The sequence below is a fragment of the Dryas octopetala genome, chromosome 2, assembly GCF_963921425.1.
Source record: "Dryas octopetala chromosome 2, drDryOcto1.1, whole genome shotgun sequence".
NCBI classification, from domain to species: Eukaryota; Viridiplantae; Streptophyta; class Magnoliopsida; order Rosales; family Rosaceae; genus Dryas; species Dryas octopetala.
The window spans coordinates 5,277,606-5,421,784 of record NC_141367.1 but is presented as its reverse complement, the minus strand read 5'-3'; the positions used below and the strand labels follow the sequence as shown (position 1 = coordinate 5,421,784).

The window sequence follows — 144,179 nt, the reverse complement described above, 5'->3', positions numbered from 1 at the left end:
TTCTCTTCTTTTCTCATATCATTATTCTTTTAACTATACTATTTTTGGGTGATGGATAATTAAATTTGTTAGTTTCTAGAATTCTATATTGGCTTTTCCTTGTCAAAATCATTGTATTTATTTTTTAATTATTCACTCACAAGCTCTAGGCTAGAATTATGGTTAAGATCACTTGTGTTGAAGAAATCAAGAATGAAGTTGCAGTGCAAAAAAATCTAAGGTATACTGCACTTCATGCATTTCATGGAAAACAGTTTTGTGTCTATTTGACTAGTCACACTGATCATAAGAACAATTTTATTCACACGTGTACTGCACTTGCAGTTTTATCACTTGAATAATTGTTGACAGTTCAGCAACCCATTTCGTGACTTGGCTCTTAAAGCTCATTCAAATTAAAGCTCATTTCTTTTTTTTAAAACAAGCATGCGCACTGCACATGATCTGGTTGTTCACTGATTAAGTCTGTATAGGTCATGGGTTTCTTTATTTTTAGCTAAATCTTCACGCCTCTCACACACACTCACACCACTATTCATCTTCTTCCTCTTTTATGAATTTTGCAAAATGAGAATATTATTGAATTTACAGCTCTACATCCTTATCTTCCAGCTGTACTAGGATTCCTTTATAGGACAAAAAGAGTATGCCTTCATTTGTCTCTTGTGGACATCCATTATTCAGCTTCCACGTGGCACGGGCAGACAATAGGTGTGTGCGTTGTGAGTATTTTGGCGTCCTTAGTCTGGGTCTTCTTGGTGTGACGTGAATTTTCATCTGGGTATTCTTGCTGCGTGAGGGCTTGGTGTTTTGGGTATGTGCTCATCTTTTCAAGTAAAAAATGTTTTTGATTTTCACAAACTAAAACATTTTTCTTAACTTGTTTTTCACCCTCTAAAATTTGAATGTGTTTGAGTGTGTTCTAAGCTTTTCACAAATTCATAAACATTATCATTTAGATTTTAGATCTAGAATTCTCCATTAGCCTTTTCATGTCTTTTGCTTGAGAATGCTGATTTTTAAAGAATCCAAATTTGCATTTCATGATCATATATTGAAGAATCTGATGTGCTTGGTATGAATCGGTACAATGGGAAGATGAGCTTGGAGTTTGAGCTGCCTTCTTCATGATTGACTGATTGACTGATTGACTGATTGCCTTGCTTTTGGAAGTTGCACAAAGGGGTAAGAAGCTGCCACTTAGTTTAGGACTTAGTGATTGAACTTGTGTGTTGTATGTTCCCTTTGTATTGAACCTCCTATATAGTGGATTGCCCGGCCAGCTGAAAAAGACCCCCCAGTTTTTACCATTTGTGGTTTTTCTGGGTGAACATCTTGTGTGCCTTCGTCTCCATTTTGTGTTGTTATGTTTACTGACTCACTCAACTTTTAAACACAAATCTGCATTGAATTTATATGCTTGATATTGCTATATGTCATATGGAACTGTTTAGTTAGTCACACACCACTGTAGTTGTGGATAACACTGAGATGCCTAATGTGAAGGGTTCCATGAGTGTATAGGTTGTCACTTGATCCTTTGGTGTGTTTGATTTGTGTTGTTTACAAAAGTTGCATTTTGATTTACAAGTGTCAATCTGTCTCTTCAGATTTTTTTCTGTTTGATTTGTCCATAAGTCATCACATAAACAAGAATTGGGGTCTAATTACTGATTGTGGTTTTAATCAAGTTGATTAGGTAGATAATTCACCTAATACAAACTTTCAAAATTGATGTCAAAGAAAATTCACCTAGTAAAAAGGTAAGCAAAACCAAAGACCGGTGGCTTGGGCAGCCACCCAAATCATCTATATCCTCTTCACTCTAGGACTTGCCATTGTTCATTGACCCAAATTAAGTTCCTGGATTAATTAGCCCCATTAATCAAATTGGATGTGGTTTGCTACAACTCAAACCTCTCATCATTAAACACATCTAATCCCTACCATCAGTGGGTGCCCCATCGATTTATCCTATGGTCATGACTATGCCTACCACCCAATAGTTTCCAATAGTTTCCAATCAACTTGGCGGCTAGCTAATTCAAGTTCTCCGGCTGCCATAGAGTTTGCATTTAGGCAAATTGGGCTTTAGCTCAATTTGGTGGATGAAAAAGTAATAAGTAATTAGCTCTAATTTTTTTGTGTATATTTTGACCAAAAATAAATAAATTTCGTGTATATACTATCAAACATAATGACAATTGTGCATATTAATTACTTGATGCTAATATTGAACTAGGCATGTCAGCATCTTGGGATGTAAGTTTTCCTAATTGGACTAATCCTATATGGAATAGGAAACAACAAGTCAGTATACTTGTAGTCTAAGTTAAGGACTACATTTTATCAATCTCGTTTGTCCTAGTTGGGTTTTGATTCAACTTATACAAGGACTAAGAGTCTGCAAGGTAAGGTGATTGAATCCTATATGGACATAAATAAGGATTTCTATTTTATAGCTGTGTATATGTTGTCATTGAGTAGTTCCTTTATGGGAGGACTTTAATTACAGTAGTACATATAAATAGGACCAAGTCCCTGCTTTCATTGATACGTTTTAGCATAGAGAACTCAGTCTCATATTGAGTAAGTTGTGAGGAAATCAATAGAAAGGAGAAGACTTGACATCCATGGCTGCGTGTATGTTTTTTTGTTCTTGCTGTGTGTTAGTCTATTGTGTTTATTGAGATTGTATTTCATTATCTTTGTGAACTGAGGTTAACATGTGGTATCAGAGCACTTCACACACGTTTTGAAATCATCTTTTTCATGTGATTACTGATTAACTGACAATCATAACTGTGAGGCATTAATTCTCTGCTATGTATCATATTGTTCTTGTTTTGGTTATTCATATCAATATATATTGATAAGACTGTTACGTACAACATACTGCAAACTAATATATGCAAGTTTTAATTAGTTTTGATTTTGGGATTCTGTTGCTGTAGTTCTAACTAATTACATGTTTGTATAGTTAGTTTTCGATGCATGTGAAACTTGCCTCATATTACATATCAACTTTTGATATATATTTTATATGCTAATTTTTATTAGTTGCTTCAATCTTAGCATATTATCACACCAGACCTATAATTAGAAAAAACTAAATATTGCAACACAATACTCGATCAAAGAATAAGTCTAGAAAATTTAGTAACTTGTTTTACCAAAATAATAATTTTATTCAAACTTTCTAGACAAAAAGGAATATATCAAATTGTAATTCTTTCTTGATCAAGTAAATGGTTCTCCCAAAGGAGGTTTAAACTTTACTTGAATTTTGGATAGAATTAGCATATTATAGTTTAAGCAAACATATGATTTTCTTTATAACTCTTTGCTACTGCCTAAAGGTGTTGAAAGGATTATAATGCTAGATATGTATGTTGAAACTGGTTATATGGTTTATTTTTCTTTGTGGTCTTTGCCCAAAGGTGAGATACAATGACAGAATTAAAGTTTAATATGGGATTTTTCAGCTTGTTTTTATTTCTTCAAAAACATTGAAATTCATGTTCACTCTTCTGCAACATCTTTTAGCCTTGCTAGCATAGAACCACTCAATTGAACAAATTTTAAGAAGTGGAAACAAGAGACATCTATCTAGGATTAGCTGAGATGGATTTAGCTCTAAGAGAGGATTGCCCTATGATAGCTGATGACAATGCACCAGAACTGAAATCCAAGTATGAGAAATGACAGAAGTGCAATAGGCTTTCTTTGTTGATAATGTTCGAAATCACTGATAGTAGGATTGAGGGGGAATACCAGAGTCTGAGATTGCTAAAGATTTCATGCAATCCATTACTAAAAAATTTATGGAATCTAAAAGGCAGAGACTGGGAGCCTTTTGCATATGTTCACTAACATGAAGTTTGATGGCGCTAGAAGTGTTAGGGAATTCATCATAAAGATGGTTGATGTGGCTGCTAGACTAACAAGTTTGGAGATGCCGATTTCTGATGGCTATTTGGTGTGGACTGCACTGAATGCCTTACCTCCTAAGTATGGTTAGATGCAACATACTTATAATACTGAAAGGGATAAGTGGACTGTGAATGAGTTGATTGGCTACTGTGTTCTGGAGGAAGAAAGACTGAAAAAGGAGAATGATAACACTGTAAATCTTGTGGTGAAAGCAAACCCGAAAAGGAATTTTGACAAGAATGCTAAGCAAGGATTTAAGAAGGATCAAAACTCTCATCATACTGCCAAAGCCTCCACCTCTAACAATCCTACACCACCGAACCTTAAGGTCAATCAAACTAGTGTTTTCAAATGTTATTTTTGCAATAAGGAGGGTCATATGAAGAAGGATTGCCATAGGTACAAGAAATGGAAAACTAAGAGAGGTAGAACTGTCTTTACAATGCTAGAATCAAATTTAGTTAACTTACCTGTGTTTTCTTGGTGGTTAGACACTGCCTCACATGTGCACATTGCCAATTTTATGCAGGGGCTGGAAAGAATGAGGAGTCCAAGTAAGGAAGAATCAAAGCTTTGCGTTGGCAATGGAGCACCAGTAGAAGTTCAAGTCATAGGAATAATTAGGCTTAGGTTGGATTTAGGCTTGATTTTGGAATTAGACAATGTTTTAGTTGTGCCTTCTATAAGAAGGAATTTGATTTCCCTTTCGAAGTTGATTAAGTGTGGATGACATCTAGTATTGACATTAATAAATTCTCTTTGTTTGACAATTCTGTTTATGTTGGATGTGCTATACTTGTGGATGATTATTGGCAATTGCAGTGTTCCTACTTAACTAAAACCTTTTTGGTTGAAAATAATGTGGGAACTGAAAGAACCAAATTTAATGTTAATTCATCAATGTTGTGGCATAAAAGACTAAGTCACATTTCACAAGAGAGATTGCTTAAACTAGCTAAAGACAACTTGCTTTCAAACCTTGATTTTACTGATTTTCAAACTTGTGTAGCTTGTATCAAGGGAAAAATGACTAACTCCAAAAAGAAAGGTTCAACCCGAAGTGAACAATTCTTAGAAATTATACATACTGATATTTGTGGTCCCTTCCCTATTAAAACTATATGTGGAAACAACTATTTTATCACCTTTATAGATGATCACTCTAGATACTGCTACATATACCTCATTTTAGAAAAATCAAAGGCTCTAGAAACCTTCAAAATCTTTAAAACTGAGGTGGAAAACCAATTAGGAAAGACCATTAAGGTTGTGAGGTCAGATCGTACGTGGAGGGGAGTGCTATGGCAAGTATGAGGAGAAGGGTCAACACAAGGGTCTATTTGCACTGTTTCTTGAATCTTGTGGCATTATTGCTCAATACACCACTCCAGGAACACCAAAATAGAATGGTGTTGCTGAGAGAAAGAATAGAACACTGCTAAATATGGTGAGAAGTATGATGAGTACTTGCACTTTGCCTAATTTTTTATGGGGGGAAGCATTGAAGACTGCTAACTATATTTCCAATAGGGTGCCTAGCAAGTCTGTTCCTAAGACACCTTTTGAACTTTGGACTAACAGGAAGCATAGCTTGTCACATTTACTCATTTGGGGCTGCAATGCATAGGCCAAGGTATATAATCCTCAAATAGGCAAACTAGATCCTAAGATTGTTAGTGGCTATTTCATTGGTTTTCCAAAACATTCAAAAGGCTACAAATTCTACTACCCTCATTATCATACTAGAATCTTAGAAACCAATAAAGCCAAGTTTATTGAGGATGGTGAGCCACGGCAAAGTGAGGATAATAATGGTTCTTTTCTTGAAGAATTGGTAGAAGAAGTCATGGAAGAGCATATAAATGTCACTCGCTTAGTGGCAAATCCCTTATTCATTTCGGATCAGCCATTACCTTTCTAGGTTCAAGATGAAAATCTTGATTTTGATGTGATATAGAACCAGGATCATCAAGATCTCCATCTTGACAATGCTCAAGTTGATCTAGCAGTCGATGAGATACCAAGAAGATAGTCACAAAGACAAAGAAGTAGGGGTGGGCATTAGGACCGAAAATACCGAAACCATCCCATTCCGTATCATTTGGTCTCATCCCGTTTTTTTTTTTCAATCCCGTACCGATCCCGTCCCGTACCGATCTTAAACGGGATGGGATCGGTCCTGAAGGTTCAATACCGGGATGATCCCGTCCCGTACCGAACAATTAAAAATTTAATTATTTAATAATTTAATGGGCCCAAATAGGCAAATATCACTAAACCCATTTTATTTTTTAACTTTCAGTCTTTCACCCAAAAACCCAACCCACATCCGCTCACGGCCCAATGGCCCAAGACTCCCAAATGGCCTAACAGGCTAACAATCCTAATTCAGTAACCTATTTCCTAAATGCCTGAAATGAAATCTGAATCACCTCACCTAATCCCTAAAATTCGAAAACACTCAAACAGACTACACTCTACAGTAATCCACTAATCCCCAATTCTGAAATCTGAATCACTCTCACAGTTTCACTCTCTCAAACTTCAGAGACTCCTCCCAGCGGCCATTCGCCCTCGCAGCCCAACCCTCTCCCACCGGCCACTCGCCCTCGCAGCCCGACCCTCTCCCAGCAGCCACTCTCCCTCAGTCCCTCGCATCCCACTTCAGATTCAGACGAAGTGCCTCTCGACGAAGTGTCTCTCGCATCGCAACCCTCTCGTCGTCGCCGTCTCTCGTTGGGTTTGGGATCACTTTAATCGTTGCCGTCGACACAACCTCTCTCCCCTCGCCGTCGCCACAGCCTCTGGTCATCGAGTCGCATCGCACCACTGCGCGTCGCACCACTGGCAGCCTTTCTCCCCTCGCCGTCGCCATAGCCTCTGGTCATCGAGGCACCAGCTTCTGTCGCCGTCGCCATAGCCTCTGGCCATCGCACCAGGCATCGCACTTAATTTCTACCATATCTTGTATGTATATTAATTGGTTTTTACTTTTTAGTGAAACTTAATTTGTTAACAATATTAATTGAGTGACATTAATGTTTATATTCCAGATGCTGTTGTGGGGATTTCTATAGCAATCTTGATCCTTATCTTCTCTGCTCAACGATTTGGAACTGATAAAAACAGTTTATTACTTGAATTCTTGTTTTGTTTGTATAGTTGAATAAAAATATGTTATGTTTATTGTTTACAGGTTATTATTTGAAGATGAATCTTGAATAAAAATTGAATAATTAATTTTTTATTATTTTTTTGTTTGGGATCGGGATGGTACCGAACCCGTACCGAATCACTTTGGTACGGGACGAGATGGTACCATAATCCCAAACCTCCATCCCATCCCGTACCGATCCCGAACTCAAATCATGAGATGGGAACGGGATGAGGTAAGTCCCATCCCCCTCCATCCCGTGCCCACCCCTACAAAGAAGGCCTGCAATATATGAGGATTATGTGGTTTATTTGCAAGAAATAAACTACAATATTGGAGAAAATGAGAATGATCCTTTAACTTATAAGGAGGCTGTCAATAATGCAAATGCAGTCAGTTGGCTGGCTGCTATGGAGTCTGAAATTTAGTTAATGAGTAACAATTCTGTTTGGGAACTTACTGATCTACCTCAATGTTCGAAACCTATAAGCTGCAAATGGGTATTTAAGACTAAGAGGGGACCAGATGGGAAAGTGGAAAGGCATAAGGCTCAACTAATGGCAAAGGGGTTTACACAAAGGTTTGGGACTAACTATAATGAGACATTCTCACCAATCTCTACTAAGGACTCGTTTAATGTCATCATGGCTTTAGTAGCCCATTTTGATTTGGAGTTACATCAAATGGATGTAAAAACTGCCTTCTTAAATGGCAGTCTACATGAAGATATCTACATGACACAACATGAGGGTTTTATATCTCAAGGTTATGAAAATCAAGTCTGCAAACTTCAAAAATCCATTTATGGATTGAAGCAAGCCTCTAGACAATGGTATCTCAAGTTTGATACTGTCATCACATCTTTTGGATTTGCAGAAAATAAGCTTGATGAATGTATTTATCTTAAGGTGTGTGGGAGAAGATTTATTTTTCTAGTTTTGTATGTGGATGATATCTTGTTGGCAAGCAGTGATATGAACCTGCTTCTAGAAACAAAGGTTTTCTTGTCTAAGGAATTCGAGATGAAGGACTTAGGCAAAGCTGGTTTTGTGCTTGGTATTGAGATTCAAAGAGATAGAGGAAAAGGCCTTTTAGGTTTGTCACAAAGAAATTATATTGACAGAGTACTTAAAAGGTTTTCTATGGAAAATTGCAAACCTGGAGAAGCACCAATGCAGAAAGAAGACTTGTTTCATAAGGGACATTGTCCTAGAACTAGTTTGGAAAAGGAACAGATGCATGACAAGCCTTATGCTTCATTGGTGGGCAGCTTGATGTATCCAATGGTGTGTACCAGACCAGACTTGGGTTATGCTGTGGGGATATTAGGCAGGTACCAAACCAATCCTAGTTTCGCACACTAGATTGCAGGAAAGAAGGTGTTAAGATACCTGCAGAAAACTAAGGACTATATGCTGATTTACAAGAAAACAAATGAACTTGAAGTGATTGGCTACTCATATTCTGACTTTGCTAGAAGTAAAGAGGAAAGGAAATCGACTTCAGGTTACTTGTTCATGTTGGCTGGTGCAGCAGTGGCATGGAGAAGTGGAAAGCAGACACTAACAACCACTTCAACCTTGTAGGCTGAATTTGTGGCACTCTATGAAGTTGGAACTCAGGTTGTTTGGTTGAGAAACTTTATCCTAGCAACTCAAGTAGTGGATACTACAGCAAAACCCATGACACTTTACTGTGACAATGAGGCTGCAGTTTTCTTTGCTGAGAATAATAGAAAGTCAACTAAATCAAGACACATTGACCCCAAGTACTTTTGGCTGAGAGACAAGGTTAGAGAAGAAGAGATTCATGTGGCCAATATTGATACACATAACATGTTGGCTGATTCCTTTACTAAAGCTATGCCTATAAGTACTTTCGAAGAACATGTTGTAAGGATGGGGGTCTTACAGTCATTTGATGTTGTAGACTAGTGGGAACTGATTCTGTTTATTTCAAGTTTTTTTTTTTTTTTGGTTGATTCGATTTGTGAACTCATTAGTTTGTTGACAATTGCAGAAATGATGTTTAGTGCACTTCCAATTATTGCATCATTTGTCAACATATTGTTTTCTATTATTTTTGAATTCTGTCATTTCGAGAAGTTTTATTATATTGAATTTTCAATTTTAATTTGTGTTGATCAATTTAATTAAATGACAGATAAGGAATGTGTTTTCTTTTGAATACATAAGCTTTATTAAAGCAGTTAGGTAGATTATGTTTTGAATCAATAAAGAGGACTGATGTACTTCTAGTTTTGAATCATCTAAAGGTTTGCACATTGTGTTATGTTCTTACAGATGACTAGTGGAATTATTCAATTTGCATTGGTAGTCATGGGATGCTTGCCTTTTCTGTACTGCAAGAATTTGTCTATGGTTCCATGTAAATTGGTAATTACTCAAGTCATGTTGCAGATTTGATCAAGTGTAGCTTATGTGATCACTAAGGCAGACTTGGACTACTTGTGTAATGTTCTTGTTGTTCTTCAATGGTTAGTCCAAGTGGGAGAATGTAAATTTTCCTAATTGGACTAATCCTATATGGAATAGGAAACAACAAGTCAGTATACTTGTAGTCTAAGTTAAGGGCTACATTGGATCAATCTCGGTTGTCCTAGTTGGGTTTTGATTCAACTTATACAAGGACTAAGAATCTGCAAGGTAGGGTGATTGAATCCTATATGGACATAAATAAGGATTTCTATTCTACAGCTGTGTATATGTTGTCATTGAGTAAATCCTTTATGGGAGGACTTCAATTACAACAGTTCATATAAATAGGACCAAGTCCTTGCTTTCATTGATACGTTTTGGCATAGAGAACTGAGGAAATCAATAGAAAGGGGAAGAGTTGACATCCATGGCTGCGTGTATGTTTTTATGTTCTTGTTGTGCGTTAGTCTGCTGTGTTTATTGAAATTGTATTTCATTATGTTTGTGAACTGAGGTTAACATAGGCTACACCTTGTAGAACACGAGATATTTGATTAATGATTTCATATATAACTGGAACGATTTTGGAAGAAAGAAATTAAGAAAAAAAATTGGTGGGTGGAATAATAGTTAAGGGGGTGAGAAGAGTGTTTATTGAGTGGGTATTTCAGTTGGTAAATTAAAGGGTATTATAAGAATAATAAGGGGTGTAAAGAGTGTTTTAATATTTTTTTGAAATTTAATAGGGGTATTAAAATAAGGTATGTGAGAAAATAGGACAAGAGGGTGGAAATATAAGCACTCATATTTTATTTCTCCAATAGCAGGTTACAAATGGACACCTAATATAAAGCACATAAACAGACATAGAGGTGGCATGATCTGTGACTTTGATAGATTTGATGACCTTGCCCTCAGCTAAAATTAATAGGAGAAGATGATAGCACAAGTTTCTACGTACAGTAGAGAGAAGATTCTCACCAGTCTCTTTGGATCTGTACTCCACATAAGTGAAGAAACTAGAGATACATTTGAAAAAATAAAAGAAAGATTAGAAAACAAAGAGCAAGTAGAAGAAGGTGACGCTCAATTCTGGGAGAATCTCACAGATGAAGAGCTTCACAACATCAACAATATGATGAAAGCCTAGTCATGATCTACTCTCAGCAAGAATCTTATCATCTTAGCAAGGATCTTATCATCTCAAAATTCAGCAATTTGATCATCTCAATTTCAACAAGAATCAGCCCACTGTCCAAAGCAACTGAATACATCCAAACTTTCCAATTTCAAAAAAAGATAAGGGCATTTAATTAGTTTGACTACTATATAAGACTTGGCCCATAATGGTCTTTTCACAAGAAGAATGCTCTAATTGTTAACAAAAAATGGTTCAAAGCCCTTATAGAAAAACTGCCCATAAGAATTTCCCTACTTTACAAATTCTGGCTATACAAGCTTATAATAATCAGTCTTCTAATTTGTTTCATTTTATTCTTTTACTAGTCCTCCAATCTTTCAGCCATCAAGCAAAGAAAAGCATAATAAAACTAAGATACAGTTGCCAAGCTGTGGTTCCAAATCTTCTAGGCTACTCTACATATTGTTTAGTATATATACTTTCATCTCAAACTCTAACAACTATAGAGCACTAGTTGATGAGTGATGACAAAACCAATTGGGACCCAACTCCAATCACATGACAAGGAGCCCTTGGTCATTAAATAAGAAGACATGTCGAATACAGACATTTTGCACAATACATGTCGCTTTGGCCAAGATACTAGTATAAATATCCTTTCAATCCAATTTTCCCAATCCTAAATTAGAATTAGAGGTGTCAAACGGGTCGGGCCGGCCCGAGCATGACACGGCACGACACGATTAAAATAGGTAGTGCACGATTAAATGGGTCGGGCCGAGCCGAAGTTTTTAGCCTATTGGGCACAACACGGAACGAGCACGACACGGGCCAAGCACGGCACGAGCACGGGCACCAAATGGGCCCGAATTAGGCATGACTATTTTAACATTATTTTTTGCATTTTTAGAGAACTTTACAACAAAAATATTCAATTTTCATGAAAAATAATATTAATATTTAATTATAAATAAGAAAAAATATCATAAGATTAGTTTTAGGGTTTTTTTTTTTTTTAAGTCCATTTTTAAAAATTTACTATTCATTCGGCCCAAATGCTACAGTGAAATACTGTAGCGGCCCACTTCTAAAAACACGGCATTACAGTGACGTCGTTACTGTAGCGCTACAGTGTTTTTTAAAATGCCATTTTTTCCTTTATTTATTTATTTTTTTTCATTTTAATGCCAATTGGTACATAAACTACCCAAAAAAATCATAATTTAGATATTTTTCATTTCATAAACATGTTAAATAATAACTAATATAAAATATAAAAAATCAAGATGAGGCATCCATAATCTTTTACGTTTTAATAGTAAATATAATTGTTACTATCGAATAGTAACAATCACCTATTGCTACTGCCGGGCAGTGACAATCAAGTATTATCATTATTTGATAGTAACAATCACTTATTGCTACTGTCTGATAGTAACAATCAACTATTGCTACTGCTTGACAGTAACAATCACCTATTGAAGATAACTAATATATCTTGTTACTGTCATACAATAACAATCACCAAAATTCAAACCATAGAAAATCACAAAATTCAGAGAGTAACAATCACCTGATTGCTACTATCACACAGTAACAAATTAGGTGATTGCTAATTTGCTACTATCATACAGTAACAATCACCTAATTGCTACTGTCACAGTGGCAATTATTATTTATTGCCACTATCGAACAATGACTATTCTCACTGTGCTAAAAAAAAACCCAGAAACAACATACATATACAAATCTTATGTATTCTTCTAACATAAACACATAAAAAACAAAAATCTTTGTCTTCTTCTTTTTTTCTTTTTACTGAAGCAGGCATGTACTTCCTTTTTTTTTTTTTTTTTAATGAAGTTCTCATGTGTCTTCTTCTTTTTTTCTTTTTTGTTGAAGCTGCCGTGTGTCTTTTGTTTTTTTTTTTTTGCTTTTTAACAATAGCTACTGTCAAAAAAATAGCCACTGTCAAAAAAATACTATTTAACAATTGTCACTTTCAGGCAGGCAGTGGCAATCACATAAAAATTAGTTCAAAAATGCAAGAAACACATCAAAACCAAATCCAAAAATCACTTATTGTTACTGTTCGGCAGTAACAATCATCTATTGTTACTGCCCGGCAGTGGCAATTAAGTATTGTTATTATTTGATAGTAACAATAAATTAGAAAATATAATTTAAACCTAGTACAATCCTTGTGAAAGCATAAACAACCAAAGAACAAACTAAAACAGAAATTATGGGTTTATCTAAGTCAACAAGAGGAAAATATAATTTCTCCTTATCTAAGCCAACAAGAGGAAAAAACAAAAAAAACCAGAAAAACCATGAGTTGTGCCTTAAACAATTAAACGAACTCATGGGTTTATTTTGAACTCCCACTACAGTTAAATTTTTTATTTAACTAAGGTCCAAGGGAGTTTCACTTGTTAATCCATTTTGAACTCCCACTAAGGCTTCAGCTGGAAGTACCCTGGAAATAGTTAATTGGAAACTTACATGACCCTGAAAAACAATAAAGTAATATATGCACTCCACATGAATCCAGATTAGTCCACAGTCCACTATTGATTTATACAACACCAAATGAAAAATGATGCTTGCTTCCTATCTCTATCCAGGAGCTTACTGTGAAGCCAGACCTTACTCAATTACAAATTCCTTCTAATCTTCCTTTCCCAAACTTTATATATAGTCATTCTCACACTCTTCTTTTCCACTTAAAACTACCTGTACTATTATTCTTCACTTTGAATTGAATTTGAATATCCACTCATATTTGGAAAATGGCCACAGCTTCTAAAGAAGCTTCAACTTTAAATCTGATTAGGCAACACCTCCTCACCAATGAATTCACCGCCACGGAAACCTTCATCACCACTCTCAACCTTTGCACCTCTCACATCCCCCAACAACAACAAACCCAACCCAATTCATACCCCAAAAACACTGACAATTTCAAAATCTCTAATTACTTGCTCCCATATGATGAATTCCAAGCAAATCAATTCGAAAACAAACCCCATATTGCCTACTACTCATCACAATTACTACCAATTTCAAAACAACAACATTCCAATAGTACTCTAAGCCACCCAAACATAAAATATGACCCTGCAAGAATAAACAACCAAAATAAGTTCATGAGAATTCTCACTGTACCCATCAGAGCTCTGAGCAAAGCCAAGGACTTCTACAGTCGTCGTCTTGGTCCAAAAGCTTGCCAATTCTCGTCGATCAGAGCCGCCTCTGCCAGAAGCTACGGCACAAGGTGGCCAATTCTCGTCGAGCTTGCCCAAAAGCTTTAGTGTCAGGTCATCGTCTCGTCTAGCGACGGTACTGACGATTTCTTGAAGCTGATCAGAGTCGCCTCTGCCAGAAGCTACGGCACCAGAATCAACGTCGACGCGATTCTACAGGAGCAGATGATGAGGCGGTCGGCCACCACGACGTCGTTGGGTTCCAAGGTGGTGGCGCTGCCCAAGTGCGGCAGTGTGGCCATGGGCTGGATTGATGAAGATGGAGAGGTAGAGGGAGAGAGACGAAAATGGAGACAAAGGAGAGAGAGGTGCGATCCCTCAGACCTGTGAGACGGAGAAAGAGAGAGAGAGACGGAAAGAGACAGAGTGAGAGACGGAAAATGAGGGAGACCGAAGAGAGGACCGGTTTAGTATAAACTGGGCCTCCTTCAAAAATCAAAAAAAGACCTGGGTCTTAAAAAGTAGTGAAAGCCTGAAATTGGATTTTATAATTATTTATTTTTAATTTTATTATTTAAAAAAAAAATTTGTAGGTCAGCTCGTTTAAGGCACAACACATGCACAAATGACCCGTGGGCCATGAGTCATGTTGGGCTTAGATCTTAACTATATGGCTTGGTCCGATTAACACCTCTGATTGGAATTCCAAAAATGCTTCAATTTGGTCAAAGTTAATCAATGTAACAGCTCTAATTGGAATTCCAAATAAGCTTCAATTTGGTCAAAGTTAATCAATGTCACTGTAACGTATGCCCTTACGCCAGCTAGCCGTTCGATATTTGTAGATTCTTTCTAGTGCCTTTTGACTCCCTTCACCTACCAATCCCACCAATCCCATCATCTCATGATTGACCAAACTGCCATTGATGAGTGGCACTGGTCAGATAAAGCTATATATATCTATATAAAGAGTGGAGCTTTATCAGTAGTGTCTCACTTTGCTAGTCTTGTTTCTGCTGCTGCTGCTCCTACTCCTACTCCTACTCCTACTAAGCTCACATGGCAACAGTACGAAGGATCAAGCTGGGTTCACAAGGCCTTGAGGTCTCGGCTCAAGGGCTGGGCTGCATGGGCATGTCCTCCTCCTACGGCCCACCGAAGCCCGACTCCGACATGATCAGTCTCATCCACCACGCCATAGACTCCGGCGTCACCTTCCTCGATACCTCTGACATCTACGGTCCCTTCACCAACGAAATACTTCTCGGCAAGGTACTACTATATTTTTTATTGTATGAGTTTTGGGTTTGTAAATGTGCGATTGTTGAATTGGATGAATGGGTGAATTGGGTTTGATGTGAATTGAAATGGGTTGATGTTGAATTTGAATTTGATCGATGGAGCAGGCTCTGGGGGGAGGGGTGCGAGAGAAGGTTGAATTGGCCACCAAATTTGGGGTCAGCTTTGCAGACAACAAGAGGGAGGTGAGAGGAGACCCTGCATATGTGAGAACTGCTTGTGAGAGTAGCTTGAAGCGTCTTGGTGTTAATTCTGTTGATCTCTACTATCAGCATCGGGTTGACACCCGTGTGCCCATTGAAGTCACGGTAATATTAATTAATCAATTAATTTGTTCCCTCTTTTGAATTTTCCCTTTAATTACAATCACAAGTTTTCATTACAATTTGGTTTATATAATTCAGTTGTTTTCATTGAATTGAGAAAACAAGACATGTTTGAATTGTGCATCTGAAGGCCTATTCGAGTCAAGGCTATTAATTTAATTCACATTTCTTTTTTCAATTCCTCAGTTTCCTTTTCCTCTCATATGAGTCCTACCTTGTGGAAGTCATGGCTTGATCACAAATCGAAGTTAGGACCAGAGATCCTTTGTTTTGCCCCATTTTTTCTTTCCATTGAATTGTTCAAGTGTGAAAAGGTTAAAGTTGTCACTGATGAGTAGATATAAATGTTCAAGTTCCTCAGCCAGTTGTTGAGAGCATTTACCCACACCCAAACCAGAGTTCCAACCTTTGTTGACATAAAAGAAAAGTTTGGATTCTTCTTCAATTTTTCATAACCTTTTTTGATGTTGATTTGTGTAAAATATTCTTAATGAATTAAAAAAAAAAAAAGCATTTTTATTTCTTCCTTATTTCATCCACATTGATTACAAACTCCTCTACCCCCTCCCTCCCCCTAGAAAAAAGGTCTTAATTGTTCAGGTTGCGTCCTAGGTGTACCTAATTATTGTTCAATCTCCAGATAATGCATTTGATGTTTTTGCATATGGTTAGTCCATAGAGAGAGAGAGAGAGAGAGAGAGAGAGAGAGAGAGAGAGAGACACACACACACACACACACACGATGTTTTTGTATTATCTTCAAGATCATATGTCTATGAATTTTGCATTACATAAAAGAAGAAATTTGTAATTGTGACATATGATGGCTATCAATAGGAGTATGGTGATTAATGCGATTGCATCCTTGAGTTCAGATAATCACTACAGTCCAGGTCTTTTTAAATTCCAAATCTTGAATCGAGTGTATGCATTGATTTGTAAACCACCATTTGTTAAACATGACTTACCACTAGATTCTAACTTCTATCATCCTTCTTCATTCAAGTGCATAATATGTCCAAATTAGTGAAATTATATAATGTGCAGTATAATGATCTTGCAGGCTTGTACCCATATCTCTTTTCTTACCATTGTTTTTCTTTTTGTTATTGACATGCATCATGATTCACTTATTTTGAGCATTTTTATCATTCCTTAAACTCCTTTATTATGTCTCTTACAAGGTGGGGGAACTCAAGAAACTAGTTCAAGAGGGTAAGATAAAGAACATTGGTCTATCTGAGGCCTCGGCTTCCACAATAAGAAGAGCACATGCTGTTCATCCTATAACAGCTGTGCAGTTGGAGTGGTCCTTGTGGTCAAGAGATGTGGAGGAAGAAATTATTCCTACTTGTCGGTGAGACTCAATGGAACTAACTAATTTGTTTATAGTTAGTAGAAATTCATTCTAATCATCTTTTCCTAAATATTTCAGGGAACTTGGCATTGGTATTGTTGCATACAGTCCTCTAGGAAGAGGATTCTTTTCGTCAGGCGCTAAGTGTGTCGAAAATCTGGCCAAGGATGATTTCCGAAAGGTTTGTTGATATGTCACAGAAATATTGACCATTTTAAAGTACAAAAGTCATGCACATTAGACTAAGAAAGAAAAAAAAAAAAAAGTTGTAGCATCATCTTGCTAGTATTCTGTTTGTCCTGAACTTCCATCTCCTAGCAAGTCCTCAAGTTAGTATTTGACCTCGCAAAGCTTAGTAATCTCTTGTAGTACCCTCGTATTGAGTTTGCTAGGTAGTCTGCATTCCGTCGTAAACATGGCTAGTACACAAACTTTAATTTTGTAATTGTAATATCCAAGTAGGCCATATAGATTTCTTTTGGTTTTCTAATGTTTGTTTTGAAATTCACCTCCCACACTTCATTATAATTTGAAGAAACAAATTGCAAGCAAGTTTACCCATCAGCTTCGCCGTTTAACTATAGTTCTGTGGTCACCCCAGGTTGATTAATTATTTGGTAATTGATAGTATACTGTAATGCTTACTTGAGGAAAAAAAAAAAAAAAAAGATCATGGTATTCTATGATCATAATCATTATGAAACTAGTTTTACTAATTCACTACAATCTTGTATTGCTATGAAAAGAAGGGATTGTTGCTGCAGAACATGCGAGCAATCTTTATTCTAGTGTTCTAAAATTATGTTAGATATGCTTGTCACTGCCTTTGGATTGTGCTGCCTCTTTATCATGTCATTGTGATTAAGCAATTTTAGTCTTGATGCTTAAATGTTTAGTTCATTGCTGCAGTATCTACCCAGGTTCCAAGCTGAAAACCTAGAGCATAATAAAACACTATTCGAGCGGGTTAGTGAGTTTGCAACAAGGAAGGGGTGCACCCCGTCTCAGCTAGCACTGGCCTGGGTTCATCACCAAGGAAACGACGTGTGTCCCATACCTGGAACCACTAAGATTGAGAATTTTAATCAGAATATTGGAGCTCTTTCTCTGAAATTGACACCAGAAGACTTGGCTGAGCTTGAATCTATTGCTTCAGTGGATGCTGTTAAGGGTGACAGATATCAGAGTGACTCCAATACTTGGAAGGACTCTGAAACTCCGCCACTGTCTTCATGGAAAGCCACATAAGTATGTGCCTTTTGTCATGTTTTAGTATTGCCTGCATGTTCATGAACTCTGTGAATTTCCTCTGTGTTCCAAGAATAAGTAGTTCATGGCAAGTGGTATATGTAATGTCTGAGTTTCTGACACTAAACACTATGTATGCAAATTTCATCACGTTGTATGATCGAGTATCCAAAAGTAAGAAACCCTCTGGGGCAAAGCTAAAGAAATTTAATTTCTTGTACTTAGTTTAGGACATGATTTGGCCTTAGCTTCAAATGTTTTGACTTGTAAATTGTTACGAGATTACAATAAAATATGACATTACCTGCCAAGAAATCAATATAAGTTTAACTAGGCGTGGTGGTGTCTATTGTCAATAGTGACAAATGATGAAGACGAATACAGGTTATAGAGGGACTTAGATATGGGAATCAAAATATTGTTTTGGGGACTTGGATAAATAGTACTTAATCATACAAGTCCCTAAGATTTTCAAGTTTCGAAGTTGGGATGTATTTTTGATGAATTATTTAAGTTTGGGGGATTTTTAGAATATAGGATTGACAAAGGCCATGTGGTGAGACGCGATTGGCTGGAGTCACTAACGAAGCGCCCGCGCAAACGTTGATGTGGACGTACCCAAGCCAAAACGACGTTGTTTTGGTGTCATGTGACCCGCGGACTGGACCCAGGATCTGCGTGTCCTCGAAACGGGTCATCCGCTCGGCCCGTTTTCTCTCGTCTTGACTTGCCTCTCTACCCAGTTCTCTTTACTCATTTATCCACGGATCAATCCGTTTACAATCACAAAAGATTTGCGTGCAGACCCAATGGGTAGCACACGACCTAGTTCAAATTTAGCCTTTGGAGGATTACATTTTTTTGGAGAAATCTCAACCCTTGATTGCCCAAAAAAAAATCCTAACCATCCATTTTCAAGAGAATACTCCACCATCCATTCTCCACCCCTTCTCCTATTTAGGCCACCCCTCCCATTTTTCTCACAATTTCACAGCTGAGGTTTGGAGAGTTGAGAACATCCATCTCTCTCTAGAATTGTGAATATATACCATATTTTGGTGATTTTTCAATTCTACCCTTGAGAAAAACCAATTGTTGGGAGTCTCTAAGTTCAAAAATTTTCTTGGAACAAGCTTCCTTTTAGTTCTCAGTTTAGTATTTGATTGGGTTGTTTCATTGGGTGCCAAATAAGGATTTTGCACCCAGAACATAACAATCGAGAATTTGTAGGGAGACTCTACTGATATTTTTGACCCTTCCTGAAGTTAAGACACATCGGTGAGATACCTTAAGACCCTTGAACTTGGTTAAGTTAATTACATTAAGCTAGTTTGTTACTAACTAGATTAAGTTTTTTAATTAGATACGTTTAAGAACCTTGAACTTGGATTGACGACTTAATTGATGGATATGATAATCCTTAAATTGCAATGGTTTGTAAAATACATGATTAAAATCAGAACAATTGAAAATACATAGATAAAAGTGAAAGTTTGTCCAAACTATAGGGACTAAAGGGGAAATTTGGCCATTTCATAAGGTCTAGTTTTTATTGCTTTTAAAAGACACTTGGCTAGAAGAAAAAAAAAAAAAAAAAAAAAAAAGGTTAATTATAGATATCATCCTCAAATTATACTCTATTGAACACTTTACAGCATGGACTAAAATTTTTGACACTTTACCCTCTCAAACTCAATTATGTGAAACACTTTACCCCAAAACTATTAATTAAAAATCAATTTCTCTATTAGTTTTGCACATGTGGCCTTCTGTCGTGCATATTTTCGTATTGATCATCAATTGAAGCTGAAAGAGATAAGATGAAAGTAGCCTCAAGCAGAAGGCCACGTAGTTCAAACGGGGCGCCACGTGTGCATAACTAATAGAGAAATGAAATTTTTAACGGTTTTGGGATACATAAAGTGTTTAATGGCATTTAGATTTGAGGATAAAGTGTTATAAATTTTAGCCTGAGAAGTAAAGTGTCAAACATATGCAGGCCCCTAAGATTTGGGGGTACTGTGTGAAAATTATAAAGAGGCTCCTTTTAGTTATATGCTTATACTATGATTTAAGAATAAAATACGGCCACTTATTTCTAACTATACTACTTTTTTTATAAATAAAATATTAAAATTATTATCAAGAAAAAGTCTATCTATATTATTTCTATTAGAGGTCTATTAAATTTTTAGAATTGTGTAATATGCAGACCCAAACAAACAGCAACCCAGACTTCAATTGACCCCACCTGTAAATATAGGCCTTGGGTTAACAAAAAGAAGAAGAAAATAAAAAAATAAGAGAATAAATGAGAGATGAGAAGACAAAAAAAAAAAACAGAGACGAGAAAAATAATATGGTTTATGTTAAGAGAAACATTTTACATCGAAAATTTGAGATCTTGCATAATGACTTATAAAGTTTGGACTACTTTTTTCATTCCTAATTGATTTTGTGATAGATGCCTAGATTCCTTCATAGTATCAGAGTAGGTTATCCATGAATTATATCAAAACGGTCACACGTGTTCCCACGTCACCCAATTTGAATTGTGCATGTATTAAGCTTGGATGATATCACACATGCAGGACATGTTGAGAGAAAGATCTCATATCAAAAAATGTGAGGAATGCCTAGATTCAGTCGATTTATAGGCGGTATCTATAATTGAGTTGATTTTTGCTCACTACAAAAAAGTGGTGGTGAGCGTTACTTCTACGATGATGTGTGATACGAAATGAATCCATCTGTAATTAGCCAAACAAAAAACAAAAAAAGTGGGTAAAAGCGCGCAAAAGAGCCATTTTACCTACCACTCCCAATTAACTTCTCACGAGTCACGATTAATAGAATTAAAAATTTAACAAACTCAAACCAACAAAGAATTAATACCAAGAATTTGCATGGTTCGAGTTCCACAATGTGCCTGCATTATATCTTCATATCAAAATAATAGGTAGTTATAATGGAAAGATCTATACCAAAGTCCAAGAACAAGACTAAATAAACAACAGCAAATAATAGAGTAAAAGCAACGTACTTTGACCACTTCTTTAAAGTACTTCCAATTAATATCTACTGTTTGGAGCTGGCTTGTGATGAACTTGATTGAAGGAACCACCAAAGATAACTGTATTTTAATTTCATAATAATGAAGATGACAAATAAAACTAGAAAGAAGCAAAGGAAAAAAGGGCATAGCCAGACAAATCACAAAGGGACTGGGTTGCTGTGAGCAAGGAATTAAATTTCGAAATTTTCGGTGAAATTTCGCCGAAAATTTCGTTTTTTTGGGGTGTCGAAATCGAAACACATGTTTGATAATTTTTCGGGAAAATTTCGCCGAAATTTATCGAAATTTACCGAAATTTATCGAAATTTATCGAAATTTTCGAAATTTTCATATTTTCTATTTTCTCCAACTTCGGAAATTCACCAAAAATAGCTCGAGACTCCAAATAATTCACCGAAAAATTTTACGAACTCGTATTGATGAGTACTAATTTCCTATAACCTTAAAATAGTCAAATTGCTTTCAAAAAAATTATGAAAAATCCTACTCTTATAATTTAATTCTGAAAAAAATAATAATAGTCAAATTCTTGAATTTTCATTTTCTAAAATTCATTTCCACACAACTAAGCTCTAGAACCACAACCAAATATCTAAGTTAGTTAAAATAAATTTAAAGAAATTTCTAATTCCTTTAAACAAACCTTAAAACAAATTTGAAAAATTTAAGTAACAAAATTATCATAAGCCAAAATTTGGGTTATTACACTTAGTGAAGACAAAGCTTGGCTAAGTAAAAGACATGGGAAAAAAGGAAGGAAAGATAAAAAAATAAAAAAAAAGACTGAAGAGAGAGACACGGGGAAAAAAAGTAAAGGAAGAAAAAAAAAATGAGGGAGGGTTTGGGTCCTTTGGGCAATTGGAAAGAAGAAAAAAAATTTGAGATTTCTTTTAGTTATTTTAAATCTTAAACTTTAATACATTTCTATATAAAAAAATAATTAAAAGTATCCTAAAGGGCTTAAAACCTAATATCCTAAAAAATATAGAGTATATAGGGTTTAATGTATAGATTATAGAGTATAAAGAGTATTAGGGTATAATGAATATATAAAGTATTAGAGTTTAGATTTTAGTGTATAATTAAATTATAGAGTATAAATAATATACTAATTTTGTTTATTCATTATACTAACTTTATTTAACAGTATTTATTTCAACGCGCATTATATTCACCTTATATCACATGAAACCTATTATATAATTTGATTTCTTCAATATTTTTTATCAATTTAGTAGATAATATGTTAAATAAACATATAGAAAAGTTTCATTCAAAATTTTCGTATTTTGATAACAATTTCCGTCATTTCCATCTAATTTCTGTCGAAATTTAAAAATCTTCGAAATTTCCGTCGAAATTTCCATCGAAATTTCCTCGAAACTCAAAATTTTATTCCTTGGCTGTGGGTGAATGTGAGGATATTACCATATTGGGGTCACAAAGTGTAAAACCTATTAAAAAAACGTCACCTATGTGTGGAACTGTTACACCACCATGCATGCATATTCCAAGTAGAAATTTTTAGGTAACTGTAACATTATGTGGCAGTGTGAACAATCCATTTGAATTATCATATGTGTATATATAATTATTATTCTTTCATGAAAAATATTATTTTCTAAACTTACATAACATTCATATATTGGAATCTAAAAAGAAAAAAATAAGAAAGAAAAAGATAAACCTTATAAAATAAATTGATGTCATGTAAGTTGAGAAAAAAACGTTGAGAAAAAATAGTTGGGGCAATAAGTATTTTTCTTCTCTAAACCAAAAACAATAGGTACCCTTAAAATTATATATGTATTATAATTTGGTGGATTTGTCACATCGCTAAGTGATTTTACAATCATACACAAATTTATTTTCCTTCGGGAGGTATTGCAACAACGCACACAAATTTTTTTGAATTAATGGGCACCAATATCTAACACTTTTATTTATTTTGAGATTTGAGAGAGAGAGAGAGAAGACTCGAACTTTTGACATTTCCAACATTGTAGAGAAAATATAATTATTAGACCAATGACTAGTTGGTTACCACCAACACTTTTTGGTTTGTACGTTTTGATTTTTAAATTGAATAAAGTAAAATGGGGACCAAATTTGGCATCAGCTTTGCGGAGAATAAGAGGGAGGTGCGAGGGGACCCTGCATATGTGAGAGCTGCTTGCGACGGTAGCTTAAAACGCCTTGCTCTTCATTCTCTTCATCTCTACTATCAGCATCGGATTGACACCCGCGTGCCCATTGAACTCACGGTACATATTAAATAATTAATTAAATTCATTTGTTCTCCTTTTTCTTTCCCTTTAATTACAATCCCAAGTTTTCATTGCAATTTTGTTTATATAATTCAATGGATTTTTTAAATTTGAGGGAGAGGGATATAAACTTATAGGAGTTAATTACACTTACACCCTCTGAGGTTTCAAAACTATTACATATAACCTCTTACAAGAGAAAAAAATAAATAAACAAAAAAGAAAATATTTATTTTGAAGTTAGACTTTACATCTTGAGTAATCTTATTAGGCCATTTCACTCCTTAGCATGTCTTTTTGCATAATTTCTCATCATTTTTCGTCTCACTATAGGGGGTTATATGCAACAGTTTTAAAACTTCAGAGGGTGTATGTGTAATTGTTGAAATCTCAGGGGGTGGATGTGAAAAGACGATAAACCTCAGAGAGTGTAAATGTAATTAACTCAAACGTATAGTTTCTTTAGTATTATGGATAGAAATATCACTAAATCAATAGTTCGTTATCAGTTTATATAATTCAACTGCTTCGAATGAATTCAGAAAACAAAACATGTGCGTGTGTCTAAGAATGACATTTGATTGGGGACCAATATTGAAATGAATAAGTATATATATATATATATATATATACAAAAATAATCACTCGCTCACCATAGAGTGGGAAATTCCCCTCTCACCTAACCACCCAGTAACGAATTTCAATGATCGGAACCGTCCATATTTTAGAGCATCATTCAAAGATCACCCTTACAAAAAATCAGCCAAATCGGAAACTGTTTAGCCAATGTATTACTGTCAACATCAGTTCAACCTTATCTGACGAACTGTATTTGTCTGCAAAGTTTGGAGGACTAAACAATTATCAATTTGGCTGATTTTTTACAGGGACAACCCTTAAGGATGGACCTAAAAAATGGACGATCCCGATCATTGAATTCTCCGCTCTGTGGTAAACTAATGGTTAGGTGAACGGGAAATTCCCCGCTCTATGGTGAGCGAGTAATCATTACTCATATATATATATATATATATATATATATCTTCTCTAGGGCGGACATGTTTTTTTTTTTGTTTATTTATTTGAGCACAATTAGCTTATTAATTAACAGTTGATTAAACGGATTCTGATTTAGTTGATCTTTTGCAATAATGATCTTTAAGTGAAATTTAAAAATAACGGTTCAGATTATGGGATCACATTATGTAGTGGGTCTAAAAGGATGGTTAGCACCGTATTATGTTGCATTATGTATGTATGTATATATATAAATCCGTTCAAGTGCGAACGTGTGCACATTAGCACTTGTTACCGAGCTCTCGGTAGCACCACCAAGAGCTCGGTGCAATTTCTTTAAAATAGGCGATCGTTTCTTGCAACACTCGGCATTACTTCTTCCGCCCGTTTTAAAGGGTATATGGTACAGGTTCACTCCATACGCTCCTAGGGTGTAGAATGGTCTTTGTGGGGGTTTTTATATTAGGATTGATCTTTGGAATTTTGGGTAATATAAAGCCGACAAACTAGATTTGAGCGCTCGATGTAGAAATATTTTACACTGGTAAGTGCTAGACAATGGTCACCGAACGCTTGACATTATGTGCGAACGTGCGACCTGAATGGGCCTCTAGGTGGGATAACCACTACAGTTCAGGTCTTTAAATTCTGAATCTTGTGTAAAGCACCATATGTTAAACATGATTAATTAACCACTAGGTTCTATCAACCTACTCTATTTGAGTGCATTTTGTAGGCTTGAAGCAATCTCTTTTCTAACCACTGTTAATTTTTTTATTTTTTTTGGTTACAGGCATGCATCATGATTCGCTTATTTTTAGCATGCTTACCATCCTAGCTTAAACTCCTTTATTATATTTTTTACAAGGTGGGAGAACTCAAGAAACTAGTTGAAGAGGGTAAGATAAAGTACATTGGTCTATCTGAGGCCTCAGCTTCCACAATAAGAAGAGCACATGCTGTTCATCCTATAACAGCTGTGCAGTTGGAGTGGTCTTTGTGGTCAAGGGATGTGGAGGAAGAAATAATTCCTACTTGTCGGTGAGGAGAAACAAATAATTCTATGTTCCGCAACACCACCTGACAATTCCTCACTCTGAGGAGAAAAATTATAGTTCATTCTAATTTTGTTTAGTTGTTTGCTTGAATTTCTCAGGGAACTTGGCATTGGTGTTGTTGCATACAGTCCTCTAGGAAGAGGATTCTTTTCTTTAGGTCCTAATTTCGTCAAAAACCTAGAGCATAATAAAACACTATTCGAGCAGGTTAGTGAACTTGCAGCAAGGAAGGGGTGCACCCCGTCTCTGCTAGCACTGGCCTGGGTTCATCACCAAGGAAACGACGTGTGTCCCATACCTGGAACCACCAAGATTGAGAATTTTAACCAGAATATTGGAGCTCTGTCTGTGAAATTGACACCAGAAGAATGGCGGAGCTTGAATCTATTGCTTCGGCGGATGCTGTTAAGGGTGGCAGATATCAGAGTGACTCCAATACTTGGAAGGACTCTGAAACTCCGCCATTGTCTTCATGGAAAGCCACATAAGTATGTGCCTTTTGTCATGTTTTTTGTAATGCCTCCTTGTTCATGAACTCAGTGAATTTCCTCACTGTTCCAACTTCCAAGAATAAGTAGTTCATGTCACGTGGTGTATGTAATGTCTGAGTTTGTGATGCTAAACACTTTGTATGCAAATTTCATCATGTTGTATGATCCAGTATCCAAAAGTAAGAAATCCTCTGGGGCAAAGTGAAAGAAAATTTTAATTTCTTTTACTTAGTTTAGGACATGATTTGGCCTTTGCTTCAAACTTTTGACTTGTAAATTGTTGAGAGATATACAATAAAATGACATTACCTGCCAAGAAATCAAAATTAGGTGCTGTTTTTCTAATTTAAAACAGTGTATATAACTTTAAGTAGCCATGGTGTCTAATGTCTAATAGTGATAAATGGGGAATATAAATAGAGGGAAATGTTATTTGCACCCCAAAATCTAAAGTACAGTCCGATCAGATTGTCTATTGCCCAAAACTGCACACTGAACTGGTCTATCGTCTTTGAAACCGGGCTCCAACCAGCCAGAGAGCATCATCAGACCAAACCAAACCAAACCAACATTGCTGCAAACCAAATTGCTCTTTCAGTGAGATTTGGAGACCCACTACATGGTACAAGAATGGCACGGAGTGTGGTTAGCATGGCAATTGTAGTCAACATAATGCTCTGACCAGTGACCACAATTACACACGACCCAGCCACCATCACTGCACCATGACCTCCACCCTTTGGGATGCCCTTGATATTATTCTGTGGAAGTTAAGTAATATGATAATACAATCAAAAGATAATAAATGATAGGATCCAAAAAACCCTCTATTTTAATATCAGCCCAAAAAATTGAGAGAAAAGAAAAAAGAAAAGAACACTCGATCCACAATGAGCAAGACCTGAAAATCACTAGCCGTTTAGAAGAACATATACACAATATTGTTGGGCAATGCCTTTACGCTTTTCTTAACCCTGCAAGCTAGAAACCAAAACCAAGTCTACAAGTTGGGCAATTCCAAGCACGAAGAATGCCCGAGACTTGATTCCCACTAAAGAATGTATGCATATGCTATCCATGTATGTTCACAACAATTTTCATTAATTATGGAAATTTCATCCATTTAAATTTTAAACATAATTGTCACCATGGAAATCCCATTCTAAAACCCCTAGCAAAACACCCCAAATTTAACAATTAGGAACATCTAATAAAAAACTAAAGTATGCTAAGCCTTGACAAGCTCCCTCGTCCTAGCTTAACCAAATTTATATATTCACCTGAAAAACATTTTAGTAAAAAAGCTGTGCTCACACCTCAATATGAAAATTTAGTATGCATTAAAATCACAATGAACAATAGAGAATCAACATGCATCAGCTGTGTTTTAAGAATCAATGTACAGTGTATGATGTAATGTGACAAGAAACGGTTACAAATTTATCTGATATATGGGCTAAAGAAATTGACCTGTACTCCACAAGTCAAGATTGCATCAAGATATATGCTTGTTGGAAACAAAATTGGTAAGGAATGTCTCTAGGACATTGTGTTGTTATTTCTTTCATTTACCAAGGGTCTTAGGGGTATTTGGTACTGATCCAGTGTATAAACATCAAACATTGATCTGCTTATTCAGTTACTTTAGGATGGAGGAAAATTACAAATTAGGATTAACTTCACTATTTGAATATTTAATCAGTAAGCCCAAAGTTCCAAACCTATTACAATGAGACCTATTTAATTTATATAGGCAATATGACAATTACAACCTTAAGTTATTATAAGTTTAGCTATATAAATAATGAATTCCCAAGTTGTAATTTTGACAAATGAAAACAAAACAAAATAAACCTAATTTTTAAGCTGGTCATTATGCCTAAACTAAATACAAGCTTTCTTCTTGCATATGTCATCAAACATCATCCATGTTTTAAGTTATCTTGTTTTCTAGGAAAGTAAAAGGGTTGTCAGTAAGACAAAGAGGATGGACTTTGCAAGGGAATATGGATGCCTTTTCCTTGAATGTAGTGCAACACTCAAGGGAATGTAAAGCAATGCTTTGAGGAGCTTGTCTAAAAGGTATACAATATTAATGTTAGGTTCTATGTTTCTTCTCTTGGATTATCAAATGTCTTTTGTATGCGTTCACTAACTGTTGATGGGTACTGGTTCAGCTAATGGTTTGTTTTCTAGCTGTGTGCTTAGCCCTTACTTAATGGGTACTTTCGAGATGGCTGTTTCTACCACAATAATTTTATAATGCTTCATTTTCTTTTAACACCTTTGACACTACCGATGCTAGTTTATGATTTCCAGGCTTTCAGCCATTGTTTATACCAAAATTTCATTTATGGGATCAACATCAACTTGGATATGTGTTCATAGCAATATGATATCTGGCAAACACACTAAAATTTTGAAGATATCCTCAAGCTAGAATTAAAATCCAGTCTACAAGACTACAAAATAAAAATTTTGGTATAATTGGAGAAAGCAAAATATCATTAGATTATGCAGGGGTCCACCCATTGACAGATAAAACTGAATAAACGAGCTTAAAAAAACTAGGTTGAATGTTCAATGGTAACAGAGAGAACCTAACAGCAGCATTTCCATTTGCAGGTGTGGTTCCGCCACAATGATATACTAGGCCATAGATTTCATCTTCTTTTCCTCCATCTGCTGTAGCTCAACAAGGCTTTGAGCCCATGCTCTTTCCCTTGCCACAGCAGCCATCTTATTCCCAATTCTCTTAATATTCTTCTTCCTTTTAGCCTCCTGCAACTGAGCTTTCCTTTTCTTTTTTTCTGCCTGCACAAACTCATAACAGAGTCCATATAAAACGAAAAAATAAAAATAAAAAACGTCATCTACAAAGGGGCTCAATAAACATTGAAGATCAATACATTATCTTCTGGCCCTACAAGTTAAGTTGACTAACATATAGAAAGATGATATTTATGTTTTCTTTTTATATATCTTGTATTTTATGCAAGTGGGAGGAATTAGAATTGCATCCCAACCTAAGGATCGTCCCAAGGCCAAGGCCAAAGTGTCTCCACTCCAGTTGCAAAGGTTTCTCTAGCTCCCAACAGAAAGGGCAAAGGATGTAAGATTTTTTAAGGCAGATGGGAAGCATAATCCTTTATCTTTGGCACAGCATCCTATAATCAGTAACTAACTTCCTTATCAATGCAATTGTCACTGAAAGAAATTTTATGCTACTCCATTTAGAGAACTGTATCATCCAAAATGCAGGGAGCAAAAAACTTAAAATAATTTTATGCTTTCAAGCTAAATCATTTTTGTATTAGGAATACTTGCAAGCATTTCTTTTTCAAGCTACATCGTCGAAAATATAACTATGCTTAGTTAATGATTTCTATAGCATTATATTGCACAGTTCATTCTACTGTATCAAAGCTTCCTCATCCATCTACCCTATCAAAAACCATTTAACTGTGAGTAAATCAGTACTCCATATTCAAGCAAGAAAAAAAAAAAACATGAGGGAGTGTTTGAATCATTATTTTGAACCTAAATGAGGTCCTCTCCTTGTTAAGCTATAACAGCTAAATGAAGGAGTAAGACAAATACTAGTTCAGCAAACCATAAAGCAAGAACAAGTTCCAAGTTATCTTCATGAACGATGTGCTTCCATTTATAATTTGATAAAACATTCATATTTCCAAAACCATAATAGACAACAAAAGCCTAAAACATATTAAAGATATGCGTGAAGAAGTCCATGAAATACGAACCAATATACATGCACGCCTCTTTCCAAGTTATCTTCATGAACGATGTGCTTCCATTTATAATTTGATAAAACATTCATATTTCCAAAACCATAATAGACAACAAAAGCCAAAAACATATTAAAGATATGCGCGAAGAAGTCCATGAAATACGAACCAATATAAATGCACGCCTCTGCCTCATGCGTTTCTTCTCATTCCTTCTCTTCACACTTCCTTCATTGGGTCTATTGAGTACTATTGGTTCACCAGGAACATACTGAACACAAGCATATGGTCCTGCACACAAATAATAATAAAATCATTGTATATTCAAGCCAAATCTCTAACGAAATAATTTCCCCAAAACCCTAATCTCACAAATGGACATCAACAAACCAAGCATTGGCAGCACTCGATAAATTGATTAATATCCAAGAGGTTAAGTAGTAGTATTAAATTTCCAATAGTATTAAATTGATTAATATCCAAGAGGTTAAGTAATAGTATTAAATTTCCAATAGTATTAAATGGATTAATATCCAAGAGGTTAAGCAATAGTATTAAATTTCCAATCATATCCAAGAGGTTAATTAATTAATAAGTGTACACCTAAAATTAGGAGGGTTTGGTGTAATATAATGAACCAACCTGGAGGTTTTACACTGGCCCTTTTTCGACGAGGCTTGTCTTCTGGTCATCGTTTTGGAAAACGAGTGTCCGTCAAGCTGTGAATATGGTTTGAAATCGGTAAAAACCATGGAGCTTGGCCACCAGAAATGAAGCGGAGCTCAGGTTGAAAACTGGGAGCAAACGACTTCACGGAGCAAGTAGAGGCGTGGGACATTAGGGTACAGGATAGGGGTCGCACAATTGACCTTAGGGCTCCAAATCCCATCTCTTTTAATCGCAGAAAAATTGATTTCGACTTTAAGTGTTAATTAAGCTATGCTGTGTATGTTTTAACAGTCTCAATCTGAAATCAAATTATCATGATGGTAAGGTCAAGAAAAAACGAACAGAAAACAACAAAAAGTTGATCACAAAATCAAATTAGAGAGCCATTGTCATCAGACAAATACCCATAAGTAAAAAACCAAGTATGATTTTAGTCATACAACTCAAATTTGTTAGATTCCATTCCAGCGGTGCAAATCAAGAATTCCTAGTTAAAGCACATATACCATTTGAACCAAACGGAAATCCCGCACTATAACACAAAACCTATATTAAAAACAATATTAAATTAACCTCCAATCTATTTTCAGACATATTTTGAAATAATTTATTTCTCGAGTTCTTTAGAAATATTTTGTTATTTAAGACATTTAGATAATTTTTCCAAAGCGTAAGTTTTTCTTTAAAATTTTTCTAGGGTGTCCTCGGTAGAATTTAGGGTGTTCATACAATCTCACTATTGAAAAATGCATGGTTTTTCAGTCCAAAAAATGAAAAATGTCAAATGTTGGGGGCATTTGTAACTCTACTATGCGTTTTGACACCCGGATTGAGTATCCACTGTCCATGGTCATGGAAATTCTTGTTAGCACATAATTTTGACACATCATCGACCAACTCATTATCTGTTCTCTCCTTATGTCGCCAATAAGGGCCAAGGCCAACGCATGTAACATCTCCTTATAGTTCTCCAAGTACATGACATAAATAATTGAAACAATATCTAATATGCATCCGCAGAACGTTAAAAGACGCTACCACATCGCATGAGCCACTAACTACCACACAAAACTATGGAATCCCAAACTATTTGAACTGTACAATTCAAGACTCAATGTTAGACCCACAGTGCATCAGCACGCGCATCCAGTAGACTCTCAAACGGATGTTGAATTTAATTAAAATTAACTTCAACAGAGTAAAAATATGATAATTAAACTACACATAGTATAGCACACACCTTGAAGTGGATTCAAGGATGATTATTAGGAATACTTTACTAGTATTCATAAAAAAAATTTGTAGCTAAAATTTGACATAAAAAATTCATATATTTACTATCAGATAAAAAAAAAATAAAAAGCAAGTAACTTCATTAAAAAAGGGAAAATTAAACAGTTAATCAGAATAAGTACAATTGATTTTTCTGTACTTAATATAAAACATAACTTATTTTTAGTAAATTATTATTATGTTTTATTTAGACAAATATTTTATCAATTTTTTTGTATAAAAATAAACTTTTTATGTACTCTAAGTTTATTTTATTAAGTATAAATTAGCGTATATATTAATATATTTATTCAATCAAGTACATTTAATTATTTTCTGAATGATACTGTAGTAATTTATTAACTCTAAGTTTTTTTTTGTTAAGGATAAAATCAATATACTACTTACTAATTATATATTAGAAGGAATGTTTGAATTTACGTTTACATTCCTATTTTTAGTATAATATAATTCATAACTATTTAGTCATACTATAGCATTAAGATGTAATCTACTCTAATTTTATTTTTTTATTTTTTATTGCAAATTTATTTTGTTAATATTATTATAGTAATATGTTATGTCACTCTCTGTATTTTTTTTTAATATCAATATAGTAATATACTGAGTTTTAAAAATATTGCACAACTAATCAAATATATTTAATATTCTTCTATCATTTGCATACACATGGTTAAAGAGATAGACAATACAAATATAACAAAGGATAATCAAAATGGTTTACATATAAGCATATAGGAACAAAGTTTACTCCTAAGCCACTTAAATATCCAATTTACATTCAAGAATTAAAGAAGATCAAACCTCTCAAGAAAAAAAGTTTCAAATTATGACAACCTGCAAACAAGAACAACATAAAAAAGATTAACTCTTAGACCCCGAAACAAGTGCAGTAACCAAGAGAAATGGACAAAAGCTTTTCAAATCTTGCACAATGTGGCGATGTGGTAAAGATTAATTGCAATGAAATATATATGTATGTCATAGAGCAAAGCTTTTATAATCTGCTGCCATATGCAGTATTCAAATTAAAATTCTATTTGTTATTGTAATGAGCTAGCTATATTTCAACTATAAGCCACTTTACATGGGCCTTTGGGATTCCTGAAGATCAGTGTTACAGGGTGTTTTCTCACAAGAGTCAACATCCATAATGAAGGCCACAATGCCACCACATGATATTCTGTTTCAAAATTGAATCTGTGAGTCGAATACTGCAAGTTACACACACAGTGAGTGACACAGATTCATTCTGAGTATCAATGATAGAAATTCCACTTTTCTGGATTCATATATGTATGCCATTGCTAGTTGAACAACTGGAATACACACAACAGATAGAGGGAGGAATATGAATATCAAATCTAGTTTCCTTTCATTAGTTAATATCTGCTGATTTGGACTAAAGCTTATCAGAACATGCTGATATCGCAAGTTGGCAACCAGAAATTTACACATCCATCTCTGGTTTGGTTCCATTAATGGAGTTTTATCCTGCTACTTTCATTGCAAGTTGCACATACAGAGAATTTCCTTTGTTTACTTTTTCACTTTTCAGCCTGGAACCTAATATCACTAAATTTTAATAGGAAAGAAAGACATAACAAGATCTATACTTTATATGGAACAAACTATATCAACAAGAAAAATTAAAACAGCAAAAAAAATGCAGCAAAGAAACAAGAAAACAGCCACCAGCATCATCATCAAGACAGAGAACCAAATTAAACAGAAAACAATAAAACAGAAAATAAAATCAAACCAAACAACAAAAATGTAGACAAGGAATCACCAGAAATTGAAAAAAACAATATTGAAAGAAAAAAAATTTTATGAAAATCACCAGAGATTGAGAGAGAGGGATCCCAGAGGCGAGCGAGAGAGAGGCCGAGGTAATGAAAACCCTAAACCCTAAATGCAACTTGAAAACAAACTAAAAGCCACTGGGAATTAGAGAGAGGGACTGAGAACCCAAGCATGCGAGAAGGAATGGAAGAAGAAGGCAGCCGGAGAGAGAGGCTTTTGAAGTTCTGAGTTTCGGAACTCCAGCCCAGCCCATTATGCATGTTTCACCTCCAGCCCACTATGCATATGCCTTCCCTTAGCCCATTAGAGTATCCCCAATGCTATTGGGCTAAAACTAAAGCAACAAGATTTTAAGCTCTAGCATTAGCCCAATATGGGTTGTACTCCAATGCTATAGCCAGGGGCGGATCTACAATGGGGTCAATGGGGTCAATTGACCCCATGAACCCAGAATTGCTGGGCTTGAGAGAAATTTTTGACCCCATGAACTTACTGGCAGCAGTGGCAGGCAGAGGGGCAAGAGCAGCAAGCCAGCAAGTGTTTGTGAAAATGGCTAAGAGAGAAATGAAGAACAGACTGGTGAGTGGTGACTGGTGAGGAAGATGAAGGTCACGTGAGATGCGTATGTTGTTTTTTAAATTCTAAACTTGCCAAAACGACGTCGTTTTGGCAAGTTAAATAAACCAAAGTCTGAGTAGTGAGTACCAGCTAGCCACACAACGATAGAAAATTCAGAAACTGAAAGTCTGAATTCTGAAACCTCGCACTGTCGCCCACTCGCCCCTGCTCCTCTACCCGCGCCGCGCCGACGCCTGTTGGCCTTGCTCTGCTCAGCTGCTCGGCTACTTCTCCCTCGCGACGCGACGCCCCTGCTCCTCTACCCGCGTCGACGCCTGCTGGCCAGCCTGGCCCTGCTCTGCGCCTCTGCTCAGCTGCTCGGCTACTTCTCCCTCGTGACACGACGCGACGCCCCTGCAGCTCACTTGCTCAACCTGCTCCCTCGCCGAGTCGCGACGCCCCTGGGTTCAGTAGATTTGCCCCTGCCTGGGTTAGATTGGTTAGTTATTTTACTTAGATTTATGTTAATTGTTAATCGGGTATTTTAGTATTTGGGTTAGTTTTGTTATTGGGTATTTGGGTTAATTTGTTTAATTGTTTAGTTTGTTAATTGTTAATTGGGTATTTGGATTAATTGGGTTAATTGAGTTAATTGGTTAATTTCTAATTATTAATTGTTAATTGGGTATTTGGGTTAATTGGGTTAATTGGGTTAATTGGTTAATTTTTAATTGGGTATTTGGGTTAATTAGGTTAATTGGTTAATTGTTAATTGTTAATTGAGTATTTGGATTAATTGGGTTAATTATTAATTGTTAATTGGGTATTTGGGTTAATTGGGTTAATTGATTAATTGTTAATTTAAATTTCAAACAGAAACAGTCATGGAGAGGTATTTTAAAAGAAAATTTGGTGAGAGTTCGTCATCTTCTTCGACACCAAATGATAGTATTGATGTTGAAAGTTCAAAACAAAGTGAGCTAGATGCAATTTTGGCGAACCTTCCTGCAGACCCTGGACTTCGACCTCCAATGTCGAATTATGATCCTAATATTCAAGATCAAGTTCGAAGAGCTTATCTACAAAAGGGTCCGTGTCAACCTAGAAATCATACATTTCCACAATCAATGTTTGGAGGGTACGCAAGACGTTTTAGCCCTCTTTGGTTTAATGAGTTTCCTACTTGGTTGGAGTATAGTATAACTAAAGATGCTGCATTTTGTCTTTGTTGATATCTCTTTAAATCAAATTTTGAACAAGTGGGTGCGGATGCCTTTACTGGTGAAGGTTTCTCTAATTGGAAGAAAAAAGATAGACTGCAAGTTCATGTTGGAGGCCCGGGTAGCGATCATAATATTGCTTTTCTGGATTGTCAAGCTCTAATGAATCAGAGACAACATATTGAATCAGTTATCATCAAGCACTCATCTAAATCTCGTACTGACTATCGCAAGCAAATGACTGCAACACTTGATTGCATTCGATTTTTATTGCGACAAGGTCTTTCTTTCCGTGGCCATGATGAAACAAGAACTTCAAAAAATAGGGGAAATTTTCTTGAGCTCTTGCAATTTCTTGCTGATCATAATGAGAGTATTAAGGCGGTTGTGTTGGAGAATGCTCCTAGGAATCTACAATTAACCGCACATGATATTCAGAAAGATATTGTAAATGCAGCTGCAACTGAAGTCATTAATGCTATTATTAGTGATATTGGAGATGCATTATTTTCTCTTATGGTTGATGAATCGCGTGATGTGTCAATAAAGGAGCAAATGGCAGTTGTGTTTCGATATGTGGACAAAAAAGGCCAAGTAATTGAAAGGTTTATGGGCATTCAACATGTTACTAGTACAACTGCACTTTCATTAAAAGAGGCTGTTGATCTATTATTCTCTAGACATGGATTGAGTATATCCAAGCTGCGAGGACAAGGATATGACGGAGCTAGTAATATGCAAGGTGAGTTTAATGGTCTTAAAACTCTTATCTTGAATGAAAATCCATGTGCCTTTTATGTTCATTGTTTTGCACATCAACTTCAACTAGCTCTTGTAGCCGTGGCAAAGAATCATATTCAAATTGCCACTTTCTTTGTCTTGGTGAGTAGAGTGGCTAATGTTGTTGGGGCTTCATGCAAGCGTCGTGATTCACTTAGAGAGAAACAACGACTTGAAGTTATGGAAGGTATTCAAAATGATGAGATTCTAACGGGGCAAGGTCTAAATCAAGAAACTAGTGTCAAACGTCCCGGTGATACACGTTGGGGTTCACATTATGGTACTTTGCTAAGTATGATTTCTATGTTCTCATCTATAACTAGTGTGCTTGAAGATATTGTTGAGGATGGATTAAGTGTTGATCAAAAAGGTGAGGCAAATCTTTTGATGGAGTCTATGCACTCTTTCAATTTTGTTTTTTGTCTATTTGTGATGAAAACTATATTGGGAATCACAAATGATTTGTCACAAGCATTACAAAAGAAAGATCAAGATATTGTGCATGCTATGATCTTAGTCAATGTATGCAAGCAACAATTGCAAGTAATGAGGGATCATGAATGGGATACTTTGCTTGATAAAGTTTCTTCTTTTTGTGTGAAGAATGATATTTATGTTCCCAATATGGATGATGCATTTGTTCCTCAAGGAAGATCACGACGTGGAATGCAAGAAATTACCAACCTTCACCATTATCGTTTCGAGCTCCTTTACACTATCATTGATATGCAACTTCAAGAATTAAATAATCGTTTCAATGAGGTAAGCACAGAGTTGCTTATTTGTTTGGCATGTTTGAGTCCGGATGATTATTTCTCTGCTTTTGACAAGCAAAAGCTACTTCGTCTTGCTCAATTGTATCCGAATGATTTTTCTGACAAAGAGCTCTTGGCACTTGAAGATCAACTTGAGACTTATATTACTGACATGCGAATGAGTGGTGACTTTTCTCAAGTGAAAGGAATTGGTAATCTAGCAAAAAAAATGGTGGAGACAGGGAGAGATAAATCATACTCATTAGTGTACTTGCTTTTGACATTGGCTTTGATTTTACCAGTTGCGACTGCTTCAGTGGAGAGAGCATTCTCAGCTATGAAGATTGTGAAGAATCCACTTCGTAACAGAATGGGAGATCATTGGATGAATGATAGTTTGATTGTGTACATTGAAAAAGATGTATTTGATAGTATTGATAATGAGGCTATAATGTTGCGTTTTCAAAGTATGAAAACACGTCGTGGACAATTATGATTTGTAATATTGTGCTATTTTCTATGAATGAAGTTTTTGTTCATTAATATTGAAGAGTTTTTTCCTACCGAAGATAAATATTCTTGAGCTTCTTAATCTTGCCCCCATAGCAGAATGTTTCTGGATCCGCCACTGGCTATAGCTATACCTTAACAATTTTACATTCTTAATATATTCATGTATATTTTAATTATATAAAATGTATAACTTTGTGAAATAAAAATATGTACCCATAACTAATAATATTACCCAACATAACTTCATTTTTTTTCGATACAATAGGGGCCAAAGCCCAAAAGAAAAAAAAACTAACTAAGCAACTACTAATCTAGGCCTAGCCAACCCAGCATGATCAGCTCTAAGGATAGAAACCAAACACAAAGGAGGCCTAGAAAGCTCCACAAGACCCAACTCTTGCTGATAGCCCAACTGAGCAAGACAGTCAGTAGCCATATTCTTTTCCCTATGAATATGAGATAAACCACAACTCCAATTGGCATTAAGCAACTTCTTGCAGTCCCGGACCAGAAGACAAAAAGGATGATTAGAACTCACAGAGCCATTCAACATAAGTACAACGGCTTCTGAGTCAACTTCAACATGTAGACTACGAAGACCAAGACTCCAAGCAAAATTAAGACCTTGATGCAACACCCAAAGTTCAACATGCAAAATGTACCAATGTTGGACATGAAGCCAGCAACTCAATCCTCGTTCCAATCTCTAATCAAACCTCCAGAACTTAAAAGGTTCTCACTCCCAACTTTAGAACCATCCACATTAAGTTTATAGAATCCAGTAGGAGGAGGCTGCTAAGCCAAAAAAACGTGAACACAGGAAGGTTTACTACTAGCAACAATGTTGGTTTTATACTAGTCAAAGGCATAGTTCACAATGCAAGCCACAAGGTTAAGAGGAAATCTAAAGCTTTGATCGAAAATAAAGTTACAACGCCATTTTCAAAGGAACCAAGCAGCCATAAAGAATAAAAGATACCAAGAAAAATTCAAATGACTAGGAGAAGATAAACGCATATTAGCTTCCAGCCATATATTAAAGCTACTAAACTTAGAAAGCTCTAAATGAACAGGCTGATGAAGAGACTCTCAGACCTTCTTAGCTGCAGTTCAATCAACCAACACATGAAATTGAGATTCAAGACCATTCCCACAAAGAGAACAACGAGAATCCTGCGTCATTTTCCTTTTAGCACGCTGCTCATTAATGAGTAATTTACCCTGCAACACAATCCAAAGGAAAATTCTAATCTTAGGAGGTAGCTTAAGCTTCCAAAGATGAGACCAACAAGAATTGCCACCCTTTACACCTTGAAAAAATTGCAGGAAATCAGACTTCACAGTAAAATCCCCAGTGGACAAATCATTCCAAATAATAGAATCCATATCCTCAGGGTCTAATCTAGCAGGCAAAGAGAGAATCTGACGGACCACAGCCTGAGGAACCATACCTTCCAACTTTCCAATATCCTAACCAGAATTAGTAAGAAAATTAGAGACTTTACAAGAACCCTCCTCCATAGAATCGGGAGAAAGAGCCAACTCAGAGAGAGGAACCCCACCAACCCATAAATTCTTCCAAAACTCAATAGAATGGCCATTACCAACTCTCCATTTAATACCCTTCCTAAGAACAACAAACTCTTTAGATATACTTTCTCCAAGTTGGAGAAGCATCATTCCACTTACCATCATTGAGAATAGCCTGCTCACCAGATTTCAGGTACTTCTTTTCAAACAAGTCTGCCCAAAAGCCTTTCATCTCTCTTCAACAACCTCCAACCGACTTTGGCAAGGAGAGCTTTATTCATTAAACTAAATCTCTTAACAACTAAACCACCAAGCACCTTAGGACAACTCACTTTATACCAATTCACCAAGTGAGTCCTAGATTGCCCTTGAACATTACCCCACAAAAACTTTTTGTTAATCTTATCCAGGTCATAACAAGTAACAGTAGGAAAAGCCAGAGTTTGCATGGTATAAATGGGCAAGGTTGAAATCACAGCACTGATAAGGGTAAGACGACCTGCCATAGAGAGCATCTTACTTTTCAAAGCAGTTAGCTTCTTTTGAACATTATCCACAACATACTAATAGGTATCTTTGGACACCCTCTTATGGATGAGAGGGACACCAAGATACTTACGAAGAGATTGGGATACATTCGAGCCACAAATCTGACTAATAGTATTAACCACTTTGTGATCAGTATTGGGAGAAATATGTAACTTGGACTTAGCATAAAATTGATCCACACGTTTTTAAATGATTCTGGCTTGCCTTGTAGTCGCTTTAGCAAAAATGAGCAAGTCATCAGCAAAAAAAATGTGAGAGATACAAGGACTACCTCAAGAGACTTGAATAGGCTTCCACCTCTTAGATGTAACTTCAGCATTAATAATATGACTAAGCTTCTCCATTTCCAAAACAAAGAGATAAGGAGATAAAGGATCTCCTTGCCTCAGGCCACACCCAGGGGTAAAGCAATTTGTAAGTTCACCATTCACAACAACTCTATATCTCACAGAAGTAACACAACTCATGATAAGCTAAAGAAAAGTCTCATGAATACCAACTTCTTGTAAAACACCTTCAATAAAAGACCAGCTCATTCGATCATAGGCTTTGGACAAATCAATTTTCCAAGCCATAAAGCCGCCCTTACCTTTTACCTTTCCTGAACTTATGAAGTACCTCATGAGCAATGATGATGTTATCGGTAATATGCCTAGCTCCCAGGAACAAAACTAACTTGATTAGGACTGACAACCTTCTCCATAATAGGCCTTAGCTTATTAACCAAAATTTTAGCAACTACTTTATAAATAGTGGTACAGAGGCTAATGGGTCTAATTTGAGTCATAAGACTAGGATTAGGCACCTTGGGGAGAAGGGTAATCAAGGTATCATTCAACCCATCAAGAATGGATCCAGACCTAAAGCACTGAAAGACAATAGCCAAAACATTAGGCTTACAATCATTCCAAAACTTTTGAAAAAACAAAGCAGGATAACCATTAATCCCAAGAGCTTTGAGAGGCCCAATAGAAAAAACATTATTTCTCACATCCTCTTCCACAATATTACTATTCAAGAGTCTAATATCCTCCTCACAAATTGCTGGGAAAAGATTGGGAAACTCAAACATAGAATAATTCCCACCTCTATTAGAAAAAAAAAAAAAGCGACAAAATAATCAACAACCAACTTTTGTAAATCAGACTTACTCTCTTTCCACTCACCAACATCATCCTTAAGTCTTTCAATACGATTTTTCCTTCTTCGAATAAAAGGAGACAAGTGAAAAAACTTGGTGTTCCTATCACCATCTTTAAGCCAGGAAATTCTAGACTTTTGCTTCCATAACATAGTCTCTTGGTCAAGAATCTGCAAATACTCATGAGATAGGTCCCGTTCCAAATTAATGAGAAAGGGGGAATCACATAAATCTTAAGCCCACTAGATACCCTCTAATCTAGCTATAATTTTTTGTTTTTTCTGAAAAATATTACTAAAACAATCTTTATTACAGAGAGATAACTTACCCTTCAGCCTGTTAAGCTTATCCAAAATAAAACTAGCATCATTGCTCCAACCTTCTGAATCACAATAGGAAAATCTTTATGCTCAAGCCACATAGCCTTAAATCTAAATGGCTTATGAAGGCTAGAAGAAATCTTATCTGATTGCAAACTAATCAAGAGGGGACAATGATCAGAGCACAACTTTGCTAGATGACGCACATGAGCTTCAGGAAAGGACTCCCTCCATAAAGTGTTACAAATAGCCTGATCAATCCTTTGCTTAATAAGACCTCTAGAATATCTCATGTTGGACCAAGTAAAAGTGCAATCAGAAAATCCCAAATCAATCATACCAGCATGCTCAAACCAAGTTCTGAAATCAGTGAAGTTCTTAATAGCTTTTCCTCTTTTTTTTTCTCATCAGCTTCAAGAACCAGATTAAAATCCTCTGCAACCATCCAAGGAATAGAGCAATTATCGTAAATAATGTCCAAAGTTTGCCACAAAAACTCTCCTGAAATATCGGGGCAACCATAAACTGCAGTAAAAATCCAAGGAGAAGAGTCCTTGGGACAAATACAAACAGTAATAGTCTGCACAGTAACTAGGAGAGAAACCATAGAAATAGCAGCATCATTCCATAACACTCAAATCCCCCCAGAGAACCCAAAAGCTTCAGACACCACAGAATGACTAAAACCAATGTTATTGATGACTTGAGCAGCCCTAAAGGAGCTAATTCTAGGCTCCAACACAACCAGCATCTCAACTTTATGAGTTCTTACTAAATCCTTAGCAGCGTTCAAAAAATCCTCACTACTAGCTCCTCTCACATTCCAAACAATCATCATTAAATAATAAAGAAAATAGAGTAACCCAAAGAGGAACAAATCCTCAAGCACCAGCCACACCTACCACCCTAGAAGGGTTGGCACAGTCAACTTGCATCCCAGTAGCATCAGAGCTAACACCATTTTCCATATGGCCCAAACTGTTAGGCAAACAGGACATAAAAAGATCAATTGGTTCATCATCAGAGACATCCTCAAACATGTTCTCAACACCCCCAAGTTCACCAAAATTAGGTAGTTGGTGACCAAAAGTAAAGGAAGACCTCCTATTGGACTCATCAACCGAAGCATTCCCTGCCCCAGGAAGGTAGGCCTCAAACCCTTTAAACCCAGCAAAGATATCATGAATGTTCTTCTTTAAAATCTCAACCTCACCATAATTGAGATCTTTAGCTTGCTTATTGACCGGTAAATGAACAGCCCCTCCATTAGAAATATTAGAGAGAACATTTCTTCCCCCATTAAAAGAACCTCCCTTCTTTGGAGACTGCACTTTTTTCCCCACAGACCTATTCCTAATACCAGCAGAATTGCCAGAGGTACCAACCCCAGAATTCACTACATAATTACCACTAGAAGGCTTACTAGCCCGTTTAGCCCCAACATGATTCATATTCTGCACATGACCAAGCTTGACCCCAAGCTGCTGAGATCCAGTATTAACCACCTCATGTTAAGCCCCTCCGTAAGATTGCAGAACATTAAATCTCGATTCCTGCATGCACTGCAGAGTCAGAGTTATTCCCACCTTCTTGTGTCTGTCGGGCTCTAGGAGCCCTTCTCCTACCTCTATTCTTGGATAACATCCAAGCCCCATGAATAGGAGCAACTTCATTCTCAACCTGCTTATCAACAATAAGGCACTCAACTGCTCCCCCATCAGAGTCATTCTCAACAGTAACTTGGGCCCTTTCAACCACCATATTAGAATTAGCTACATTCACACCAGGGTCTACATTAACCTTAACATGCCAAGAACACTTATCCTGCTTGTGACCATATCTACCACACTTGAAACAAATTTCTGGTTGTACTCCAGATTAAACCAAACACCATTAATCTCCACATAAGGCTCAAGAGGTTGAGAAATATCTATTTCAACGCAAATTCTAGCAAATTTAACTCGAGAACACGAGTTTGTGAGAATATCAACCTTCAAAAGCTTACCAAGGCCATTCCTGATCTTCTTCATAGCCCACATATTAAAGAAGTTCATCTCAGCACTAGATATACGAATCCAAACGGCCATCCTGGTCATCGAGTCAGTATAAGGAGAGAACCCAGACCTCCAATTTTGAATTGTAAGATAGTTCCCAGCGATGATCCACAACCCTCCATTCAAAACAGCTTGGCAATCTTCGTTTAACTGAAAACGAACAATGAAATACCCATTGTGCAGATCAATCAATTGCATCCCCCCTTTGATGCACCATTTTTGCTTCAACTTAGTTAGAAAAAAATTTTATAAGTGTGTGATTGACCAAGCAATTTAATGATCAATGCTTGCCTCCATGTCTTGGACATCAGATTCATCGCTTTAGTAGAGAAACAAAAACTTGGGCCCTTCGAACCCTTGGAAACAACGCAATCAGAATCATCGTTTAACTCAACATCAAGATGAGGACTAGCACCTCCAGAGATCGGCTTCACTGCCTCCATAAGCTTTTCTTTGAAGCTACATGCCACTTTCTCCAGATCAAAATCAGATCCGGTACCCACAGAAGGCACCACATAAGTACCAAAATCAGGATCAGAACCTGGTTGCCCATGCTTCACTGCCCGAGCAGCCGCAAAATCAGAGTCACCAAAAGAGATGGACGGAGATCCTGGCTCTCCACTGCCCATAAATGGCTGGAGAGTCGAGGAAGAGAGACCCTCCGCTAGATGCGCCACCCAAAAAGGAAGATCGCACCACCAGAAAAATTCAAACACAAGAGATTAGAGAACAGTGCATGAGGCGCCTGCAGTGATTGCCAAAATCACTGCCACATCAGCAGAGAAAACTAGCAGTCAATAATATTGTTCCATCCCAACATAATTTCATTTGTATTCATTTAAAGGATGAAATTTTATTGTTTTGGGTACAACCCATTTAGGATGAAGTACATTTCTTAATTACAGTCCTTTGGTATAAGGGAATACCCTTTGAATCTAATTGCAATGAAACCAATGGATGGTTTGTGAGTGTTTAGATTTCTAATTGGTGAAATATCCATTGGAAGAGAAGATTTTGTTTAAGTGAAATTTATAGAAGTTAAATAAGTGTTTTGACACTTAGTATTTGGACATTTATGAAATTTATGGGAATTTTGGAACAATTTGTCATAGCTTGGCCTTGGCTAACTAAATACTTATACTTTGAGTTTGGTCAAAATTTGGGCATGTCAAGGACTAAAGGACGTTGTGTATAGCCATTTGTTTTCTTTTGAAATTTGGGTGTAAGAGTCTGGCAAACCTTAACAATTTTTATCCATTATACCACTGGGTATTTTAATGAGGGCCTAATATTTTAGACTGGAATTCTATTTAAGCTTTATGCTAGGCAATTAGTGTTTTCAAAGCGTTTTTGAGGCACACTTCATGACGAGGCGGCCAAAAAAACCCTCAGGTGAAGGCTGTTATGCGAAAAGCCCAATAGGCGTATGTTTTCTCAACAAGGTGTAATCTTTAGATCAAGACGGCGCTTTTGCGATGGTTGTGTACGCTTTTTAGGTAAATTTAAAATTTTTTTCTAAACAACAAACTAGGAAGAAATGCATAAATCATAGGGGTTTAGAGGCGTACGTTCTTCTCATCAGGAAAAACATGACCTGAAAGGGCTTTGGGCTGACATTTGGGCATGTCAAGGACTAAAGGACTTTGTGTATAGCTATTTGTTTTCTTTTGAAATTTGGGTGTAAGAGTCAGGCAAACCTTAACAATTTTTATCCATTATACCACTGGGTATTTTAATGAGGACCTAATATTTTAGATTGGAATTCTAGTTAAGCTTTACGCTAGGCAATTAGTGTTTTCAAAGCATTTTTTAGGCGTGCTTCGGGACGAGGCGGCCGAAAAAAGCCTCAGGCGAAGGCTGTTATGCGAACAGCCTAATAGGCGTATGTTTTCTCAACAAGGTGTAATCTTTAGATCAAGACGACGTTTTGCGATGGTTACGTACGCTTTTTAGGTAAATTTGAATTTTTTTTTTCTAAACAACAAACTAGGAAGAAATGCAGAAATCCTAGGGGTTTAGAGGCGTACGTTCTTCTCATCAAGAAGAAGATGACCTGAAATTGTCTTCTCTTTCGACCCTGGTATGTTAATGACTTCTATAAAATTAAATTGCACAGTTCATTATAATTTATCAAAGCTTCCTCATACATCTAAAACACTTGTAAGGAAATCAGTATTCCATATCAAGCAGAACAAGAAAACAACATGAGTGAGTATCTGAGTCATTATTGTAAACCACATAAAGTCCTCTACTTGTTAAGCTATAACAGCAAAATGAAGAAATAAAAAAATTGCCAAGCATGCAGAATGCCCAAGACTTAATTCCCACTAAAGAATGTATGCACATGTTATCCATATATGTTAAGAACAATTTTCATTAAGTATGGACATTTCATCCATTCAATCAAACATATTATCACCATGGACATCTCATTCCAAAACGTAGCAAAACACCTCAATTTAATAATGTTATTACAATCCAAAAAATAATAAATTATGAACATCTAATGAAAAAGCATTGGAGATGCGTTAAGCATCAAGCAGTCTATTGTCAAAAAGAGAAAAAAAAAAAAAGCATCAAGCATTCAAGCAGTACCTTTTACCCTTTTTGTTTTTATTTTTGTGTTCTTTGATACTTTTATAACAGAAGATGGAAAAAGATGGGATAAGGAAGAGAAATGAATGACAATTCAAATGAATGAGCTATGTGGAAACGACTTTTAATTTGGTTGCTTGGCTTTTTGAGTGAAAATGGGGTTGGATGGCTGGAAAGAAGCATAAATTTTGAAGAGTAGTTTTGCTCACCTCCTTTAATTAAGGTATATGTTTACCTTCTTTTTTAAATTATGATATATATTTAAAAAATTAACCTAACATATTATATATATATATATATATATATTTTTTTACACAAAACACTCCCCCTCTTACAGTCTCTGTTTCTCCTCTCTCTCCTCTGCGTTCTCTCTCTCTCTCTCTCTCTCACCGACTCACCTCTCTCCTCTCGCTTCTCTCATCTCTCTCGATCTCCCCTGCCGCCGCCACCCCCCAAAACCCAGCCCCTCTCATCTCTCTCACCTCTCTGCATTTCTCTCTCTGCCTCCAGCAACCACCGCCGCCAGCCAATATCAGGGAATAAGATCACTCTTCCTTAACAAAATAGCCATTTCAACCCATTAGGTGCATAATCATTCATTACTCATATATCAGACAACCCATAAAAGCTTTACAATTCTCAATTTCTAACACAGTGGGAAATACAGTTTTATACACATTAATCTGGATAAGATAATATGAGAGATAAGACTATGCATGTTCTGATATTCTTTTTACTTCAGTCATAAATAGTATTTTGATTAACTAACTTTAAAGTCCATGCATCTGCTTTTAAGAGATCCATTGAAAATGAAATTACAAGTACCACCAATCCAATCTAGTTCCGTAGGCATTATTTAAAGAGTACTTAGTTTAGAGGGCATCTTTTGGGGTAAAGTAAAAAACTGGTAAGAAGAAAGGGAAAAGTTGGGTACTGTACCACCCATGAGAACTGTTTGGGTGAATTCAAAAGCAGAGGACGAGGGAGGGAAAGCAAAGGAGAGAGAGAGGCTGCGGGATATTGGGGGTTGCTGGAGGCAGAGAGAGAAATGCAGAGAGGTGAGAGATGAGAGGGGCTGGGTTTTGGGGGGTGGCAGCGGCAGGGGAGATCGAGAGAGATGAGAGAAGCCAGAGGAGAGAGGTGAGTCAGTGAGAGAGTGAGAACGCAGAGGAGAGAGGGGAGAAACAGAGAATGTGAGAGAGAGAGAGTGTGTTTTATGTAAAAAAAAAAAATTAAATATACAATATGTTAATTCAGGGTTAATTTTTTAAACAGATGTCATAATTTAAAATAGAAAGTGAGTATACGCCTTAGGTTAAAGAAGGTGAGCAAAACAGCTCTCTAAATTATGTATGAAAGGTTGAGAAAAACTTACGTGGGGAAGTCTCCTGCCACATCATCTTGGTGAGTGGCATAACCACCCACTAAAACATGACACTTGTTTAACTTTAATTACCATGTTATTTTATTTTCTCTTTAAATTTAAAAAATTTTATGTTCTCTTAATATTTTAAAATCGTAAATTTTATTAAATAACCCTTTTTAATATCACTCTGAGTTTTTTAACCCTCTCTTCCTAACTCTTATTTTTTTGACTCTTTGGCCACTTTTCAAATAAAAATGCCCGTTTAGTCGTCACATGGTCAACATGTTGACACTTTGTTGACAAAAAAATTGATTTAAAAAAAATGATTAATATAATGAACTGACTATAGTACCATCTAAAATGGTTGTAGCACTATTTGTTGAACATGTGTCAACCATTTATTGACCATATGTCCAGCATTTGTGGACCATTTGCATGTTGTCGACAAGCAAATTTTAACTCTGAAACAATAAACTCAGGTCAAAATTTATTAGATTTGGAACAATAAACCCAAATCGAAATTTCATATCTAGAACAGCAAACTCAGATCGAAAATTCATATCTAGAACAACAAACTCATGTTAGAATTTTATAAAACAACAAATCCAAATCGGAGTTTGTTAAACTCAAATCTAAAAATGAAAAAATTAACAAAAAAATCTAAGGGCCTGTTTGGTATCCTACTCAAATATGACTAGAAAGTTGCTCAAATTGAGCTAGCCCAAGTTTAATTTTAAGTTTTAACTTATTGTTTTCAATAAAAAATAAAACTAGGATGGCAGAGAAAAAAAGAAAGAAGCAAACAAACAAAGAAATAATGCAAAGTGTTGAAAAACCTCTAAAATTATAAGACATAATCATACTAAAGAGTAGAGGATTGAGACAATAGCATTTTGAGGTGGTGGACTTGCAGAATTGGTGTTGCAAAATCAAAGCCGAGTCAGATATACCTACAAGATAGACCTGTCTATTGCCAAGGTTTTGAGCAATAATGAATTTGAAGAGAATGAACTACAATACTATTAGCATAGAGAGAAAAACCTACATGATTGTGGCGAAGATTCAACATCAACTCACTGAATTAAAGTAGTATTGCTAAAACCCTACTATTTTACCGATCTAATTCGGTCTCTGAAAATATTTGCAAATCAAATAAATAACGCACCTATAATTCTATGCGTTGGAGTGCATAATTTCCAATTTTCAAAATAAATAAGTTATGAGCGGAAGAGAATAAGAAAGTAGAAAGAATGAGAAAAGAGATGGAAGAGACGATGAATGGTTCTTGAGTATAGAGAGTGGGTGGCATCGTAAGTTAATGACAGTTTCAAAAAATATTAAGTAAATGATTATAACGTCCAATTTTGAGCTTTTACTACTTTTAAGACCCATGTCTTTTTTTAGTTTTTGAAAGAGGCCCAATTTATACTATACCGGTCCTCTTTTCCGTCTCCCTCATTTTCCGTCTCTCACTCCGTCTCTTTCTGTCTTTCTCTCTCTTTCTCCGTCTCACAGATCTGAGGGATCGTACCTCTCTCTCCTTTGTCTCCATCTTCGTCTCTCTCCCTCTACCTCTCCATCTTCATCAATCCAGCCCATGGCCACACTGCCGCACTTGGGCAGCGCCACCACCTTGGAACCCAACGACGACGTGGTGGCCGACCACCTCATCATCTGCTCCTGTAGAATCGCGTCGACGTTCATTCTGGTGCAGTAGCTTCTGGCAGAGGCGACTCTGATCAGCTTCAAGAAATTGTCAGTACCGTCGTTGGACCGAGACGACGACCTGACACTAAAGCTTTTGGGCAAGCTCGACGAGAATTGGCCACCTGGTGCCGTAGCTTCTGCCAGAGGCGGCTCTGATCGACGGGAATTGGCAAGCTTTTGGATCGAGACGACGACTGTAGAAGTCCTTGGCTTTGCTCAGAGCTCTGATGGGTACAGTGAGAATTCTCATGAACTTATTTTGGTTGTTTATTCTTGCAGGGTCATATTTAATGTTTGGGTGGCTTAGAGTACTATTGGAATGTTATTGTTTTGAAATTGGTGGTAATTGTGATGAGTAGTAGGCAATATGGGGTTTGTATTCAAATTGATTTGCTTGGAATTCATTATATGGGAGCAAGTAATTAGAGATTTTGAAATTGTAAGTGTTTTTGGGGTATGAATTGGGTTGGGTTTGTTGTTGTTGGGGGATGTGAGAGGTGCAAAGGTTGAGAGTGGTGATGAAGGTTTCCGTGGAGGTGAATTCATTGGCGAGGAGGTGTTGCCAAATCAGATTTAAAGTTGAAGCTTCTTTAGAAGCTGTGGCCATTTTCCAAAGATGAGTGGATATTCAAATTCAATTCAAAGTGAAGAATAGTAGTACAGGTAGCTGGAGTTGCCAAAGAAGTCCACATTGCATCTAGATCTGTTGCTAATGAAACCATTGAAAAGCAGCCTGGCTATGATAACATGTGGCTTCATTCTATGGTAAAAGAACTCACCCATAGTAAGAATTGGGTGGCTTTGATGAGTGTGATACTGGAAGATAGGTAGATCCAAAATGCTGATATTATTTAAACCGATGCAGATCAAAATAGTCCATGAAGATGGGAGTTTTGTCCTAGCTGACGTCATTCTTCACTGCACAGGGTATACTTGATTTGGCTTGTTTTAGGACCTCATGCCATTATTTAATTTTCGTGAATTTGAAGTAATGGAAAGGGCAATGAAAATGGAACAGCAAATAGTAATATACTTTTTTTTTTTTTTCAAGGTACAAATATAATTTCCCTTTTCTTGAAACCAATGGCATTGTGACTGTGGATGACAACTGCGTGGAGCCACTGTACAAGCATGTCTTCCCACCAGTCTTGGCTCCATCGCTTTCCTTTGTTGGGCTACCATGGAAGGTGTTTCTCTACTTGAAATTATATGCCATATTTTGGTTGGATATTTTTTGGTTTATTCCTTTTATGGTCCAAGTAAATCTTTGAATATCATGGTGACAGGTTACTCCTTTCATCATGTTTGAACTTCAGAGCAAGTGGATAGCAGGTCTTTTGTCTAATAGAATTACATTTCCATCCCAAGAGGAGATGATAGAGGATGTCAAAGCTTTCTACTCTTTACTTGAAGCTTCTGGCACACCTAAGAGATACACTCATAACATTGCTGATTATCAGGTAAATTCAATCTCTTTGGTTGCCTGCCTATGTTGTTAGTTAGTCTCAACCCATATGACCTACCCAAAATTCATTTATCATCAGTATTTGAGAGCACCGGCTCCGGAGTATTTGTTAAATGAATTCTTGTTTAGATTGGTGTGACGGGATCAAAACACTGATGCAAATAAAATAACTTAAAGTACATCTATCTTGTCTAAACATCAAACTTTAGGTCCTTTAAGAACCAATTGATATGGTACTTGACCTTGGGCTGAATGCAGTTTCATAAAAAACCTAATGGGATATCTATGTTGCTGCCGGTTTCCTTTATGCTATTACCATTATCTACTTCCTCTCGTTAATCAAACATAAAGATGTTCATTGACACTTGTTTCCCAAATCATGAATTTTTTGTTGTTTAGTACGTCTCATACACATCCAATCTTGATTTTCCCTTTTCAAACGACTGCTTTATGTGTTGTAAATGAGGTTTCACCCCTAACAGGCCAGGGTTTGGATTCAAGTCACAAATGTTGTGTTATGAAATTTGGCAAGTTAGAAAAATAAAAAAGTGATGTGTTCGTTTTGTGAGAAATTATATTTTCCTCTTGTTGACTTAAATAAACCCATAATTTCTGTTTTAGTTTGTTCTTTGGTTGTTTATGCTTTGACAAGGATTGTACTAGGTTTAAATTATATTTTCTAATTTATTGTTACTATCAAACAATAACAATACTTAATTGCAACTGTCGGGCAGTAACAATAGATCATTGTTACTGCCGAACAGTAACAATAAGTGATTTTGGATTTAGTTTTGATGCGTTTCTTGCATTTTTGAACTAATTTTTATGTGATTGCCACTGCCTGCCTAATAGTGACAATTGTTAAATAGTATTTTTTTGACTGTGGCTATTTTTTTGGCAGTGACTATTGTTAAAAAAAAAAAATAGAAGACACACGGCAGCTTCAACAAAAAAGAAAAAAAGAAGAAAAGAAGAAGACACATGACAACTTCATAAAAAAAAAAAGAAGGAAGTACATGCCTGCTTCAACAAAAAGAAAAAAAGAAGAAGACAAAGATTTTTGTTTTATATGTGTTTATGTTATGGGTTTTTTTAAGCACTGTGAGAATAATCATTGTTCGATAGTGGCAATAAATAATAATTGTCACTGTGACAGTAGCAATTAGGTGATTGTTACTGTGTGATAGTAACAAATTAGCAATCATCTGATTTGTTACTGTGTGACAGTAGCAATCAGGTGATTGTTACTCTCTGAATTTTGTGATTTTCTATGGTTTGAATTTTGGCAATTGTTATTGTATGACAGTAACAAGATATATTAGTTATCTTCAATAGGTGATTGTTACTGTCAAACAGTAGCAATATGTGACTGTTACTATCAGACAGTAGTAATATGTGATTGTTACTATCAAATAATAACAATACCGGATTGTCACTGCCAGAAAGTAGCAATAAGTGATTGTTACTATCAAATAATGATAATACTTGATTGTCACTGCCCGGCAGTAGCAATAGGTGATTGTTACTATTCGATAGTAATTTACTATTAAAACGTAAAAAGATTATGAATGCCTCATCTTGATTTTTTATATTTTATATTAGTTATTATTTAACATGTTTATGAAATGAAAAATATCTAAATTATATATATATTTTTTGGATAGTTTATGTAGTTATGTACCATTTGGCATTGAAATGAAAAAAATAATAATAAAGAAAGGAAAAAATGGAATTTTAAAAATACTGTAGCGCTACAGTAACGGCGTTACTGTAGCACCGAGTTTTTAAAAGTGGGCCGCTACAGTATTTCACTGTAGCGCTTGGGCCGGATGAATAGTAAATTTTAAAAAATGGACTTAAAAAAAAAAACCCAAAAATATTCACACTTTTAAACATTTTTTAAAACAAAAAATAATAATTCATATGCTAGCTGATGTGTCATGTCTTATGTCGTTAGATTATTTGAGTGGACTAGATTTCTCCAAAGGCACCCAACAGCAGCTTCTCCGAAGGCAGAGAAGCCGGCCGGATCCTTTATGGATAATTAACTATTTAACTCTAATCCTTTCAATCCAAATTTCCCTTTCCTTAATTGGAATTCCAAAGAAGCTTCATTTGGTCAAATTTAATCAATGCCACTATAACGTACGCCCTTACGCCAGCTAGCCGTTTGATATTTGTAGATTCTTTCTAGTGCCTTTTGACTCCCTTCGGCCTTCACCTACCAATCCCACCATCTCATGATTGACCAAACTGCCATTGAGCGGCACTGGTCAGATAAAGCTATATATATATATATATATATAAAGAGTGAAGAGCTTTATCAGTAGTGTCTCACTTTGCTAGTCTAGTTTCTGCTGCTTCTGCTGCTGCTGCTACTACTAAGCTCAGATGGCAACAGTTCGAAGGATCAAGCTGGGTTCACAAGGCCTTGAGGTCTCGGCTCAAGGGCTGGGCTGCATGGGCATGTCCTCCTTCTACGGCCCACCGAAGCCCGACTCCGACATGATCAGTCTCATCCACCACGCCATAGACTCCGGCGTCACCTTCCTCGATACCTCTGACATCTACGGTCCCTTCACCAACGAAATACTTCTCGGCAAGGTACTACTATATTTTTTATTGTATGAGTTTTGGGTTTGTAAATGTGCGATTGTTGAATTGGATGAATGGGTGAATTGGGTTTGATGTGAATTGAAATGGGTTGATGTTGAATTTGAATTTGATCGATGGAGCAGGCTCTGGGGGGAGGGGTGCGAGAGAAGGTTGAATTGGCCACCAAATTTGGGATCAGCTTTGCAGACAACAAGAGGGAGGTGAGAGGAGACCCTGCATATGTGAGAACTGCTTGTGAGAGTAGCTTGAAGCGTCTTGGTGTTAATTCTGTTGATCTCTACTATCAGCATCGGGTTGACACCCGTGTGCCCATTGAAGTCACGGTAATATTAATTAATCAATTAATTTGTTCCTTCTTTTGAATTTTCCCTTTAATTACAATCACAAGTTTTCATTACAATTTGGTTTATATAATTCAGTTGTCTTCATTGAATTGAGAAAAACAAGACATGTTTGAATTGTGCATCTGAAGGCCTATTCGAGTCAGGGCTATTAATTTAATTCACATTTCTTTTTTCAATTCCTCAATTTCCTTTTCCTCTCATATGAGTCCTACCTTGTGGAAGTCATGGCTTGATCACAAATCGAAGTTAGGACCGGAGATCCTTTGTTTTGCCCCATTTTTTCTTTCCATTGAATTGTTCTAGTGTGAAAAGGTTAAAGTTCTCACTGATGAGTAGATATAAATGTTCAAGTTCCTCAGCCAGTTGTTGAGAGCTAAATACCCACACCCAAACCAGAGTTCCAACCTTTGTTGAAATAAAAGAAAAGTTTGGATTCCTCTTCAATTTTTCATAACCTTTTTAGATGTTGATTTGTGTAAAATCTTCTTAATGAATTAAAAAAAAAAAAAAATTGATTTTCTTCCTTATTTCACCCACATTGATTACAAACTCCTCTACCCCCTCCCTCCCCCTAGAAAAAAGATCTTAATTTTTCAGGTTGCGTCCTAGGTGTACCTAATTATTGTTCAATTTCCAGATAATGCATTTGATGTTTTTGCATATGGTTTGTCCATATAGTGAGAGAGACACACACACACACACGATGTTTTTGTATTATCTTCAAGATCAAATGTCTATGAATTTTTCATTACATAAAAGGATAAATTGTAATTGTGACGTATACTGGCTATCAATAGGAGTGTGGTTCAATAGGAGTGTGGTGATTAATGTGATTGCATCCTTGAGTTCGGATAATTACAGTCCAGGTCTTTTTAAATTCCAAATCTTGAATCAAGTGTATGCATAGATTTGTAAACCACCATTTGTTAAACATGACTTACCACTATATTCTAACTTCTATCATCCTTCTTCATTCAAGTGCATAATATGTCCAAATTAGTGAAATTATATAATGTGCAGTATAATGATCTTGTAGGCTTGTACCCATGTCTCTTTTCTTACCATTGTTTTTCTTTTTGTTATTGACATTCATCAGGATTCACTTATTTTGAGCATTTTTATCATTCCTTGAACTCCTTTATTATGTCGCTTACAAGGTGGGGGAACTCAAGAAACTAGTTGAAGAGGGTAAGATAAAGTACATTGGTCTATCTGAGGCCTCGGCTTCCACAATAAGAAGAGCACATGCTGTTCATCCTATAACAGCTGTGCAGTTGGAGTGGTCCTTGTGGTCAAGAGATGTGGAGGAAGAAATTATTCCTACTTGTCGGTGAGGCTCAGTGGAACTAATTAATTTGTTTATAGTCAGTAGAAACTCATTCTAATCATGTTTTCCTAAATATTTCAGGGAACTTGGCATTGGTATTGTTGCATACAGTCCTCTAGGAAGAGGATTCTTTTCGTCAGGCGCTAAGTTCGTTGAAAATCTGGCCAAGGATGATTTCCGAAAGGTTTGTTGATATGTCACAGAAATATTGACCATTTTAAAGTACAAAGTCATGCGCATTAGACTAAGAAAGAAAAAAAAAAAAGTTGTAGCATCATCTTGCTAGTATTTTGTTTGTCCTGAACTTCCATCTCCTAGCAAGTCCTCAAGTTAGTAATTGACCTCGCAAAGCTTAGTAATCTCTTCTAGTACCCTCTTATTGGGTTTGCTAGGTAAGTCTGCATTCTGTCGTAAACATGGCTAGTGCACAAACGTTAATTTTGTAATTGAAATATCCAAGGAGGCCATATAGATTTCTTTTGGTTTTCTAATGTCTGTTTTGAAATTCACCTCCCACACTTTATCATGTCATTCTGATTAAGCAATTTTAGTCTTGATGCTTAAATGTTTAGTTCATTGGCTGCAGCATCTACCCAGGTTCCAAGCTGAAAACCTAGAGCATAATAAAACACTATTCGAGCGGGTTAGTGAGCTTGCAGCAAGGAAGGGGTGCACCCCGTCTCAGCTAGCACTGGCCTGGGTTCATCACCAAGGAAATGACGTGTGTCCCATACCTGGAACCACTAAGATTGAGAATTTTAATCAGAATATTGGAGCTCTGTCTGTGAAATTGACACCAGAAGAATTGGTTGAGCTTGAATCAATTGCTTCAGCAGATGCTGTTAAGGGTGACAGATATCAGAGTGACTCCAATACTTGGAAGGACTCTGAAACTCCGCCACTGTCTTCATGGAAAGCCACATAAGTATGTGCCTTTTGTCATGTTTTAGTATTGCCTGCATGTTCATGAACTCGGTGAATTTCCTTTCTGTTCCAAGAATAAGTAGTTCATGTCAAGTGGTATATGTAATCTCTGAGTTTCTGACACTAAACTCTATGTATGCAAATTTCATCACGTTGTATGATCGAGTATCCAAAAGTAAGAAACCCTCTGGGGCAAAGCGAAAGAAATTTAATTTCTTGTACTTAGTTTAGGACATGCTTTGGCCTTAGCTTCAAATGTTTTGACTTGTAAATTGTTACGAGATTACAATAAAATATGACATTACCTGCCAAGAAATCAATATAAGTTTAACAAGGCGTGGTGGTGTCTATTGTCAATAGTGATAAATGATGAAGACGATTACAGGTTATAGAGGGACTTAGATATGGGAATCAAAATATTGTTTTGGGGACTTAGATAAATAGTAATTAATCATACAAGTCCCTAAGATTTTCAAGTGATTTTTCAGAATTCAGATGTATTTTTGGTGAATTATTTAAGTTTGGAGGATTTTTAGAATATAGGATTGACAAAGGTCATGTGGCGAGACACGATTGGCTGGAGTCACTAACAAAGCTCCCACGCAAACATTGACGTGGACGTACCCAAGCCAAAATGATATTGTTTTGGTGTTGTGTGACCTGCGGACCGAACCTGGGATCTACGTGTCCTCAAAACGGGTCATCCGCTCGGCCCATTTTCTCTTTTGGCTTGACTTGCCTCTCTACCCAGTTCTCTTTGCTCGTTTATCCACGGATCAATCTGTTTACAATCACCGAAGATACGTGCGCCGACCCAATGGGTAGCACATGACCTGGTTCATATTTAGCTTTGGAGGATTACATTTTTTTGGACAAATCTCAACCCTTGAATTCCCAAAAAAAAAAAAATTCCTAACCATCCATTTTCAAGAGAATACTCCACTGTTCGTATGATTAATCGTCTAGGCATAACAACAAGTCACACAAGGCTTAACATCGTGCTGCTTGGGCCAAGGCCCAAAAGACTAAGCCCTTCCTGGGCTCCTAGCCCCCGACCTACTAGGCTCCGGCCTCCTAGGCCACGACCTCCTAGGCTCCGGCCTCATAGGCTCCGGCCCCCTGGGCCCCGGCCTCTTAGGCTCCGGCCTCCCAAGCTCAAGCCTCCTGGGCCCCCGACCCGTGTCAACTCACTCGGATCCTCGAGACCGGTGATACGTGGTGCTCGTACAGTGCAAGTCACCACAAAGGACACGTGTCGTCACCAGATTGGTTGACACTCTTCCAAAGGTACTATAAAAGAGGTACCTTCTTGTCACAAAAGGACAACTGAAATCATTATTATACTATTCACTCACTCTGCTCTCAGATCTCTCTGAACACTGACTTGAGCGTCGGAGGAGCTTTGGCCGGCACCACACCGGTGCCCTTCCCGCTCACTTTTGTGTACCTATGCAGGGTGCTTTGGATATCAGTCTCTCTCATTACTCACCAGTTAGACCCAACTACCCGTTCCTGCCCCACTTCGACGTGTCATCCACTCAGTGGTGGGTCAACGGGCCTACGTGGTTCGACTCGACGTTGACTGCTTTACCATTTTTGAGCATCAACAGTTTGGCGCCGTCTGTGGGAAAGTTACAACTTTTCCCCATTGAATTCTCTACCCTCAGTTGAAGTGCAAAAACCTTCCGAGCTTCCGAGCTTCCTAGTTTCCGAGCTTCCTAGCTTCCGAGCTTCCGAGCTTTCTAGCTTCCAAGCTTCCGAGCTTCCGAGCTTCCGAGCTTCCTAGCTTCCGAGCTTCCTAGCTTCCGGGCTTCCGACCCTCACAATGTCTGACGGAGGCCCTATCCTCGAACAAGTCGACAACACCCCGCTGGTTGACAAGCGAGGCAAGAAGACTGCCGAATCTGATCAGGAGGAGTACATCCAGCGATTGGAGGCTCAGCTCCAACGAACCCAGGAACAGCTTAACCTCCAAAAAGGTGCAACACAGCTGTATGAGCGACTCCTCCGCGACAGGGAAGAACATACCACTCCCCGGAGTGGTGAGAGGAGGAACCCCCATGACAGGGACGAACGCACCACTCTCCGGAGTGGTGAGATGAGGGACCCCCCCCGAAGGGACCAAAATGTTCCCCGCCAATTGGATGTAGGGCAAGGTAGCCATCCACCCCCAGGTTTCCAAAAGAGACTTATCCACCCGGTCGGCCGGGCTCGATCTGGCGAGCATCCTACCCGCTCTGAAGAGTTCCACATTTATCGGGACTGTCGTCATCTGCTCGATGACAATCGCTCTCGGCGAGAAGAGCAGCGGGCGAACCGGGACGAGTCCGACCCGCGTCCCCAAGACTTGGGGGAAGAGCAGGCTCCTCGTCCCAAGAGACGACGGGGAGAAGAGCAGGTTTTCTCGGCTGGGCGCCACGCAGAAAATGACACTTTCACAAGTGAACAAGTCGCTGACTCCGGTAATAGCGGCTCTCTTCCACCAGACCAGCTCCAGCAACTTCTCATGGACATCAGTGAGCGCCTGAAAAGAGTGGAGGGAGGAAGTCGGGGTGGGCACCCATCTTTAGAAACAAGGGAGCTGCCCGGACCTTTCACAGCTCGCATCCTATCCACTCCTCCGGTTGGCGACGTCCGACCTCCCAAAATCACTCCATACACAGGGAAGGAAGACCCATATGACCACCTCATGAGTTTCCGATCTGCTCTGGAATCTAAAGGTGCTGATGACATTACGAAGTGTCGAATCTTCCCTTCCACCCTCTCTGGCAGTGCAAGGGACTGGTTCTACCAACTTCCTCCGGGCTCGGTTGATTGTTTTAACGAGCTCCGAGAGCTCTTCCTAGGCCAGTATATCATCCAGACCGATAGAATCTACACCACGGATGACCTGACTCGAGTCCGACAGGGCAGCAGGGAATCCCTCCGGGAATACATCACTCGATTTCAGCTAGAACGATCCCGGTGTCGCGACTGTGATGAGAAGGTAGCCTTCGCTGCTTTCAAGGGTGGTCTCCTAGAGGGGGACTTCTTGTTTGAACTCAACCGCCGCAATCCGCGCACCTACAAAGAACTCATGCAAGAGGCCATTGCCTATGCTACTGCGGAATTCAAAACATATGGGAAGAAGCCGCCCACCACGGATCGCCCAAGTATCGACCAGGCCATCATAGTGCCACCCCAGCCCAAGCCCTACTCGGGTAACCAGCATGGGGGGTCCGGGAAAAAGTTCAATAAATTCACCAAGAAGCAATTTGGTGATGGTAGAGGTGGAGGACAACGAAGGGAGGAAACTTATCAGACATCCTACGCCTCCAGGTTCAAAGTCTATACAATTCTCACTGTTACTTATACAGAATTGTATCATCAGATCAAAGACATACTTCCCAAGCTCCCACCCCGCCCACCACAAACACGGTACCGGGCCAACAAGAACTTCTTTTGCCTTTATCATAATGACCATGGCCATGACACCGAGGCATGCAGAGCCTTTAAGGAGGCAATAGAAACTTTGGTACAGCAAGGAAAATTGGATGGCTTTATAGACAAGGAGGCCACCGAGAAGGCCAAGGCCGAAGGACAACGACAGGGGCGGGTCAATACCATCTGTGGGGGCCCGACCCTCGCTGGCAACTCCAACAGGGCTAGGAAGGAATACGCCCGAAGTGCTCAGCAATGCTCCGGCGTTATGGCTGTAGACTTCCACCGTGGAAAAAAGACTCCTAAGCTCGGGTGGTCGCCCATTTCCTTTGCTGAGGAAGAGGAACGTGATTTGATCTTCCCACACGATGACCCCTTGGTCATTGAAGCCACCATAGCTAATTTTGATGTGGCTCGGATCCTTGTCGATTGTGGTAGCTCCATCAACATCCTCTTCGCCTCCGCCTTCACAGCTCTTGGGATTGACCAAGAGAGGCTTGACCGGTCGGTCGCTCCTTTACTTAGCTTTTCGGGCGATATGGTCACCCCTCTTGGCGGGATCTACCTTCCACTCACCCTTGGGAGGTATCCTTCGTCCGCTACCACAACCACTCAGTTTTTGGTGGTCGACTGCCCCACAGCGTACAACGTCATCCTGGGACGACCAGCCCTTAACCAACTGAAGGTTATGATTTCCACTCACTTGCTTTTGATCAAGTTCCCGACCCCATGTGGCACGGGGGTAGTCAAAGGCAACCAGGTGTCAGCCAGGTCCTGCTATACGACTTCCGTCAAAAAGAAGAAAGAGGCCATGCCCTCTATGGCTGTTTCTGTCTCCCCCACCTGCCCTACCCCGGATCCTCCGGAAGATCCTCGTGATTCATCTTTCAGAGCTATTGCCCAACCAGATGACCATCATGTGGAAGAAGTTCTCATCTCACCTGCCTACCCGGACCGCAAGGTACGGGTCGGAACCCAGCTTAGTACTGCTCTCCGAGACGAACTCATCAACTTCCTTCGTACCAATGCTGAAGTCTTTGCCGGGTCCTATGATGACATGCCTAGGATCTCTCCGGAGGTGATCTCCCATCGCCTAAGTCTTAACCCACGGCACCGTCCCGTCCGCCAAAAGCGTAGGCAGTACAAGCCCGAAATCTATGCTGCTATGAAGGAAGAAGTCGACAAGTTACAGAAAATTGGTTTCATCCGCGAGGTTTCCTACCCGGATTGGCTGGCCAATGTTGTGATGGTCAAAAAATCAAATGGCAAGTGGCGGATGTGCGTCGACTTCACCGACCTCAACAAGGCCTGCCCCAAGGATAGTTTTTCTCTTCCTCGCATTGACCAACTGGTTGATGCCACAGCAGGCCATGCACTCCTTAGTTTCATGGACGCCTACTCCGGCTATAACCAAATCCTTATGCACAGTTCCGACCAGGACCATACGGCCTTCATTACTGACAGGGGCCTATATTGTTACAAAGTCATGCCTTTCAGACTCAAAAATGCCGGGGCCACCTACCAGCGTTTGGTCAACTCCATTTTTTCAGAATATATTGGTAAGTCCATGGAGGTCTATGTGGACGACATGCTTGTCAAGAGCGTCCGGGCGGAGGACCACGTTCACAAACTTTCTGAGATGTTTTCCGTGCTCGAGAAGTACCAAATGCGCCTGAACCCTGCCAAGTGCACGTTCGGCGTATTTTCGGGAAAATTCCTTGGCTTCATGGTAAGCCAAAGGGGGATCGAGGCCAACCCTGAAAAAATCAAAACCTTGATCGATATGCAATCTCCCAGGACTCAGAAGGAAGTGCAGAGCCTAACGGGCAGGGTCGCCGCCTTGACACGATTCATATCCAAGACCACCGACCGTTGCGCCCCATTCTTTAAAACCCTTAAGGCTCGGACAAAATACATTGACTGGACTCCGGAGTGTGAGAAGGCCTTCCAAGATCTAAAAGAGTACATGGGCAAATCACCTCTACTTTCTAAACCTGAGCCAGGGGAAGAGTTACTCCTCTACTTGTCCGTATCCCTGACAGCCACCAGCTCAGTCCTAATTCGACTTGAGGATAGGGTTGAGCACCCGGTGTACTATACCAGCAAGGCCCTGCAAGATGCTGAGACCAGATATTCAGAGATAGAAAAATTAACCCTTGCCTTGGTCACATCAGCCCGGCGCCTCCGCCCATACTTCCAAGCTCACCCTATCGTGGTCCTCACCAATCAACCCCTTAGGCAAGTATTGCAGCGGCCTGAGGTCTCTGGCCGACTTATCAAATGGTCCATTGAGCTGAGCGAATTTGACATTTCCTACTGCCCCCGGCCCGCAATCAAGGGACAAGCCATTGCAGACTTCATTTCAGAGTCTACATTCCTACCCGAGGCTGAGCCCTCCTTCACCATTGTGTCGACCACCGACCCACCAACTTCTTCTACTCCAGCAATCAGGTTGGATCGCCCAATCTGGTCTTTATATGTTGATCGATCTTCTAATCAACAGGGCAGTGGAGCCGGACTTGTTTTGATCGCCCCTGACCAGACCACCATTGAGTATGCTCTTCGATTCGGCTTCCAGGCATCCAACAATGAGGCTGAATATGAGGCCCTCATTGCCGGCTTATCTTTGGCACTACAGATGGACGTTGAGCAACTCATAATCTACAGCGATTCTCAACTTGTGGTGAACCAAGTCACACAGGAATACCAGACCAAGGGTGAGCGCATGGCCGCCTACTTCACCAAAGTTCAAAGCCTACTCACTCAATTCTCAGCATACCAGCTCATACAAATCTCTAGGGCAGACAATGAGAGGGCGGATGCCCTAGCTCGCCTCGCCTCGGCAGTTGACCATAAAGCCGGGAGGTCTGTCCCAGTTGAGTTCTTACCTCAGCGCAGCACCGATGTTATGGAGGTCTGCCAGTCTGAGCAACAAGCTAGTTGGATGGACCCTCTCCTTGCATTTCTTAAGCATGGGAACCCACCCGTGGACAAGGCTGAGGCTCGGCGCCTTCGCCATAGAGCCTTCCGGTACACAATTATTAACGACAAGTTATACAAACGGGGTTTCTCCCTGCCGTACTTGCGCTGCCTTACCCCCGAGCAAGGCAACTATATCCTCCGGGAAATCCATGAAGGGGTCTGCGGCAACCATGCAGGGGCCCACTCTTTAGCCCACAAGGCCATTCGCCAAGGCTATTATTGGCCGACCCTCCGCGCTGATGCAAGGAAGCTCACCCAGAAATGTATAAAGTGCCAAAAATTTGCAACTTTTCCGCACCAGCCACCCGAGCCCTTGACTACCATGAACAGTCCTTGGCCCTTTGCCCAGTGGGGCATCGACTTAATCGGACCAATGACTGAGGGGAAGGGAAAGGTCAAAATGGCAGTAGTCGCAGTGGACTACTTCACTAAGTGGGCAGAGGCCGAGCCCTTGGCAAAGGCAACCACCCAGACCATCAAGAGCTTTGTTTGGAAGAACATAATTTGCCGCTTTGGTCTCCCTTATGCCATTATCACTGACAATGGCAAGCAGTTCGACAACAAAGAGTTCAAGTCATTTTGCTCCGCCTTCAACATCAAGGTTTTCTTTGCCTCTCATGGTCATCCTCAGGCCAACGGGCAGGTCGAGGCAGTCAACAAGACTATTAAACATACCTTGAAGACCAAGCTTGATGCAAAGAAGGGAAAGTGGCCTGACCTCCTACCCGAAGTCTTATGGTCCTACCGGACGACTTGTCGATCCTCGACCGGGGAAACCCCCTTTTCTTTGGCCTTTGCTTCTGAAGCCGTCATCCCAGTTGAGGTCGGGCTTGCCTCTTACCGCCTCGACACATTTCAGCCTGAGCACAATGCTGACCAACTAGCCCTTAGTCTCGACCTAGCTGAAGAGCATCGGGCCCAGGCCGAGCTACACAAGTATGCCTACCAGCAACGGGCCACTCGATACTACAATTCTAAAGATAAGCCTCGCCACTTCCGAGTGGGGGACTGGGTCCTACGCAGCACTACCTTGGCCAAAACGGGTGCTCTGAAACCTAATTGGGAAGGACCGTATGAAATCATTGAAGTCATTCGCCCCGGCACATACAGGCTCCGCGCCACAACCGGCAAGGAACTCGGCCACCCTTGGCACGCCGAGCACCTCCGCTACTTTTACAAGTAGACAAATATTGTACCCCCCGGGGACTTTTTCCAATTTTATCTATGTTATCACTTTCAATAAATACAAGTCCTACCACGGACATGTTTTTCTTCATTTTTATTCAAAGTGTTAATTGTCTGTATGGACCCCCGGGCCATCCGGCATCCGCCCCTACCCATATCCGCCTCATGCATTCAAGGGAAGCTAAGTACCATGCATTCAGGGCGCGGCTATGGCAGATGCATTCAAGGGAACCTAAGTACCATGCATTCAAGGGAAAATTAATATCATGCATTCAAGGGAAACTAAGTACCATGCATTCAGAGAAAAATAGATTTCGTGCATCCAAGGGAAGCTAAGTACCGTGCATTCGAGAAAATTTTGCAATACCATGTATTAAAAGGAAGGGCATCCTACCCCATAACGGGTCGGACACCCTCCAAATCATCCAAATAACAATTAAGTACAAAACTTAATAATCAAAAGAGTTTGCAAGTTGGCACGGGCCACATCCGACCCGACCATACAACTCAAACCAAAATAGGGCAATGGTCCACCCACCCCTGCCCCCGGGCCATAAGTGCAACAGATGTCTATTTGGGATCCTCTCCCACATCACGCTCCCCTCCCGTGGATGCTCCGTCCTTATGCTCTACCTCCTGGGTACCTTGCTCCGGGACGTTGCCATGCACCTCGTTGCCCGCCCCTAGCAGACCACGCACGCGGTCCCAGTCAAAGTCAGGGCACATCTCCTCAAGCTCCAATTTGCAATCGCCAAAGCCCATGGCATAACCGCTGTTGTACTCATTGTCCAACTCTTGCTTGGCTTGGCTTGGCTCAGCTCCTGCCCGCACTGCTCCAACTCCTGCCTAGCATGTTCCGCCTCCTTCCTGGCCTGCAGCAGATCGGCCTGCAACGCTTGGTTCTGGGCAACCAGGGTACCGACCTTCTCCTCGGCTGAGAACGCTCTGTCCTTCCACACCACGAAGCTTGACATCTCGTCCTTCATCTTCTCCACCGTGGCCAGGACACTAACATGTGCCTGATAGGTAAAGAACAGTGTCTGCCAGGTCGAACGCCACAAAAGTGTTATCACAAGTTATAAAGTTTAAACTTCGGACGTCTCATCAACATATACCACTTTCCCTTACCTGGGACTGCTCCGAAAAGGCCCGCTGCAAAACGGATAGCGGCTCAACACCATCGCTAATCACCCGGTCATCCCTCCCCTTCTTCAAGGATCCTCCAAAGTCTGTCACCGCCTGCTGTAACAGACGATCCTCCTCTGGGACCGGATCAGACGCAGTGGCTGTCCTCTTGCCCTCTTGTTGTTAATTTGGCTCGCATTTGAAGATTTCCTGGTTCATGGGGGATTTCCATGGTATTCTAGGATGAAGTTAGGAGTCCAAATAGGTGTTGGAAGGTTATTAATTCCTGGTGCGTTTTGGACTTCATTTTGGGCAAGTTTTGAGGTTTTCCTTGTGTATAAAGGAAACTTATTTCCTACTCAAAGTTAACTTTCTTCCTACTTTATCTAGGATTGTAATATAAGGCCTATGGTTATAAATAGGACCTTAGGGGCTTAGAAAAATGTGAGAGAATCAGATTAGAGTAAGCAAGTCCTTAGGATTCTTGGGAGGCACACAATCTAGAATTGGTGAGATCAAGATTAGGTAATTAATCTTGGGTGAGAGATCTAGGGTTTTGGGAAACACTTTGTGAAAGGGTGTACAAGGGATTTGGGGATTGGGTTATGTGATTTAGTCCAATTGTAATCTTAATACTTATTATTCTCATAGTGAAGAACGAAGATCTCTCCCGGGGACGTAGGCAGGAATTTTGCCGAACCTCGTAACAAATCTCGGTGTGATTGTGTGTGCTTGTTGGTTTATTATTTTCTGTTTTCTTGGCTGTGTTTGTTATTTATCTTTCATCGAATTATTGCTTGTACGCCGTGAAGGTGGGAATTAGGATTTAATTCTCAAACTACATCAACAAGTGGTATCAGAGCCAGGTTTCGTGTTCATCGATCGTGGTTCCGTGTTTATCGATCGAGGGTAGTTTGTCATGGCAGCGGGAAGTAGTGGTGTTTCATCCTTTAAGGTGGAGCAATTTGATGGAAGAGGTAACTTTACTCTATGGCAAAAGAGAGTGAAGGATGTCCTAGTTTCGCAAGGCTTGGCACGCGCCTTGAAGGGAAAGGAAGTAGGAAAACCGGCAAAGATGACAGATGATGACTGGGAAGACTTGGAGTGCAGGTGTGTGAGCACAATTCGGCTTTATATTGCTGATAATATTATCAACAATATAGATGAAGATTCTGCCCCGGAATTGTGGAAGAAACTAGAAAAGCTTTATTTAGCTCAGAAGTCTATGGCCACAAAGTTGAATCTGAAGCGGGACATATATAAGCTGAAGATGGAAGCGGGTGCAAATCTCATGGATCATATGAACGTGTTCAAAGGACTGCTAAATCAACTCGAAAGAGTTGGGGTAAAGATTGAGGAAGAAGATCGAGCCCTCTTACTTCTAACCTCACTTCCTGATACATATGACAACATAGTGGATATCTTCTTGTATGGTAAGGATACACTGAAGATGGAGGAGGTCGAGTCAACTCTCTTGTCTAGTGAAAGGAGAAAGAAAGTTGAGGATAAAGATTCCTTGTTTGTTGCTCATGGTCAAAGAGGAAGGCAAACTACCAAGGGTTCTAGTGATCGATAATAGCAAGGCTAGATCAAAGGGTAGTGGTAAGGGCTGGCAGTGCTACAAGTGCAAAGAGTGGGGACACATAAAGAAGGACTGTCCGACTTGGAATAAGAAGGATGGTCATGGCTCTACAGCGGTAGCAGACTATAATGAATCTGGAGAACTTCTCACAGTCTCTATAGGTAACACTTCTTCTCATGGTGATTGGATATTGGATTCGGGTTCTACTCACCATATATGCTCTAGGAAAGAATATTTTGAAAAGTTTCAAGAATCAAAGGGAGGATCTTTCTCTTTGCCTGACGGGTCCAAAGTTGACGTCATGGGGGTTGGAACGGTGAAGATCAAGATGTTCAATGGGGTGGAACATACTTTGGGTGGAGTCGCTTATGTCCCAAAGCTACAAAGGAATTTGATATCCTTGAGTAGGTTGGATTCCAAGGGCTACCTGGTTTTGATAGTAGGTGGAGTCATGAAAATTACTCATGGAAGCATGGTCCTAATGAAGGGAGAGAAGTGTGGTGGTTTATATCGTTTGATAGGAACTCAAACCTCGATGGTTGGTTGGAAACGAAATGCACAAGAAATCAAGCGCTTGAGGAAGGTCTCGTTTGCGGGTACAGCAGAGACGGTTGTGATATGTTTCCAAGGTTCAAACGATGGTGAGAAAGGAAATCCTACTGGAGGAGGGGGTGAATCGAGGCCCCTCTTCGGTGCTAACCGGTAATTGGTTACACGATGCAGCTGCACATAGGTATTGTCCGTGCGAATCAAGGGTGGACCATAGTTTCTTGATTCGGGTTATGTGTAGTTGATACAAGGTCAAGGCCAATGGTATTTGGTGCAAGGTAATTTGCATGATATGCTCGCCAAGGTGGAGATTGTTGTTAATTTGGCTCGCATTTGAAGATTTCCTGGTTCATGGGGGATTTCCATGGTATTCTAGGATGAAGTTAGGAGTCCAAATAGGTGTTGGAAGGTTATTAATTCCTGGTGCGTTTTGGACTTCATTTTGGGCAAGTTTTGAGGTTTTCCTTGTGTATAAAGGAAACTTATTTCCTACTCAAAGTTAACTTTCTTCCTACTTTATCTAGGATTGTAATATAAGGCCTATGGTTATGAATAGGACCTTAGGGGCTTAGAAAAATGTGAGAGAATCAGATTAGAGTAAGCAAGTCCTTAGCATTCTTGGGAGGCACACAATCTAGAATTGGTGAGATCAAGATTAGGTAATTAATCTTGGGTGAGAGATCTAGGGTTTTGGGAAACACTTTGTGAAAGGGTGTACAAGGGATTTGGGGATTGGGTTATGTGATTTAGTCCAATTGTAATCTTAATACTTATTATTCTCATAGTGAAGAACGGAGATCTCTCCCGGGGACGTAGGCAGGAATTTTGCCGAACCTCGTAACAAATCTCGGTGTGATTGTGTGTGCTTGTTGGTTTATTATTTTCTGTTTTCTTGGCTGTGTTTGTTATTTATCTTTCATCGAATTATTGCTTGTACGCCGTGAAGGTGGGAATTAGGATTTAATTCTCAAACTACATCAACACCTCTCTCCCGGGCTCGGCCGCATCTACTCCCGTCTTCCTTTTCCTCCCGGGAGAAGCTGCCCTCGGAACATGGGTGGTGGTAGACCCACTATGCCTCATACCCCCGGGCACCGATGCACCTCTACTTGTATTCCCCTGGGACAAGCCACCCCCGGCCAGCAAAGCCCCCATCATCATCCTCCTCTGAGCAGGCGGGGCATGCCCAACTGGTCTACTTGTTTTCTTCGTATTGGCCATTTTCACTGAAAGACAAACATATTTAATGAGCACAAGTTATTATCTCATCAACTAATACTCCAAGAGGGGAAGTACAGAAACTCACCTGGAACTCCGAAGCCGTACTTGGCCAACTTTTCAGGAGACAGGAGGTATGCAACGCTCAACTTTCGGGTAGGTCGACTAAGCACCCTTCGCACCTCTTCCACGCTATCCTCCGACAATGGAAGCTTCTCCCACTCACCCCCTGCAAAATCAAACAACAAAAGACTTCTATTAGTACCAGTACAATATCAGCTAACAATCCAAATGTCCACAGACCAATACATTGGCCCAACCAGACAACCTATTATGTGGAAATTTGTCGGCACCCTATTCATGGTCCTCCTCTCACTCCGGCCGAATTCCCAGGCTCCGCTCGCAAAGAACCATTTTTTCTTCCACTCCTTGTGAGCGTCTGGGTGGCCTACCTGTATTTGGCGAGTCGCCCCATCGGTGAACTGCCCGTTCGCCAACTGCGAGCAGTACACCCAACCCCGCAATTTGGGACTCGACTTAATTTCAAACAAGTGTGAAAATTGGGCCATACTCGGGGCACCATACCCCTCATCCCGGAACATCACATACAACCCAATTAATGTTCTCCAACTATTAGGCGTCAGCTGAGCTGGTGCAATTCCTAACTTCCTCAACATATATTGGAAATAGGGGTGGAGAGGAAGTCTAAACACATTGTGAAAACTCTTGGCAAAACACAGAATGTGCCCCTCCGGCGGGTCACTCAAGACATCACCCTCTCCCGGGAGGCTTAGGTGGATGTAATCGGGAATGTGGAACTCCACACTCAATTTTTCAAGGTCCTCCTCCGTCATCCTGTTCTCACACAACCCATCCACGGACCAGTATGCCTTAGGCACAATGTGCCTACCCACATCATCACAACTGGTGGATGTCTCTCCATCATCGCTGTCCTCACTACCAGTGCCTTTTCCCTCACTTCCCATCACCATGGACAAGCTCTCCTGGACGGTCTTGAGCACTTTGCCCACCCCCATATTTCCACACCCCATCCGGGGTCGAGGCATATTTGGCCTCATCGGCGTCCCATCACTTGTGGACACCCGATCAGACTCCATAGAACTGTTATCATCTGAGGAAGCCATGGAATGTCCGACTTCAGTGCACCTGCCCACCCAAGACAAACCACAAATCAAGATGGGAAGTGCCCGGCACACCAAGACAACACCATGGACATTTCAGATTAATACCGGTTTCCCACCCCCCGTATGTGCTCGGATACACCCAATTTGACAACATTCACCCTTTCACATACTCAGCCACCAATCATTTATCAAAGCCAGTATTCACAATATCAATTCAAGCAGACAAGCAATAAAAAATCAAGCCTTTACCTGTGTTCCGCGGCTCCAATGGCTCAGCCGGGTTCCGACCCACTTATCTTGTCTCCTCAGTACCTAGCCAAAAACACAACACCCAATAAGTTACAAAGTCCAAAAATGAAGGCATGCGCCTACCCAGTGCTCGGCAAGGCTCATACCCACTTGCACCTCTACTTGCCCCTACTCACATTATAAACACAGAATTAACACACAGAATTCCAAGGTCCGCCTCAGGCTGGACGACCACAGTTGCTCACATTTCTCAATTTTCCAAGGCAAACAACAATTTTCACAAACACAGAGCTTGACAGGATTCCAAACATTTTTTACCTCTAGTGCTTCGAACAGCTCAAAACCGAGCTGTGGTTTTTGCGCCGCGGCCCCCACGTAGTCCAAGCACCCGAGCAGCCCCACGCGCCCCCGCGCACACCACCAATCCGGGCACAAAACAGCCCCCCGGCGCTGCTGCCCGCGCTGACCAGCCGCTACCCCGAGCAGCAAACCAAGCCGAGCACAGACCCCCGCCGCACCGTCCCCTCGTGCAGAAAAAGTCGGCGCCCACCAGCTGCTCCGAGCCGAGCAGCCCACAAATTCGGCCCGACCTGCACAGCTTCCGAGCACACACCTCCGACCCGAGACACCACTCTCACCCGCGCACCCGAGCTCAGCAGATCCGGCCCGAGCCCACCACCCCGAGCCCGCCCAGCAGCTCGCCCGTGCCGATCCGAGCAGCCCGCGCTAATCCGCTCCTCGCGTCTCCGCGCCGAGTACCCTTGCTCCTTCGCCGACCCGAGCCCTCCACTCCGACCCGAGCCCTCCACCCCGATCCGAGCCCTCCAAGCCGACCCGAGCCCTCCACTCCGACCCGACTACTCGATCCGGCCTCTTCCCTCCGACCCGGCCTCTTCCCTCCGACCCGAGCACCGCGCACCAGCAGCAATCCGAGCCGAGCCCTCCCTCCTCTTCCTCTGTTTTTCTTTTCTTTTTTATTCCGCCCCTTGCAGTTCACGTGAATACAACTTATCTCACAGCACCTCTCTCTCTCCAAAATGCCAATTTATTTCACAGCCTCTCTCTCTCCAAAATACATCTGCAGTAACAAATGTGAGATATGGGGTGGGTCTTTTATACCTGAGCTACACTACTTAATTCCAGATTCTTATTTACAGAGGGCAACATCCCACCAGTACATTGAACGGGGTTCACTGGGTTTTTTGCGAAGCGTCTACTGCTCGGAATACAGGGTGATTAGCGATTCAAAAAAAAAAAAAAAAAAAAGCGACGTATGTAAACCCCCAAGCTTTCCTACAGTACAGCTTTTCTTGCTAAGGAACTTGAGGGACTTCTAGACAATAGCTTAAGCAGGAACAAGTATGTGGTTACTTGTCGTTCTGCTCGGAATTTTTTGTGTACAAAGTTCCCAACCAAGAAGTATCTTTTGCTCGGAAACTTGGGGGACTTCTGTTCGTATGATTAATCGTCTAGGCATAACGACAAGTCACACAAGGCTTAACATCGTGCTGCTTGGGCCTAGGCCCAAAAGACTAAGCCCTTCCTGGGCTCCTAGCCCCCGACCTACTAGGTTCCGGCCTCCTAGGCCACGACCTCCTAGGCTCCGGCCTCATAGGCTCCGGCCCCCTGGGCCCCGGCCTCTTAGGCTCCGGCTTCCCAAGCTCAAGCCTCCTGGGCCCCCGACCCGTGTCAACTCACTCGGATCCTCGAGACCGGTGACACGTGGCGCTCGTACAGTGCAAGTCACCACAAAGGACACGTGTCGTCACCGAATTGGTTGACACTCTTCCAAAGGTACTATAAAAGAGGTACCTTCTTGTCACAAAAGGACAACTGAAATCATTATTATACTATTCACTCACTCTGCTCTCAGATCTCTCTGAACACTGACTTGAGCGTCGGAGGAGCTTTGGCCGGCACCACACCGGTGCCCTTCCCGCTCACTTTTGTGTACCTGTGCAGGGTGCTTTGGATATCAGTCTCTCTCATTACTCACCAGTCAGACCCAGCTACCCGTTCCTGCCCCACTTCGACGTGTCATCCACTCAGTGGTGGGTCAACGGGCCTACGTGGTTCGACTCGACGTTGACTGCTTTACCATTTTTGAGCATCAACAGTTTCACATTTTTTAGCATCCATTCTCCACCCCTTCTCCAATAAATAGGAGGCCACCCCTCCCATTTTTCTCACAATTTCACAGCTGAGGTTTGCAGAGTTGAGAGCATCCATCTCTCTCTAGAATTGTGAAGATATACTATATTTTGGTGATTTTTCAATTCCACCCTTGAGAAAAACCACTTGTTAAGAGTCTCTAAGTTCAAAAAATTTATTGGAACAAGCTTCATTTTTGTAGCAGTTCTCAGTTTAGTATTTGATTGGGCTGTTCCATTGAATGCCCAATAAGGATTTTGCACCCAGAACATAACAATTAAATATTCGAGAATTTGTAACTCTACCAAAATTCTGACCCATCCTGAAGACACATCGGTGAGATACCTTAAAAACCTTGAACTTGGATTGACAACTTAATTGATGAAAACGCTAATCCTTAAATTACAATGGTTTGTAAAGTACATAATCAAAATCAGAACAATTGCAAATACATAGATAAAAGTGAAAGTTTGTCCAAACATTGAGACTAAAGGGAAAATTTGGCCATTTCATAAGGTCTAGTTTTTAGTGCTTTTAAAAGACACTTGGCTAGACAAAAAAAAGGTTAATTATAGATATCATCCTCAAATTATTCTCTATTAATTTAACACTTTACAGCATGGACTAAAAATTTTGACACTTTACCCCTTAAACTCAATTATGTGAAACACTTTACCCCAAAACTATTAATTAAAAATCAATTTCTCTGTTAGTTTTGCACACGTGGCATCACGTAGCCTTCTGCCCTAGGGTATTTTCGTATTAAAGGAAAAATTTACAAACAGAACACATACTTTGATGGTTATTTCATTTCAGGACATTAATTTTGCTTTGTGTTAATGAAGGACACATACTTTCATTTTGTGTTAATTAAGAACGTTTTTTTTTTTTTTTTTTTCAGTTTTTATCTCAACTTTGGTCCAACGTTTGACCCATCAAACTCTACCAAATTTAGAAAAATTATACTGAGTTTAAAGATATGCATCTCCTCTTTACAACCATATAAAGATTACTCAAATCGGATATCTACAACTCCAGATAATCGGCCCTAAAGTGGGGTACCCGAAATTGTTTGATTTTCCAAATTTTGTTTTAGAGGTCCGATTGGATAGTTTCGGGTACCCTACTTTTGAGCTAATTATCTGAAGTTGTAGATGTCCGATTTAAGTGATTTTTATATGGTTGTAAAGAGAAGATGCATAGCTTTAAACCAAGTATAAGTTTGCTAAATTTGGTAGAGTTTTGATGAGTCCAATGTCGAGCCAAAGTTGAGATAAAACAGGGTCCTTAATTGACACAAAATAAAAGTATGTGTCCTTCATTAACACGAATCAAAATTAATATCTTGAAATGAAACAGTTATCAAAGTATGTGTCATATTTGTAAATTTTTCCCTCGTATTAATTATCAATTGAAGCTAAAAGAGAGAAGACGAAAATAGCCTCAAGTAGAAGGCCCCGTAGTTCAAACGGGGCGTCACATATGCATAACTAATAGAGAAATGGATTTTTTAATAGTTTTGGGGTACGTAAAGTGTTTAATGGCATAGAGATTTGAGGATAAAGTGTTATAAATTTTAGTGTGAGAAGTAAAGTGTCAAACAAATGCACCGCTCCTAAGATTTGGGGGTACTGTGTGAAAATTATAAAGATGCTCCTTTTAGTTATATGCTTATACTACGATTTAAGAACAAAATACGGCCACTTATTTCTAACTATACTACTTTTTCTATTAAATAAAAGATTAAAATTATTATTGAGAAAAAATCTATCTATATTATTTCTATTAGAGGTCTCTTAAATTTTTAGAATTGTGTAATATGCAGACCTAAACAAACAGCAGCCCATACTTCAATTGACCCCACTTGTAAATATAGGCCTTGGGTTAACAAAAAGAAGAAGAAAATAAAAAACAAGAGAATAAATGAGAGATGATAAGACAAAAAAAAAAAAAGGGCTGCTATTTGCACACCCTCTTTTTTCTTTTTGCACACCCCATTTGAAAAAAAAAAAAACACTCAAAGAAAAAGACCACTTTGGCCTTCCCCTCACCCATACACACACACACCCCATTCCCATCTCCCCCCCGTACACACCCCATCTTTTTGCACACACCGGCACAGCACCACCACCGTGCGCAGCACCACCCCCTGCATGCGCCACCCTCCTGCACCACCCTCTCATTCCCTCTCTCCTCATCTCTCTCTCCTCCCTGCTGCACTACCCTCTCATTCTCTCTCTCCTCATCTCTCTCCCCTCCTTGCTGCACCACCCTCCCCGCGCCCACCACCATGCCAAGCTCACACAGCCACGCCCACCACCATGCCAAGCTCGCACAGCCCCAACGCCCGACCATGCCGCCAACGCCCGACCACGCCGCCGACGCCCGACCTCGCTCTGCCCAGCTCGCACGACCACGCCGCAGTCCCTGCCAAAAGGATGAGCTTCGCAGGCTGTTCGGCAGTCATCCGCCACCATGCCAAGCTCGCACAGCCCCAACGCCCGACCACGCCGCCAACGCCCGACCACGCCGCTGACGCCCGACCTCGCTCTGCCCAGCTCGCACGACCACGCCGCAGTCCCTGCCAAAAGGATGAGCTTCGCAGGCTGTTCGGCAGTCATCCGCCGAAACCTGCGGGTTCATTCGGCAGCCATCCGTCGAAACCGGCGATTTCCTTCGGCAGCCACCCACCGAACATTCGAGTTGCCTTCGGCAGCCACTCACCGAACCTTCGGTAGCCACATGTTTCTTCTTCACCGTCAACCTTGGCCGCCGCCCACACACTGCTACACCTCCGCCCGCAGCACCTTGTCTTCCACCTCGAAGCCCAGAACCAGCCACCATTAAAAAAAATATATATGCGGTTCGGCAGACCGGTGCCGAACCGGGCTGTTTGGTTCTGTAGTCATCCGCCGAATATAACAGGATTGTTCGGCGGATGAGTGCAGAACAAAACAGCCCAGTTCGGCACTGGTCCGCCGAACCTGCTGAACTGAAATTTTTTTGTTTTTTAATGGTGTTCGGAGGGTGGTGCTGCTGCGGAAGAAGAGAGAGAGATAGGAGGGTGGTGCTGCGGGGAGGAGAGAGAGAGAGAGAGAGAGAGAGAGAGAGAGAGAGAGAGAGAAAGAGAGAGAGAGAGGTCGGTGCTGCGAGGAGGAAAGAGAAAGGGAAGTGGTCGGTGAGGGAAGGAGAAAGGGAGGGAGGTGGTCGGGGGTGAGGGAGGGGGAGGGGCTGTGTGTTTTTTTTTTTTTTGGTATGGTTGATGGGGTGTGGTGGGTGAAGGGGTGTGTTGTGAGAAATTTTGTGAAATGTATAAAATAGGGGTATTAGGGTAATTGGAGGGGTGTGTTAAAGAGAAATTTTAAATTTTGGGAGAAGATAGGGGGTGTGTAGGAGAAAAATGTGTGCAAAAAGAAAAAAAAGGGTGTGCAAATAGCAGCACTCAATAAAAATGAGATGAGAAAAATGATATGGTTTATGTTGAGAGAGAAATATCCCACATTGAAAATATGAGGACTTGTATAGTGGCTTATAAGGGTTTGGATTACTTTTCTTATTTTCAATTGGTTTTGAGATAGATGTCTAGATTCCTTTATGGTATCAAAGCAGACTATATATTCATGTGTTGTGTCAAACCATCATAGATATTCCCACGTCACCTAATTTGAATTGTTCATGTATTAGGCTTGAGTGATGTCACACGTGCGGGACATATTGAGAGAAAGATCTCATATAAAAAAAATGTGAGGTAGATTCCTTCAGTTTATAGGCGGTATCTGTAATTAGCCAAAAAACAAAAAAAGTAGGTAAAAGCGCGGAGAAGAGCCATTTCACCTACCACTCCCAACTTCTCACGACCAAAGGCACCACGAACTGTTTGTCATTCACCAAACTACAATTGGTGAATGGTATTAGTCATATAAAATATATGTAAGCGCCAAGAGCTTTATCAGTCCCTCACTTTTGTTTGTTTCGGGTGGTGCTCCTAAACCAAGACAACACTACAACAAAAGAGGGCTATGATAGCATTTAATTATAGCATTTTTTCAATTGTGCTATTATATACAATATAATAATAGCATCATTTGAAAAAAAACGCTACAGAAACAAGCCCATCTATTATAACAAGCCCATCTAAATTATACACGAGCGGCAAAGGAAAGTAAAGGCTCGGGCTGAGGAAAGTAAAGGAAAGTGAATTCCCTCTCTTCGTTTTACTCTCCTTCTTTGAGAAAGTGACGATTTCTCCAGTATGACACACGATGGTTTTACTCTCCTTCTCCTTCAGCCATGGGTAAGCATATTTACTTCTTCTATTTGTCTTGCCTATCCTCTTCCTCTTCCTCCTCCCTATTTCTCTTTCATGGGTATTTCAATTTTGGGTTAGGGTTAGGGATTTTTGATCAATCAATTTCTCTATGCCTCTAATTAATTTCTCTATGTATTTCAGTTTTGGGTTAGGGAAGAAGTTTTCAGTGACTTCAGGGATGTGGGTCTCTTTCATCTAATTGACATTGGTTTGTCTCTTTCTTCTTCTATAAATCTATATGCGTTCATATGTGGATGTGGGTCTCTTTCAATTTCCTCCTCATGGGTTTACTCTTTTTTTATTTATTTATAATTTTTGCAGACTTTCACAAATTGTTCCAGCAGTACAATCCTGGTGGATTAGCTTTGGGTTTTTCAGAGTTGTGATTTTGGGTATCTCGAGTGAGGGATTCAAACTCACTAGATTGTAAGGTTCAGAATTCAGACTTGTGTTTTTGACATTATATTTAGATTAGAAATTTATGAACTCGTACATGGTTTGTGATTTTGAAATTTAAATGTTGGTGTTTTTAGCTTGAGTTTGAAACCAAAGTATGAAACCTGCACATCTCAGTCTGCCATTTGTTTTCAATTTATGAAAGTTTATACCTAGTGATGTACTTGTTAGGTTTAACTAGCAAACAATTGATTCTTGGACTTTTATTTTCTGAAAATGCAGTTGGGACATAAGCTTGTAGAAAAGGGTATCATATACTTATGTTGCTTACCCTTCATGAACATTTGATTTTTCATGTGTATGACTTTGATTGTTGGCCGGAGTAAAGAGTCGTTTGTGTTTCTTTTGAATTTCTAATTGTTGGGTTTTATTTATAATGTGAATTTGATAAACCCATTAAAAAGAAGTTGTGCCCCTGTGTGTTGCGTGTTAAAGCCTCAAAACTTAAATGAGTACGTTAATTCTAAAATGATTTACAGATTTTTATCAGTGGAATTTTGGGAATGAATTGGCTTCATTTCTACCTTTGTTATTAGTATAAGCTTATGGAATAATGGAAAACAATTGTACATTTAATGAAAATTTTTTTCTGCATCACAAAGAGCTAATCTGTTTAAGAATTAGTGATTGCAATGGTGCTTATAGGAGTGTCAATTTGATCTGGGTTTCCACTTAAACTTCGAATTGTTCAGTTTTCTTAATTCTATCTGTGATTTCCAGGTTCTGCTTCCTATATTGGTTGGCTTTGTTTTGTTTCGTTTTATTTTCTTCCTTTTTTTTCTTCTCCATTCCTATTTTGCAGACATGCTTATTTAAGTGTGAGAGGGACAAAGCAGCAATGGCATTCTTTGTTTATCGTCCTTCAACTCCACATTGCAGAGGTTGACCTCAAGAGATGTGAGCCTTGGTCCTCCCAGGTATACATTCATTCATTATCACATTGCAATTTGCATGCATATATATTGAAAGTACGTTCTACTTATATTTATTGATTCCATTTCCTTAATCTTTGGTTGAAAATCTTTGTTAATTAATTAATTTTTTCTTTTTTGTGCTAATTAATTAAGTCGATCTTCAATCTTCATGGGTTTCAAAGGTCCCCTCTCTACTACTAGTGGGTCTCAAGTCCCACAAATTAAGACACAGCTCAAGTAGTTAGCTAGTGTTATTATATATATATATATATAGCTAGCCTTACCAAGCTTTTTTCATTAACATTTTAACTTGAGCAGAAACAAGTAAATAAACATGTTTAAGTGTTTAACAAATGAACAATCATTAATTCTCTCATATGTCTGAGGAAGAGTTATTGCATATATTATTCTCTCATATGTAATATGTTATATAGTTCTGTATATAAGTGTCTCTGTCGCTGTCTACATGCAGACTTGGAGTTGAGCATACCTTTTTCAAAGCTAGGTAGACTTAATTAATTATTTGAGGGGCATATATTATATGATATAATTAATCTGTGGGCAGAAAATCTATGTATATGGATCTCATGGCAGGCTGTTATCTGACAAATTAATTTGAATCATTTAATAGCATTGATGGCTGGGTGTAGGGTAATACTTCTTTATATTAGACATAAAAGTAATTTTAGATGTTTCTAAACCTTTATTACAATATGCATGTGGCAAATATTTTCTTAGTACCTATTTTTACATTGTTGTCTAATATGAGTAAGTGGAGATACAATTTTGTAAGAGGTTGTTTTACAAGAATATATAACATAAGGTTTTTGTTTGAACTTTGGAATGCAGCGGGTTTTGTCGTCCAAGGAAATAAACTTTCCTTATCCTCTTGGATTGACTCTACTTCACATGGTCTTCTCCTCTGTCTTATGCTTTCTACTCACCAAAGTTTTTAAGGTATTTATTTAAGTTACCAAATACTGTGATGATTATTAAGTAAAAAATACCTGTACTCTAAAACTTATTTTTTTACTTAACAGATTATGACAATTGGATGGATTAATGAAAAACAAAGAGTAGCTGTGTTTTATGTTTACTGTATTATTCTCTAGCTTTACTCTAATAATATGTCCTATAATGTCTTGGGGTGGATATGGAGGTGCACCCTGGGGTGACCTATATATTGTGCCTTGTTTGACTGCTACCTTGTCGAATCTGACTTTTCAATGCATTTTTTTTATGGGAAAAAAATAATGGGTTGTTTTATCTACCTTAGAAAGTACATTTGTCATTTGAATGTCTTCCAAATATGTTATATATATATATATATTTATCAGTTGGTGAACCTTGTGTATGAAATTGAAGCTTGGCCAAATTGGAAAAATATTCTATTATATAGTTAATTAAATATGAAGTAGATATGGGCCAACACAGTTCATTTGTTTAGTTTTGATTTCCTGCACAATATCTAGATATGCTAATATGGAGGGATATGTGAATTGATATAACATGTGTTGATTTAGCTAGCTCAAGCACTTGTTTTGATTTAATAGCTCAAGTACTTAACTTATGGTGTTCTTCTTGTATGCTAGCTCAAGTACTCATTTTGATTTTTTATAAGTGGAATTTTGTTTTATTAGTTTTTTATAATTGGTATTTTCTTTTGGCAGCTTAGGGACACTCAGCTATTGGAATTGGATGCTTGCTTATAGGAAGTAGCAAATTGATTTAGTTGTGTTTGTTTCTATAGGGCCTAATATATGCATTACTGTTATATAGGGAAAACATGAGACATTATTGTACTTATTGAGCCTTATGTAATACACTTAATTGATTCTTTTGAGGTCATTTAATGAGATGTGTCTTACCATTTACTATTGACAGCATTATATAATTTACTCTTGAAAGCAACAAAAAAATGACATGGAAAAAATGCTATGGAAAAGGTATAAAAAGAACTATAATAGTATTCTAAACACTAGCAACACATATGCTATTAAAAGCCACAATAATAGCATTTTAAAATTGCTATGGTATATATTTCTATAGCATTTCGATCACGCTATTATATATATCTTTTATAGCATTTTAAAATGCTATAGAAAGGTTTTTTTTAATAGCGTTCCAAAAATGCTATAAAAGACCTTGGGTCTATTATAACGTCGGCTGACATAGCGTTTTCAATAACGCTATAAAGGGTTTTTATAGCGTTTTTTGAGTGCTATAAAAGCCCTTTTCTGTTCTAGTGCAACTTAAGCATATATATGACAAGAATGAGGAGGATTAAGCTGGGCTCGCAAGGGCTTGAGGTCTCAGCTCAAGGGCTGGGCTGCATGGGCATGTCCGCCTTCTACGGCCCCCAAAAGCCCGAACTAGACATGATCAATCTTATCCACCACGCCATTGACTCCGGCGTTACCTTCCTCGACACCTCTAACAGCTACGGTCCCTTCACCAACGAAATACTTCTTGGGAAGGTAAGGTCGCGTCCTTATTATCCTTGAGTCCTTGTTTTTTATCATTCTTTGTATGACTAGGTTTTTGTTAAGAACGATTAATAGAATTAAAAAATAGGGGTGGGCATTAATACCGAAAATACCGAAACCATCCCGTTCCGTCTCATTCCGTCCCGATCAATCCCGTCCCGAAATTTTGTTCCTTCATCCCGTCCCGATCCCATCCCGTCCCGTTCTTAAATGGGACGGGAACGGTTCTGATGTTTGAAAACCATCTCGTCCCGTACCGTCCCGAATTAATTATATTTTATTTTTTTTATTTTTATTTTTATTTTTTTCTCTCTCTAACCATTTAATTATTATTTAAATTTTAACTCTCTCTCTCTCTCTCCCCAACCCCACCCGTGACTTTTTATTTCCTCTCTCTTCCTTTTTCTTTCCTTCTCTCTTCCTTTTTCTTTTTTCTCCCTTCCTTCTCCCTTCCTTCTCTCTCCAGCCCGTGCCTTCACTTCTCTCTTCCTTCTTCTTCTTTCTTCTTCTTTCTCCCTTCCTTCTCTCTCCAGCCCGTGCCTTCACTTTCTTTTCTTCTCTTCATTTCTCTTCCTTCTCACTTCCTCCATCTCTCTCTCGCGACCAGCACCTGTCCAGCCACCCCAGCCACCTAGCCACCTTAAACTCGAGCCACCCAACCATTTCCAGCCCGTGCGCGACCCAGCCCAGTCACCCACCTCGCCGTCCGGCCACTTTCCAGCCACCCAGCCACCTATTTTTCTTCTTTTCTTCTTTTTATTTGGGATCGGGTTGGTACCGAACCCGTACCGAATTGGTTTGGTCCGGGACGAGACGGTACCAGAGCTCCAAAACGCCCACCCCCGTCCCGTACCGATCCCGAATCCAAAGCATGAGATGGGAACGGGATGAGGTTAGTCCCGTCCCCCCCCCCCCCCGTCCCGTGCCCACCCCTAATTAAAAATTTAACAAACTCAAACCAACAAAGAATTAATACCAAGAATTTGCATGGTTCGAGTTCCACAATGTGCCTGCATTATATCTTCATATCAAAATAATAGGTAGTTAATTATAACGGACAAAGTCCAAGAATAAGACTAAATAAACAACAGCAAATAATAGAGTAAAAGCTACGTACTGTGACCACTTCTTTAAAGTACTTCCAATTAATATCTACTGTTTGGAGCTGGCTTGTGATGAACTTGATTGAAGGAACCACCAAAGATAACTAGCTCCCTCACTCTCTTTATCACTCTTTAGGTCCCTCTCTTATCAATATTGCTACTTCTCTACTCGTATTTTATTTTCATAATAATGAAGATGACAAATAAAACTAGAAAGAAGCAAAGGAAAAGAGGGCATAGCCAGACAAATCACAAAAGGACTGGGTTGCTGTGGGTGAATGTGAGGATATTACCATATTGGGGTCACAAAGTGTAAAACCTGTTAAAAAAACACGTCACCTGGTGAGAGTAATGTGGAGCAATGTCCCACATCAGAAAACTAGAGCTTAGCATATGTGCTTATAAGTCTTGGGCCTCTCTACCCATTGACAATTGGTTTTGGGTTGGATGCTCTAATTCTATCATGGTATCAGAGCTTGATTATCCGCGTGTAAGGCCCAACGGCCACACGTGCTTCCACGTCACCCAATACAATTTGTTCACGTGTAAGGCTCAAAATATTGCCACACGTACGGGGGCACGGGGGCGTGTTGAGAGTAATGTGGAGCAATCTCCCACATCGGAAAACTAGAGCTTAACATATGTGTTTATAAGTCTTGGGCCTTTCCACCCATTGCCAATTGGTTTTGGGTTGGATACTCTAATTCTATCATCACCTATGTGTGGAACAGTTACACCACCATGCATGCATATTCCAAATAGAAATTTTTAGGTAATTGTAACATATATTATGTGGCAGTGTGAACAATCCATTTAAATTATAAGATGTGTATAATTATTATTCTTTCATGAAAAATACTATTTTCTAAACTTACATAACATTCATACATTGGAATCTAAAAAGAAAAAAATAAGAAAGAAAAAGATAAACCTTATAAAATAAATTGATGTCATGTAAGTTGAGAAAAAAACGTTGAGAAAAAATAGTTGGGGCAATAAGTATTTTTCTTCTCTAAACAAAAACAATAGGTACCCTTAAAATTGTATATGTATTATAATTTGGTGTATTTGTCACATCGCTAAGTGATCTTACAATCATACACAAATTTATTTTCCTTCCGGAGGTATTGCAACTGAACAGAGAATGGTTTAGGGCTTTCAAATATAATTCTTGCTTAATTGATTAAGACCACAAAATGTGGTTTATATACACGGGCCTATAACTAAAATACAGGAATTAATAAATTACCTAATTAATTCTAATAATTACATAATAACCACATGGGTTGACTCACATCAACACTTCCCCTCAAGTTGGTGCATATATATCGCACATGCCCAACTTGTCTAGTGAGTCCAAAAACACCCTATTTGCTACCGCTTTGGTCAACACATCTGCAAGCTGATCCTCAGACTTCACAAATGGGAAGTTGATAATCTTAGCTTCAAGCTTCTCTTTAATGAAGTGTCGATCAATCTCAATGTGTTTTGTTCTATCATGCTGAACAGGATTATGTGCTATATCAATAGCAGATTTGTTATCACAAAACAAGTCCATAGGCTTGGTAGGTGGACACCCTAAATCAGTCAATAAATGTCTCAACCATAAAAGTTCAACTACTCCAAGTGTCATACCTCTGTATTCAGCCTCTGCACTTGATCTAGATACAACCGATTGACCCCAAACATCCGAGTGGACCAAAGCAAAAGGAACATCCATACGGGTAGCACTAGAAGGAAACACTGAACGATGGCTTTTGGCCAACACACAAACTTTACAATTAAAATTGGAAATGTTCAATCCACGAAATAAAGAGGGAAATAAACGCCGAAGATAACTAAAGGACGGATGACCAAGTCGGCGATGCCACAACCAAATCTTCTTCTGATTTTCGGAGGAACCATCACTAACTAGACTCACAATGCCACGACCATCTGAAGCGGAAACCCCACTATCCAGATAGTACAATCCACCACTCTTTCTACCACTGCCAATCTTCTCCTTGGTATGAATGTCCTGGAAAACACAATGGGTAGGAAAGAATGTGGCCACACAATTATGAGTTTTGGTTAGTTGACTAACATAAATAAGGTTACAATTCAAGGAAGGAACAAACAGCACATTATGCAAAGACAAATCAGAGGAAAACGATACCGTGCCATCTCCTAAAACAGGAGACGACACACCATTGGCATTGACAATAAATGGCTTAGAACAGACAGACGAAAAATGACTAAAAACATAACGATCAAAAGTCATATGATCCGTAGCACCTGTATCAATTATCCATGCACCATTACCAGTACAAGCAGAAGTACTCAAAGCAGAGTTAGAGATACCTGACTTGACAACAAAGCTAGAGGAACTAACAGAGTTAACCCTGGAAAGCAGCATTTTCTTTTTCCTTTTTTTCCTTTTTTTTTTTTTTTTTTTTCCTTCTTGCACAGATAGAGTCTCACCGCCGGTCACTGACCAGCCGCACCACTGATCGCACGCACACCACCGCGCGTCACACCCACCTGTTCAGCCGCACCACCGACCACCGATCGCACAACAAGGGCTGCGCCGGTTGTCGCACAGCAGGAAGCCCAACCGCGTTGCACAGCCGCAGCGATCGGGTCGTCGCACAGCAGCGTCGCACAACCACGCGATCGGGTCGTCGCACAGCCTCGTTGCTCAGCCGCAGCGATCGAGTCGTCGCTCAGCAGGAAGCCCAGTCGCGTCGCACAGCCGCAGAGATCGCAGCACCGCTGCCAGTCGCGTCGCTGCCAGTCGCGTCTCACTGCAAGTCGCCCAGCCGTGTCGCAGCCACGCCCAATCCAAACAGAAAACCAGCAACACAAAATCCAACCTGAACAGAACAGAAACAGAGAACTCACGCAACCTTCTGGCTAGTGAGATCAACCAATCAATCGAGGAACCAATCGCAGCGGAAAAAAAACAAAAAAAAAAGGTTTATGTCTTTGACGTTGGCTCTATAAAGAAAAGTGATGAGTAATATATTTAAATAAGTCAATGAGCAAGATAGACCCTTAAGCCATTCAGAACCACCATGACCGAACCTTAATACCTATGTGAGAAGAAAGGTGATTAAGGTCGGCTCTGATACCATGAACAGAGAATGGTTTAGGGTTTTCAAATATAATTCTTGCTTAATTGATTAAGACCACAAAATGTGGTTTATATACACGGGCCTATAACTAAAATACAGGAATTAATAAATTACCTAATTAATTCTAATAATTACATAATAACCACATGGGTTGACTCACATCAACAGCAACAACACACAAATTTGTTTGAATTAATGGGCACCAATATCTAACACTTTTATTTATTATTTATTTATTTTGAGATTTGAGAGAGGAGAAATACGAACTTTTGACATTTCCAACATTGTAGAAAAAATATAATTATTAGACCAATGACTAGTTGGTTACTACCAACACTTTTTGGTTTGTACGTTTTGATTTTTAAATTGAATAAAGTAAAATGGATTGATGCACAGAAGGTTGAATTGGGGACCAAATTTGGCATCAGCTTTGCGGAGAACAAGAGGGAGGTGCGAGGGGACCCTGCATATGTGAGAGCTGCTTGCGAGGGTAGCTTAAAACGCCTTGCTCTTCATTCTCTTCATCTCTACTATCAGCATCGGATTGACACCCGCGTGCCCATTGAAGTCACGGTACATATTAAATAATTAATTAAATTCATTTGTTCTCCTTTTTCTTTCCCTTTAATTACAATCCCAAGTTTTCATTGCAATTTTGTTTATATAATTCAATGGATTTTTTAAATTTGAGGGAGAGGGATATAAACTTATAGTTTCTTTAATATTATGGATAGAAATATCACTAAATCAATAGTTAGTTATCAGTTTATATAATTCAACTGCTTCGAATGAATTGAGAAAACAAAACATGTGTGTGTGTCTAAGAATGGCATTTGATTGGGGACCAATATTGAAATGAATAAGTACATATATATAGGGATCTTCTCTAGGGCGGACATGTTCTCTTTTTTGTTTATTTATTTGAGCACAATTAGCTTATTAATTAATAATTGATTTAAACGGATTCTGATTTAGTTGATCTTTTATAATAATGATCTTTCAGTGAAATTTAAAAATAACATTTCAGATTATGGGATCACATTATGTAGTAAGTCTAAAAGGATGGTTAGCGTCGTATTATGTTGCATTTATGTATATATATATATATATATATATATATACAAAGCCGTTCAAATGTGAACGTGTGCACATTAGCACTTGTTTCCGAGCTCTCAGTAGCACCACCAAGAGCTCGGTGCAATTTCTTTAAAATAGGCGATCGTTTCTTGCAACACTCGGCATTACTTCTTCCGCCCGTTTTAAAGGGTATATGGTACAGGTTCACTCCATACGCTCTTAGGGTGTAGAATGGTCTTTGTGGGGGTTTTTATATTAGGATTGATCTTTAGAATTTTGGTAATATAAAGCCGACAAAATAGATTCGAGCGCTCGATGTAGAAATATCTTACACTGGTAAGTGCTAGACAATGGTCACCGAACGCTCAACATTATGTGGGACCTGAATGGGCCTCTTGGTGGAATAACCACTACAGTCCAGGTCTTTAAATTCTGAATCTTGTGTAAAGCACCATATGTTAACCATGATTAATTAACCACTAGGTTCTATCAACCTACTCTATTTGAGTGCATTTTGTAGGCTTGAAGCAATCTCTTTTCTAACCACTGTTAATTTTTTTTTTTTTGGTTACAGGCATGCATCATGATTCGCTTATTTTTAGCATGCTTACCATCCTAGCTTAAACTCCTTTATTATATTTTTTACAAGGTGGGAGAACTCAAGAAACTAGTTGAAGAGGGTAAGATAAAGTACATTGGTCTATCTGAGGCCTCAGCTTCCACAATAAGAAGAGCACATGCTGTTCATCCTATAACAGCTGTGCAGTTGGAGTGGTCTTTGTGGTCAAGAGATGTGGAGGAAGAAATAATTCCTACTTGTCGGTGAGGAGAAACAAATAATTCTATGTTCCGTAACACCACCTGACAATTCCTCACTCTGAGGAGAAAAATTATAGTTCATTCTAATTTTGTTTAGTTGTTTGCTTGAATTTCTCAGGGAACTTGGCATTGGTATTGTTGCATACAGTCCTCTAGGAAGAGGATTCTTTTCTTTAGGTCCTAATTTCATCAAAAATCTGGCAAAGGATGATTATCGAAAGGTTTGTTGACATGTCACAGAATGGTGTGCTGCCTCTTTGTCATGTCATTTTGATTAAGCGATTTTAGTCTTGATGATGAAATGTTTAGTTCATTGGCTGCAGCATCTGCCCAGGTTCCAAGCTGAAAACCTAGAGCATAATAAAACACTATTCGAGCAGGTTGGTGAACTTGCAGCAAGGAAGGGGTGCACCCCGTCTCAGCTAGCACTGGCCTGGGTTCATCACCAAGGAAACGACGTGTGTCCCATACCCGGAACCACCAAGATTGAGAATTTTAACCAGAATATTGGAGCTCTGTCTGTTAAATTGACACCAGAAGAAATGGCAGAGCTTGAATCTATTGCTTCGGCGGATGCTGTTAAGGGTGGCAGATATCAGAGTGACTCCAATACTTGGAAGGACTCTGAAACTCCGCCATTGTCTTCATGGAAAGCCACATAAGTATGTGCCTTTTGTCATGTTTTTTGTAATGCCTCCTTGTTCATGAACTCAGTGAATTTCCTCACTGTTCCAACTTCCAAGAATAAGTAGTTCATGTCACGTGGTGTATGTAATGTCTGAGTTTGTGATGCTAAACACTTTGTATGCAAATTTCATCATGTTGTATGATCCAGTATCCAAAAGTAAGAAATCCTCTGGGGCAAAGTGAAAGAAAATTTTAATTTCTTTTACTTAGTTTAGGACATGATTTGGCCTTTGCTTCAAACTTTTGACTTGTAAATTGTTGAGAGATATACAATAAAATGACATTACCTGCCAAGAAATCAAAATTAGGTGCTGTTTTTCTAATTTAAAACAGTGTATATAACTTTAAGTAGCCATGGTGTCTAATGTCTAATAGTGATAAATGGGGAATATAAATAGAGGGAAATGTTATTTGCACCCCAAAATCTAAAGTACAGTCCGATCAGATTGTCTTTTGCCCAAAACTGCACACTGAACTGGTCTATCGTCTTTGAAACCGGGCTCCAACCAGCCAGAGAGCATCATCAGACCAAACCAAACCAAACCAACATTGCTGCAAACCAAATTGCTCTTTCAGTGAGATTTGGAGACCCACTACATGGTACAAGAATGGCACGAAGTGTGGTTAGCATGGCAATTGTAGTCAACATAATGCTCTGACCAGTGACCACAATTACACACAACCCAGCCACCATCACTGCACCATGACCTCCACCCTTTGGGATGCCCTTGATATTATTCTGTGGAAGTTAAGTAATATGATAATACAATCAAAAGATAATAAATGATAGGATCCAAAAAACCCTCTATTTTAATATCAGCCCGAAAAATTGAGAGAAAAGAAAAAAGAAAAGAACACTCGATCCACAATGAGCAAGACCTGAAAATCACTAGCCGTTTAGAAGAATATATACACAATATTGTTGGGCAATGCCTTTACGCTTTTCTTAACCCTGCAAGCTAGAAATCAAAACCAAGTCTACAAGTTGGGCAATTCCAAGCACGAAGAATGCCCGAGACTTGATTCCCACTAAAGAATGTATGCATATGCTATCCATATATGTTCACAACAATTTTCATTAATTATGGAAATTTCATCCATTTAAACATAATTGTCACCATGGAAATCCCATTCCAAAACCCCTAGCAAAACACCCCAAATTTAACAATTAGGAACATCTAATAAAAAACTAAAGTATGCTAAGCCTTGACAAAGCTCCCTCATCCTAGCTTAACCAAATTTATATATTCACCTGAAAAACATTTTAGTAAAAAAGCTGTGCTCACACCTCAATATGAAAATTTAGTATGCATTAAAATCACAATGAACAATAGAGAATCAACATGCATCAGCTGTGGTTTAAGAATCAATGTACAGTGTATGATGTAATGCGACAAGAAACCGTTACAAATTTATCTGATATATGGGCTAAAGAAATTGACCTGTACTCCACAAGTCAAGATTGCATCAAGATATATGCTTGTTGGAAACAAAATTGGTAAGGAATGTCTCTAGGACATTGTGTTGTTATTTCTTTCATTTACCAAGGGTCTTAGGGGTATTTGGTACTGATCCAGTGTATAAACATCAAACATTGATCTGCTTATTCAGTTACTTTAGGATGGAGGAAAATTACAAATTAGGATTAACTTCACTATTTGAATATTTAATCAGTAAGCCCAAAGTTCCAAACCTATTACAATGAGACCTATTTAATTTATATAGGCAATATGACAATTACAACCTTAAGTTATTATAAGTTTAGCTATATAAATAATGAATTCCCAAGTTGCAATTTTGACAAATGAAAACAAAACAAAATAAACCTAATTTTTAAGCTGGTCATTATGCCTAAACTAAATACAAGCTTTCTTCTTGCATATGTCATCAAACATCATCCATGTTTTAAGTTATCTTGTTTTCTAGGAAAGTAAAAGGGTTGTCAGTAAGACAAAGAGGATGGACTTTGCAAGGGAATATGGATGCCTTTTCCTTGAATGTAGTGCAACACTCAAGGGAATGTAAAGCAATGCTTTTAGGAGCTTGTCTAAAAGGTATACAATATTAATGTTAGGTTCTATGTTTCTTCTCTTGGATTATCAAATGTCTTTTGTATGCGTTCACTAACAGTTGATGGGTACTGGTTCAGCTAATGGTTTGTTTTCTAGCTGTGTGCTTAGCCCTTACTTAATGGGTACTTTCGAGATGGCTGTTGCTACCACAATAATTTTATAATGCTTCATTTTCTTTTAACACCTTTGACACTACCGATGCTAGTTTATGATTTCCAGGCTTTCAGCCATTGTTTATACCAAAATTTCATTTATGGGATCAACATCAACTTGGATATGTGTTCATAGCAATATGATATCTGGCAAACACACTAAAATTTTGAAGATATCCTCAAGCTAGAATTAAAATCCAGTCTACAAGACTACAAAATAAAAATTTTGGTATAATTGGAGAAAGCAAAATACCATTAGATTATGCAGGGGTCCACCCATTGACAGATAAAACTGAATAAACGAGCTTAAAAAAACTAGGTTGAATGTTCAATGGTAACAGAGAGAACCTAACAGCAGCATTTCCATTTGCAGGTGTGGTTCCGCCACAATGATATACTAGGCCATAGATTTCATCTTCTTTTCCTCCATCTGCTGTAGCTCAACCAGTCTTTGAGCCCATGCTCTTTCCCTTGCCACAGCAGCCATCTTATTCTCAATTCTCTTAATATTCTTCTTCCTTTTAGCCTCCTGCAACTGAGCTTTCCTTTTCTTTTTTTCTGCCTGCACAAACTCATAACAGAGTCCATATAAAAGGAAAAAATAAAAATAAAAAACGTCATCTACAAAGAGGCTCAATAAACATTGAAGATCAATACATTATCTTCTGGCCCTACAAGTTAAGTTGACTAACATATAGAAAGATGATATTTATGTTTTCTTTTTATATATCTTGTATTTTATGCAAGTGGGAGGAATTAGAATTGCATCCCAACCTAAGGATCGTCCCAAGGCCAAGGCCAAAGTGTCTCCACTCCAATTGCAAAGGTTTCTCTAGCTCCCAACAGAAAGGGCAAAGGATGTAAGATTTTTTAAGGCAGATGGGAAGCATAATCCTTTATCTTTGGCACAGCATCCTATAATCAGTAACTAACTTCCTTATCAATGCAATTGTCACTGAAAGAAATTTTATGCTACTCCATTTAGAGAACTGTATCATCCAAAATGCAGGGAGCAAAAAACTTAAAATAATTTTATGCTTTCAAGCTAAATCATTTTTGTATTAGGAATACTTGCAAGCATTTCTTTTTCAAGCTACATCGTCGAAAATATAACTATGCTTAGTTAATGATTTCTATAGCATTATATTGCACAGTTCATTCTACTGTATCAAAGCTTCCTCATCCATCTACCCTATCAAAAACCATTTAACTGTGAGTAAATCAGTACTCCATATTCAAGCAAGAAAAAAAAACATGAGGGAGTGTTTGAATCATTATTTTGAACCTAAATGAGGTCCTCTCCTTGTTAAGCTATAACAGCTAAATGAAGGAGTAAGACAAATACTAGTTCAGCAAAGCATAAAGAAAGAACAAGTTCCAAGTTATCTTCATGAACGATGTGCTTCCATTTATAATTTGATAAAACATTCATATTTCCAAAACCATAATAGACAACAAAAGCCTAAAACATATTAAAGATATGCGTGAAGAAGTCCATGAACGATGTGCTTCCATTTATAATTTGATAAAACATTCATATTTCCAAAACCATAATAGACAACAAAAGCCTAAAACATATTAAAGATATGCGTGAAGAAGTCCATGAAATACGAACCAATATAAATGGACGCCTCTTTCCAAGTTATCTTCATGAACGATGTGCTTCCATTTATAATTTGATAAAACATTCATATTTCCAAAACCATAATAGACAACAAAAGCCAAAAACATATTAAAGATATGCGCGAAGAAGTCCATGAAATACGAACCAATATAAATGCACGCCTCTGCCTCATGCGTTTCTTCTCATTCCCTTCACACTTCCTTCATTGGGTCTATTGAGTACTATTGGTTCACCAGGAACATACTGAACACAAGCATATGGTCCTGCACACAAATAATAATAAAATCATTGTATATTCAAGCCAAATCTCTAACGAAATAATTTCCCCAAAACCCTAATCTCACAAATGGACATCAACAAACCAAGCATTGGCAGCACTCGATAAATTGATTAATATCCAAGAGGTTAAGTAATAGTATTAAATTTCCAATAGTATTAAATTGATTAATATCCAAGAGGTTAAGTAATAGTATTAAATTTCCAATAGTATTAAATTGATTAATATCCAAGAGGTTAAGTAATAGTATCAAATTTCCAAAAGTATTAAATTGATTAATATCAAAGAGGTTAAGCAATAGTATTAAATTTCCAATCATATCCAAGAGGTTAATTAATTAATAAGTGTACACCTAAAATTAGGAGGGTTTGGTGTAATATAATGAACCAACCTGGAGGTTTTACACTGGCCCTTTTTCGACGAGGCTTGTCTTCTGGTCGTCGTTTTGGAAAACGAGTGTCCGTCAAGCTGTGAATATGGTTTGAAATCGGTAAAAACCATGGAGCTTGGCCACCAGAAATGAAGCGGAGCTCAGGTTGAAAACTGGGAGCAAACGACTTCACGGAGCAAGTAGAGGCGTGGGACATTAGGGTACAGGATAGGGGTCGCACAATTGACCTTAGGGCTCCAAATCCCATCTCTTTTAATCGCAGAAAAATTGATTTCAACTTTAAGTGTTAATTAAGCTATGCTGTGTTTGTTTTAACAGTCTCAATCTGAAATCAAATTATCATGATGGTAAGGTCAAGAAAAAACGAACAACAACAAAAAGTTGATCACAAAATCAAATTAGAGAGCCATTGTCATCAGACAAATACCCATAAGTAAAAAACCAAGTATGATTTTAGTCATACAACTCAAATTTGTTAGATTCCATTCCAGCGGTGCAAATCAAGAATTCCTAGTTAAAGCACATATACCATTTGAACCAAACGGAAATCCCGCACTATAACACAAAACCTATATTAAAAACAATATTAAATTAAAAGAACCTCTAATCTATTTTCAGACATATTTTGAAATAATTTATTTCTTGAGTTCTTTAGAAATATTTGGTTATTTAAGACATTTAGATAATTTTTCCAAAGCGTAAGTTTTTCTTTAAAATTTTTCTAGGGTGTCCTCGGTAGAATTTAGGGTGTTCATACAATCTCACTATTGAAAAACGCATGGTTTTTAGTCCAAAAAATGAAAAATTTCAAATGTTGGGGGCATTTGTAACTCTACTATGCGTTTTGACACCCGGATTGAGTATCCACTGTCCATGGTCATGGAAATTCTTGTTAGCACATCATCGACCAACTCATTATCTGTTCTCTCCTTATGTCTCCAATAAGGGCCAAGGCCAACGCACGTAACATCTCCTTATAGTTCTCCAAGTACATGACATAAATAATTGAAACAATATCTAATATGCATCCGCAGAACGTTAAAAGACGCTACCACATCGCATGAGCCACTAACTACCACACAAAACTATGGAATCCCAAACTATTTGAACTGTACAATTCAAGACTCAATGTTAGACCCACAGTGCATCAGCACGCGCATCCAGTAGACTCTCAAATGGATGTTGAATTTAATTAAAATTAACTTCAACAGAGTAAAAATATGATAATTAAACTACACATAGTATAGCACACACCTTGAAGTGGATTCAAGGATGATTATTAGGAATACTTTACTAGTATTCATAAAAAAAATTTGTAGCTAAAATTTGACATAAAAAATTCATATATTTACTATCACATAAAAAAAAAATAAAAAGCAAGTAACTTCATTAAAAAAGGGAAAATTAAACAGTTAATCAGAATAAGTACAATTGATTTTTCTGTACTTAATATAAAAAAAAACTTATTTTAGTAAATTATTATTATGTTTTATTTAGACAAATATTTTATCAATTTTTTTATATGAAAATAAACTTTTTATGTACTCTAAGTTTATTTTATTAAGTATAAATTAGCGTATATATTAATATATTTATTCAATCAAGTACATTTAATTATTTTCTGAATGATACTGTAGTAATTTATTAACTCTAATTTTATTTTTGTTAAGGATAAAATCAATATACTACTTACTAAATATATATTAGAAGGAATGTTTGAATTTACGTTTACATTCCTATTTTTAGTATAATATAATTCATAACTATTTAGTCATACTATAGCATTAAGATGTAATCTACTCTAATTTTATTTTTTTATTTTTTATTGCAAATTTATTTTGTTAATATTATTATAGTAATATGTTATGTCACTCTCTGTATTTTTTTTTAATATCAATATAGTAATATACTGAGTTTTAAAAATATTGCACAACTAATCAAATATATTTAATATTCTTCTATCATTTGCATACACATGGTTAAAGAGATAGACAATACAAATATAACAAAGGATAATCAAAATGGTATACATATAAGCATATAGGAACAAAGTTTACTCCTAAGCCACTTAAATATCCAATTTACATTCAAGAATTAAAGAAGATCAAACCTCTCAAGAAAAAAAGTTTCAAATTATGACAACCTGCAAACAAGAACAACATAAAAAAGATTAACTCTTAGACCCCGAAACAAGTGCAGTAACCAAGAGAAATGGACAAAAGCTTTTCAAATCTTGCACAATGTGGCGATGTGGTAAGATTAATTGCAATGAAATATATATGTATGTCATAGAGCAAAGCTTTTATAATCATGCAGTATTCAAATTAAAATTCTATTTGTTATTGTAATGAGCTAGCTAGATTTCAACTATAAGCCACTTTACGTGGGCCTTTGGGATTCCTGAAGATCAGTGTTACAGGGTGTTTTCTCACAAGAGTCAACATCCATAATGAAGGCCACAATGCCTCCACATGATATTCTGTTTCAAAATTGAATCTGTGAGACGAATACTGCAAGTTACACACACAGTGAGTGACAGATTCATTCTGAGTATCATAGAAATTCCACTTTTCTGGATTCATATATGTATGCCATTGCTAGTTGAACAACTGGAATACACACAACAGATAGAGGGAGGAATATGAATATCAAATCTAGTTTCCTTTCATTAGTTAATATCTGCTGATTTGGACTAAAGCTTATCAGAACATGCTGATATCGCAGGTTGGCAACCAGAAATTTACACATCCATCTCTGGTTTGGTTCCATTAATGAAGTTTTATCCTGCTACTTTCATTGCAAGTTGCACATACAGAGAATTTCCTTTGTTTACTTTTTCACTTTTCAGCCTGGAACCTAATATCACTAAATTTTAATAGGAAAGAAAGACATAACAAGATCTATACTTTATATGGAACAAACTATATCAACAAGAAAAATTAAAACAGCAAAAAAAATGCAGCAAAGAAACAAGAAAACAGCCACCAGCATCATCATCAAGACAGAGAACCAAATTAAACAGAAAATAAAATCAAACCAAACAACAACAATGTAGACAAGGAATCACCAGAAATTGAAAAAAGCAATATTGAAAGAAAAAAAAATTTATGAAAATCACCAGAGATTGAGAGAGAGGGATCCCAGAGGCAGAGAGCGAGAGAGAGGCCGAGGTAATGAAAACCCTAAACCCTAAATGCAACTTGAAAACAAACTAAAAGCCACTGGGAATTAGAGAGAGGGACTGAGAACCCGAGCATGCGAGAAGGAATGGAAGAAGAAGGCAGCCGGAGAGAGAGGCTTCTGAAGTTCTGAGTTTCGGAACTCCAGCCCAGCCCATTATGCATGTTTCACCTCCAGCCCACTATGCATATGCCTCCCCTTAGCCCATTATGGGCTAAAACTAAAGCAACCAGATTTTAAGCTCTAGCATTAGCCCAATGTGGGTTGTACTCCAATGCTATAGCTATACCTTAACAATCTTACATTCTTAATATATTCATGTATATTCAAGGAATAAAATTTCGGGTTTCGAGGAAATTTTGATAGAAATTTCGATGGAAATTTCGACGAAAATTTCAAAGATTTTTAAATTTCGACAGAAATTAGACGGAAACGACGGAAATTACTATCAAAATACGAAAATTTTGAATGAAACTTTACCATATGTTTATTTAACATATTATCTACTACATTGATAAAAAACATTGAAGAAACCAAATTATATAGTAAGTTTCATGTGATATAAGATAAATATAATGGGCGCTAAAGGCAAATACTATTAAATAAAATTAGTATAATGAATAAATGAAATTAATATATTCTTTATATTTTATAATCTATACACTAAACCCTATATACTTTATAATCTATACTCAATATTGTTTAAGATATAATATAAGATATTAGGGTTTAGGCCCATTATGATATTTTTAATTATTTTTATATAAAAATGTATTAGAGTTTATTAGTTTAGGGTTTAAAAACAACTAAACGAAATCCTAAAATGGCCAAACGAAACCCCAAATCATTTTTTTTCCAATTGCCCAATAGTCCCAAACTCCAATAAAAAAAAAATCTGTTATTGTTTTTCTCTTTTTTCTTTTTTTTTCTTTTTTTTTTTCTTTCCTTCTTATTCTTCTCGTGACTTTCTTCTTTCTTCTCATTTCTCTCTCTCCCAGTCACTGTGTTGCAACTTGCATATATGATATATCTCTTCTCTCTCCTCCATCTCCCCTCTTTGCGTCAATCCTTCCCAGATATTTCTTCTCTTCCTCATCTCCCTCCCCATCTCTTCTCCCTTCTCTCTTCTCTCTCCCTCCCCAATTACACCGGTGGCTGGGTTTGCCGCTAGCAAGGATCTTTGCGTCAATCCTTTCCAGATCTTCCCTCTCTTCCTCCTCTCCCTCCCCATTTCTTCTCTCTTCTCACTCGTCTCTCTCCACCCTCCCCAATCATGCCAAGACAGACGAAGATCTATAAACTCCATGAAAAAGGGTTGGGTTTGTATTTCTCTGAGCGAAATTTCGCAAAATTTGAACATTTCGGCGAAATTCTCGCGAAATATTTATGGTTGTTTGATAAAATTTCGATACCTTCAAAAATCGAAATTTAACTCCTTGTGTATATTTTAATTATATAAAATGTATAACTTTGTGAAATAAAAATATGTACCCATAACTAATAATATTACCCAACATAATTTCATTTTTTTTCGGTACAATAGGGGCCAAAGCCCAAAAGAAAAAAAACTAACTAAACAACTACTAATCTAGGCCTAGCCAACCCAGCATGATCAACTCTAAGAATAGAAACCAAACACAAAGGAGGCCTAGAAAGCTCCACAAGACCTAACTCTTGCTGATAGCCCAACTGAGCAAGACAGTCAGTAGCCATATTCTTTTCCCTGTGAATATGAGATAAACCACAACTCCAATTAGCATTAAGCAACTTCTTACAATCCCGGACCATAAGACAAAAAGGATGATTAGAACTCACAGAGTCATTCAGCATATGAACAACAGCTTCTGAGTCAACTTCAACATGCAGACTACGAAAATCAAGACTCCAAGCAAAATTGAGACCTTGATGCAACGCCCAAAGTTCAACATGCAAAATGTACCAATGTTGGACATGAAGCCAGCAACTCAATCCCCGTTCCAATCTATAATCAAACCTCCATAACTTAAAAGGTTCTCACTCCCAACTTTAGAACCATCCACATTAAGTTTATAGAATCCAGTAGGAGGAGGCTTCTAAACCAAAAAGCGTGAACACATGGAGGTTTACTACTAGCAACAATGTTGGTTTTATACTAGTCAAAGGCATAGTTCACAATGCAAGCCACAAGGTTAGGAGGAAATCTAAAGCTTTGATCAAAAATAAAGTTATAACGCCATTTCCAAAGGAACCAAGCAGCCATAAAGAATAAAAGATACCAAGAAAAATTCAAATGACTAGGAGAAGATAAACGCATATTAGCTTCCAGCCATATATTGAAGCTACCAAACTTAGAAAGCTCTAAATGAACAGGTTGATGAAGAGACTCTCAGACCTTCTTAGCTGCAGTTCAATCAACCAACACATGAAATTGAGATTCAAGACCATTCCCACAAAGAGAACAACTAGAATCCTGCGTCATTTTCCTTTTAGCACGCTGCTCATTAGTGAGTAATTTACCCTGCAACACAATCCAAAGGAAAATTCTAACCTTAGGAGGTAGCTTAAGCTTCCAAAGATGAGACCAACAAGAATCGCCACCATTTACACCTCGAAAAAATTGCAGGAAATCAGACTTCACAATAAAATCCCCAGTGGGCAAATCATTCTAAATAATATAATCCATATCCTTAGGGTCTAATCTAGCAGGCAAAGAGAGAATCTGACGGACCACAACTTGAGGAACCATACCTTCCAACTTTCCAATATCCCAACTAGAATTAGTAAGAAAATTAGAGACTTTACAAGAACCCTCCTTCATAGAATCGGGAGAAAAAGCCAACTCAGAGAGAAGAACCCCACCAACCCATAAATTCTTCCAAAACTCAATAGAATGGCCATTACCAACTCTCCATTTAATACCCTTCCTAAGAACAACAAACTCTTTAGATATACTTCTCCAAGTTGGAAAAACATCATTCCACTGACCATCATTGAGAATAGTCTGCTCACCAGATTTCAGGTACTTCTTTTCAGACAAGTCTGCCCAAAAGCCCTTCATCTCTCTTCAACAACCTCCAACCGACTTTGGCAAGGAGAGCTTTATTCATTAAACTAGATCTCTTAACACCTAAACCATCAAGCACCTTAGGATAACTCACTTTATACCAATTCACCAAGTGAGTCCTAGATTGCCCTTGAACATTACCCCACAAAAACTTTTTGTTAATCTTATCCAGGTCATAACAAGTAGCAGTAGGAAGAGCCACAGTTTGCATGGTATAAATGGGCAAGGTTGAAATCACAGCATTGATAAGGGTAAGACGACCTGTCATAGAGAGAGCATCTTACTTTTCAAAGCAGTCAGCTTCTTTTGAACATTATCCACAACATACTAATAGGTATCTTTGGACACCCTCTTATGGATGAGAGGGACACCAAGATACTTACCAAGAGATTGGGATACATTCGAGGCACAAATCTGACTAATAGTATTAACCACTTTGTGATCAGTATTGGGAGAAATATGTAATTTGGACTTGTCGAAGTTAACCAACTAACAAGACTTAGCACAAAATTGATCCACACATTTTTAAATGATTATGGCTTGCCTTGTAGTCGCTTTAGCAAAAATGAGCAAGTCATCAGCAAAAAAAAAAAATGTGAGAGATACAAGGACCACCTCGAGAGACTTGAATAGGCTTCCACCTCTTAGATGTAACTTCAGCATTAATAATATGACTAAGCTTCTCCATTCCCAAAACAAAGAGATAAAGAGATAAAGGATCTCCTTGCCTTAGGCCACACCCAAGGGTAAAGCAATTTGTAAGTTCACCATTCACAACAACTCTATATCTCACAGAAGTAACACAGCTCATGATAAGTTGAAGAAAAGTCTCATGAATACCAACTTCTTGTAAACACCTTCAATAAAAGACCAACTCATTCGATCATAGGCTTTGGACAAATCAATTTTCCAAGCCATAAAGCCGCCCTTACCTTTACCTTTCTTGAACTTATTAAGTACCTCATGAGCAATGATGATGTTATCGGTAATATGCCTAGCTCCCAGGAACAAAACTAACTTGATTAGGACTGACAACCTTCTCCATAATAGGCCTTAGCTTATTAACCAAAATTTTAGCAACTACTTTATAAATAATAGTACAGAGGCTAACGGGTCTAATTTGAGTCATAAGACTAGGATTAGGCACCTTGGGGGAGAAGGGTAATCAAGGTATCATTCAACCCATCAAGAATGAATCCAGACCTAAAGCACTGAAAGACAATAGCCAAAACATCAGGCTTACAATCATTCCAAAACTTTCGAAAAAACAAAGCAGGATAACCATTAATCCCAAGAGCTTTGAGAGGCCTAATAGAAAAAACATTGTTTCTCACATCCTCTTCCACAATATTACTATTCAAGAGTCTAATATCCTCCTCACAAAATGCTGGGAAAAGATTGGGAAACTCAAACATAGAATAATTCCCACCTCTATCAGAAAAAAGAGCAACAAAATAATCAACAACCAACTTTTGTAAATCAGACTTACTCTCTTTCCACTCACCAACATCATCCTTAAGTCTTTCAATACGATTTTTCCTTCTTCGAATAAAAGTAGGCAAGTGAAAAAACTTGGTGTTCCTATCACCATCTTTAAGCCAAGAAATTCTAGACTTTTGCTTCCATAACATAGCCTCTTGGTCAAGAATCTGCAAATACTCATGAGACAGGTCCCGTTCCAAATTAATGAGAAAGGGGGAATCACATAAGTCTTCAAGTGTTCCAAATTAATGAGAAAGGGGGATCGCCGCCTCCTTTGCTGAGTTTGCTCTCTGTCTCAACTCTCAATCCCTCTCACTCTCTCAGTCTCAGCCTCTCTCCATCATCACCATTATCATCGAAACGATGAAACCCCATCATCACAATTCACCATTTGATGGTCTGACCATCTCACCATCATCACCGATTCACCGTCTCACTCAAACCTCATCATCACCATCTGAGTGATCTGACCATCATCACCGAAACCCCACAATCACCATCTCGCCCAAACCATCTCACCAAACCACCCCCAAATCCGATCGAACCCATCAACCCAACCTCTTTCCAGAAAGCAAGCCAAACCCTTAAACCACCACCAAACTCTGATCAATTAATGATCAAATCGAGATCTAAGCTGCAATCAGATAGTTGATAGAGCACTATCGCTCAGACAGTCCGAGCACCACCGCAACGCCACCTCCGCACCAGCGACTCCACTGCAAGCTCCCTGCCAGTCTGTCTTCCTCTGCATGTAAGTCATTTTCCTTGCCAATGATTTGGCTGAAGTTTTGTTATAGATTGTTTATTTTATTAACATTTTAATTCTGTTTTTTTCCTTTTTTTAATTATGTGTCGTGTGAGTGGCAAATGCTGGTAGTTTGATTTGCTAGTAGTGTTATTTGCTGTGATTTGTTGATTTAGGACTTGTGTTAGGATGTCTACTCAGCCAGAGTCTAATGTAATCAAAATCCATGAATCTATTGGTTCCCCCCCATCCACACGCCAATCTAATTATGTTCCTAAAAGTAGTAGAAGTGAAGTGTGAAACTGATTTGAAAAAGTTGTTGAAATTAAAAATGGTAAATTTGTTACAAAAGCAAAATGTGCAATCTATGGAAAAAAAAAATTAAATGGTAGTTCTTCAATTGGTACTACTCATTTAGGTCGTCATTATAAGAAACATCTTGAAAGCCAAAATGTTAATATTGGTAATCAAATGTTGTTGGTAATTTGTCAAATTTTGTTTATAAAGAGGAAAATGCTCAAAAAGAAGTTGTTGATTTTATAGTTAGGGCAGAATTACCTTTTACTTTTGTGGAAAAATATGATTTTAAAAGAATGATTCAAAGAGGCTTTACTCCACAATATAAAGGTACTTCTGCCACAACTTGTAAAAGGGATGTTATGAAACTGTTTGTTGAAGGAAAATCTCAATTGCTGTCTTATTTTGAAAAATATAAAGGCATAATTTGTTTGACTTTTGATGTTTGGTTTTCTAGACAAAAAAATTAGTTTTATGTCACTAACTGCTCACTTCATTGATGCTAACTGAAATTTAAAATGATTGAGTTTCCACACAGTGGACAGTCACTTGCAACTCATATACATGAGGAACTCAACTATTGGCGTATCCATAATAAATTTTTTTCAATTACACTAGATAATGCTTCAAATAATGATGTGGTTGATGAATTCCTGCCTTTATATCTTATGATTGATGATATGCCTAGACAAATGTTTCATATACGTTGTTGTGCTCATGTTATGAACCTAATTGTGCAAGATGGTTTAGCTATTTTAGGTCATTCTATTGATAAAATTGTTGAAATTGTGCGTAGTTTGAATATTTCAAACAAGAGACATGAAATTTAGAAAAAATGTTGTGTTGATGTTCGTTTGGATAGGAGAAACATAGACAATGATGTTCCTCATAGGTGGAATTCCACATATGCACTGTTAGAAGTAGCCATTCAATATAAAGCTGTCTTGCATAGATATGTTCAGACAATAAATCAATCAACTAGAAGTTTTACTTTACCGATTCCATCTTAACATGATTGGCTTGTTGCTCAGTTTGTTTGTGGTTTTTTAAAGACTTTTGATTATTCAACAAAAATATTATCTGGTGTGTATTATCATACTTCTAGTCGTGTGCTGACTTTTTTGATTGATATTCATTGTGCATTTCAATCATATACTCATGTTGATGCATTTGAAACTGCTATGGTTGCAATGAAAAGTAAATTTGATAAATATTGGGCAACTTTCCCTAAACTGTTTTGTTTTGCTACTGTTATGGATCCTAGGTTTAAAATTTGGGCAATTAGCGAGTGGTTAAATGTTATTGGTTGTGAGGAAGATGACATTAAAGTAAAAGTAGATGAAATTAAGTCTTCTATGTTTAAATTGTATGACCATTACAAGTCTAATATGCCTGCTGCATCATCACAAAACTCTACTGAAACCACAACTAATTCTCAAAGTACTGTTTCTGGTAGTAGTACTAGTTATGCCCCAATTTCTATTTCTACCTTTCAAAACAGTGCTATGAGAGCCTTGAAAATGGAAAATGTTCAATCCTCTGTTTATTCTATTTCTGATTTGCAATACTATCTTGATGCACTAGTTTTAGATGATGTTGATGAAACTGCATTTTATGTTTTGGGATGATGGAAATCACATGATACACAATATCATGTGCTTTCCATCATGGCTCGTGATTTGTTAATTGTTTCAGCTTCAACTGTTGCATCCGAATCTGCTTTTAGTGTAGGTGGTAGAGTGATATCAGAGAAGAAGGCTAGCTTGAGTCCGAACACTATAGAAGCACTAATCTGCGTCAAAGATTGATGCTTAGCTGAAGCAAGAATGCAAGAGGGTGCTCAAGAGGAGGATTAGGCAGAAGATCTAATGAACATCAAGCTATCAAGACCTGAATTTGTTGAAGAAGAGACCCTTTTCCCTGCTGCATCATCAACCTATACCCCTTCTCATGCTGCATCATATATCGACTTGAATTTATTTTTTCAGTTTTGGTTTGTAATTTGTAAACTCCATAAGGAGTTAAGCACCTTAGCACCATAACTGCATACCATTACTATTATTATAATTAAATCATTACAATTTTAGTTTTGAGGGTTGTGTATGTGCCAACCTAGTTGGGATGTACATATGAAATGCAAGTGATAGATAGGTGTGTAGGTGTCAACCTAGTTGGGATGTACATATTCTATAGTGATGCATTTCCCCCTCTATTAAATTTTGTGTTGAATTATGACTTGTGAGTTGTGACATTTCAAAATTTTGATTTAATTCTGGGCAAATTTTTATAGTTAAAACTGACATAAATTAGGCAAGTTGAGAATCTAAAAAGGCTCAATTTGGGCCGTCTATTCAAACCAAACCCCGCCCAGCCCGACCCGAAAGCCCTGTTGGGCTCCTTTAAGCCAGGCCCGAGCCCGAAAGATTAGGGCCAGGCTGGCACCTAGCGTTGCATGCTTATTTAAATTGACATGCATTTGCATTTCATGAACTTATTCATGGTTAAATATGAAATATAATGTTGTACAATACATTATCATGTTAAACCTGAGATCTATATGTATATTGATGTTGTCCTTCGATTACAACATGTGTTTATATGTATATGATTATGAATATTTATGTTGGAATTGAGTATGATTATACCTCAATATAACTTGTTTTAGTATCTCTTAAGATATGCCTAAACTGTTTGGTTTCTTGTTAGTATACTTGATTTTTCTTGAGCAAGTTTTGGCAAAGATTAATTGATGACTTTAATGAACACTATTTTGCTATTGAATAACTATATTGAAAAACTTGAGTTGTTTTAGACTAGTTGAGTGTGTGATCAGTTGTTTTGGTGATACTCACTCCTACACAGTTTGTTAATTTGCAGGAAACCCTTAGGAAAGAAACATGGTTAGTTTTGTGGAACTATCAGATTCTGAAGGATGGAGATGTGATAGCTGGAAAGATAGTGCCCATAGCTCTGACATTCCCTCACCACCCACATCAATATATTGAAGTGATGAGGAAGAGGATCCCATCATGGATGAGTGTGTTAATGCCTTATACTTTTATTTTACCTTTCTTATCTTAGTTTGAGAAATCTGTTGGATGACATTACTAAGGATTAAATTGGCTCATTTACTACTTTTCTCATTTACTGTTTAATCTCATTTGTTATTTATTTGGTTTTGGTACATTTATAAAAATTGTTGCTCATGCCTTGTGAGTGAGACAAGGATTAACGATAGTAACCTTGGAGGGACAATTTAGTAATTTCACACCCGAACTTGAGAGTGTGACACGTGGCAAGTGGGGCCGGCTTCCCATTTGTTCGGAAGCCCATTTAATTTTCCCTTAAACCCAATTATTTGTTTTGAACCCTAGTGAGTAACTTCAAACTCACAATTAAATGCCCAATTACTTGGAGCCTTAACTGAGCCCAACTACCTAGTATTAGTCTTAAATTGAGCCCAAGAATTTTTCCTTGAACTCAGTCCACGTTGGTTAGAATTACCTAGAGGCTTATTTTTATTTTATTCTTAATTATTTCAAAACCCCAATTAAGACCAACACAAAGCCCATAACACGCTATTAAAAGCCTGAGTTCAGACTTCACCACCCACACAAGCTACAGACCCCTCATCTTCCACCTTCTCTCTTTGTGTTTTAGGTTCTGGAATTTTCTCTCCAACCAAACACATCCGAACCAAAGGAGAAAGCCACAGAGAATTAAACAACAAAGGTCTTACCAAACCCTAACTCACTGAAAGCCCAAAGCTTTAGACTCACACCAGAAAAAAAAAAAAAATATCCAAGCTTTGTTAGCCATGGTGTAGAATTCGAGTTATAGTACGTGAAACTTTTGACCCCTCCTTTACTTTCTCAACATCCAACCAACGAGAAATCTTTCTAGAAGAAGTCTGAGTGGTGAGAACTACACTCAAATCTGGTAATGCAACCAAACCCGAGCCTCATACCTTCAAGCCTTTGGTTTTCACAATCAAGTTGCACCATTTTTGTCACTGACCCTTTTTGTCTTTTACAAAACCTGTTTGCATGTTGAATCTAAGCAGAAAGAGTTCGAACCCTGGTAAGACCTGAGATCAAGACCTCTCTTTCCTTTAATTTTCACTCTAGCCAACATGATTCAACCTTGTTGTCATTGGTCTACAACATGCAAGGTCACCTTTGAAGTTTTGGGAAGGAAATGACTGACCCCCTTGCTTTCAGATTTGAAGGACTGATTCACATCTTAGTTAAAGAGTAAGTGTAAACCAGACCTTGAGCTAATGCTACCTTATATGTGTTTGTTTTGGTACTAACCTGGATTTTGTGTGGGCAGTCTTTGAGAACCCCCAAGGGAGAAGTTTTTCGAAGCTTGCATGTTGGAAAGTTTTTGATTGTCTCACAAAACGAGCTGCACTTTGAGTAAGGAAACTCTTAGTGATTTGTGAACCCAGGGTTTTACCTGTGATTGATTACATTTTGGGCATGCATGCTTGTTTGGTTTGGTAGATAGGTCATCGATTTTAAGTTCTTACATAAAACTCTCATTTTCTGGTTTTTGTAATTCCTGACCCCGAAATACTATTTTTGAAAACTATACTGATTGACAAAGATTTCGACCTGATTTTTTGTATGCACAAACTAGACATCCTAACGGTCATTTTAAGACCAAGAACACCTAAATCGGACCTTTGATGAATTAGTTATGAATTTTTCAAGCTAACCCTGAATTTCTGAAACCTGACAATAACAATTTCTTTTTTTGCATGTCTAAGTTTTCGAGTCTCCCTTGTGTTCTAGTGATTTTAACCTAAATTGAGGTTGATGGGATGATGTTACCTATTTTGATTAGTTTTCTTATATTAGATCATGTGGTTTGAGGTTTTTAGACATTAGTCACTCCACCTTTGAATTTGGAGAATGAACGTTGCTCCCAAATCACAGGTTGGATTGATTGGCAAAACTGTACTGATCTACAACTCCAAACCACTTGATAATTTTTGTGAGTGACCCTCTACAAGTCTAAAATCATCCCACCAATTTTCAAAGCTTTTGGACTGTTACTTATTTTTCTAAAAATCCAAGACTACACCCTGCTCCAATGATCCTATTTATTGGTAGTCAGCTACTCTCTAATTCTTTCCTTTTTGAAACTCATCCAGTTGACCACCTGTGTTATTTACATCATTATAAATTTGTTTTAAAGTTCATCTAGCATTCATAAAATGTTTTCACTATTTGGATTGCTTATTTGGTGTCTAGGATAATTCTAGCTTGCCAAACAAGTGTGCCAACTCGGAAAAACCCCATTCTTGAACTTGGTTGTGACTTGCTGTGTTTTGTGTACTGTTACAGGGGCCTTGTTAGTTTCTTAAGAGTTTTGGAGTTTGAGGGCAGCTACTTGAGAAGGTAGGAGGCTTGTCCAAGTTAATTTTCTAGAAAATAACAATTGGAGGTTTTGCATGTGCTTGTGCATGATTGGTTGTGTGTGTGTACATTGTGATTGTGATACTTGTAGCCATAGTGGTTAATTGTTGTGAAATCTGGAACCTACAAGCTTAATACTTGCCTAATTTCTATTTGTAAACTCTAGTTTAAACTATATGATCCATAACTGGTTAGATTAAAGGCCTAAACGCCTAGAGAAGATTATGTGATATTTGATGATTAAAAGGAATATAATTATCGGATTAGAGTCACTCTATAATTCAAAGGTGATTTATCATGTTTGCTTTGCAACCAGCCAGCTTGATTAATGAATTATTTTTCATCATTTAACCTAATTAAATATCGTAATGAGGCTTATAAATCTCCTTTGAACTACTTGTGTGACTTATATTTCACTATGTGAAAATCCTTGTATCATTTATATGATTAATGGCTATTGATGAAAACCCTTAACTATGTGATGGTTTCGGGTTGATAATGTTGTTATATGTTGAATACTTAAATTGATTTTGAGCATGTGCATTCCTACATAGACTTGAATTTGGCATAGGTTGATGCTAGTGGAATATGCATTCATGCATCATAATTATTCTCATTGAGTATTTGTGAAACTAATGAGAATTCAGTATTTGGACACCTAGTCTTAGAACAAGGGGTTGTGTGAGCGACCTTGAGTTAATTTTGATTCCCTAAACCACAATGGAAAACCCAGTGAGCAATCGGCCCCCTGGTCAGCTCCCCAGGTTCGGTCAGAACGTACTAGGATAGTACTGACCGTGTGGATATATTTTATTTGGTAATATATTGGGTTTGCGACCGTGGAAGTACCAAGGGTCGTGAGGGCCGTTCTTATCATTAATCGTGAGGGTTGTGATGGTACTGCGGTACAGGCTATGGTAATTCACTGTTATTTAATAGGTTATAGTATATGCTTCTGCGGATTGGCAAAGGTACGCGTGCATGAGATATCTGTTGCATGCATCTCTGACATAATTTGCCATGTAAGTACAAAATGACATGTTTTACATGATGAACCTAATATGGTATGTTATCTTGTGATTTATGACGCTTATGCACGAAATGTGATCTATGGTGTGAAACCTTGTTTAGGTATGGTTGTGTTTGAACGACTTTGCTTGTTAAGTAAGATAAAACTTGAAACTTGTGTGAACACGTTTTGAGTCGGGTGAGCCGAGCAAAGGATCTGATGTTTTGTGATGCTCACCCTTACATAGATTTTGCAGGTTTGGCATTATGGTGATACTAGTGGAGATTTCTGACAATGAGACATTGCGTACTTCGACGACAATCGGATATTCGAGTTCCAGTAGTTCCTTCATGAGTGAGTGAGTACCGAACCAAGTATCTTAGACTCTTGTATTTATCTTTCGTTTGTCTTTGGCTCATTAGTGTTATAAATGTTTGGCTTACTTGAGGTTTATCATTTGCAAGACTATTCTCGGGGGTGTGTCGGATTAACCCCGGATTACTTAACTTGTAATTTGGCTATCTTACCTAAGTTGACCAAGTTACTTAGATACTAGATTTTGTCTAAATTGATTGTTAATAAATCAACTCGGGCCTAATATTAATAAATGAATTAGAAACACACCTTCTAATGGACTCACTGTTTAGTGAACGTTCCGCTAGATAACTCTGCCTATCTTTTTTGTACAAGGGTAGAATGGTAAACTTAAGGCTCGACTTTTCAGTTAATGTGAGTTTGAGGCATCGGGGGTGACGGTCAAGTTCATGTTAATTGAAAAGTACGCTGGCTGCCACGAGCTCAATTCCCCTAGGCCCAGAATTGGGCCGTGACAGGTATGCCCCCATCTATGTACATAAGTCATTTTCTTGTAGACGTTGAATCCACAAAATAAGGCACATGTTTCTTTAGAAACACAAGGGCTGCGTTTGTGCAATTCCTATGGACACATTGGCGATGAAAAAAATGATATTTGACGACGCAATATATATATGTTCGTCTCAGTACGTAAACGACCACAAAACTGGCTGATGTATTGGCAACGAAACTGGCGATGACACAGTTTTGACGACTCAATTTTCATGACCTATAGTGTTTAACAATGAATTATCTAATTTTAATGACAAAATGTGATTTTTATTGTAGTGAAGTGCTTCAAGAAACAAAATGTTCTGTCACCAAATGTGATTTTTCTTGTAAATTCAAGGTTCATAACTGGAAATCTACCTAAATAAAAAATTCAGCTGAAACCCAATCTATTTTCGTGCGTGCGCATGGAAGTCAGAAACAGGTTACCGAGTGCTCGACAAGATGCCAATGGCTCAGCACACCGAGCGTTCGATACTCTTGCTAAGAGCTTGGCGGATGTAGAAGCATCCTCCATGTCATGTGTGACCGTAACATGCACCACGTGACATAACAATGTGGTGTTACCAATTAAATTAAATTATAACCTGTGTATAATAATTAATTTTTAAAACCTTAAATCCTAAAAATACTCTTAAAATTTGTACATGTGTTATAATTTAAGTGGATTGGTCACATAAAATAATTTTTCCATCTACATCTGCAAGTTTTAGAAATTTGAGTTTCAAAATTATTTAAATAAATTTTATATGTTTTTAAATAAATCTTGAAAATCAAATAAATCTCTTATAACAACAATTAAGTTCTAGAAATTTCCAAGGTAACTTAGAAAAATTTTCGAGATCCCACAATTCAACTTCCTTGTAGAGTCTCTTAAATCCAAAATTAAATAAATATTCAAAATTCTAGTGAAATTTGTGTTGGGTTGTTACATAGGGTCCCCATGACCTCATCATGCTTACTCTTATGATTTCATTCACTCATTAAAATCTATTTTCTAGCCCTTGGATTTTTTTAATGCTAGCCATTAATTTGAATTTCAAATTTCATTTTAATCTCACCTTTAGGATCAAAAGACTCGCAGTCCAGTTCCCCCAGCTTTCTCCCTTCTCGACCAGATGAAGGAGATATGAATTCAATTCAGGCGGGTAAGGGATCAAAAGACATCTTCATTTTTCACCATTCATCTTCACCTACAATTTTGTCTTGCAGTGAAAGATGTGTTTCCAAATTTTCCACTTTTTCTCTTTTCCTATTTTTATTTACAATTTTCAAATGCTTATTTGAAACTTGCACCTATCTCATTGTGACCTAGGGCTTCTAAGTTCTAAATTATTGTACAACTCAAGATGATCCATATCTTGTTTCAAGCATCATTTGCTATCCACCATTTTTCACAGTTGGAATTGGCCATTTTCTCTATCTTTTTATCCAACTTGACTATTTTTTGTACTCACATATTGTCTTTATAATAATATGTTTGAAGTTATTTACTTTTGTGACTATATGTTATGATATTTGTTATAAAAACCAATGAAACCATTATAGAGAAAATGAGATGTTTTGGTGCCCAAAATGTGCAGCCTTAGTTCATTTTTGAGGAAGAAGGATCTTGTAAAACAACAATTGAGTTGAGTTTGCTATTTATTGGTGAGATACTATTAAAAATGGGATTAGAAAATGGTCTAATGATGGCGTCCCAGCTTGGTTTACTTGTAAAAGTGCTTCATCGTGTGTGTATTTTTTTAAGGAGTATTTGGGCATTTGATATAATAAATAGGGATACTTTAAGAAGTTTAAAAAAATTCATTAAAAGAGCCCAAATGCTTCTTGTTTTGGAGTGACATTACTTTTAGAAGGTGCTTTTTCTAAAACCACTTCAAATGTTTTTTTAATTGACTCAAAGCATTTTTAATTTTTTTTACTAAATTCAATTATATTTGGGTGTGGCTATTCAGACCCAAATTTTTGATCAGTAGCCCTAGCACACTTTATGCATCTAACTAAAAATTAGAAATTATAAAAATTGATTAGTATTCCCAACAAGTTTTCCCAAATTATCCTTACTAAAACCCAACACCTCATCTAACCTATTCTACTTTCTATACCCAACATAAACATGTACCCAACTTCATCTCCACCACCACCACCAAAAAGTGAGATCCAATTGCACCGTCACCGAATAATACCAAGGATGACCACCACCACCACCACCACCACCAAATCAATACCACACCCAGTCAAATTTTTTATGAATCAAATCATAATCTCCACTCAGACGCTTCACTAGGTATCAAACTCATGAGAGCTTATGCTAGCTGCTTGTGAAGAACTTAGAATCACACGCTATGTATTTGATAAAATTCCTGTCAAGAATGCCGTCTTTTTTAATGTCATGATCATAAGCTATGTGAACAACCATTTGTACCACGATGCTCTTGTTGTTTACAAAACTATGTCTGGCAATGGGTTTGATCTTGATTATTATACATACCCTTGTGTCCTAAATGGGTTAGATAATTAATTTGGGGGTCGGAATGCAAATCCATGGTGCTCTCGTGAAAGCTGGGATTGACGTGAATCTGTTTGTTGAGAATGGTTTGATTGCCATGTATGGGAAATGCGGTTGTTTAGTGGAGGCTCGGATGAGATGTTGTGCAGAGGTGTGGTTTCTTGTAATTCTATGGTTGCTTGGTATGCACAAAATGAACGATTCAACGATGCATTAGAAGTTTGTAGGGAAATGAAGGCATTCAGGCTTAAACCAAATGCCGGTACCATGCATGCATGGCAAGCTTATTCCCAGCTGTGACCAACACTTCACTAGACAATGTTTTGTATGTTACAGAGATGTTTATGCTCTGACAAAAAAAAAGGGTGATTTTTATGCAATTGGCTAAAAAGAGTTTGGTTTCATGGAATGTGATGATAGCAGTATATGTTAAAAATTCAATGTCGGGTGAAGCAAATGTTAGTGTAGTGGGGTTTAGTGTTTGTTAAAGAGGAGAGGTGTGTAGAGATGTTGGAGAGATGAGTGAAGATGTTGGGTATACAAAGCTGTTGGGTATATCGATGATGTTGGGTATAATTTAAGTTAAATATTTTTTAAATTTTAAATTAAATGTTTGTCCTTAACAGTCAATTTATATTAATTAAATTTCATTAAATTGTGAGAAATACTAATAAAAAAGTTGGATCCGAATAATAGCACCTTTTTTTTTCTAATATTTTATTTGTAGAAGTGTTTTGGCTCTCTTAGAAGTATCAATAATAAACTTTATTTTTGAGATCTTTCGAATATTGTAGAGAAAATATCAATAATAATAGTTAGTCGGTAATTTTATAACTTTTAATATTTTTATTTTGTAAATGGTAGAGAAACATTCATCAAATTCTTGTATGAAAGTTTGTTTTTTAATATTTATTTTTTAACTTTCTTGAGAAATATCTAAGAAAATTGAGTAAAAAGTCAAAGAAATACTAAAAAATCAAGATTTTTTTTTGAATAGTTTATTCGTGGTTTCCCGAGGAAAGGAACACAACCCCATATGGCCATATGGTTGTGGTACATATGGACGTATCCCATTCAATTTTAGTGCGCTCTCTACGTGGAGAGAGTGACTCGGGCAAATGCAATTAATTGGATCTATTTTGGGGATTGGCATTTTGCCTACTTGCCACGTGTCCTGATTAAAACAAAATTCGTACCTCACTTCCCCAATCCTCAATTCCTCATCATCATCATCATCACCATGGACTGATCGCTCCGCTTCCACACCCAAAAGCTCACTCACTCTCTCTCTCTCTCTGCTCGTAACTTCGGCATTTCATCGAATGGATTGCGGGCATGCGCTGCACAGCTCTGCTTCTGCTTCTTCTTCACAACTCCATCGTCACAAGCAATTCAGGTTCCTCCATCACCACCATCAATGCTGTGGACGCCTTGCAGTTGTACCTTTCTTGGGCCACAGAAGTAATTTTCGTCCTCTCTACCTCAAATCCAATACTCTGAAGGTCGTTTGTGGTGTTGGTGTCTCCTCTGTTCAACCCAAGTAAAACTCTCTTTGTCTCATTTTCTTAATTTTCATTTTCTTGCAATTTCAACTAATTTTAGTTCTTGCCTTTTTTGGAGCTAAAGGTTTTTAATTTTTTCTTAATTTCTTGCGGAAATAGAAATTCATTGACTTCCCGAAGTAACTATGATGCATGAACATCAAGATGTCACGACATATTCAACTTTAGGGATGGATATCAAGTTGTGTAGTTAGTGAAAACAGTTTGATTTGATGATTTCTACCCTTTTGTGTTGCATAAAATGTAATTGCTCCATTTGGCAGCAATGTGTCTCCGAGGGGACGACAAAATGTGCATTTTAAGTCAAGTTCTTTGGGGACTGGAAATTTGGAATAGGAAAAGTAATAATAACTTTGGTTTTTATTTTTTATATGGTTGGCAGAGAAGAGGAGAAGGAAAACAAGATGAAGTCTAATTCAAAGTCGGGGAACGACAAGGTTCAGCTTAATATTCGATTGGATCACCAAGTTAAATTTGGTGAGAGTATTGCAATTTTGGGATCGACAAAGGAATTGGGGTCATGGAAGAAGAAAGTGCCTATGAAATGGACGGAGACCGGATGGGTATGCAAATTGGAGTTCAAAGGGGGTGAGCCTATTGAGTATAAGTTTGTGACTGTAAGGGCAGACAAGACTATGCTTTGGGAAGGTGGTGGTAACCGGGTCTTGAAACTTCCCAAAGGAGGAAGCTTTGGGGTGGTTTGTCATTGGGATGCAATAGAGGAGGCTGTGGATTTATTGCCTTTTGAGAAAGAGGAGGATTTGGGTTATAATGGGCCTGCCATTTCTGATACTGTTAGTACTCTAGATGTGGAGACTAGTCCTTTTGTTGGTCAATGGAAAGGGGAGGCAATCTCATTTATGCGGTCGAATGAGCATCGAAACCGTGAAACAGGAAGAACGTCGGACACTTCAGGTCTTCAAGGGTTGGCTCTGAAGTTAGTTGAAGGTGATCAAAATGCGAGGAATTGGTGGAGAAAGGTACATCTGCTGATTGTCTTTTATCTTATTTTTCAAAATCTTTTAGATATTTTCAGTTAATATGAAATTGAATGTTGTCTCAGCTGTTCTCAGATATCATTTACGTTAGCAGTCTCTTAAGGGATACTTATTTTTCTTTTGTTGTGTGTTTTAAAGTTTTATACATTGTTTAAGAAGTTTTGATTTCTTAATTTAAACAAGAAGTTATGCCTATCAGTTGTTTTTATAAAAGCTGTCAGTCATGATGATATCATTATTACTTATTTTTTTCCATCTTTTTCTGCTGAGGGGATTGCCAAATTTTTTTTCTATATTACTTTTGGATTGCAAACATAGCCAATATATATTGTTCTTCATGTTATATGGTCGAAATTTTGGTGCATGTTTTCTTTCTTAATACATAGTTTGTTCAAACTTTTGATCATAAGCTCTGAGAACAGATTTTTGTTTTTTATTTATTTTTCTCTCCATCTAATTGATCGTGGTCATTGACTGCTACAATTGATAATGTCAAGCTGGGCCAATGGAAGGCCGAATTATAATAATATAATAAAACTTTAAAGATGTGGGGGTACTGAAACTAGTAGTCAGGTCCTAATTGTATGAGTTGAATTCCTCATATGAAAAAGACCTTGTAAATGAAGTGGTTTTATTACAATCTGTTGCTCCAGTTCAATAAAATTTTTTAATGTATGTTTGAACTCTTTTATTTTTTCAATTTTTTCAATTTTCTCAATTTCGAAATATTTTTCTTTTCATTGCTTTAATTGTACATCTTCTAATGTTGAAGCTTGAAGTTGTACGCGATCTACTAGTTGGAAGTTCGCAAAGTGAGGACCGGTTGGATGCTCTCATAAATTCTGCCATTTATTTGAAGGTTATTTTGTTATTTCTTTTCCACTTTATATTTTATGTCAGATTTTGCTTGCCTTTCTTAGATTTTCTTCTTAATGCAGTGGATAAACACAGGCCAGATTCCTTGCTTTGAAGGTGGAGGCCATTATCGGCCAAACCGGCATGCTGAGATCTCCAGGCTTATATTTCGAGAACTGGAAAGAATTTCCTGTAGGAAAGATACTTCACCTCAGGTGTTCTTTGGTTGTTTGATATGGATTTGGAATGACCATTGGTTTTTGTGGTTTTTTTTTAATATTTTTCTTATCATGACAATTACCAATTGAGTTATATGTGATTTTTTGTTGAATTAGTCTTCTATATAAAAGATCATCTTATCATATCTATGCCAAATGGACCCTAACTTGAACGTAGGATAAGATTATTTGTTATACATGATGCTAAGGACTTTATTTCCAGCATTTTGATTTATGAGAAATTATCATCTACTGTATTTGTTCAACTAGGTTTTCTTTCTCGCAAAACGTGTGCAGAAGTTTGTTCTTTATATTCCCATTTGATCTAAGTGTATCCTGTTAGTTCCTTTGGTGGCTTAGAGAATCTTGGTTTTACAGTTTTGATTCTTAGATCCAGAAAAAAAGAGTATAAGAAAAAAAGAGGCTAGTTTAAACTTTCATGCAATCTGGACATCAAGTTTCTGGTGATAATTAAAGAAGTTATGTACTGGCTGATTACTTTTGTGGATGGCTGTAGTCCTCAAGAGATGATCTTATGCCATGTCCTATAGTTTCTCTGATTAGTCAAACTGTGTGAATAGTGAGGATAGAATCCATGACCTGGTAATGCTGTTAGTCCTTTAAAAGTGTGCTAGGACTTAATTGGTGCTTATCACTGTAAAGTTGTTGTCCATCAACAAATTCGGTTCAAGTCTCACCACACGTGAGAATGTTGAGAGTATATCCCACATTGGGAATGTTAAGCCCTGTGTTAGAGTATATATTTTTTTGAGCCTCTCCACCCATTGCCAATTGGTTTTGTGTTGGATGCTCAATCTTCTCCACTTTCCAACCCAGATTGTTGTCAACACACTGTAATTCCACAAAACTTAGCCTTTCTCCTCTAGTAAAAAGCACAATGTTTTTTTGATAAATAAAGATGCAGAGGAATATGGAATCAGTAGGAATTTGCTCATCTTTGATCATAATTGTGTATTTAATCCTATCTGCACTTTTTCCTTTTAATTTATAAGTTCATGTTTTGGTTTTTGTTTCTCAATTAATAATTTGATTTCTGCTGTCAGGAAGTACTTGTGGTCCGAAAAATTCATCCATGTCTGCCATCTTTCAAGGCAGAATTTACTGCATCTGTTCCCCTAACACGAATAAGAGACATTGCTCATCGGAATGATATCCCTCATGACCTCAAGGTTATACTTTGCAGCTCTTTTGGTTCATTTATTTCTATTATGATTAATGATGTTTTAACTTTTTTACAATTTTATACATTCCAGCAAGAAATTAAGCATACAATACAAAATAAGCTTCACCGCAATGCTGGTCCTGAAGATCTCATTGCTACAGAAGCAATGCTTGCAAGAGTAACCAAGAACCCTGGAGAATATAATGAAGCATTTGTGGAGCAGTTCAAGATATTCCATCATGAACTGAAAGACTTCTTCAATGCTGGAAGGTTGTGACATGAAAGACATTTTGAAACCATATTTACTATTATTCCTTGGTTGATCTTTGCATAATTTTTCTTTTTTAACGAATAAAAATAATTTTTGGAAAAAGTACTATGGAAGTTAGTTTTAAATGATATCCTACATTGAAATGAACTTCTCTTCAAGATGACAACTAATGAGAAAATAAAACCCCGCAGTGTGGCTGAACGTCTTAAACTGCTATTTATTTTTAGGGCTCTTGTTTCTATTTTCAAAATTCACACAAGTACATGCTACTTTGGATGTGGAATTTCTACTTACTACAATTAAATTATCAAAAAGGTAAGCAGAGGAGAAGTGTGTAGAGCCTTACCCTTGAATTTTCAGTAAATGGTCCTAAGTCATGGTATCGAGAAATCTATTTTATCCAAAGGAATAAAGGGTAGAAAACCCATGAGGGAAATCATGATTGTCCTAGGTTTCTCAGACACCTAGACCTGCAGTATCCAAAACTTTAAGAAGAATTGACCATATATGAACATGTGCAATAGCAGTTTACAGCGGTGTTAAGCATGTGAATTTCCAAACTTTTCTTTTATTTTCTGGAGGATATAAGGAGGTAACTAGACTCTTAATGGTTTTCTGAAGACTAGTCCAACAGGAAATTAAAATATCTTATCCACTCTGTTGTCTAGAATTCACACTTAGGCGCATTTCTCACTTCCTCGATTTTTCAACCAGATTACATAATCATAATCTTTCTGGATATAAGAGTTAAAATTCAAAATAACATGCAACAACCATTAATATATCATCTAGTTTAAGTATGATTTCAGGAATTAGTTTTTCCTGAACTAACCAAAATCTTTCCCTGAAGTTTTAAAATAAACTTCATTCACATGCGTATGAGAATAATTTTGGTAAAGTTGGAGTGGCCTAAGTTACTCTTGACTCTCAGCTTCATGTTTAAAATGGGTGGCTTGGAGCGATTTATCTTCTATTAAGTGTTCTTGTTTTGTTAATGTGCTTTGAGTTACAAGTGGAATTTCAGTGCAGCTGATGTGACATATGGTTCTCTATGTGCTATTGCAGCCTTGCAGAACAACTTGAATCGATCAAGAACTCTATCGATGATAAAGGCCATTCAGCTCTATCATTTTTTTTGGAGTGTAAAAAGGTGGACTTTCTTTATGTCATTTTTCTTCAATTTCATGTATCAGGGTGATTTTATGTTTGAAGCAGGCATATGAAGATCCTTTGGATCTGAATGTGCGAAGTTCAATTAGAGCCAATATTCTAATGCTTATTTATTTATTTATTTATTTATTTTTTGTGAGGTGAATCATGCTGATACAAAATTTTATGCCTAGAGTTGTTAGGCATAAAACTTGAGTACCCAAATTTGCTTATTGTTGTAGTGTGGTCTTTTTCTTTTTGTGAGAGGTAGTGTGGGGTTCATAAATCAAATTGGATGGTGGTTCAATCTTTCATTACATCTAGAGACAATCCGATTCTAAGAAAGGTGTGATTCAAGGAAAAAAAAAAAAAATCTATCCTATTATTAAGAGAAGAGTCTTTGTCATTAAATAATTAAATAATGATTGATTTATTAGGGTTACTATACTTGCCCAAGATAAAAGTTTAGGGTTTGGAGCTTTAGAATAATTATTGATTTATCTATACTGCCCACTATCATTAAATAATTTTAATGACTTATTTATAAACTAAGGTTACTATTCTAGTAATATGTTACCCAACCTACCCATCCCACCAGCCTGCTTTCTCCACATACTTACTTTTCTCCCTCTACTATAACTGCCCTCAAATTGCACATGCATCACGTGCGTGTGATCCATCTAGTTTCATTGAAGATAACAAATTTCCTTTTCAAGAAGACAAGATGAAGGAACTTGATGCAAAGTTTGTAGTCCTTCTTCTTTCAAGCTATCTGTAACTTTCCATAGGTTTTTGTTACCAAAGAGTCCGAGTCATGGATATTCCTTTTGTTGAGCATTAGTCCTACATTGGTTGGGTTAAGTGGCCAGTATATTTATATAGCATATATATATATCTTTTGGGTTTCTCCACCTAAAAGATTAAGCTTTTGGGAATATTGGTAAACAAACAAATTAAATAGTTGGTTTCAACATGGAACCTCACTCTTCAGAATCCTTGCATTAACACTGACCCTGATGTGAGTCTTAAATGACCTTTTCTAGCCTGTGTGGTAGCCAGTGCGTGACTCATTCCTCAGTTTAGTGCATGTGAGTTTCTTGAAAGATCGAAGTTTTATTTAGCTAGTTTGAATGTTTCATACGATAGCCATAGTTCTTTAATTGTAATCTTTGAGTATTTGCAGCGGGAATGTAGAACTGAGTGTTTGGTACTCAATTTTCATCTAGTGCAGAATAATTTGCTGCTCATCTCTTAATTGAATTTCCTTAGTTTTGATGTTTAGTTTGACTGGTTGGTTTTCTTTCCCTGAAGTTTATCAAGCCCTTATCTTGTCCTCATCATTGTCATCATTGAGCCCTATCATAACTAGTGGCGTTGGCTGTATTAAATATATCCCTCATTATCTTGTGATGCATGTTTGCTTGCATGATTCTTTAGACTGAAGTTATATTTAGATAGCTTGAAATTTGTTTCGATGGAGTTGGAGTTTTGTCACTATCCTCCCTTTACCCCAGAAAGGGAAGATGTCACAATTTTGTTTCTTCAAATCAACAGTCATGATTTATGCACGTGGATGGAGTATACTATTCATTTGGAATTTCTGTTGTACCATTTTCAATTGATATTGCCAATTTGAGTTTCATTTGTTGGTGTTGTTCAGTTTATTATGATGGCATAATCTTAAGAGGAAATGTCCTGTTTATTTCCAGAGTTTGGATACTTTAGAAGAATCAAATAAAGTTTTGGGAAATAATGGCACTGATTTGTTGTTCAAGACTATGCAATCTTTGAGTGCCCTGAGAGAGATAATTGCAATGGGTCTTGAAAGTGGCCTTCGAAATGATGCTCCTGATGATGCAGTAGCTATGCGTCAAAAGGTGAGATCATTTTTTTTCCTTAATTATTTAGCAAAAGCTTCAAGTGAAACAATTATTTAATTCATAGTTTGATAATTTTTTTCCTAACGGTTATCTATTTCTTCTTCATCTCTCTATGACTAAATACAGTGGCGTCTTTGTGAGATTGGACTTGAAGACTATTCATTTCTTCTATTAAGCAGGTAGGAATTTAATTTTTGTCATTCATTTACATTATAAATACACGGGAAGTTTAACCCCTCCTGAACTTTAATCTCTATGTCTGACAGTCCAAGTAGTGTCCTAAGTTTCAATTTGAGCAGTCCCCCTTGAACTAAGGGAAAATGCCCCATATTCCTTCTGGTATCACAACCTGCCAAATGCTAACAAGTATGTGACTTTCATGTGATACTGAAGGCTGAAATGATAAATAAACAATATATTAATAAATTAAGACAAAATCAATAAAAACAAAAATACTTTATATCCCATTCTCACATCAAAGCCACAAACCAGTGCTACCTTGACTACCCAGCCTACTTGACTGGCACTTAACCACCGTGGATTTTTGCATACCCACTTTCCACATTGAAACCAACACCCATTGCCATGAGTTGGCATATCCAAAGTCATTGGCATTGTCCTTTGATTTGAACCACCATTGCAGCATAGTGCCATTGTGAACCACCAGTACTGCATCTCTACCAAACACCACACCACCACTTCACCCCAGCTCCAGAGTGGGCTACATTGTCACTGCATCACTGTTAACATCGCCACGTACCCATCCCTGCCTCAGTGATACCCAGTCCAAGACAACCAATGAATCCATACCTCAAAATTCTTCTTCCTTAAGGTCCATCACCAAAATATTCAAGCAATAATTACCGTGAAATATTAAAATCCCGCATATCCATGTCACAAATTTCATCACAGCGAGAATTTCCCACCACTGAGAATATGCCTTCAAGTAAAACATCAATGCAAAGAGCATTAAAATAAGAGATAATTAGGCTTAGGTCCTTTAGAAAAACAGTTTTTAGATAGAGACTTGGATTGCTTTAAAATTTATTAGAAAATCCTTTTAATTCATAATAATTTATAAGAAAATCCTTTTAATTCCTAATAAAGTCTTTTTAATTTATAAGAAAATCATTTTAATTCATAATAAAGTCCTTCTCCGATATGAAGGGTATTTCCCCTTATTTGAAGGGTATTTCCCCCTATTTAAAGGGTATTTCCCCTCTTAGGGTGTAGAGTGGGCTTTGTAGAGGCTGCATATTACGCTCAAAATCTTGGAGTTAAAACCTAACATAAAGCCGTCAACGAAGAAAAATAAAAGGACTTAATTAAAAATCCTAAATCACTACCGGTCTTAGTCTAAGAAAGACTCATAAAATGGACTGGATTCTTCTAAGTCTCCCTTAAAATAATGATCCATGTTCCTGGTACTTTTTTTTTTTGGCCACTATGTTCCTGGTACTTGAAGAGCAAGTATCCTCAGAACTGGTTCTTCCATACAATGGGACAACCATTCATCTAATGGAGTTGATTCCTGTTGTCAATCAACCTCAAATAATGACTGTCCAACTTGAGTTCATCATATGTACATAAACTGATCAATGAAAATTCTTTGTAACAATTTGGTTTCATAGATTACTATTTTTGAGAAAGAATTTCTTATGTAATTATGATCCCTTCTTGTGCTCAGAAGGGACCATTCAATAAAGTTATTGGGTAAAGGCTGATTGGTTGCTTTTTCATGAATAAGAATGTCCTGGTCTTTGTGTTACTCACTGTTAATATGGCGTGGAAGAGAGAGCTGAGGTCAGAGAAGATTTTTTTCTTAATTGTTCTTTTATTTTTGGTTATAAATCTTGAGTATCACATACCTGTTGGCATTTGAGGGTTTGTTCTATTTATTTTATTTTGATAAGAAACAAACTTTCATTGAATAGAAAATACAATTTACAACACGGGACAAGGTGTTTCCTGAAAAACACCCAATTATTCTACATCAAAACAGAAAATCCATAAAAACAAGATAGAAAACTAATTTACCTTAGATAAATAAGCATGAAAAGACCATTTCCTAAAACTGATTACAACTCAGTTATTTCCCCCACTTCCAAGTCATTCAAATTTCTCCGGAACCCAAAATCCCAAGATATTGGAAATGAAGAAGGATCTGAACATGCTAGCAAATCAATGGATTGTTGGGCATTTCACCTTAGTTTAGGGGGACCGGGCAACATTGATCAAGTTAAAATTTTTACGAAGTTCCATTAAATCTATACTTTCTTTTTTCATGAATCATTGGCATATTGGACACTTTTCAATGGGAGACCTCAGCCAACATGTGTTTGGTATCAATTAATTTTATAACAATAAACCAGATTTGTGTCCTTAAATTGCAAAAACTATGAATCTTACCTTGCTGATATATTCTAGTTTAACATTTAGAGCACTGTATTATCATGAACTTATGTGGCAGAAAACTATTATTGTGTGAGTATCATAATAAAAAGTGAAATTTAATCTGGTCAATTAGTCTTGTTTGCAGAGCTAGCAAATAAAGGTTTATGACTTTGAATAACTGCACTATATATATAGCGTATGCTAATTAAGATATCCTGAAAATTATTTTAAAAAAAAATTCTGTTTTTTTTTGTTTCAATTAAATAAAATCTTGTAAATGCTTTCTGTTGATATTGAATTGTCTTAAAATTCATCTCCACCAAACAATAAAAAAAAGAACCGTCTTAAACATCACGTAGAAAAAAGATGTGCAAACTGGACATTTTCTTAGAGAATTGCTGAAAGGCAAAACTTTTTACTTTTAATGTATAAATTCTTGTTTTTCTGTCGACTTTTTTGTGCATAGAATCATAATGGATGACACTAGTGCTGCAAACAAATATACTAATGATGATTTATGATTTAACAACTAGTTTTCCAAGGCTCCGAGCAAGTTGCTCATTGTAAACTTTCTGCATGACATTAGGCAAAAAGACAAATCATTGTGAATTGTATATTGCAATCTGTTCATGCTGGCAAATAGTAGTACTCACCACTGTTAAAATTTTTTAAACTTCCTTTCTCTAGAGATATTATCTTACTATTGTTAGCAATATATTGGGTGTTAATTTGGTTATTGACAACCACTGATTTGGTTAGATTCGTTAATGAGCTTGATGCTTTGGGAGGGGCTCATTGGCTGGCAGAAAATGTGAAGTCAAAGGATGTAAGCCCTTGGAATGATCCACTTGGTGCCCTTATTGTTGGTATTCATCAGCTAAAGTTATCTGGTTGGAAACCTGAAGAATGTGATGCTATTGAAAATGAGCTCCTTGCCTGGAAAGCAAGAGGTCTTTCTGAAATGGAAGGTAACTTTCATATTCTTTTGTCTTAGATTAGTTCTTAAACCATTTAGCTGGCATACTGTTGATAGATTGGTTAGACAGCCCAGTCATTTTTATGTTTTCCTCCTGTTCTATTCTTTAAGGAAGTGAAGATGGTAAAACAATCTGGGGACTAAGGCTTAAAGCTACTCTCGATAGAGCCAGGAGGCTAACTGAAGAATATTCTGAAGCACTTCTTCAAATATTTCCCCAAAATGTGAAGGTATCTTTTGCTCCCTTTTCTTTTTTCAAATAGCAAAAAAGAAAGAGAGAGAAAAGGTTGATGAGACAAAATATGGCATAGTTTACAACAAAGCTTGTATATTCGTATGGGATCTTTTTTGGTGATGATTAACACTTCAGTTTCTTGTTTTTAAAGTTATTGAATCACAATAAGTTTCAGTTTGAAGCAATTTTTCAAACATAGTGCCAAATGTTCTAGGTGTGTATGCTACATTTCTTTCCTGGGCCAATGATGTGGTATTCTATGATAAATCTTCTTTGAGGTTTATCTGTCTCTTTTAAAAGTCAAAAAATGTAAACTGGAATTTCCACAACTCTTGCAGATATTAGGAAAAGCTTTTGGAATCCCTGAGAACAGTGTACGGACATATGCTGAAGCTGAGATTCGTGCTGGGTATGTCTACCTTTTAAATACATCTATTTACATTTGCCATAGATTTTTTAGAGTAATATTGTTTATAGTGGTATTAGACTGTGCAATTGCATTGCTGATTGTATCAGAACTGTTGTCGTCTGATTTTGTATCTACAAATGCTCTCTACAGAGTAATATTTCAGGTTTCGAAACTCTGCACCCTACTTTTGAAAGCTGTTAGAACTACCATTGGTTCTCAGGGTTGGGATGTTATTGTTCCGGGAGCTGCTCTGGGAACATTAGTTCAGGTAACCTCCATGGTCCATCGACTTAAGCTGAAATCATCTTTCTAGTTAAATACTTGCTTTTATTTGCTTTAAAGTTCTTGTTTTCTATCCTTTTTTTTTAAGGAAAAATTAGAGTTTAGTCCTTCTAACATTTCTTATTTGGAAAAAAACTATATGGCTTTTTTTTCCTAAATAAAGCCCTTTGACCATTGCCTTGTCAAAGAAATATGTCATTATTTTTTTATTTTATGAGGGTATAGGGTACAGGTTCACCTCATACCTTCTTAGGGTATAGAATGAGGTTTGGGGAGGCTTCACCCAAAATCTCAGAGTTAAAACCTAATATAAAGCCAACAAACCAGCGCTTGAGGAAGAAATAAAAAAACACTATTGAACACTCGAAAATTGCCGCCAATCACTCGGCGCCTGGTATGTGTGAAAAAAAGTAAAAACTAATGGACCAATATTATGTAACATGGAACGGTTACAATATTATTGGACTTTAGTTAGAATTTTAAAAGCCACAAGACTTTAGTCAGTAAATTGTAAAATTAAAAAACTTGGATGAAAGTTTCCCTTTTTTTTTTTTTTTTATAGTTGAATACGTCCCTGGAAACCTTAATGTTGCACAAAAGCGAACCCTTTCCCACAAATGGTCCAGCTCCTTTCTTGCTTCCTCAAAAAAATTTTGTTCCTCTCGATCCATAATACCCAGAAAACAGCTGTTACAGCACATCTTCCCAGCACCATGCCAAAAAACTTGTTCCTTTCACAGTTATACATAATAATGCCACACAATCAGGTGGAATGACCCAACATAGCTTAGACTCCCTAAACAGTCTTAACCAAAGAGAAAATGCTATTGGACAGTGCAAAAACAAGTGATTCACACTTTCCACTCCTTCCTCACACATCACACACCATTGAGGGGAAAGACAACACAGGCCTTCTCTTCTGAACCATATCACAAGTTTTAATCTTCCCATGAGCAATTATCCAAGTTAACACACATACCTTAGGAGGTACTTTAGCCTTCCATATTGCCGAAGAGGGAATGGAAGGAGAAAGAGAGGGGTTGTTCATCAAATGTCTCGATTATCCTGTCCAATGCTTTGTCTTCTCTTTTGTGTTGTGCAATAAAATTTTGTTTCTTCAAAAAAAAAAAAAAAAAAAAAAAAACTCCCCTGATGATTCTAGCGGCCACCTTCTCCTGTCTGGTCTGGAAGAAACTAGCAATACACCCTCTAACCGAGATAACTAGGATATAAGTTCACGGACTTTTATTCTTGATTATAAATTGTTTTCTTTGTTCATTTTTTTTATTTGACACCACTTGTATGCTTGGGTTGTGCCCTCTTTGCCCTCACTCAGTGAACTTTTTAGTTATAAGAGAAGACTTATTTTCAAAGAACTCAGATGAAGAAATAGAATTAATGAAGATTTCATATAATAATCTCTGACTTTGTATATCACTCATAAAATGTTCTGTATTTACATAAGCTAGTAGCATAGAGAACTGTTTGCCTTGTAGCAATGATTGAGTTCACAGTTACCCATAACAATATAATGCTGTAACTTCAGGTTGAGAGGATTGTCCCTGGGTCAATACCATCAACTTTGGAAGGACCAATCGTTCTTGTGGTCAACAAAGCAGATGGAGATGAAGAGGTTTTTCATTTTGCTTATTCTTGTATTTTTAATCCTGACTGTAATAATGTAATACCATTCAATTACAATTGTTCTCTTATAGTTAATATATCGGGCAGGTAACAGCTGCTGGGAGTAACATTGTGGGAGTTGTACTTTTGCAAGAGCTTCCTCACTTATCTCATCTTGGTGTCAGGGCTCGACAAGTATGTCTTATCTGTTGAAATGTCAAGTCATTAAATGTTTTTGATATAACTATATAATTCCAATCAATAAAATATGATCGTGATCTACAGGAGAAGGTTGTGTTCGTGACATGTGAAGACGATGATAAGGTTGCTGATATACAAAAGCATGTGGGAAAATATGTGAGGTTATTTTTTCTGGATTCTTCTGATGAGTCATTTTTCATTATCTTTTCGAAATTCCATCTTATTATCATCGGCATGCATCATGTGATTGATGCTTTGGTGGTGGCACTAACCCACATCCAACGTGGGAGTTAGACTCTCGCTTGGCTCCCTTCCCCGACCTTCTTAGCCCTCCTTTGAACCACCAAAGAAAAAAAAAATGAAAAAAAGTCAAATGAAAAGTGCCAGTGGAACACTAGCAAAAACAAAATGATGATCTGACATTTTATTTGTTTATTTTTTGTTCGCATGTATGAATTTTTCAGGTTAGAAGCATCTACATCAGGTGTTGATATATATCCTTCATCAAAAAATAGCAATGGCGATCTTGCAGTGAAAAACCTTTCAGGGGATGGTGCACCCAAATTTGAAGCCAATGGAACTCGTGATTCTTCATGGTCTGCTGCTAAAGTGCCATACTTGAATCAGGTACAATTTCGTTTAAATTTTTATTTCTCTCCCCAATTACTCTTCTAAAAGAGTAATGCTATTTGGCCCAAAACAACTGACCAAATTGCTTGGACCAAATGAAGTGGCAGCCATCAATTGGGTGTTTTAATACATACTTGGGCCAAGACACCCAATTGATGGCTGCCACTTCATTTGGTCCAAGCAATTTGGTCAGTTGTTTTGGGCCAAATAGCATTACTCATTGTAAAATGTTAACCAACTTTTTCCTTTGCTCATTGATGTTGATTTTCATCATCAATTATACTGGCTCTGAATATGTTAATAATTGTATCCTCTTCTAGGGTGTATCTTCTGGAGGAGTTTTACTGCTTGCTGATGCAGCAACACAGACTTCAGGCGCAAAGGCTGCTGCGTGTGGTCGTTTAGCTTCTTTGGCAGCAGCATCAGATATAGGTAATTTATATGGTGTTTATCTTTTACATCCTCCCTTTGTGTGTGTGTGTGTGTTTTTTTTTGGTTGGAAAAGAAATCCTCCCCTGTGTTTCAAACAAACTAATTGACATTATTGCCTTTGATTTGCATCACCTATCTAGAACATGTTTTGAGTATATAATTTGGGTATGCATCACAAGATGTTACAAGTTTAACAACAAGCAACAAAAGAAAATGTCAAAACGGTAGTTGGAATCTTGTGCCAACCACCCAAAGAGCCATCTCAACAATGGAGCCCTTAACTTCACCATTGAATGTTCAGCACTTGCATCTATACTTCCAAATTTCCAATCATTGCAATTTCTTTTAAATGAGAAGGATTGCATTAGATACTATCTCCACTAACATCCAATAATCCACCACCTGAATCCCTCTTGTCAACTTCCAAATTTCCAATCATTGAAACTTAATTATTGCTGTATTGCATTAGAGTACTGTAGGAAATTATTGCATATGATCTGCTTACATTTAATAGACAAAGGATGATTGTGGATTTCCTAATAGTAGTGTCAGCTATTATCCTGCATATATTGTTATTCCATTACATTTACTTGAGGATGTTTTTCCATTGGCAGTTTATGGTGACCAAGGGGTACCAGCTTCATTTAAAGTCCCTGCGGGGGCAGTTATACCATTTGGCTCTATGGAATTGGCATTAGAGCAAAGCAAATCCATGGAATTATTCAGGTCCTTTCTAGATAAGATAGAAACATTGAAGCTGGAAGGTGGCGAACTTGACCAACTGTGCTCTCAGCTCCAGGAACTGATCTCTTCCCTACAGCCCCCAAAAGACATCATTGATGGCATTGGAAGAATATTTCCAAGGAATGCACGCCTAATTGTTCGTTCAAGTGCTAATGTTGAGGACTTGGCTGGAATGTCAGCTGCTGGACTATATGATTCAATTCCCAATGTTAGTGCGTCAAATCCAACAGTTTTTGCAAATGCTATTAGCAGAGTATGGGCTTCACTTTACACTCGGAGAGCAGTTTTGAGCCGTCGAGCTGCTGGTGTACCTCAGAAGGAAGCTACAATGGCAATTTTGGTGCAAGAAATGCTTTCACCAGAGTTATCGTTTGTGCTTCATACAGTCAGTCCAACAGACCAAGATCATAACTCTGTTGAGGCTGAAATTGCTTCTGGCCTTGGTGAAACTTTGGCTTCAGGCACCAGGGGTACACCCTGGCGTTTATCATCTGGGAAATTTGATGGGAATGTGCGGACACTAGCATTTGCAAATTTCAGTGAGGAGCTACTTGGTGCAGGCCCTGCTGATGGGGAGGTTATCCATTTGACACTGGACTACAGCAAGAAACCATTAACGGTTGATCCAATTTTCCGTCAACAGCTTGGTCAGCGCCTTGGTGCAGTGGGACTTTTCCTTGAGAAGAAGTTTGGCTGCCCACAGGATGTAGAAGGATGTCTTGTTGGAAATGATATCTTTATAGTCCAGACACGGCCACAGCCCCTATAAAAACTCTGTAACTAGCTTGTAAGCATATTCCTTTAACATTGAGTGCTGCTTAGAAACCAGGTAGCATGGATCTGGGTGAAGCTAAGTATTGGCTGTGGTTTCAATAACTGTGCCATGTTTGTGTACTCATTGTAGACGGAGGCTGTATCCGTCATGTCCAGGTAACACGGTGGAAGAAAGGCTTCTTTATGGTTCTTGCTGAACTTATGGTATATACGAAGTTACGTTTATATGGCTTCTTGAAAGTCAAAAGGATATGATATGTATAATTTATAGTTCTGATGTATTATTGTATGGTCGACCACTTATAATAGGGCTCTGTAATCATAATATTTTTCTTCAAAGTCAAACTAAATACTCAATAAGGCATGCTATGAGTTTTTATCTTATTATGTGTTATTGAAAGAAAACATTTTAGTATACTTTATATTACATAATCGGAACCAAATCCTGATGTAAAAGAGGGGGCCATAATTCAAGGTCCCTCCAACCAAACTAAAATACTTAGAGCGTACGTAGTAGAGCATTGTAATGGTTTTGACTAGGGGTGGGCATCGGGGAAAGCAATTAGCTAACCTGATGGCTCAATATTATTCTATGCTTAATTTTTTTACTTTCATGGATCTTTGATTTGAGTTTTCCATGGCAACAATGGTGAATAGTGATGAATAGCTGCATTGCCTTTTTGCCTCTGTTCCCAGTATTCCCCAGAGTATACTATTCATAAAAATGACAAATGATATTACTGACAGCATAACCAAAAATCCAACTTTTGAATGAATGCAGGATTGATCATCATGGCATAGGATTATGATCCCTGGGTGGATTACAATGGAGTGGGATTTGGCAATTATAGATGTGTATATCTGTATATCACCTTCATTTTAACAATCATATACCCTAAGAAAAAAAAAAATCATAGATTGCTAGTCAGATATTGGAAATGAGATATAGCCTCTCTCCGGACTTGGTCTCTTCTTATTTTTCCAGTCGTGGTTAGTGGAAATGGCCGCTTCCATAAAACAAATGCTTTTGGTATCTTAAACCTGCAAAAGATCATAAAGAAAAAGTAAACTACCATAAAGAAACAGAGCAAGAATGGAATTCATAGAAATCTCAACAGCCAGTCTCAAGGGTTTTAGAAGAGCAATACCCAGTCAAGTTCTTTTCTTTACAATATTGCCAAAGGATCTCACTGGAAATGTGAAGCATTTGTTTTGCAGCAGAGTGTCCGATACTTGTATTAACCCATTGCCAGTTTTCTCTGATTTGAACACAAGCAACCACCATCTCTGTGAGCCGAGCATCTGGAATTCCCACAACAACAACGCTGGTGACTCCTGGGTGTTGTAATAGGATTGTCTCTACCTGTATCATTAAACAACTTCACTTCATGCGAATTTGGTTGACAATGAAACAAGTAAGATATCCATAAATGAAACCAACTAAAGATATAATCTGCAACAAAAGAAATCTTGGTTGTATGGATGGATTACGTATAACCTCCCTCTCACAACATACACCACATAACAGTGAAACACACATGTATTGTGAAAGAAAGATTATATATAACCTTGCATACCAGTTTTTCGTCATTGATTTCTCAATAAAACAGCACGGAGGTCAATATAGATTATGATCACCTCGTCAGGGTAAATATTCTCCCCTCCACTCTTGATTCGACCATTTGCTCGTCCAAGAAGCCATACATTACCATATTCATCAATGGACCCAATGTCACCTGTGTCAAACCAAACTTCATTGCTGGACTCTGGTGCCTCTGGTAGACTTTGATTCCAATATCTAAGCATCACATGAGGGCCTCTAGTTAAAATCCTCCCCACATGAGAAGAGCCATCCTCACATATCTTTAATTCGACATGAGGAGCAGGCTTGCCAACACAAATGCCTCTTGGTTGGTGAACTGGCTGCAATTTAGGGGGTTGGACAGAGGTGTCAACCCTTGGGTCATACAGTGTCATGAAGGTTAATGAAGAGCATGCCTCCGTCATCCCTTTAATCATTAGAAGGTAAGAGGAGAAACAAAATCATAAGAACCCACATATATTGTAGAAGAGAATGATTGAAGGGGAACTAAATGAACACCCACAAAGTCAAATTTCAACAAAATCAATACATTATAGATAGATACAAGTTTTCAGATCAAATTTCTGAGGTGTGTAATGTAACACAGATTGGGTTTTTACCAATTAATTATGTCTATGTAGAATGCAATGGAATATATGCATGAGGGAACCAGTTGGGATAAAGGGAGACCTACCATAAGCTGAGAAAAGCTTAGCTTGTGGGAACAATTTGGTGGCAGCTTTGGTAAGCTCAATTGACAAACCTCCACCTCCATTCAATATCTTCTTCACACTTTCTATGCCTTTCCATGTATCCTTCCCCCTGACGGCTTTCAGAACATGAACTCAGAAAAACAAGGGTACAAGGCAGAATATAAATGCAAAATCACTAGCACCAAGCTTTGCAATGCACGACTCACTCTTTTCAGAGAACTGGAAAGTAAAATGTTTAGTAAAGGCAAAAGTACAAGCCTAGCTTTCCAAGTGGATTTTATTTGAACTTGTGCATTACATTTAAACAACTTCTTGAATCCAAAATAATGGCTATTAAGATATCTCCACATACTTGCTTTTCTAACAACGGATTTATCATTTACCTGAATTTAAAGACTAAATCAGCCATTATTGCAGGGACAGTGATTAGAGAAGTCACACTATGCTGCCTTATGGCTTCAAGGGCAGATTTAGCCTCGAACTTGGGTATAAAGACATGGCATGCTCCAACCATTAGCAGTGCTAGGGCTGATGACAAACCACCAATGTGGCACAATGGAGCAGTATGCAAATAAACCTGCAGATAGCCACACAATTAAACATTCAAAATTCATTCAGTTCCTTGAGCTAATTAAAGTTGTGGTCAACCCTGCTTTCATGTGAAACTCTAATCTGAACATCCTTAACTTTAACTGCATTACCCACACACTTCAACTCATAAACAATGTCATATTGCAAGGTATAGGAAGAACATATGCATACATCATCCTCACCGTAACCAACAATGGCAATTTTTGCAAGGGACTGCATAATAAAAGCTGAGTGGCTTAGGGTAACACCCTTTGGCCTTCCAGAGGTTCCTTTACAACAAGAGTAAATAAATAATTAACAAATGACCAGATAATCTTGCAACTTATTTCTGAAAACCTTTCTATGTCTTTTTTCTTTTTTCCAGAACATCTTTTGACTTTAATTTGAACAAGAAAACATTAGTTCTCCCTCTATATATACATAAGAACAGATGGGAGTATAGAGCTTATACCAGAAGTGAAGCATATGATAACAGCACCCTCAGGTGCCCATGAGTAATCCAAAGGTATTGCCTTTTCTGAATGCTTTTTAATCGTTTCTGTAGTTAACACTGCCCAAATGAAGAATGCAGAGTAATCCATTAAACCAATTAGTAAATCAAAGGGAAATACTTTAAATTTGTTGCTCTTTCTAAGTGTAAAATTCATGTCCTGGAAAGTACACACCATTCGAAGGGGAATCCAGCGAAACATGCCACCTCAGAGAAGGTACATCACTAAGTTGAAGCTTTGAATACCAGGGGATACAGCTCTCCTCAGTCACCAACATTACTGGCCTCACTACCCCCATTGCCAAAACCGCCTCTTCATAGCTCTGCAATGAATACAAGCACAACACAAATGTTGGGTCACATTTGGTTTTACTTGGGGAGTAAGTAATTGTCAGGATTTGAATTAAATTGAAGTTCAAGTACGTACCCATCGGTAATTAAGAGGAGCAGCTATAGCACCAACAAATGCAATGGCTAGTAACCACTCCAAATACCACTCACTGATCATAACAAAAACCAAATATTAGTACTTTTAGCAGTAGCAGAGTTTTTTTGAAAAGCATTTTGGTGGAAAATTGTTTTCAGTTTGTGGCGAAGAAGTGAAGCAGAACCTGTTGAAGGAAACAATGGCAACGACGTCACCGGAAGAGAGGCACAGTTGGAGCAGGCCTTGGGCCAGGCCCATTACACCTTCCACGAGTTCCTTGCCGGTTTTTTGCCGGTTGCCAGTGATGGTGACCACGGAACTGCGCCGGAGAGTTGATAGGACGCTCAGGCAGTGGCAAATGTGGGCCTCTGAGTAATTACCCATTTTCATGGAGAGCAAACAGCAAACTGGGAATTTTCCAGAGTCTTGTTTGTTTTTAAGCACTCGGGGTCTCAGCAGGATGTCATTGGAAGATTGGATTTCAAGTTATCTTATCGTGTTCAAAATTCAAACACATGGATAGATATCAGTGTCACGACTATAAGATCAGAATATAAGCATAATGGGAAAATAAAACCAAGATATATGGGCTTTTGAAACTCAAACAAAACCAACCACCACTTTCTTATCCCAAGTTCTACAATACCCGTGCGCCCGTGCTACTGTCTTTATTTATTATTATTATTTTTTTTTTTTCTAAACTCAAGTGATTTCCACAGAGAATAGCCCATTTGCTGTTTTTCTTATATATAGATATCTAGCACCATCGACATTGACTGACTCAAACAAGCAAATGAGAATGACACAGGCTTTGGAAGAGCAGCTGAAAAAGCATTTATGTACTCACATGGCTGGCCTGCCAGACTTGGATTCATGGACATCGGAGGTGCAATCATTTCGTAAATACAACAGAAAATCTAAATTTCATTGCTCTTTGTAAGGAAAATCAACTTGTATATCACGAATGCACACATTTTATCATTTTATTTTATGTGGTTATCTCTTTTATTAGGGTAAATTACACTTTACACCCATAAGGTATCGGTCGTTTTTTATGTTAGTATCCGATATTCAAAACGTTTCAATGTGAAACATAAAGTTTATAAAAATTACAATGTACCTCTTCCATTACTTTTTTTATTAATTTTGATTGCATATAGCATGTGTAGGATTCATTTACACTAATATGGACAATAAATTTATGTCACGTAGACAAATAAAATAAACCAAATAAATAAAAAAGAAATTAGAAAAAGGCAGTTAAATTATTATATATTAAAAAAATTAAAAGATAACATTAAAACTAAATATAAAAATTATCTCGTTCATCCCTACCTCTCCCTCCTCCCGGCCTCATCTCTTTCGTTCCTAGTTTTTTGTTTTTTCAAAATTTTAATTGATTTTTATTTTTTTAACCTATAAAATTCTAGCTGGCTTTTTAATTTGTTTTTTTTTTTCAAATAGTATAAATTTATTGTCCTCATCAGTGTAAATGAATCTTACACATGATATATGCAGTCAAAATTAACAAAAAAGTTAATAGAAGGGGCACATTGCAATTTTTATAAACTTTAGGTTTCATATTGAAACGTTTTAAATATCGGGTACCAAAGTGAAAAATGACCTATACTTGAGGGGTGTAAAGTTTAAATAACCCCTTTTATTATGTGACATGGAGTGAGAGACTCAGAGACAACCACTACTACAAAAAAGCTCATACATATCACTATATTAATATCAATTTTAAAGGTATTCGATATAATATGGTTTTTAATATCGCTTAAAAGTTTTTTTTTCAAAAATTGATATATAAACTATTTTACATATCATTAAGATTTTGGATGTGATATATTATATTGGACAAATTTATTAATCCAGCTTAAAAAGTGATATCTATGCAAATAAATGATGCAAAAATTTAAGAAGGGCAAAAATGCGGTACTGTTCACCACTTAAAAAAATTTTGACAACCCGAGTTTACACATACTTACACTCATACACCCACACTCACATCCAAACTGAACCAGACCCAGACCAACACTCACACCCTAACTCATCATCTTCTTCATCGATCTCCGACGAAGATATATGGATTGAGCTCGAAGGTTAAGCTATATAGCTAGCTGTTTTCCAATCCACCCAGCCTTAAAGACGTTGAGAGTGAAGGCTTGCAGATCGAGATTGATGGGTTGAGCGCGCGCGAAGGCTTGTAGAGAGCGAATGCGACAGAGAGACAGAGAGAAGTCTGAGAAGTTGCGAAGAGAGAAAGAGAGAAGAGAGCTCGATCTGGACGACGTCGCGAGATCGAGATCGACCCAGGAAGCCTTCCCGATACCACCACCCAGCCTTCCTGATTTCAGGTATTTGATGAGATTGTTTTGTTATTTTTTCTTTTTAATTTGAAGTTTAGATTTCGGATTTAGGGTTCTAATATCTGCAGGTTGTTTGAACATGGGTGTTTGTTATTTGGGTGTTTCTGGAATTTGGGTGTTTTGTAGTTTGTTTGAACTCAGGTCTGTTTGAATTTGGGTGCTAGAATTCTTTGTATTTACCTGAAATATGGAACATTATGCAGTAAACATTCATTTTGGGTATGTGTTATGAATTTGGCTCTACCAGGGTTTTGTTCCTCTCACCGAGAATTTGGCTCTACCTGATTTTGACATTTTGGGCTGCTCATGGATCTCTATTTGGTTTATTTGAAGTTTCTGGTATTCTGAAGTCTGAATCATGTTCCTCAATGATGATATTAATATGGGTTACCTGTAATTTCAGATAGTCTGTTTTATATGCATTCATTTGATGCTTCTCTTTTATTCCTCTCTTTTTATTGGCAAAAAAAAAAAAATTCTTAATAGGTTAATCATCATCTTGTATGTTCTTCTTAATTGGCTTAAAAGTAGGAATTTGCCTATTCAAATTGCTATATAGTGATGCATTATAGAAAACTAGTATGCACTGTTGTTTTCTAGTTTATTGTTATACAGGGGCCAGTGATGCTGCTAATGTTGTTTCTTAGTTTATCCATGTGATTGAATTGGTTATAAGTTAAGGCTGCAATTTTGTATTGTTGTTAATCTCACAGGTTTTTCCTTATGGGTCAGTTCCATTGAAAACATATCTTCCTGATGGAGATATTGATTTGACGGCATTTGGCAGTGCAAACATTGAGGATGCCTATGTAACTGATGTTCATGTTGTTCTGAAGGGAGAGGAGAATAATGAAGCTACTCCGTATCATGTGAAGGATGTCCATTTAATTGATGCTGAGGTTCTTCCCCCCTTGATACCATATTTTTTTTGGGAACCTTCAATTGAAAACATTTGCAATTCCAGGATTAGATTTGGAGTGTTGCTTGCATGTAGGTATCACTATACAATTTAATCTCTGGCATTTTTCTTTTCTTTTGCATCACTATACAATAGTTTTCTTACATTCTGTTTCTTTTCTTTTGTGCTTTCTTGATTCCTAGAATACATCAGCTTTTTCTATTTTTGTGGCAATGTGTATTTGGGAGGATTTTGAGATTGATTTTTTTTACTCGTTGCAATTTTTTGCAGACTTACTGTGACCTTTTCCATAGTGTAGAATAAAGTAGTTATATTAGGAAGCCAGTCCGCAAATGAAGTTATTTTGCTAAATGTTTTCAATTTTCTTTGGAGCTTTTTTTCTTTCAAACTTTGTCTTGACTGGTTATGTTAATTTATCTTGATGTCTCTCTTAAAAACAAAGTTTAAGATGAAAATATATTGCACACTGTCTTTGTACAAAGTCTTTTGCACATAAGGTTATAATTTGTATGAGCTCCACAGTCAATTCTCACTCAGTATACTATGACTTATCTGTTTCACTGAAGTTGTAAAGTTTTTATAAAAGGTTGTTTGATATGTAGTTAGTATAATCATGTACTTTGCGCGTGGGGTTGGAATTATCAGATATTGTCATGACCTCTCTTTATGTTTCATGGATTTTAATACTTTTGTTATGTTACTCCTTTATTATATTTGGATATAATTCTTTCTTTAAGGGGCTGCAATAGCTATCTCTAGCTGATCAAATTTAATATAATGCTCTTACTTGGACATGTTTGTTGCAGCACCATTCATTAAACACAAAGATGATGTTCATTTTGGGAAATATGAGAGTGCTCCATTGGTGTAAATGTAATTTTGATAAACTCATAGAGCACCGTAGCTTCTGTTTGCAGAAGAGAGGTGCAAGGAAACAGAGGCAAGAGGTCGGAAGCTCGAGCAAAAGGTAATGTTTTAAATATATATAAAGACATCAATTAATTGGATGTCTATGATTGTATCAAATGTTGTGCATTCCACTCTCTTTGTTTGTTAGATAATTACTATTTTATAGTGGGTTTAGCTCAAGGGGAAGCACCACAGGGGTTATGTGGATAACATAAACAAGAAAATAGTAGAAACTGAACTAGATGGATTGCCATTGGAAGATGTCATAATTGCTACATACAACGAGGGGGATCTATGTACTTCCACCTTTTGACAATAATGCAGCACATGTATGCTATCAGTGAGATGAGTTCTCATTCATCACTTTGAATTGTTTGAGTTGATAATATTTTGAGGTGTGTGGGAAAATGCATCTTAGTTTGAAATTAAGGTTGAATTCAATATTAGTGAAGCTATAACTAGTTGAATGTTAATGCACTATTGATAAAATCTACTTGATTCTACATTGGGCATATACTGTTTATTTATTCTATGTTTTGCCTCTATATGGCACTAAAATGCTTTAATCATTCATGTTTTATAGTCATGTCCCATTTGCTTTTTTAATCATTCATATTTTCTGCATGTACGATAATATATATACTAAGGCTACTATATAAAATGATGGTAATTCACATAACAACTCCTCCCTTTTATCTGATGGGAATGTATATGTGCAGTAATTAAGTATGAAATTTTATCACAAAAACATACATTTTGTTAGTTGTTTGAGTTGGGGATCAAGGTTGTAAACGGACAAGTGTAATCTTGGTAAGCATTTAGGGCAAATTAGTTTCATCCTAATGTTAAATCTTCCTCATTTTCAAATTTTTAGAGCAAATTTTATGATTCTCTCAATCTGAATTATAGTACTTGCTGGTTTAATTACCATAAGAAAATTATAAGCTAGGAAGATCAACTTTGTTTCTTTGGATATGAAAGAGCACACTAGATGGTTAACATCAACTTTTTGAGGTTTAAATATCAAGAATGTAAATACAGGAGTGCCATTCCAATCTTGGCTTTGTCTGTCATCCAGAAACCTACCTACTGCATTCTTATAAGATGCTTAAAAAGTGCCATAAGGATGGAGCAAGTATACTAAGGGTTTTATACTTGGTGGCAGCATGTATATATGCATTTAGTGTCAGGATCTATCAGTAAGCCTGAAACCAAGGGGATAATACTTGCTGCTATTAGGAGCATTTATTTTCAATGTTCTATTTGAGTTTACTCTTTTAACATGAATTGCTAGTTTGTATCGTTGTCTCTAGAATGCTATGTGTAAGTTCTACTGTGTGCCTTTTGTTTAATTGAGTTGTAGTCTTACAGTGTTTTGGCTGAAAAAAAAAAAAAAAAAATCTTATTCATTGGAAAATGTTATCAATAAAGCAGTCAAGTATCGAATTGAAGGATACACTTAAGGACTCTGCAAAATATGCATACAGAGCTTGAGACCTGTACTTTAGTTGATTTTTAATGGGATGATAATTGGCAGGAAATTGATGAAAATTGATATGCATGGCTATTGTTTCATTTTTTTTGGGATGATAATTTGGTAGTTGATAATTGAGATGGCTGCTAGTTGTTTGATTTATTATTGGACTGATAATTGGGATGAAATTGTCATTGATAATTGAGATTGCTGCTATTCGATTTTTATTAGGATGAAAATTGCCAGGAAATTGGGGTGATAATTGAGATGGCTGAATAGTGTAATTCAAGGTTTGCTCTCAATAATCAATTAAATATGATGTTTTCCAGGAGTATTTTATTTTGAATTATTTGTATTGCCCATTGGCTAAAATGAATTTTGGGTACTCACAGGAAGTCGAAGATGAGATTATTCCTTTAAAGGGAAAGGAGAAAAAAGGTATTCCTTAATTAGTCCAGTTTTACCGTTGAATTAGATCTCTCGCTCTCTCCGTATTACGTACATATTATTATTTTCTTTTTATTTTTCTTTGTAGGTTGGATGGTGCTGTTTTAGATCTAGTTGCAGATGATAATGTGGGCATGAAGAGACAGAAATCTGTTTATCATTGGGATTAGGTACTTTTAACTGTATTATTATTTTCTTATTATTTTGTTTAAACTATTTTTCTCTTAACCTCACTAAACTGATGGATGGCAGAGGAGGAAAAAGTACATAAAGTTGAATAATGGAGATCGTGTGACTGCCAATGGCAAGGTAATTTTTTTATTGCCTATTTTGACATCCATAATTAATTGTACTTGTGCCTTTTTTTTTTTTGTTGACAATTTGACGCAGTAAGTTGTATGAGAAAATTTTGGATTTTGATGGGTATGGGGCTATTGAGTTAAAATTGTTAGGTTGCTGGAAATGTTCTGGCAGAACTTAGAAGGTCAATAAGTCTAGATCCATGTCGAGTTTTCTTAGTGCATTTAAAGGTGTGTGGGTTTTCTTAAAAATTAGGGAGTGCAGCCTGCTCATATTTGGTTGTTAATATGAAAGCAGCAGACGTTGAACATAGTCTTGTGTTTGTTCTTAAATTTGTCATGACTGTAGAATTTGCTTAATGTATGCATTCAACTTGTACTAAGTTATCTTTTGTTTGCTACTAATCAAACTTAACCATTCTACTGTCTAATTAATTCCTCTAACCTTTGAAAAATTGCCTAGCAATTTATACCATAATGCATATACACCAAAAAATAATGCAATTTTCCTTTGTGTTTTCAATGGAGCAATTCGAGGATCAAGCAATGTAGTTACACCCAAGACCAAATTGATGATGTTCCAGTTGAATGGGATGACTTTGTTAACTCGACTTATCTGTAGGCTTTGGTATAATGTGGTGATGTGAAACACCCCGAACCTCGGGCCCATGAAAATACTGAACATCAAACTGTTAAATCTGTTTTCTCTTACTTTTGAGCCATGCACAACAACGTAAGTAAATATAATTCTGTCAAAAACATTTTAAACAAACCACTTAGTAAAAACAATTAAATAAATCTCTCTGGGTCCCACTGCATCGTCTTCTCCCCACTGCTTTCTCAGCCTGCTTAACCTGCAAAAACAAAAATCATACACCACATCCATGGTGTACCAGGTTATACGACAAACCCGGTAAGCTCACTAGAGCTCGTATGAGTGAAGTGACATAATAATTGTCCTCAATAATTTTCTCAATCCCCAAACTCAAAATCAATCCACAAAATATCCATAATTACTTAATCACAAAACATTCCACCACCAATCATCCAAGCATCAAGGTAATCAAAAACTCCTCATATGCACATCAAATCTCATCAATAATAATAATAAAGTATTCTTGCAAATCAATTGCCTAATCGTTGCTATTAACCTCAAACATTCACATCCTAATTAATAACCTCATGGCATAATCACCCTCGCTTCCCTTCTCAAGCTTCAAGCCTAAACCTTACCAAGTTCTAACCAGCCCAAGTCCTAACGAACAAAAGCCATACAACACACGGTACAAACAAACATCTATCCAATTTCACTCACGACGCTCTTTGAAACCCTCCAACTTTAAAACTATTTCTCAAATCCATTTTTAAGTCATCTCAAATCTGTGGTTCGAACTCTGAAGATTAAATAGTATTTTCAAGTTGTAAAACTGTTAAAATAACTTAAATAAAAACACAAAACTCTACTGAAACTGTCATTTAAAATATTTACTGTTGTAATTTCATTTCTCAAAATGCTCCACAAACTGAAATCTCACGCCACACTAGTACCCGGGAAACTGCTGGTCATACACTGCCGAGTCATCTCTAGGCAAGTGCAGAGCAAATATACACCTGTGCTGGTCATACACCGCCGAGTCATCTCTAGGCGAGTGCAGAGCAATTATGTACCTGTGCTGGTCATACACCGCCGAGTCATCTCTAGGCGAGTGCAGAGCAATTATGTACCTGTGCTGGTCATACACCGCCGAGTCATCTCTAGGCGAGTGCAGAGCAATTATGTACCTGTGCTGGTCATACACCGCCGAGTCATCTCTAGGCGAGTGTAGAGCAAATATACACCTGTGCTGGTCATACACCGCCGAGTCATCTCTAGGCAAGTGCAGAGCAATTATGTACCTGTGCTGGTCATACACCGCCGAGTCATCTCTAGGCGAGTGCAGAGCAATTATGTACCTGCTGAAGGGGGTACTAGTATGGCGGTTGAAACCGCTTCTGTATATCTCAATCAACCACCTCTCAAAACTACTCCTCCAGATAAAAACTGAAATTTAAATCTTTCCATAAATCCGCTTAAATAAAATTATTCTCAAATTGTGAAAGCTGCTCGATTCAAACTCATTTTCTAAAGGACAGAAATTCATTAATAAAACTTTCCCAAAATAATACCAAAACCTTTTTCCAGAAAACTGTCCATACTCAAATAAATCAAGAAAAGAGTTAAATTATAAAACGTACAAAACATTTCGAAAACCAAGGATCCACTCACAGTCTACCCTGAACTATACTGAAACCTTTCTGAAATTGATCCCTACTCTCGAGCCTTCCTCACTTGTTTTTCATTCCTACTCACAGTCTATTGTATGATAATTGCTAAATCCTCACTTAATCCCTTAGTCTCAATTTTCGTCAATTCCTTCTCATGGTATGAACCCTATACTGGACTTCCTTTAACATAAAGCATCAACTCACACAAAACCGACGATTTATTAACGGTACTCTACATTAAAAGACCGATACGTTTCACTCACAATTGACAGAAATATCTACGTAAAAGACAGAAATATCCTTCACGGTGCCATTGCTCGGATACCAAATCCGGCAGCATAACGACATCGTGAATGAGATTTCCCGAGCCCATGTACCTGTTAAGACCAGACAACCAACATTTAAATATTCAGAGTTCACAACTTCCGTTCAACGACCGAAATTGACGGTAACCACCACGCACGGTGGCTGCCCAGCCCTAACAACACACAAACACTCACCAATATGCAAACAAACCCTAGAATTGGCCTTTAGATGTCCTGGGGAGGCTGATTGACAAGGAAAAATCACCCGTCCCGCCGCCACAAGTGGCGGAGCCGACGGTGGCAGCGGCGGCACAAACTTAAAAATACCCAAATTCAACTCCAACAATCCTAATCATATAATTGAACCTTTAATTGCACAAAAACAACACGAATTTGAGTCCAATTTCAAGATATTCGAAAATAACATAAACCATAAAATCGAATTTCTAAAATCTTAAAATTGAACATCAACACCTTAGGGGAAAGATTACCCGTACCTAGAGGATCGATTTTGTCAACTGGATCGATGGCCAATTTTCGCCGGAAACGCCGAAATCGGCGGCGGAAGCCGGCGGCTGGCTTGGCTTCCCGAGCTCATTGCTCCGTCGTGGAGCCTCGTATGGACGAACGGAGACCATGGTTGAACTCACCATGACGAGGGCAACAAAGCCCAGTAGGTCCGGCCATCCAATTTCTGCCGGAACAGTGGAATCGCGGTGGTGCAGCCGCAACCCTTGTGGCGTCGAATCGTCGTCGTGGAGCGTCACCGTCGTGAGGGAAGGTCATGGGCAGACTCGCCGTGGCCTGGGGAAGAGAACCCAGGTGGTCCGGCGCCGCAACTCCGTCGAAAAACACAGATCGCCGGCGGGGTGGCTCGGCCCTATTTTGTGTCGTTTCTCCGTCGTGGGTGATCGGCCGGTGGAATGGAGTCCATAGGGAGAGAGAGGGGAGGGAGGCGATGGCAGCAGGCCAAAACCCGAGCCCAGCCGCCGTCGGACGCGCCATCACGCGCCGGTGACAGGCGCGGCGAGGGTGAGGGGCGAGAGAGACTGGCACGGGGGGGAGAGGAGAGAGAGAGTGCGGGGAGAGAGATGTAAATAATGAGAGGGAGAATATTCTAGAAAGAGGGAGAAACTTCTAGAAAAATTAAATTTTTAAACCCAATTTGTCCATTTTACGAACTTGCCCCTCGCTTTAAACACCCATATCTTTTAAACCGTAACTCCGATTGACGCGTGCCGCGTGTCTACGAACTCGTGGACTCGAGACCTTTTCAACGTGCCTAAAGTCAAAGACGAAAGTCCATTATTTTTAAAAGTCAACTTTGGGTCGGGTCGTTACAACCTTCCCCCCTTACAAAAATTTCGTCCTCGAAATTTAGCATATATCGTAACAGAAAAGTGATGCCCAAACTCGTACCTCAAATCAATATTTCTAATTCAAGACTCATGATAACCAAATAATAAAATCATGATTTAAGAAAAGACTTCCAAATCAAAGATCCAATTCATCTTCTTTTATCTCTCAAACAAATTCAATAACCAAATGATTAAATCATGAATTTAGAAAAGTATTTACAAAAGTAAAGTTTGGGTAGGCTATATTATATTTATGTTTTTATATTCGGATTGAGTTTGGGTAGAGCCGAGTAGTTTTCGAGGAAGGAGGGAGTGTTTAATTTGGGATTTTTGGTGAGTACGTAATTGAATCGTTGAGATGAACAAGTAAGAGGCGTGACGTTAGGTTCGTTCACACACACACACCCTAATTGTGGTTGAGTCGAGATTAATGATATACCATATGGTTTTATTTATAGTGAGACGACCGTAGGTCGAGACGATCCGGTGGAGAGTCGAAGCTAAGAATTTTATACTATGAGTGGACCTTGTTTTATAAATGCTTATGTTTCTAGATGATTTTGATTTCATCGATTTAATGGTGGGTTTGAGTTGAAAATTCTTATTTAAATCTTCTTCAAATGATGTTCTGGTTGAGACTAATGACTTTAAAAATTGAGATGTTGTGTTTGAGGAAAGACACATGCTTGATGAGTTGGGTTGTTAAAGGGAATTGTCAAAAGAGTATTTAAAAACTGATGTATAAATGCACGTATTGATTGGACGAGCCTGCTAGTGTGGAAGGGTCATCCGCACGAGATTGTGGCCAGGATACGAGCCTGCTCGTACGGAGAGACCCCTCCGCACGAGATTGTGGCCACGATACGAGCCTGCTCGTGCGGAGCGACCCCTCCGTACGAGATTGTGGCCAGGATGTGAGCCTGCTCGTGCGGAGCGACCCCTCCGTACGAGATTGTGGCCAGAATTTGAGCCTGCCCGTGCATGGGATTATGGCCAGGACGATGTTTACAGTAAAGGTATAAAATTTTAGGTTTAAAAAAAATCTCGAAAGAAATTTCGACGAAAATTTTGAAGATTTTTAAATTTCGACAAAAATTAGACAGAAACGACGAAAATACGAAAATTTACTATATATTTATTTAACATATTATCTACTAAATTGATAAAAAAATATTGAAACCTTGTGGTCACAACCCTGATTGTAAACAAGACTGTTAAAAGAGTCTTTATCGACCCTAGAAGTTCAGCTGATTTTATTTATTGGAAAACCCTGGAAAAGATGAGGATTCTAATGAAAAGGATGAGACCATCAACAACAACTTTGAGCGGTTTGGTAAAGGATAAAGCCGAATCTTTGGAAACCATTACTCTTCCGATGACTTTGGGTCTGAGACCCTATTTGGTTGTGGTAGAGGTGGTTGCTGTTTAGAAGTGTTTTTAACAGGTTTTGAAAAGTCTGGGTTAGTCCATTTTCAGGGGAGGTTCTGCCGAATTTTCGGTAGGATTTTCCTTGATTTTGGATTCCCGCAGGATCCCTCCGGGTTTCAGGGTGGAATCTGGGGGCGGTTCTGTCATGATGACTGCTGGGTATGCCATTTTGTGGATATTCTACAACTTAGCTAATTCAATTAATTAATGTCATGCCCATATTTTGTAAAGGGAATGGGGAATTTACAAAATGCATATATGCCTAAGTGCCTAAGTGCCTAACAGTTTTTGTTATATATACTTGAAGGAAGGGGTAGTTTTAAGTGATGCCTAGCATAGCTTAGATATACTTGAAGGAAGGGGTTAGAGATGATGATGTCTCCCCCTAATTTTTGTTATATGTAGACAATTTTTGGGTCCTTTGAAATATATGACAATTGATGAAATGGAATGGATTGTTGAAATACATGAAATGGATTGTTGTTTAGCTGTTAACCAAATAAATATGCACTGGATGGTTCAATGGTGTTAACCAATTATATCAGTTTTCTGAAAATAAATCCGATATCAAAACCGGTGTCATATAACCCTAATTTCGAAATATATTAGATCAATTCTAATATAAAAACTGAAATGGTATCGAGAATAGATATCTATTTTGGGAAAATAAACTGATACCAATCATGGCTTCATAATCAGTTCTACAATAAAAACACATATAATAGATGTCTACGATATCTGTTTTTTTAACCAGTACCGATATCTATAAAAATATTTATACCAGTTCCATACTCTTAAAACATATAATTCACATATACGATATCAGTTCTTCTAAAAAATAACGATATCTATGAGAATATGAATACCAGTTTCATATTTCAAACACATATAATTCACATATCAGATATCATTTATGAGAACTAATACCGATGTCTATGATACAGTGTATACCAGTTTCGTAATTCAGGAACATATAAGTTTGATCTAAGATATCTGTTCTTATACACAATACAGATGTCTATGGAAATAATTATACCAGTTATACGATTAAAACGCATATTATTAATATATATGATATCAGTTATAAATATAATACTGATATAATATATTATAAATATATCATTTATTGCGTTTTTAACCATCCGGGAAGGAAAAATATATCGCATTTAAAAAAGGAACTGATTTAAAAACCTCTATAGATATCAGTTCAAAACTGATATGTAAACCAATGAGAATAGATATCACGCTTTCCAATATCGAATTTTAGGGGCCTTAGATATCAGTAAATTACTGACATGTATGAGCTTTTTTGTAGTAGTGAACAATGTGTGTACGCCCATTGCATGTGGTACCAAAAAATACGAATGGTATTTTTTATTTTTATTTTTATTTTTTTGACTAAATGACACTTTTGGTTAGGGATGACAAAATTTCCCACCCCCGAAAATCCCCGTGGGGACCCGCCCCGATTAAGCGGGTATGGTAATACCATCCCCATCCCCGCCCCGCCCCCGTATACCCGGTTAATAAATATATTATATTATATAATTACATTTTAATTTATTATTCTAATTTTTCTTGTATGTCTTTAAAATTTAATAGTGTTTTCTTTATGATTTAGTATTATTGTAATATAATATGATAAATTTTAATATATTTCATCTATTATATTATATATTTATATTAATTTGGTATGTTATTAATAAAAAAAATTATTTTTTAAAAATTAATAGAGGCCCCGAATACCCCTAATGGGGACCCGATTACCCGGCGGGGCGGGTATGGTATTGACAAACCCGCCCCGAACCCGCCCCGTTGCCATCCCTACTTTTGGTTCTTGTAGTTTCAGTAATTTTTTATTGGGTTATGCTAAAGTTCCCTAATTGTGCCATGATGACATGAAATTTCCATGCCACATAAGCTTTAAAAGGGATTATTGTCATTTTGCTCCCTAAACTATTACACTTGTATCAATTTGGTTCCCAAACTTCTAATGTAGAAAATTAAGAATTCTGACTTTTTTCAATTTTTCCAATTGGGGTTATTTTGTCAATTTACATATTTTTCATCCAAATTTTCGTTTGCATAGCACCATGTGTCAATCACGTGAGGTCCTTTTTTAGGGAAAAACGGTCTCTTCCATTTAGAATCTTAGATATTACATTTTTTCCTTCATTTTTCGCTAAATTTGGATAGAAAATGTGTAAATTGACGAAAAAGCCTCAGTTGACAAAATAAAAAAAGTGAGAGTCCTTAATTTTCCAAATTAAAAATCTGGGGACCAAACTGATATAAAGGTAATAATCTAGGGAGCAAAATGACATTAATCCCGCTTTAAAAAGACTCAATTAACCTTTCTTTAAGTCCTGCAAAACTTAAATTAAATTACAAAAGTAAAATTTATCACCAAATTAAAAAAACCTAATTGTCTATCTCTTTTTAAAAAAATTTATTCCTAATTTTAAAACCCTAAAAAGCTACACGAAAATGAGGATTTATTTTCTAATGGCTAACCCTTTTTTAAAGATTAAGAATAAATACCAGATTTCAAAAACTCAATTTTTTAATGATAAACCTGGATGAATAAGAGGCTTATGTTCTTAGAGTTGTTGCTTGGTGTTTTAGTTGGTTGGCTTTGTTTTTGCTGCGTTTGTTTATTTATTTATTTTTTTTTTCTGTGTCGGTGTTTTAGCTGGCTAGCTTCGTTTGTTGCTGCTCAATTGGTGCCCCCCTTTGGGTTTCTGCCTTTGGATTTTGTGAAGTGTTCTTTCGACTAGGGAAAAAAAAGCCAATGCTAGAGCTAGCTAAATTCTTAGTAGATCAATCAATTTTATTAATGAATAAGAGCAAA

General features: G+C 37.7%; 8 protein-coding genes, 1 long non-coding RNA gene and 3 pseudogenes across 15 annotated transcripts; 9 read left to right on the top strand and 3 right to left on the bottom strand.

Annotated features, from left to right (window-relative positions):
* The first annotated feature begins 14,836 nt into the window (after nucleotides 1-14,836).
* On the top strand, nucleotides 14,837-18,390 carry LOC147292679 (putative aldo-keto reductase 2). Its single transcript, XM_086234581.1, has 5 exons — nucleotides 14,837-15,144; nucleotides 15,279-15,479; nucleotides 16,682-16,854; nucleotides 16,933-17,035; nucleotides 17,764-18,390. Exons 1-5 carry the CDS (start codon nucleotides 14,932-14,934, stop codon nucleotides 18,100-18,102), a joined length of 1,029 nt encoding a protein of 342 aa, XP_086090707.1. The 5' UTR covers nucleotides 14,837-14,931; the 3' UTR covers nucleotides 18,103-18,390.
* Nucleotides 18,391-23,274: 4,884 nt separating this feature from the next.
* On the top strand, nucleotides 23,275-26,198 carry LOC147292678 (putative aldo-keto reductase 2; annotated as a pseudogene).
* A 2,211-nt stretch (nucleotides 26,199-28,409) lies between these two features.
* On the bottom strand, nucleotides 28,410-33,700 carry LOC147292677 (uncharacterized; annotated as a pseudogene). Its single transcript, XR_015120422.1, has 5 exons — nucleotides 33,566-33,700; nucleotides 32,527-32,559; nucleotides 30,403-30,727; nucleotides 29,930-30,051; nucleotides 28,410-28,825 (listed from the first exon to the last, which is right to left on the bottom strand). The product of XR_015120422.1 is annotated as an uncharacterized LOC147292677 (transcript).
* A 1,270-nt stretch (nucleotides 33,701-34,970) lies between these two features.
* LOC147292676 (uncharacterized) lies at nucleotides 34,971-37,337 on the top strand. Its single transcript, XM_086234031.1, has one exon. The coding sequence runs from the start codon at nucleotides 35,469-35,471 to the stop codon at nucleotides 37,335-37,337; it is 1,869 nt and encodes a 622-aa protein (XP_086090157.1). The 5' UTR covers nucleotides 34,971-35,468.
* An 11,138-nt stretch (nucleotides 37,338-48,475) lies between these two features.
* LOC147292675 (flavin-containing monooxygenase FMO GS-OX-like 2) lies at nucleotides 48,476-51,052 on the top strand. The gene is made up of 4 exons (XM_086234193.1): nucleotides 48,476-49,543; nucleotides 49,668-49,803; nucleotides 49,903-50,076; nucleotides 50,983-51,052. Exons 1-4 carry the CDS (start codon nucleotides 49,455-49,457, stop codon nucleotides 50,983-50,985), a joined length of 402 nt encoding a protein of 133 aa, XP_086090319.1. The 5' UTR covers nucleotides 48,476-49,454; the 3' UTR covers nucleotides 50,986-51,052.
* Nucleotides 51,053-52,438: 1,386 nt separating this feature from the next.
* Nucleotides 52,439-55,659, top strand: LOC147292674 (putative aldo-keto reductase 2). The gene is made up of 5 exons (XM_086233895.1): nucleotides 52,439-52,685; nucleotides 52,820-53,020; nucleotides 54,199-54,371; nucleotides 54,450-54,552; nucleotides 54,955-55,659. The coding sequence occupies exons 1-5, from the start codon at nucleotides 52,473-52,475 to the stop codon at nucleotides 55,291-55,293; spliced, it is 1,029 nt and encodes a 342-aa protein (XP_086090021.1). The 5' UTR covers nucleotides 52,439-52,472; the 3' UTR covers nucleotides 55,294-55,659.
* Nucleotides 55,660-57,117: 1,458 nt separating this feature from the next.
* On the top strand, nucleotides 57,118-62,877 carry LOC147292673 (uncharacterized). Its single transcript, XM_086230902.1, has one exon. It carries the CDS (start codon nucleotides 57,118-57,120, stop codon nucleotides 62,875-62,877), a length of 5,760 nt encoding a protein of 1,919 aa, XP_086087028.1.
* A 15,964-nt stretch (nucleotides 62,878-78,841) lies between these two features.
* Nucleotides 78,842-86,027, top strand: LOC147292672 (putative aldo-keto reductase 2). 2 transcript variants are annotated; one of them, XM_086233897.1, is made up of 6 exons: nucleotides 78,842-79,064; nucleotides 79,940-79,959; nucleotides 83,676-83,852; nucleotides 85,006-85,178; nucleotides 85,294-85,396; nucleotides 85,499-86,027. In XM_086233897.1, the coding sequence occupies exons 1-6, from the start codon at nucleotides 78,842-78,844 to the stop codon at nucleotides 85,835-85,837; spliced, it is 1,035 nt and encodes a 344-aa protein (XP_086090023.1). In that variant the 3' UTR covers nucleotides 85,838-86,027. The 2 variants fall into 2 exon arrangements, with proteins under 2 accessions (XP_086090023.1, XP_086090022.1); XM_086233896.1 differs by lacking the exon at nucleotides 79,940-79,959 and having other exon boundaries at nucleotides 83,656-83,852.
* Nucleotides 86,028-88,013: 1,986 nt separating this feature from the next.
* Nucleotides 88,014-93,656, bottom strand: LOC147292671 (uncharacterized; annotated as a pseudogene). The gene is made up of 5 exons (XR_015120525.1): nucleotides 93,497-93,656; nucleotides 92,489-92,521; nucleotides 90,379-90,703; nucleotides 89,856-89,973; nucleotides 88,014-88,648 (listed from the first exon to the last, which is right to left on the bottom strand). The product of XR_015120525.1 is annotated as an uncharacterized LOC147292671 (transcript).
* Nucleotides 93,657-110,154: 16,498 nt separating this feature from the next.
* Nucleotides 110,155-126,154, top strand: PWD (chloroplastidic phosphoglucan, water dikinase (ATGWD3)). The gene is made up of 19 exons (XM_086230436.1): nucleotides 110,155-110,473; nucleotides 110,878-111,475; nucleotides 112,266-112,352; nucleotides 112,432-112,563; nucleotides 113,631-113,756; nucleotides 113,841-114,019; nucleotides 115,086-115,170; nucleotides 116,879-117,046; nucleotides 117,176-117,228; nucleotides 120,203-120,411; nucleotides 120,531-120,649; nucleotides 120,993-121,063; nucleotides 121,214-121,331; nucleotides 122,892-122,978; nucleotides 123,077-123,163; nucleotides 123,254-123,330; nucleotides 123,634-123,796; nucleotides 124,120-124,231; nucleotides 124,846-126,154. Exons 1-19 carry the CDS (start codon nucleotides 110,256-110,258, stop codon nucleotides 125,742-125,744), a joined length of 3,588 nt encoding a protein of 1,195 aa, XP_086086562.1. The 5' UTR covers nucleotides 110,155-110,255; the 3' UTR covers nucleotides 125,745-126,154.
* A 140-nt stretch (nucleotides 126,155-126,294) lies between these two features.
* On the bottom strand, nucleotides 126,295-130,094 carry LOC147292669 (2-succinylbenzoate--CoA ligase, chloroplastic/peroxisomal-like). 2 transcript variants are annotated; one of them, XM_086230437.1, is made up of 10 exons: nucleotides 129,737-130,085; nucleotides 129,553-129,625; nucleotides 129,301-129,448; nucleotides 129,087-129,185; nucleotides 128,807-128,904; nucleotides 128,428-128,621; nucleotides 128,026-128,153; nucleotides 127,388-127,758; nucleotides 126,898-127,112; nucleotides 126,295-126,790 (listed from the first exon to the last, which is right to left on the bottom strand). In XM_086230437.1, exons 1-10 carry the CDS (start codon nucleotides 129,940-129,942, stop codon nucleotides 126,661-126,663), a joined length of 1,662 nt encoding a protein of 553 aa, XP_086086563.1. In that variant the 5' UTR covers nucleotides 129,943-130,085; the 3' UTR covers nucleotides 126,295-126,660. The 2 variants fall into 2 exon arrangements, with proteins under 2 accessions (XP_086086563.1, XP_086086564.1); XM_086230438.1 differs by lacking the exon at nucleotides 126,295-126,790 and having other exon boundaries at nucleotides 126,974-127,112; nucleotides 127,327-127,758; nucleotides 129,737-130,094.
* A 2,290-nt stretch (nucleotides 130,095-132,384) lies between these two features.
* LOC147292668 (uncharacterized) lies at nucleotides 132,385-136,613 on the top strand. 3 transcript variants are annotated; one of them, XR_015120553.1, is made up of 6 exons: nucleotides 132,385-132,914; nucleotides 133,650-133,810; nucleotides 135,458-135,516; nucleotides 135,619-135,664; nucleotides 135,762-135,843; nucleotides 135,926-136,612. It is a non-coding gene; the product is annotated as an uncharacterized LOC147292668 (long non-coding RNA). The 3 variants fall into 3 exon arrangements; XR_015120552.1 differs by having other exon boundaries at nucleotides 132,387-132,823; nucleotides 135,926-136,609; XR_015120554.1 differs by having other exon boundaries at nucleotides 132,821-132,918; nucleotides 135,926-136,613.
* Nucleotides 136,614-144,179: the final 7,566 nt, after the last annotated feature.

Bases quoted from the DNA above. Each gene is read 5' to 3' on its own strand.
- LOC147292679 (XM_086234581.1), top strand. From the start codon at position 14,932: ATGGCAACAGTACGAAGGATCAAGCTGGGTTCACAAGGCCTTGAGGTC. The intron at 15,480-16,681 runs GTAATATTAATT...GTCTCTTACAAG, and splicing joins GTGTGCCCATTGAAGTCACG to GTGGGGGAACTCAAGAAACT. The intron at 17,036-17,763 runs GTTTGTTGATAT...TCATTGCTGCAG, and splicing joins CCAAGGATGATTTCCGAAAG to TATCTACCCAGGTTCCAAGC.
- LOC147292676 (XM_086234031.1), top strand. From the start codon at position 35,469: ATGAATCAGAGACAACATATTGAATCAGTTATCATCAAGCACTCATCT.
- LOC147292675 (XM_086234193.1), top strand. From the start codon at position 49,455: ATGCTGATATTATTTAAACCGATGCAGATCAAAATAGTCCATGAAGAT. The intron at 49,544-49,667 runs GTATACTTGATT...TTTTTTTTCAAG, and splicing joins GTCATTCTTCACTGCACAGG to GTACAAATATAATTTCCCTT. The intron at 49,804-49,902 runs GTGTTTCTCTAC...TCATGGTGACAG, and splicing joins TTGTTGGGCTACCATGGAAG to GTTACTCCTTTCATCATGTT.
- LOC147292674 (XM_086233895.1), top strand. From the start codon at position 52,473: ATGGCAACAGTTCGAAGGATCAAGCTGGGTTCACAAGGCCTTGAGGTC. The intron at 52,686-52,819 runs GTACTACTATAT...TCGATGGAGCAG, and splicing joins ACGAAATACTTCTCGGCAAG to GCTCTGGGGGGAGGGGTGCG. The intron at 54,553-54,954 runs GTTTGTTGATAT...CATTGGCTGCAG, and splicing joins CCAAGGATGATTTCCGAAAG to CATCTACCCAGGTTCCAAGC.
- LOC147292673 (XM_086230902.1), top strand. From the start codon at position 57,118: ATGTCTGACGGAGGCCCTATCCTCGAACAAGTCGACAACACCCCGCTG.
- LOC147292672 (XM_086233896.1), top strand. From the start codon at position 78,842: ATGACAAGAATGAGGAGGATTAAGCTGGGCTCGCAAGGGCTTGAGGTC. The intron at 83,853-85,005 runs GTACATATTAAA...ATTTTTTACAAG, and splicing joins GCGTGCCCATTGAAGTCACG to GTGGGAGAACTCAAGAAACT. The intron at 85,397-85,498 runs GTTTGTTGACAT...CATTGGCTGCAG, and splicing joins CAAAGGATGATTATCGAAAG to CATCTGCCCAGGTTCCAAGC.
- PWD (XM_086230436.1), top strand. From the start codon at position 110,256: ATGGATTGCGGGCATGCGCTGCACAGCTCTGCTTCTGCTTCTTCTTCA. The intron at 123,331-123,633 runs GTTATTTTTTCT...TGAATTTTTCAG, and splicing joins CATGTGGGAAAATATGTGAG to GTTAGAAGCATCTACATCAG. The intron at 123,797-124,119 runs GTACAATTTCGT...ATCCTCTTCTAG, and splicing joins AAGTGCCATACTTGAATCAG to GGTGTATCTTCTGGAGGAGT.
- LOC147292669 (XM_086230437.1), bottom strand. From the start codon at position 129,942: ATGAAAATGGGTAATTACTCAGAGGCCCACATTTGCCACTGCCTGAGC. The intron at 129,449-129,552 runs GTACGTACTTGA...TATTCATTGCAG, and splicing joins CTCCTCTTAATTACCGATGG to AGCTATGAAGAGGCGGTTTT. The intron at 128,905-129,086 runs GTATAAGCTCTA...CTTGTTGTAAAG, and splicing joins TATCATATGCTTCACTTCTG to GAACCTCTGGAAGGCCAAAG.